At 41.8% G+C, this 144,179-nt stretch overlaps 1 protein-coding gene across 1 annotated transcript; it reads left to right on the top strand.

Annotated features, from left to right (window-relative positions):
• Positions 1-43,442: 43,442 nt before the first annotated feature.
• Positions 43,443-105,029, top strand: UBE2E3 (ubiquitin conjugating enzyme E2 E3). The gene is made up of 6 exons (XM_076342492.1): positions 43,443-43,625; positions 44,829-45,031; positions 47,202-47,252; positions 99,397-99,529; positions 101,305-101,452; positions 102,515-105,029. Exons 2-6 carry the CDS (start codon positions 44,838-44,840, stop codon positions 102,610-102,612), a joined length of 624 nt encoding a protein of 207 aa, XP_076198607.1. The 5' UTR covers positions 43,443-43,625; positions 44,829-44,837; the 3' UTR covers positions 102,613-105,029.
• Positions 105,030-144,179: the final 39,150 nt, after the last annotated feature.

Below are 144,179 nucleotides of genomic sequence, written 5' to 3'. Positions count from 1 at the left end.
CCTAACAGGAAAGAAATGGCCCTGCGGGAGGAAAGTAAACAAAATTTCAAATACATCTATTGTTTCATCAGGCAGGAGAGACACCATACACTCAAGTAGCTAACAGCACCGGCTGACTAACCTCAAAGCTGGTCTTTCATATGAGGATAGACCTTTTCCTCTATGCTGCTTCTTGAGAGTGTCCTCTAAGGCTAGCCGTGCCTGGGAATTATGAAGCTGACTTTAACATCACAGCATCCAATGTTATATCTAATTTTGCCCTTGGGTTAACTGGTAACACCAAGGATATTACCTATTGGCTAACAAATAGGAAAAATGAGGAACAGTGATAGGAATAATAATACTCATACGATGGCACAAAGATCTATAGGTTCTAAAAAAATTAAGAATACCAGATGTTACTGTTCTTTCCAGTTGCCATGCAACCACAGCTACCCTGCTATGCTTCACCTTCCTAATCTCCTTAACAGCTAACTCTAAAACAAGTACAATTAATTCCCCAATGAACAAGACAGGACATCACCCAGTCCCGTGGTTACAGAAGTACTTTGACTGTTGGTATATAAACACTAAACAGATACAGCACCAGCCCACAGCACGACACTGAGCTGCGGTTTTCTAAGACTAACACAAGTCATTGTTGCAAACTATGATCTTTCCTGTAGTACAGGTTTTTACAACAACTCCTAACAGATAATTCTTATGCTACTTAGGGGACAGTCCTTGCCAGTCCTCTGGTGATCCAGGCAGCCTCTTACCCTAGAAACCCAGATAGAAATGAGTGTGCTGTTCTTCAGCTGAGCAGCATGTAGAGGCATTAGGACATGTAGAGTATTAACAGTTTACTTGCTATGCCCACTTATGCCCTCTGACAATAACTATGTGAATAATGATCATATTTTCTCTTTTATGAGCAACGTCTTGGGTGATCTGCTTTGTTGTGGTTTTTAAACAAATAGCTTCTGGACCATACATATAAAAACATGATCGTTATAGCTGTGCTAAATCAGATCACTTCCATTATCAATAAAATGGATGGTGAACAGTGGCTTTTGATTCTAACAAATATTTGTATATATTTGTGTATTTACGGAAAGTAATAAACACTCAAAAATCCCTTTTATTCTGAAGTGGGTCTCAGTTACACCAGGCACAGACCCATGCTACTAACATACCTACATAGCTTCCTGACCACAGTGCAGAGCTGGTGAGCAGCCTTAGAAATGGTTGGAATTAGCATTGAATATCAAGGTGTTCCCAGAGTTTCTGATTCAGCGATGAAGACTTTATTGTAATGACTATAGATTGTACAAGTGACATGCCAGTTTTGTGCAATGCCTTATTTCACAATATGGAAAAAATATACATGAAACAGGAAAAAAGCTGTTCCATTTCATATCCTGTGAATTCAAGCTCCAGGGAGTAGCATGTATTTGCATATAAGCTGTGTAGGAACAATAATGATGACATTTAGTACTTTGATAATTATGGCCTTCTGATATTCTTAAAGGTGTTCCTAAATGATGAATACTTCAGTTAAGCACGATATATATGCTCTCAAGCATTTACAAATGGCGACAATTCTCCATGCATCTGCTGTAGAAAATACTGCATTGGAAAGGACGGGCAGACACACTTGGCTGTGAAATAGGGTGGTATTAAAACCTTTCTTTTTCAGACCTCCTGTGACTGTCCTGCTCCCTCTCAAAACTTCTCAGGGGTGGATTGCTATTCCTGTCTTCAGTCCACTACCAGGAGTCACCACATCCCTCCAACATAATCAAATTTCCCAGGCTGAGCTGTCCATTTCTGATGTAGTGACCTTGACAATGCGGTCAAAACCAGGAAAGAGTTAAACAGCTAGATGTGCCAGGGCCATGTCTTCAGGAGAAGAAAATTATATGTTGGCTATAGTACCAAGAGCAGACCCATGCCTGGGACCCTGCTTCCAAAGATCTCCTCCAAAGATTTCAGATGCATGGTTCGGAAATGCAGCACTGTGGCCAGCTGGTCTGGTGGATGAAGAGCAGAGCAGGACTGACTGGTTACTCACAAAAGATACCAATAAGTGGATGGTTAAGTACCCATTCACCTGTCAGTTTGGGGCTTTTAAGGAGGAGGCTGATAGGAAGCAAGTTAGCCTGGGTGTGGGGCGTTAAAAGAATTTCAGCAGTCTGACAGGGAGCAGCGTTTGTTCTACGCTGTGTGTAAGTCAAATAGTTCTTACCTTTGGCTTCATGGCACAAGTATGTACTTGTCCAAATTATGCTTTCATGAGTTCATCAGGTTTTTAGGATTTGCCAGTCTTCATGCACTCAAAGAAAAGTTCACAGAAAAAAATCACATGCTGTCTGCATAAAAAGGTTTGCATAGCTGTGCTCTTAAGCCAACTCACGTTTCAAAGTCAGAAATTATCATGTTAGGCTATAACTTGTCATAGCAGCAAGCACTGGTGCCATGATTTCCCATTTACTGTTTCTCAGGCACATGGAAAAGCACAAAAGAATTTTTCAGTGTCATACAAACTAATACATAAATCAATTAAAATGAGATTTTAACGTTCTGATTATATACTTAGATTATTAATTGCTAGTCCAGCCCTCCTTATATTTTGCCCTCTTCTCATTATCTTGTTTTTGCAGTAGATGATAAGGGAGAAAGACAGACAAACCTGAATGGTATTATAGCCAGAGGGGCATTTAAAATACTGCTCTGCACCTGGGAAAGAGGTTTAATTACTGCCGCTGTCAAAATGTTTTAATGTAAACAGGTTTCCTGATGGATCACATTTCCTCACTGTGAACTATCATCCCCCAAACACAATCCACTTTATGGTAGGGCTTAAAATGCAGGTATCATAAATTAGAGAAATGAAGCTTTTATGATTAAAGATGCTTCATCTGCTTTTAATGCCTCAAATTATAGAAACTATAACAAGCCTTCACATTAAAATTTAAATAGGATTAAGAGTCTGAAACTCTCTATAAAGTAGGTATCATAGGCCTGATTCATTCTGAGATGCTGCAGAGCTTAGCACAGACATAGGAGGGAGGCAGCTCCTACTTCCTTTCGTTTGGACAGCTTGGAATTGGTCTAGCTGTTGGCATATATTAAAAAGGGACTGAGACTGCCCTAACCTGTATACCGGAGACAGTCTTTGATGTACCAAGGGAATAATGTGATTGCCTCAGCCATGCTTTCTCTGTCATATAATGCTGCTCCCTCTGGAGACCTTCCTAAAAGGCACCACAGAGCCAGAAAGCATGCTCTCTGACTGCGCTTACTGCTCTATTCCTCAGGGGTACTTTGGGTCCTTTAAAATAGGCGACATTCCTCCTGTATACCTATTCCAAAAGAGGATTCACCATAAAAATACCTGCACATGTATTGAGAGATGATTCTGATTGCCCTGTTGTATTTGATTTATGTAATCATCTTATCCTATTCACATTACTCCTGGTAATAACTTCTGAGAGCATGTTTCATATTAAGCAGTGTTTGTCAAAAGCAGATTTAAAATCTGTAATTAAAACATTTGCTTCCACAACATATTTATATTCTGCTCATCCATTCAAGATACAGAAACATGGATCTTACTTGACCAGGCACCAATAGGTAAGGAAGCTCAGCTTTCAGATGTGCATATTACCTTAGAATTCTTTTTTTTTTTTTAAACAAGAAAGAAACAAGTAAAAGAAATGAAATTATTTCACGTAGGTGGTACATAAAAGAGAAGCCTCAATTCATCTTATAAATTATTCATGGCAAATTATTCACTTGACTCATATAGAGATAAAGAAGGTGCTTTTTTATTCTAGAAAATCTACTCAGACTTAAAACCTGTATTAATATGAAGTAATGCATGATTACAGTTGGAGATGTACTTTTAAATCATCTTTGTGAAATCTGAGTTTGACTGAAGACGCTTACTAAGTATGCACTCTGTTCCTTGATACGAGTAGTCACATGGAAAATGTGCAAGTGAAATGCAGAATTCAAGAAAAACCAAAGGGCACCCAACTTTGTAGATCACAAGTTTCCTCATTCTTTTGGGGGATGAAGCAAATAAGAAAAGTCCAAAACACTCTAAGGGCATTCCTCAAGATTTCTGATTTGTGTTGTGGGACCACAGCCTTCTCTGCATGTACCACAGCAGACTTTTCAAACTGTTCGTATTTTTTCTAATACTTACCAGTCTGGACTCATAAGATCCTTTTGCTAAATTATGGAAAGTCAAAGCCCTGATCCTCCCAGCCTTTAACCACATTAACAACGGTACTGTGAACATTCCCACTGATTTATTGCCGTAGTTCAGATGAGTGAAATTACATCTACACCTGCATGTTAGCAGCCTTAGAAACACAGGAAGGAAACTCTTAGTTAATCAAGGCCAGTCTTCCAACACTGAAATACTGCTGTAAATAAATGCCCTACAGAAACAGAGTTCCATATTTGAAACAGTCCTTTTATTAGGGGAAAGCTCGTCCAGAATCTCACTAGTATGAGAGTTAGGAACATTTTCCCTTAATTTCTGTTCTACGTTCATTCATGTTTGTACCATTTTGTCCTGCTTCAGCATGTTAGGATTAGGACCTAACTTGAAGATGCTCCAAGTTTGATTAATACCTCACTTTCTTATCTGAGATCCAACGTAACACATCTCTCACTTGACTAAACACCACTGTATCACATGAAAAGTCATCTTCAATAACTAACATTCTTTGCTGATCAAACATAGCTGTGCTAAATCATAGAATCGTAGAATCATAGAATCATTGAGGTTGGAAAAGACCTCTAAGATCATCGAGTCCAACCGTCATGAGAGGAACTGAATTATTCTGCAGATCCAGAAACCTGTTCACACGTAACAGCATGGACTACAAAGCTGTACTAACAACATGTTACCTCTATATTATGCACACTAACTAGTTTCCATGGTGATCTCATGTTTCAGAGCAAATACTAACACTAGGCAAACTGGGTAGCTGGTGAAGATGTCTAGATGGTGGTATGGTACTGGACGTTACAACCTTTCTCTGGCGATGACAGCAGTAAACCCCTCCAGACTTACAAGATCAGTGTCGTATTTGGTTTTCTGTATTTTGTCATTCGTATTTCCAGAAAGCTCCTGGTCCACCATCTCAGCCGTCGGAAATCAATGTCATACTTTAACTTCCTCCTCTCCAGCAAACACGGATGTCAATGTAATATTGCTGGGTGTTATGGGTTCCACTTGGTCCAGTTTACTAGAACACCTATAGCTAGACCTGGCAGCTAACTTCTGATTACACCACATCATGCACAATATTACTCATGGTCTGTTGCCAGACTTCTGTGCTAGCAGAGTCCACGTTTCCTTTAGAAATAGAAGCTTTAAGTCAAAATTTTTTATAAAGCAAGCATTTAAAATCAAAGCTGTATATGCAATAAACTTAAAAAAATGTGGTTAAATGGAGATGTCAAAGTTATCCAAAATCACTCCGTGACATTGAAATTCATATGGTTTTTTTCTGTGTATTTGTCAAGATGGCTGGTTTCTTTGTTTTAAGCAGGATCTTTTCCATTGTTGCTCCTTTTAACTGGTGAGATTAAGGCCAGTATGAACTTTAGCCGTTTAAAGTCAGGCTTCATTCCAATAGTAAGATTGTCACTAAGAAGAAGATTGATAAATTGATGCAAAAGAAACCTGATATACACAAAGTTGTACCCAGACTCCCTCAATAGGCTGGCAGATATTTCATTCAGTTCCCTGGATTTTGTTTGCTGATTTAGAGTGATACAGATTCTGTTCTGAAGATACTTTTTTACTTCAACTTACAAATAACTGCAAGATATAAAACTATCTTTGCATAATTCATTAATATTAATAGGTTTGAATTTCATTCAGAGAATTTAGAGCACTGGTTATTTTCAAGGAAACCATATAAATCAGTAAGTTAATAATCATTAAGTTGTGATGCTATTGTATTAATTTATTACATCACCCAATACTAGTAGAGACATAGTTCAAAATCAGAAACTCACCAAAGAGTTTCTATTTTGAGCCCTAGCCAGATGACCACCTGTCTTTAAACAATACTTTTGCTTAAAAGTATGTTTTTGGACATGGTAATTAGAATTTTTAATTATAATGCAGATTCTTAGCATCATTTATCGCACCTCACCTTTTGCTTTCTGTCAAGAAATCCCCCTCTTCTTCCCTCTCAGATGTATTTCTATGAATTGCATGTGTCTTTTGTGTTTTACTTTTACCTTTAAACTTTTAATCCCAAGTATGCAATGCATTTGCAAAAGATTCTTCCTTCAATAGGCACATATTAGAGACAGGCCTGGGCTGCAAAGTTTGCATCTGTACCTTCATTTTCTTTACAGATATTAGGAAAATAATCAATAATCTGTGTGATTTTGGAGAAAACTTAATGCCAAGTAAGAAGACAATTGAAAACACATTTTTTTCTTCTGGGAAGAGATTTCCTGAAAGATTCCACTCTGGAAGATCCAAAATGCAGCTATGAGATCCACAGCTGACTGTCTCCCCGTCCAAACAAGGCAACGCAGAGAGTGGGAAGTCCTGTGCCTCCGCTCCTTCCCTGCAGCTAAGCAGCCACCCTGCTCCTTCTAAAAGCAATCAAAAGGGATTTGGCCATTGCTAGCGGACAGGCATAGAGCTGTCATCACAAAATTAAAACACAGAAAATAAATGTAGAACAATCTGAGAAAGTCTACCCTTGAAAAATAAGCTTTTACCCTTCAGTTAATTAATTCTGGGGAAAATTTTTTATCAAATCTCATTTTTAACCTTGCTGTCAGGTGGTGGATCTGCCTGTTTTTCTGAAGTGGGTGTTGTCTGATAGCAATATCTTATCTTAGGTCATACGTCTCCAAAGACTTCTATTTTTTAAAAGAAGGCTTACATTGGAAAGGGACAGGAGATCTTTTGAAATTACTGTACAATGCATATATTTAAGTTTATTTCTAAGATTTTGCAGGACGTGTGTGTCCAGCAATGTGCCTCTCATGAAAGGTGTTTTGATTTATCACTGAAGCAAACATTTGAATGTCCTTGTCAAAAATATAAAAAATTGCTATAAAGCTTTTTCTAGAACAAATTATTTAATGAGTACCAAGCAAAGTCATTCTTTTTGTGCTCTTAAACCAAAACTCCTATTTGGGAGGCGGGGGAAATATTGGTTAGCAACACTTATTATTTAAAAGAAGGATAATTACTTTTGCTGCTGTGAGAGGGACTGGATACCTATATCTGGAAAATAGCTATTGCAACTACTTTCTAAAATGCTTCATAATTACACAGCAGGACCACACACTGCAGAGTTGTTTCTATGCTAAACATCAGTTTGGACATGCTCAAATTTTACAGGAGTGAAAACGAGTATGCATTTTTCTCTAGAGGACTGTGTTGTGGGAACATTCGTGTTACAAATCTGACACACAAATTCATATACTCTGGGTGCCTTCTGGAAACTGACCCTGTATCCTAGGTTTGAAATTTATTATGAATTAATTACAGCTTTGTGTTTACATACAGAATAGCAGGCTATCTGATAGTTAAATTTTAGTTAAGAAAAATCTTCTGGGAATGTGAAACACTGCCTTTGGCTGTTGCTTTACCAGGAGGCAGAAATGCAACAAAACACATGCAAGTTAATCTGCATTTAAGCTCTGTCAGATGTTGGACTGACTGTTAAGTGTCCATGATGCTTACCGAATTACTATTTTGTGTAAGGGAAGAATAGAAAAACAGTGCAAAAATATTGCACAAAATCCAAAGTTAGCAGCTTTTTACAGCTAAAAAGGAGTCTTTGGAAGACCTTCCTACCAATTTTATAGGAAAAATACAGACAATTAAAATAATGTGTGGATTAGTTAGGCCTTTGTATTATTGCTAAATGAGGACATTTTCTTTATGGTTCTATAGCCCTTGTTGAGAACAGAAGCTTTACAAAGGGGTTTCACATTGACAGTTACTTTTGCAGGAAGCAAACCTGGTCAACTCCCGCCTTATCAAAGAAAATGTCAGTCCTGGACACAGAAACAGTATTAAAGAGTTAAGATCCATCTCCTGTGAGCTAGCTGCAGGTTGTCTGCAAATGTCCCCTGAGATGCTGTGCACCTTGGATCATGCTACAGGGGACCGGACGCTTTAATTAATGTTTTGTAATATTGGTCAGGGTACCCGTCTTTTCAATAGGGACCAGCAGCTAAAAGGCTGAGAGTCCCTGAAGTCCTCAGCCTGTGTTCACTCCATGAGTATGGTCCCCATCTAGTTACTGCAGTCATCCATCATTTCTGCACCGGTTCTGTGCCTGCCCTGACCCACATATTGGAAAAATTTGACTCCTGGGGTTTCATAGAGGAAGAGGGTACAGAGAAGGATTGAAAAGAATATGACCCTTTCTATGGTCCTTGCTGTCAACAGCAGTATGGTTAAAACACCATTACAAAACCCAGTTATCCATCCCCATCATATTTGTTGCATTACTACCACCTACCTATCCTTCCAGTTAAGCTTAGGAAGTTATTTACAGAATAAACCTAATAAAAAAATGCCATAAGTTGTATTCTAATAAAAGATTAACACTTATTTGTTTTTGTAAATAAAATACAGCATCTGAAAGGATATTTCTCTGAGTGACTGCTGAAAATCCATTATCTGTAATGTGTGCAGCAGAAATTTCATATTCATGCTCATCATAGCATTAGGAGCCTGAGAAGAATCTATTCAGTTCAGTGACCTATTATCCATGCTATTTGATTAGATGCAGCCAGCGCTTTTTTATTTGGAAAAAACTCAGCTTAAAACATTTTTAAGATTTCTTTACCCTTTTAAGGAAAATATGAAAAATATATTGTACCACAGTTGTTTATCATCCTAAAATGGCATAGTAAGAATCATTCAAGCTGAATTGCAAAAAACCCCCCTGTTCACTATACATGAAGGGACTCAGTACTTAAGAATTAGAATTGTGAAATAATGGAACTTGCAAAATACTTTAACACCTGAAACAGAAACATTAAGGGCCACAGTTTTGAGACACAGCAGCAGCACCTGAAGATACAGAAAGGCACCTTATGGAATTTCAGAAGTCCTCACGCATGCATTCAACCCATGTTTCTGTCAGTATGAATGTTGTGCTGGACACATCTGTCTGCATCTTTACGTTTTGGTCCCCCTATTCCTTTTGTTCTGAGATAATATATTTGCATAGAAATAGCCAATATAGAAAACAGGGCAACTTCTTACCCCCTCTTACTCCTCAGCTTCTGCAGCCTTTCTTCGTGAAGTCAGTGGTCTGCCTGGATCTGAGCAGGCTCAGCCACGGGCTGCTCTGAAGGAGCAGAGGGCCAGCTGTGCAAAGCACTCTCGGTTTGGCAGCGTTATTTGCTCAGTTGTGTACAGCAGCCGCTTGTCCTCTGACAGGTTTTGTTGACTGTGGCTGCAAGGAAAAAAATCACCCCAAACAGTGACTGTTTTGGCTGCAGTCATACTGGAAAGAGCCCATTTAGTCCTCTGCTCTCTCCCACTGAGACTGGTAACGTGCACCTTAGGAAGGTACTGTCCCTATACAATGGATGTGGCTTATTAGTATTTATTAGGTTGAATACAGACTACAATTTTGTTGGCAGTGTGCTATATTGAATATGGATGAACTGCAATGTTATCAATGAAGTTGCCTTCACTGCTGACTGCTAACCATTCAGTTAAAAGCCATTTCTTCAGCTGTCTTTGGGGGCCAGAATTATGGAGGCACTTATGCACCCACTAAAATCAAATGAGAATTATGTCTAAAATTTTTTCACAGTTGGGCTATTAATGACTCCAGTGCTCACAAGAAGGCTACTTTACTTTCTATTTAGTGCTTTATGGCAGTATATAACAATAAGATAAGATTTGCACCACTCCACTTAGACTTTCCGTTTTTTAAGGCACAGTCCTCAAACCATACAACCAATAGATAAATTTGTCAGTGGCTGGGAGCGTACTCAAGGAGACATTAATAGGGGAAGAGAGAAAAACAGGTTGCAAAGGGATTTAAGGGAAAAGAATCTCAACAGGGATACAGAACCATAGACACTCTTTCAAAATTTCCTTTTAAAATGTTAATAAACGATATTAAGTACAGAAGTGCTCTAAGGAAACAAGGCAGATGCAAATATTAAAGTAGCAGCTAACCTTCAGGTTTTGGATTAACACGTGTTACAATTCAACAAAGCCTGTGAAAGCCCATCAACTCCAATTTCTATTCCTTGCCTTTCCTCAGGTCCGCATAGCATAGGACAATTTAATACTGAGGCTAAGAGGCTTAAGCATTGGCTTTTACACAATGTTACTACTTTTCTGTCATCAGGGCTACAGCTATGACTATTGCTACTACTGGTGAAGAAACACAGGTTCAGATTTTGCTGAGGGCTTTGAAGTACTTAGGCAGACAATGCAGACAATTAAACCAAAAAATAATCATCAGTTTCTCCCAGGGAATGTAACAGAAAAATCTAACAAAATTCAGCAAAGGGCAATGTTTTATAAACAGATTAAATAAGATTTGGTGGATATGACAGAAGAATGGACTGATAAAGCAGAAAGTCAGAAATGAGAACTATAGGATATCTTTGTTCAGTTAAAAAACAATTTCTGATGGGAAAATAGGCAGTACTGGAATGGAATTATTCTTAATTTTCCCCAAAAAGAAGAATAAACATTTTTTAATGAAAAGTAAGTTCAGGCAAGAAAATAGCAAAATTAATTGTCTTTACTGATGGTATTTAATGCTTTTTGTAACTAAATTTTAAAGCACTGTTTAGAGAGAGCTCATCACTATCATCTTCATTTTATAGACATGGAAATTGAGATACATGATCAGAACAAGTAGATTACAAAAAAAATGTATCCAAGAAATTGCCAACACTGAAGAACAGATTGTGGAACCAGCAGGCAAATGGATATAAAGAAGAGAGATAGTGCACATGTAAGCCATACTAAGCAGCCCACGTGGCTGCTATTCATCTATTATCCTCCGTACGTATAATGAACTCTCTTAGAGCAAAAAGTTAGCCATACAAATCTGTATCTGTTTCTCTTATTGCACATAATTATTTTCCTTTATGTGATAAAACAGATTTAAATTACTGCTGCATTGTCAGAGTATGTTTCTCTGGCCTATTTTATCAAATGCATTGGCTAAATCTGTGTCAGGCGACAATTCTGCCTGCTTGAATTTAATGTAACTGTCAGACATATAGGCCATTTCACCAGTGCATTTGTAAGTATGTAACACCATTTCAAATTCCCAAATAGCTGTCAAGTGCACAAAAGATATATTTTCAGTTCAGCAAACTTGCTACCATCACTTCTGCTTTTTGTTTATTATGCAAACCCAACAGCATTGAGTATTTTTGTACAGTTGATAATTGCTAATTATGGAAGCAAAAGTTATCTGATTGTCAACCATGGAATCAAATGCATAAAAAATATTCCATCAAGCATTTAACGAAAGTGTAGGAAAAAGACCGACTAAAAATAACAATGAACATGTTCTTTGCATTGAAAGATCATTGGCAGAAGTAAATCGCACAAAATTCAGATCCTTATTGCTTAATCATCTCACATTTCATTAGCCACAGCTGCCAATTGTCTTGTGCAATGTGAATTGCTTTTCATAACAAAAAAAAGGGGAAAAAAAAAAGAAAAAAAGAAAAGAAAAAAAGAAAAAGAAAAAAATGTTTCTTAGGCTGGAAATCGGTTTCACTAAGATGCAGCGTTGGAATGCAAATATTCATTTCTGAATTAATTCATGACAGAGGGCTTGGCCAACCTGAGCTAATCACACCCCTGGGGTCCTCTAATCCTCTAAAGCTGATTATCTCATGATTGTCACACCCACTGGGAGTTCCCTTTGTCATTAGCAAATTCAAACTGTAGTTTAAAAAAAAAATACTTGTTTTGATGCTAAGGTTGGGTAGCGAATAGCAGCTCCAGCTCTAATCCTTTGGCTGGCTGACAGGAGGAAATGCACTCTAGTACGTCTCATTGCTCCCTCAGAATTATTAGGATTCAGAGAGAACCAACAGCTAGCAAGTCAGGTGGCAAGATTATATACTGATAAGACAGCTTTGTCCCTCCAGACTTAAAGCAGATGCCAGTAATAAATACATGCAATTCTCATTTTTTCTATTCTTTGTTTAGTGTGTCTGTTTTGATGGCAAATTGGCATCAAGTCATGAAGAAATTTGTGCAACATAAATTGCAAATACGTTGTACAACACATGTTTCATGATGTCCTCTTCAAAATCTGTCTTCTACCAAGACTGTAGAAGCTGCAGGAAGAGCAGACAAGCTCACAGCATGCATGTGAAACAACTGGTAGTGAACAGGTGACATCTGTCTCCAGCAGGTACTTCATGCTATTTACTAGATTATATCAACAGAGAACTAAAGTCAAAGTTTAAAGCCCACTGCTGGGGCTATTACACATGCAAGCCCAGCAAAACACAGTTTGCACATTCAGCCACATTGTGTAGAAATTCTCTGTGTGAGATAACTTTCATTTTCATTTATTGAATATGAGTTTTGTGTGCCGTGAAACTTGTGTTGTACAAACACTATAAAATTTGAATTTGTGTCAAGCTGGAAAATTTTGCAGGAAAGCTTGCGCTGAGGGTATGCTTTGAATTATTCATCACAGTTGTTGTTGAATTTGCATTGTTTGTTACCAGCATTTCCAAGCTGCTGGAATTTGCTTGATACGTTAGCTGTCTAACCACTGTATTTAAGCATACCGTAGTGTCTTTCCAATTTCTAATCCAAACACTACTTGTCTGTCATCTGAACTGTTTAAATTTCTAATAATGAGTCTGTATTTGTGGGATTTTTTTTGGCTCTTTTTTTGTTTTAAATAACAAAAAATAATTGCAGATGGGCAGACATGTGTGTGCACGTGCAGGTATGGGATGTGCAAGAATGTAAAATCTATTAACTTTTGCAGCTGGTATATAAGAAAATTGCTGGTACTTGTCTGACGTTCTTAGAGATAGTAGTATGACATACTCGCATGTCATTTATTTTGAATCCATCCATACATTTAAAGTTTCACTCAGCTGTAGAGTGTCCAATTTATATTACAATACACAGCTTGTCTTGCTCAGTGAAATTCATACTAATCCTCTGAAGTTTGTATTACAAGATTTAACACTCCTTCTGCATGAAAGCTTTTAAGATGCAATATAATGCGTATTTTGTGAAAACATGTGACATGATGTGGAATGTACATAACCTGGCTCATAATGTTCTAGTAACAAAAAGAAGTGTGAGATCTGCTGTCAAAGTTTAATCATGTGTGGTTTGCAATTAATTTTGCATGAAACATGAAACTTATGCTACTAAATTTGTGTTCTTTCTTGAATGGGCTGAGAAATATTTATCAGGCAAGTTAAAATGTATTACACTTAGCATATTGAAAATCTGTTGTCTATTGTGAAGTTGGTACTGCATGCATGCTGCTATTCATGTGAATATTTGCACTTCCCTCAGGTGTGCTGTAGGGACTGTATTAAATGCTCCAAATTATATATGCACGCTGAGAAATCCAATGAGAAATTTGTGCTGAGTTTACCATGAGCGTACCACTTATCTCTCCCACAAGATATTCACAACATGTGTATTCTCTGAAATTTTCACTGTAAACAGGAGATCAGATTTTAACAAGACAAAGGAAGGTAGCACTGTAGCAAAATCATGTGCTCAGTACACAGACACATAAGCACAGATGCACACACAGACAGTATGATCTTGAAGATATTACAGACTTTACCAAAACTCTAACTACCAGCAGTAGTAGCAAGGTATTTCTTCAAATCTTCATATGATTCTGCATGAAATTCCATAAGGAAATGTAGTTTCACATAGAAGATTTTAGGTACATTTCTGTGAGAAACTTTTTATGGGCTTGACAATCATAATGAAAGATTTATAAATTGAGCTCATTCTGGAAATTTGTACTATGTGTATGCATGGTAAAAATTATAATCTCAAACCCAGTGTTGCCAATCCTCAACATTCGCAAATCTTAATATACATGGTATTTTCATACAGGCCCAGCTCCCTACAGCAAACACGCATGGAAGACTTTAAGCTTTAATTTAAACAAATTACTCATGTTAAAATTACAAAGCAAGAATTGAAAATGCAAGGCTTTATGCGCGTGGACCAAATAAAAATCAGCCACCACTACAGAAAGCTAATTCCTTTAAATCACTTGACAATGACAGTAAAGCTTCTACACTGGAAATGATGGAGAAATCTGAAATACTAAAGCCATTGAGTTGAAAGTCATGTATCTCAAGCAAGTTATCTGGCTATTCAAAGTAATGATTTTAAGAGGCTGCTTTTCCCATCAAATTTATAGGGTAAGTTAAGTTAAAACACTGAAAAATCTAAGTTTCTAGGATCATGTAAGAAACTGGTATCACAGTGTATGAATAATCAGAATTAGAAATAATGTACATTTTACTTTAAGTAGAAGTTTGCTGGTTTGATTTTTTTAAAAGTTACACATCTGATGAAAACCATTTCTTATCATAGAATCATAGAATCATTAAGGTTGGAAAAGACCTCTAAGATCATCGAGTCCAACCGTCAACCCAACACCACCATGCCCACTAAACCATGTCCCTAAGCACCTCATCTACACGTCTTTTAAATACCTCCAGGGATGGTGACTCAACCACTTCCCTGGGCAGCCTGTTCCAATGTTTAACCACTCTTTCAGTAAAGACATTTTTCCTCACATCCAATCTAAACCTCCCCTGGCGCAACTTTAGGCCATTTCCTCTTGTCCTAGTTATATCAGTTAATACATTCTGTAATGTATTAACTGATACATTGTGAAACTCCCATGGGGAACAATAACATCTAAACTAGTGTCATACAACAGCAAAAACAATTGAGCTGAAAGAACTGAATTTACAATTGTATTGATGAACCCAAGTCTTACTGTGTACTTGCGAGTGTTTTAAGTCTTAGCTTTTATTGCAAAAATCATTATTTTCTTGATTGCTTTAGAATCTAAATCTTTGAACTGTTTTGATCATTAAAGCTTGTAAATCACTTAGGAACTTTTTGAAATGTTATGATGCAAGCTTAATTTTCTGGAGTATAGATATGTGTGTGTGCGTGCACGCACGCATGCCTGTGTGTGAACATATCTTCCTCAATGTGTCACCAACAAAATGAACTGTTTGTCTTATGAAGTATGACTGAGTTTTTTCCAATGTAACTATAGAGTAGAAAAGAAAAACGGGATTTTAAAAAACCCTCTCACTTCTTTTGAAAGCTATGCATAAACCAATAATTTAGCATGGGGGGAGGAAAGAACAGATTTGGGCAAAACACTTTTTTTGTACAGATCTTTTGGAAAAACTTTGCTCGGCACCATTGTAGCGCTTAGTGTCGCCTGGTTTGTATTCGAAACAACTGGCCTGGAATCATCTCCAACCGTTCACGGGTGAGCATGAAGACATGGATATGATGTTCAGCCACGACATGTCAGATTTCCTCACAACGTGCCTCATGTAGGGAAAAGTCTTGTGACGAAATTGAAACATGTCAAAACTCTAGCAGACTGCATGAGTCAAATGGAAATCAGATTGTAAAAATGTCTTCTAAACCTGGGAATGCACTAGTCACATTTACTTATATTCAGTGTGGTAAAACAGAGGCCTTACCAAAAATCAGGCTCACTCTGTGTAAGGAACACGCTTTTTGACACCAAAGGAGAGGGAGAGTTTGGTAGCTTATATTGCATATTCTATAGACAGTTATGTGGACCCTATTGGCTTCTATAATACTTCAAAAATGCATTCACAATAATATTCTATTTCCATGCTAGTAATGTCAGTGGGAGTCCTGGCAGTACGCTATTTAGGCACATTGAGAAAATAATAGGATTTACAATAGCTGGCAATTTGTTTTCTACTGCCACAATGTCTGCTTTTGTTACAGTCTTTGTAGCTGTTAGAAATTTCTTTTTGGCTATTCTGTTCATCTTTTCCACAGAAACATTTCTTCAGTGTGCATCGCTTCAGTACAAATTGGAGTGTTTTTGCTGCCATAAGTTTTCATTATTAGACCTAATATAAATAGTGCAAATGTTTTTCCAGGAATAGTCATTCACATTTTTAATGTTTACTAGTTCTGTTTGTGGGCCTGATGGATGGTCTTACCAGCAGTACTAGCATACTATTTCAGAAGGCAGGGAATATTGCCAAATACTAGTAGCAAGTTGCTGGGTTTTTTAAAATCTAAAAAAAATTAGATTTAAAAATCAGATTTTTTTTTTTTTTTTTTTACTTTTTTGGGTAATGCTATCTGCACTAGAATGTTTGTTCTGTGAAGTATGCTTATTCAGTCAGGGAAAGTGATCATGCAAGGAAGTTTGAGCCTCATCAAAACTAACCAACAAAAGTTCATATCAAGCACTGGCAATCACAGGTCAGTTGGCTGCACCATTTGCAGAATTCAATGAAAAAAAATACTGCCAATAATGAACATATTAAAGACAATTAACAAAACCTGACATGTTAAAGACCTAACAAATGTTGTCATCCAGTAAAATTGTTCACTCAAATTCAGTATAACACCCCTGAGAAGGACAGCCTGGAGATCTGGGTTTGTCAGTCCAGTGTTTGTTACGCAGTTGTATGTCGTATGCTGCAAAGAAGTGTATTTTCCTGCTCTTCTCAGGTTTGCACATCATCACATAACTATTCGTGATTACTCTAAATGTTAAACTCACTTTAGATACTCCAAACTCCAGTGTAAATATCATCAGATCTGGGAAAATAATATGCTATGTGATACTGTAAGAATCCATAACAGAAAACCTGTGAATTTGCTGCACAGATGAAAAAGTCCACATTCAATTATGAAAAGAGATACAAATACTTTAAAGCTGTTATGAATTATGTGTTGCACATCGAATTAGCTTAGATTACACAGGGAGTAGGAAAATTAAAACATAATAAACTGCCAAGATAAAAATAATTTTCTTACTTCAGACTTCTGATACTTAGACAGTAATGTCCCAGTGCAGCGTAAATATCTCATTCATATATAGCTATATGCTTATAAATTTTTATAATGTTAGTTAGAAATTGGTTATTATTTTTTTAAAACTTGCCAAGAATAGCATTGCCTAATATTTGCTGTGTACCTGTGATCTAGTTCTTCCACCTGCCTCACACTGTTTGTCTGGATTGTCACCTGCTGCATTGCCCCAGACATGTAAATACATGAAAATAAGAAGAATGTGACCTATTAAGCTGCAACTTTGCTACTTTAACTTATCCAGTAACCATCTGGCAGATATGGAATGGGGAAGGTCGTCTTTTCTTCTTTAATCACTTCCAACTATTGGAGGGAGCCTAGCCTCCAGGTCTTCCTTCTCCTGTTGCCAGCCATTTTGGGGATCTTTGTCTTTTATATCCGTGTTAAAAGATGGAGGGAGGGGAAGGACGAAATGGTATTTGTTTGTCACATCTTAAATGTGGTTCCAGAGAGAAGTTCTGAAGGGATCAAAAGGGACTTCAGGGCACTGGGGCGACTAGTTGAAGGATCGGGAGCACAGGTAGTGTTCTTCTCACTCCCTACAGTAGCAGGGAAGAATACTGAAAGGAACAGGAGAACACACCTGATCAATACGTGGCTCAGGGGCTGGTGCCATCAGAGGAATTTTGGCTTTTTTGATCATGGGGAGGTTTACACGGCACTGGGCCTGCTGGCAACAGATGGAGTTCAGCTGTCTCACAGGGGGAAAAGGATCATCCCTCATGAATTGGCGGGGCTCACTGAGAGGGCTTTAAACTAGGTTCAAAGGGGGAAAGGGATAAAACCAGGCTCACTAGAGATGAGCCTAGGGGTGGCATGCCAATGCTGGGGGCGAAATCGATAGCCCAGCTCAAGTGCATCTACACCAATGCACACAGCATGGGCGGCAAACAGGAGGAGCTGAAGCCATTGTGCAGCGGGATAGATATAACTTAGTCGCCATCACAGAAACATGGTGGGGTGACTCTCACGATTGGAGTGCTGCAATGGATGGCTATAAACTCTTCAGAAGGGACAGGCGAGCAAGGAGAGGCGGTGGGGTGGCTCTGTATGTTAGGGAGTGTTTTGATTGTCTAGAGCTCAATGATTGTGATGATGATATAGTCAAGTGTTTATGGGTAAGGATGAGGGGGAAGGCCAACGAGGCAGATATCCTGCTGGGAGTCTGTTCTAGAGCACCCAACCAGGATGAAGAGGCGGATGAAGCATTCTACAAGCGGCTGGCACAAGTCTCACAATCGCTAGCCCTTGTTCTCATGGGGGACTTCAACTTCCCGGACGTCTGCTGGAAATACAACACAGCAGAGAGGAAGCAGTCTAGGAGGTTCCTGGAGTGTGTGGAAGACAACTTCCTGACACAGCTGGTAAGTGAGCCTACCAGGGGAGGTGCCTCGCTTGACCTGCTGTTTACTAACAGAGAAGGACTGGTGGGAGATGTGGTGGTCAGAGGCCGTCTTGGGCTTAGCGATCATGAAATGGTAGAATTCTCCATTCTTGGTGAAGTAAGGAGGGGGGGCAGCAAAACCGCAACCACGGACTTCCAGAGGGCGGTCTTTGGCCTGTTCAGGACACTGGTTGAGAGAGTCCCTTGGGAGACAGTCCTGAAGGGCAAAGGGGTCCAGGAAGGCTGGACATTCTTCAAGAAGGAAGTCTTAAAGGCGCAGGAGCAGGCTGTCCCCATATGCTGTAAGAAGAATGGGCGGGGAAGACGACCGGCCTGGCTGAACGGGGAGCTCTTGCTGGGACTCAGGAAAAAAAGGAGAGTTTACCGCTTGTGGAAGCAGGGGCAGGCGACTCAAGAAGAGTACAGGGATCTTGTTAGGTCGTGCAGAGAAGAAATGAGAAAGGCAAAAGCCCAGCTAGAACGCAATCTGGCCGCTGTCGTTAAAGACAACAAAAAAAGTTTTTACAAATATATTAATGACAAGAAGAGAGCCAAGGAGAATCTCCATCCTTTATTGGATGCAAGGGGGAACATTGTCACTGAGGATGAGGAAAAGGCTGAGGTACTCAATGCCTTCTTTGCCTCAGTCTTTAACAGGCAGACCAGTTATCCTCAGGGTACTCAGCCCCCTGAGCTGGAAGACAGGGACGGTGAGCAGGATAAACCCCCCATAATCCAAGAGGAAGCAGTTAACGACCTGCTACGCCACCTGGATGCTCACAAGTCTATGGGGCCGGATGGGATCCACCCGAGAGTGCTGAGGGAGCTGGCGGAGGAGCTCGCCAAGCCGCTCTCCATCATTTATCAGCAGTCCTGGTTAACGGGGGAGGTCCCAGACGACTGGAGGCTTGCCAATGTGATGCCCATCTACAAGAAGGGCCGGAAGGAGGATCCGGGGAACTACAGGCCTGTCAGCCTGACCTCGGTGCCGGGGAAGATTATGGAGCGGTTCATCTTGAGGGTGCTCACAAGGCATGTGTGGGACAATCAGGGGATCCGGCCTAGCCAGCACGGATTCATGAAAGGCAGGTCCTGCTTGACCAACCTGATCTCCTTCTATGACCAGGTGACCCGCCTAGTGGATGAGGGAAAGGCTGTGGATGTGGTCTACCTGGACTTCAGCAAGGCCTTTGACACCGTCTCCCACAGCATTCTCCTAGAGAAGCTGGCGGCTCACGGCTTAGACAGGTGTACTCTGCGCTGGGTCAAAAACTGGCTGGACAGCCGGGCCCAGAGAGTTGTGGTGAATGGAGTTAGATCCAGTTGGCGGCTGGTCACGAGCGGTGTTCCCCAGGGCTCAGTTTTGGGGCCGGTCTTGTTCAATTTCTTTATCAATGATCTGGATGAGGGGATTGAGTGCACCCTCAGTAAGTTTGCAGACGACACCAAGTTGGGCGGGAGTGTTGATCTGCTCGAGGGTAGGAAGGCTCTGCAGAGGGACCTGGACAGGCTGGATCGGTGGGCCCAGACCAATTGTATGAGGTTCAGCAAGGCCAAGTGCCGGGTCCTGCACTTTGGCCAAAACAACCCCATGCAGCGCTACAGGCTTGGGGAAGAGTGGCTGGAAAGCTGCCCAGCAGAGAAGGACCTGGGGGTGCTGGTTGACAGCCGGCTGAACATGAGCCGGCAGTGTGCCCAGGCGGCCAAGAAGGCCAATGGCATCCTGGCCTGTATCAGAAATAGTGTGGCCAGCAGGAGTAGGGAAGTGATTGTGCCCCTGTACTCGGCACTGGTGAGGCCGCACCTCGAATACTGTGTTCAGTTTTGGGCCCCTCACTACAAGAAGGATGTTGAGGTGCTGGAGCGTGTCCAGAGAAGGGCAATGAAGCTGGTGAGGGGTCTGGAGAACAAGTCTTATGAGGAGCGGCTGAGGGAACTGGGACTGTTTAGCCTGGAGAAAAGGAGGCTGAGGGGAGACCTCATCACTCTCTACAACTACCTGAAAGGAGGTTGTAGCGAGGTGGGTGTCGGTCTCTTCTCCCAAGTAACAAGCGATAGGACGAGAGGAAATGGCCTCAAGTTGCACCAGGGGAGGTTTAGATTGGACATGAGGAAAAATGTCTTTACTGAAAGAGTGGTTAAACATTGGACCAGGCTGCCCAGGGAAGTGGTTGAGTCACCGTCCCTGGAGGTATTTAAAAGATGTGTAGATGTGGCGCTTAGGGACATGGTTTAGTGGGCATGGTGGTGTTGGGTTGACGGTTGGACTCAATGTTCTTAGAGGTGTTTTCCAACCTTAATGATTCTATGATTCTATGAAATGGAGAACTATAGTCCTAAACTTCTTTTTGGAAGTCCAAACCCCATAGCGAATTGAGTGTTGCTCTGGTCACCTACCACACAAGGATAATAGTAATTAACTTCTAATTGCTAACCACTTTGTTCAGGTTAGTCAGTCAGAGCTGTGTTCCTACAAAAGTACCCAGCAGAACTTAATCCAATGCTTGGATCCACAGACGTAGTCTCAAACTCAGACCTATCAAACTCCATCTACTGACCAAAAGATGCTTGCAGCTAGTGCCCGACTCCTAAAGGTGTGTTTCATTCTATTGCCTCATCATTTGACTCACCAGCCAATTTTTCCAGCTGGGTAGGGATGAGTCCAGTAGAAGCCAAACAACTAAGTGTAAGGCTAGATTCAGGGACAGTCTAGTTAGATGAAGTTTAGACGTCACCTAACTGAGCTAGCACCACGGGACACAGCATTTGGTCCCAAGGCTGGGGTCCAGACAGTGGTCCCAAGGGCATAGTCTCAGTAGTACCCTCTGTGGACCAGGATTAATGCACTTAAATATTCTGTCTTTCTATACTCAAATCAGAAGATACAAACACATTTACTAAAAGATGATTATTAGAGGTTAATTTGCTGTACTTTTTTCTGCCAAATTACCAATTAATGTAGCTGGAAAGAAGTATTTTACAGATCTATAATCAAGGCCAGAAAGAGCTTGAGCTTCAATTGGAGCCTCTAACTATTAATGTATTAAATTATCCTGATATATCTTCAGCTGATTATATCAAGCACTCCTCCAGAATTTGAGAAAGTAGTAATAAATTAAATGATAAATGACTATTGATTATTTTTAACTTGTTATCATCCTCTACATTTTGATACGGATATTGCCAACTGATGCTGAGACATGGTGAACACAGGCAGTGGTTTCAAACAAATACTTAACATCTGCATAATAATTGTGTATCAGGGTTATGTTTTTTCTCTATGCTCTATTGCTAGGTAATAGATGCTCTATTGCTAGGTAATGATGCACTATGGCTATTCTTTTTAGGCATATATGTATGCTTATGTACATAATAGCAAGTTCCCTTCAGATGCAGAAAGACTGCTAACAAATGTTTTTGTTCTTCTGTTAAGGATGTTCAGTGGGAAGTACAGAGGAGGAGTAGGAGTACAAACTTACAGCTTTTCACATCTTACTGCCATACCATGCCCCTTTTGAGCACCAGACCCCATGCAGCTATTGCCGGAGGAACCATTTTGATTTTTGAAGATAATTAATGCTTAAATTAAAATTTTAAAAAAGGGACCGTTTCTCACCTTCTCTTACCTCCTCTTCGCCCTCTGACACCCACAGAACAAGTGAGTGTAAGAGGCGGCAAGTATGTTCTTTCTCCTAGGTGAGAAATACTTGCTTCAAAGGGTATGTAGTTTCTAGGTTTACCTGTTTCATTTATACAAAAAAATCACCCACACAGAATAAACATAGTCTTTGATCAACATACATGTTAAGCAGAGCACGCCTGGGTACACAGTTATATAAGCACCACAAAACAATTGCAAGCACTGTGTTTGTTAACGTTTAAAGATCTGAAAGTCAGAAATGCCACTGCCAACACTTTTGTAAAGCGTGATTGCAAAAAAGTTCTGAAAATGCTACTATTGGCATAAAAGTCATGGTGGTAACATTATCCTACACAAAGAAATATTGTTCTAATCAGCAATTTTCTAGGTGCCAAGTACTTTTGTTTTTAAAAGCATTTTGTTTATCTATGCAAAACTGCTACAGACAGTAGGTTTTCTTTAATGCAAAAAAATTACTAGGATAGATAATAGCTTCTATGATACCTAAAAAGTATTATTCATATTAGTACAGTAATTCTAATAAATATATCATTTCTTATTAATTTGTGGCATAATAAATTCAGTCATTTTACAGCATATAAGAGTGTTTTATTGGCCATTACAACATTCCATTTCCTTCCAGATACCTCCCTGCAGTTTTGTCTCCCAATTACAGAAATATCCTTGAATGGGTTTTTTTTGAGAGTCACAGGCCAAACTACATAAAAAGACAGCTGCAGACAGCTACCTGATTCAGTTTTCCTTAGGAAATTTGGCCTGGAAATGCAATCACAAATTGAGCTCCCACAGGTTGGTGGAAAAATATCTTCACATCCTACTTGTCCCAGGCTGTCCACATAATCAACTTTTAATAGGGAGGGAGAAGCAGATGCAGAACATTACCCTCCCTTGAGAGAGATCTATGTGGGTCCAGGTGGCCACGTGGCATCAGAACGCTTTTGTGCTGCAGTGGAGAGCAACTACAGTTGTCACACCAACAGCAAACAGATCCAGAGCCCTCCTACACAGACTTTACACTATTCCGCTGTCCTTGGCGCAGTCCAAGCACACAGTTTTGGCTGCATTAGGTCCTTGCATATAATCAGCTGGAGGACATAGATGTGTGACGACTAGAAATGAAAATACAGATGATTCTGAAATAACATGAATGAGTTAATTATATTAAAGGATAGGAATTACTTACACTGCGAGTGAAGAACAGGTAGGACGCAGCTGGATAAAGCAGTCATTCAGTTAAAATGGAAACAGTTTATAAAGGTTGAGATCTAAAACAAAATCCATTTTGCTGTCATTACAGGAAGCTGGAATGTTAAACCTGACAAAAAGGCTAAGCAACATCAACTGAAATTTGATTTCATGTATATCAGGTCAAATTGCATGTTGCAAATAAGATTTACTGTAAGTTTAGTGTTCATGAATCATTTGTGAACAGATTTTCTTTATTTGTAGACATACACCAAATTGCTTCTATGTAAGCATGCCACAATCTTCCGCATTGTTTGCGAATGGCCCATATTGACTATTCATAGCATGTAATTGATCATTTAGCTCACAAGCCAAAATTTCCATTCTTGAAGGATGACTTAGGATGTCCAAATAAAATAGAGATGAAATATCAGAGAAACACACTTTTGATATGTATGTCTGCATGAATACTTGTATCTTCTGAAATTTGCAAAATTTTAGTACATATTCAGAATCTGTGCAAATATGAAGACTGGACAAAAAAGTGAAAGTGAATACACTAGTGTTCATTGATTAAGTCAATAATTAAGGACTGGTTTTTAGTTCTAATTCTAAGAATTTCATGGAAAAATAATGTAGAAGTATTAAAATGTCCGTGAAGGAAAGAAAAATTAGTGTTGAATGTAATGAGTAGCCTTTGGATTAAAAAAATAACTGAAATATTACTTAATTCCATGGAGAAAACAGCATAATAAAAAAGCTTCACGAAAAAAATGAAAATACACAAGGCAGCAGAATAGAACTCTGAAAAACTTAGGCAAATCAAGGGAAAATTAACTTCACCACAAGCTAAAATAGTTTAGGCTCCACAGCCTAAATGACGTACTTCATAGAAAAAATGATATAACCAGCATCTTTTATGAAAAAGGCCAGCCTACTACAGAGAAACTACAGACATTAGAGAAAGAGGTTGCAGAAAAACCACTGAACAATGATCTAAGAAAACATGAAAGCAATTCCCTGAGCACAAGGAACTTTATCTGAACCAAAATCTACTGATAATCTGGGAATGTTTGATTTGGAGAAAGCTTTTAAGGCAAATCTAAAGAATAAGTGTCGAAAAATTACCATGAAAGAAGTTTAGTTTTTGCCAGACAGAAATCCTTCCTTCTTCCCCCATCAGTCCTCAGTCACAAAGATACATCATCTTAATTATCTTAATCATCAGTCAACCTTAATCATCACCTGTGATGATTATTTGGAATCTTAACTTGAAAGCCATGAAAATGAAACCAATTATTCTACATCCCAGCACTGTTTTTTTTTTTGTAACATGTGATCATCACGTTCAGAAACCATGTGAAAATGTTCTGGCCAGAAGGGGAAAAAAATTAAGCTAAATGACAAATTGTTAAACAAAAACATTGAGAAAAGTAGTGGAGTGATTTTACTATAAAACTAAAAGAATGGCAATTTTTAAGAAGTCTGATGAGTCGAAAGGACATTCCTGAAAACGTGTCCTGTTCTACAGAAGAGATTTAAATATCTTCTGGTTAATGTGTAAAATCTTGTGAGACAAAATTGAAGACATTCATCTTATTCAGTACTTGTTAACTTTTTTAATAATAAGTAGACCCAATGAACCTATCATCAACACTATATTCTGGCTGCCTGTTTTCAGTACAGAAAGAGAAAAATGTATTTCCCTTTACCAAAGAGCTTTATGAATTTGGGTAAATCAGTGAGTCATGACATCAACAGTTCTTGTCATTTTTTCCTACTTTTTCTTGTTTGCTTTACTCTCTTACAGGTGAAACACTGACTATGAAACAGTGGAAGTAATGAAAATCTTGAAAAAGTATCGTGGCTCACAAAATATTATATTCTACTGTCCACAACAGGAAAAATCAAGATTGCAATAGCTTCTATGAATAAAAGCCTTGTGGATGATGGAGTTAACTCTTTCTAAGGGCTCAGGACAAACTCTTTTTCTGGCCACAGTGACCTTTTTCCTTCCTAAAGGACATGACCTCAAAGCAATGATAGACATTCAAAAGGTTTTTGTGAAGAGCATGAAAAATGTATTAACTTCTCATGCAGTGTGACATCTTATCTGCTGTTATTCATTATTATATTCACTAAAAGGAATAGGAAATGTTATGGAAAAAAAACCCCGAATAGATCCTTCAGCCAAAGTTAGTGGAATACTGTTGTGTTCGATGGTTTGGTTCTATGCAGTTCCAGGGATTTATATAGCTGCTAACACACTGGGAGGGATAAGAATCAAAAGAAGAAAAAAAAGGCACACGGCGTAGGTAACAGACCATTTTGCAACTGACATTCTAACAGGGGGGTGACATAGCCAGGCAGCATTTAAAGCAACAAAACTATTTAGGGAACACTGTTCACAGAAAAGGATGTACAGAGCTGGGAATGTAGCTGGTGCACATAAATAGGAACTGAAGATAGAACCAGCCTTTTCTGTTATGTACAAAACTTAGATAACCATTTTGCTTAGATAAAGCAAAACAGTTAGATAAAACCAGGATGCTCCATCCTGGCTTAAAGCAGCCCAAAACAAAGGGGCTAGTGTCTTCATATTCTTAAGCTTGTTACCAGCACTGACATTAAAAAATTATTGTAGAAATTTGCACAGATTTTTTAAGGCATATTTAGGTAGTTTTCTGTTAATAAGGCACTATTATAACATTGCTATAGCAACTCTAGAATTATGGTTGAAAAGACATTTTCTAAGCCTTTCTATCCAGGTGCTTCTAACTTCTAAAGCTTTTGAAAATGCTTTAAAATGCTTACCGGTTCAGCTTAAATATTTCAAGTCTGTTGTTAACTTAATAGCAAACACTTTAGAAAAGTTTTTTGGAGGGGAAATGTCATGCTTGACGAATCAGCGCATATAAATGTTATACTTCTTGCATTAAGAAGTATGTTCAGAAGATGAGGCAGTATTCAATGAAAAGGAAATGAAAGGCAAAAGATGTTGATATGATGAGTATGGCTGTAAGTTTATACAAACCTAAGTCAGTAAATTAAAAATTATGATATCCTCAACACCTGTAATGCTGCCCTGAGCACAGAGATTAACATAGTAAGCAGTGCACACATTAAACGATTAAAGCAAGCAGCATACACAGCAATACAAAGCACTATGTAAGCACAAGTTAAGGTTATTTTGGGAAACAATTTCTCCACTTGTGTGTACAAAACCTTATGCTAACATAGGACCAGATTTACTCTTTGGCAGAAATGCAGCAGAGGTGAGAAGAAAGCCCATAAGCCTGTCATTGGGAAGTTTTCCCTTCAACAGCTTGTTTCCACTCAAAAGTAACAAGACCTATAGACCTGTATGCAGGGCTATGGATCAGCTCTGTAGCTCTTCTTGGCCACCAAGTGAAGCAGGTCTACTTTGACTCTCTGCCATTCAAGACCTAGACTGCTCTTGGAGGAAGCTAGACCTGTGCCAAGATTTCTTCTATTCCTCCAACTATGAAAGGACCTTCTAGGCAAGGTGGAGTACTCTAGGAAGCCCACTATTTTTCTTTTCTGTAAGTGCCACCTGAAGACTGTGAAACAAATTGGACATTCTCACAGCTGAAGTTTTCATTTTTGGTTAAAAAAGAAAAAACAGATTTTCTCACAGAAGGCAAATGCTTCAATTTTTTCACTTTTTGAGCTAATGCTGAATCATGCTGTTCTGGTCACGATGAGACAATCATGACTGGAATCACAGGAATATATCTCCCTACTCCAGAACAGGATTAAGCTATTTCTGATGGGTATTTTCCTCTAACACCTTCTCAGAAATCCTCAGTGATTCCACAATCTCACAGAACAACCTGTCCTATTGTTGTACCACACTTAGGGCTAGGAAGTTTTTCTTGATGTCTAACATAAATCTCTCTTCCTGCAATTATGCTGAATTTATCTCTTGAAGATAAAGTACTATGTTCAGCAGGAGATGATGTGCGAATGATGATGTGGTGACTTGTGAAGCTACATCATCACTCCTCAATGTGCTGTTCTTACGGGACAGGCAGTTTATATTTTCACTAGAGATCATTTAGTTGAAAAAGACACATTCACCTGGGGGAAATAAAAAAGTCCAAATTTTAATGAAATCTAATTTGCTACTACTAATTTTTTTCAATTTTACACACAATACAATATACAATATTGTATACAATACAATACAAATATACTATCTTGTGAAGGGTTTTTTCACAGAATGTTTTCTGTTTGCATATAATATAAATTAGCTCTTGAAGGAAAAATTGCAACTTTTTATTTTTGCATTTAAAAACTTTTTACCGTATGTACTGAACAGCCTACAGAAAAAGTCTCTTATAAGTAGCAGATACATACTAATAGACATTAAAGATCAGAATATTTTCAAATGTCTCTTTGAAAAATTCACATGGCACAAGTTCCTTGATTCCTGCAGAACACACCTAGCAAAGACACTGCTTTCATAGCATTTGTTGACAGAAAATTATGATTTCCTATTTTAGGTAAGTTAGAGATTTTACATTTCCTAAGGTTAAAGGTTCCTAAAGACAGCTGTTTCTGGCATAATCAGAGAAGAAATACATATGGAAAAGACACCAACTGAAAGATTATGTTTCTTCCCTGCTAAGAGATTAGTTTATCACAATATCTGACTTTTTTTTCTTCAGAAAGAGATGACCACATTTAATTGGTCAAATGCTTTCTGTACAGCTCTTACATGCTGTATTTTATACCTTTGGATACTGATTAAACATGACAAACAATGGATGAGAAATGTAGAGGAGAATATACAGGCCAGCACTGCTCAGTTGTGGACCAGAAAAGATTTCAAACTTAGGGGACAGAAGGGGACTCAGACTAAAGTAAGTTTTTACATCAGAAACAGTGAGTTCAATTTGCACATCAGTCCTCACAGAAAAGAGTAACGTAGGTTTGGCTGGGACACAGAGGATGTGATCAAAGACATCAATGTAGGATGAATGTAGGACATAGTGATCACAATCTCATTTTTAATAAGGGTATTGAAGTTGCTGTTGTTGAAGGTCTAAATTCATTCATTGTCTCAGCAGTCCAAAGGGATGATAGCAGCATGCAAGACTGTTAATATAGTTAAGAAAAATAAAGAAGCTGGAACATACCAGAAACAGAGCTATATTTCTGCATCAAGGCAATTTGGCAATTTAGTGACACCAAAAGCTGACAAAGCAGGAGAGACAGCTGACACACACTGATGCAGAGAACCCTCAGCAGTACAGTAGCTCCTGGCAGGGAACTTGTACCCAGATCCAGACCTCCTGCAGTGTAATTGCAACCCCATGGAAATCAACCATTTAAACTGTGTAAACTGTGTCTGAATTGAATCTTTTGGGTTTTATACCGGTTTCAAATAAGGCTTCTCATTTTTTCCCACGATAACAACAGTTGGTCTAAGTGCTATCAACAGCGTGGAAAGATAACAGGTAGCAACAGACACTTTGGGATTCTTAACGATTCTTCTGTGTTGCTCATGGAGGTGCTGAATTGGTGACAGCATCATCATTACTTTTGTTTCCTAGCTAAAATGAAAAGTGCTAGGGATTCAGCTCTCACTGTAGTCTACCAGGAGCTCCGTAAAACACTAATATGCTGTGGGTTAATTTTCCACATGGAATATTTCACATAGCTCTTTCCATAGAAAAGGAATACTCAAAGGAAAAGTAATCTGTTGACTGAAGATGGGGGCTGACAATGTGGTGGGTGTGTATAAACAAACTGGTTATATCTGTAAATATCTATATTAACCACTTAGTTAACACTGAATCAGAATACATTGTGTTTTCCCCCTCTTAGGATCTAGTCAGACCTTTTTCCCTGCAAACCTGTCCATGAAATTCTATGGTGTCCAAGAAGTTTTGCAAAGTCAGAGAAAAGTTAGCAATTAAATTTGATAACTAGTCACTTATTGTGAAGCAGGTTATATAGAAATATGTTTGCTGTCAAAACTGCTTATTTATCACTTACATGACACCTAGGGGATATAAGTATGCTGAAGCATGAAAACAGTGCACTGGAGTTAAAACATTTTTGTTTCTTCCTTTTCTTCACACCTTCAAGTAAGATATATGATGTTGCTATTGAAAACCTAATCATACTTGAAACCAAGTCAGGTCTGAAACATGTTTAACATATTCTAGGTGGGGGAAAAGATAATAAGTAAATAAGGAAAGCCATTTATTTACCAAACACCTGCGGCTACTGTATTATTTATCTCAGTGCAAAATGTTACCAAGTAAGAATTGTGTTTGTGTTTTCTTTAATATTCCTAAAACATACTTAACATACAGAAATGTTTAAAAACTATGGGAACCATTTTTCTAACTATAACCATTGCTTACTATTCCAATACAATATAGTGGTCAAAAAACCAGAGATGATCCCTATCCCAAATGTTTATGATCTAAACAATACACAGACAATAGATTAAGAAACAAGTGTCAGAAAATCGTAGTTCTGTGAATATCAGAATCCAGGAGGTCTTCTTTCCGTTGGAGTTGTACATTGTGATTGATTGGTTTTGTTACTGAATAATATTAACGATATACCATGAGTTCACTTGTTATTGGACAGTAAGGAATACACACAGGAGAGAAATAATTTGAAGGCTGCAACTGTGGGAAAAGCCAAAATCAGAGTTTGCATCTGGAGAGTGCACAGAGGAGAGAAACCCAGACTGAAGCTCTAACAATATAATCTCTAATAATGTAATACCTAATACGAGAGTCCCACAGTCCTCTGTATGGATTTTCTATTGTCTAGTAAGAATGAGCTCAAACTGCATTCTTTCTTTTCAGAGGAACACGAACTAAACTCCTTTTCTTCTGTGTGGCCATCTTCTTCGATAAAACTTAAAGACACTTTAAATCCCTCTACTCTTCCAAGTTTTGCCAAAGGCTTAAATACTTTATTCACAGTAAAGGGTAAATATATGCATTTATATAGTATAATCACAGAAATTTTGTTTCCTCAAGAAATCTGGCCTAAAACTGGATGAAGGAAGCACTAAAAAGGAGCAGTTGTTTTATTACGGTGAGAGGTGACAAGGCTGGACAAGCAGGCATTCAAATGCGAAGAGCTGATCTAGAATGGAAGGTCGAGTGAGGCAGTGAGGTGTGTGGCCAACCTGCCAAATGAGAACTTAAGGGGATGAAAACAGACAAACGCAAGGAGAGAGAAAGATGAGAGAGAAAATCAGAGAAGAGAGGGAGGAATAAATGGAGGAGAACAGAAGAATGGATGAGAATATGGAGAGTAAAAACTGGGTTGTCGGGGAGAAAAGATTGACACCGCTTAACAACTAGTCCCTCTGGAGGACATAGTCTCAAATTATTTGCAAGCACAAATTCATTCATCTTCATGCAAATTATGCAGGGAAAAAGAGGAGGGCATCTCAGAGGAGATGTTATCCACTCAGGCCTTCCACTTCTCTGAGGAAACAGCATCTGCTCAGCCCTTCCAAGGCAAGGAAGTGAAAACTAGCTTTATATAACAGCTGCAGATGTAGACTGCCAAGAAGTCAATGTAGTTCATTGCTCCTTCAAGAGTCAAAAAATTCACAGCTCCTGTGATCCACTGAAAGCTTGTTTGGGCCTGTAACAAACAGTTTGAAGAACTCTCCTGTGGAGAATATCAGTTGTGGGAGCACAGAGGAATGATGCAAGCAATGGAACCTGCAAAAGGAAAAAAAAATTATATATTTCAGGTGACATAAGAAACGACAGTGATCAGAGGCTCTGGATGTCATTGATACTCTCCAAGATGGAGCAGAGGGAGCAAAAAAGGAATGTTGCATACTGCAACTGCAAGAACGAGAAGCTGTTCAGCACAGATATTTGAATGATGTTTGAAAATAAACTTCAGTAAAAGAAGGCTCATGCTCCAGGATTGCCTTGGGAAAGAGGTCATGGTGAGGGAAGTTACAGAGCTCTGTGACAGCTAATGAGTAACTAATAATGAGTAACTGTATGTAGCCATTGACACTATAACTGGCTTGGAAATGTTACAAACATGGGAATAATTTTAAAGATTAAAATTAACCTGATCTGAGGATGAAAATGTCTTTGGTTTTATTTAGTAATTTATTGTGGGTTTAATGTTAATTTAAAACCTAGAAATGTAACTGGATGATTTTAATCCTTTCCTGACATTGGCTTAATGAGGGCCAGACCATCTCATCAGCTCTGGTACTCCCCTTGCTAATAGGAGCGCCGTGGTGGGTAGTGCTGAAGATGATGTAAAAGGCAATCCCCTCCATAACTGCCCATGTTATGATGCCCATGCCCACCATGCTCTTCAGAACCATGACACTGGCACAAATCACATCCTGCATAACTGTGGAAAGGCAGACATCAAGAGAGGAGCACGAGGGCTACAGTTTTGTTTGCATCACCTACCCCTACAGAGGTGAGACCTCTCCGCTTGTCTATTGCACCTTCTTCAGAAAAAGAAATGCCAATACCTTCCCTACGACAGCAGCTGCTGAACAGTCCTCTTTTTTGGCGGTAAGAAAAGTACATGGTATGGAGGGAAGAGGCAAGGTTGGCGTCTTATTTTCAGCTCTTGTAAAGAAATTATCTCTCGCCTTCAAAAGAAAATGTCAATTTTGTTTCCAGAGAATGGTTCCACAAAGAGCCCGAGCAGTCTCCGAGACTTGGCTGTGCTTGAGGGGAACAAGGAGAGGGGGACAAGCACAGCAGCAGACAGGAGAGCACATTAGCAGAGCTCCTCTGCTTTAAAATTAGGCATGTGTTTCACAACAACCCTTCCTTCTTCCCATTTTTGAAGTTGATTATTTTCCAAGAAACTCTGAACTGATAGTACCTGTTTTTTAAATGAATTTGGCTAGAATATAGAGAGCTTGAAAAGACAGCCCAGAAGGCACAGGTTATTCTGTATTTCCAACTGGTGGTCTCAACGAGCCTTAACAATAAGCACTGATTAATGCTTCCAAGGACCCTGAAATGCAAGTAAGAACAATTCTCATTTTACAGATGAGGAAACTCAGACACAGAACAGTTCTGTGACTGCTGGGGTCAGAGTGTAGCAATGCTATCTATCTCATCTGTCAATCTCTGCTGCCCTTTCCCACAGTAGATGATCTTCTCTCAAGAATTAATAACCAATATTACAACAGGCCACAAGTCTAAGTTCTCTCTTTCCTTTCCCCAGACAGGGTTTATCTAACTTATCCTCTTCTCACTCTCCATTTTGACCTTTTCTGCTTACCTCTTTTCTTCATTGCTGCTTTAAGCTGTGTACATGGTGGGGATAGCAGGTCTAAAATAACATGTTATACTTTACTCTGAAGGCTGTGAAAGTTGTGATCATTCTTATCTGTTTCAGCAAGGTGTTCAAAAGTCTGTCTTCTACTGTCGTGAGACTTACCCTTGAGGTTAGGAGAAACATTGTTCCTAAAGTAAAGTAGATGGCAGGAGAGAACATTGTCTGAAAATAAGCTTTTACATTTAATAATGATATTCTGAAACTGACCCAAATTCTGTGGAGGGCCAGCCTACAGAGAGAAGCAAACCTCTTAGATTCCAGGCAGCAGGGTAACTATTAGTGAACAGGTACACTTGAAGACAGAATAGAAATCTCCCCTTTCTAGTGGCTGGCAGAAAAAAACTATTTATTTGTTAGTTGGAAGTTCTGTTGTATGTGGAAATGTCAGGAAAAGTGCTCTAACTTGAGCACAGTGCTGAACAAAATACAAGTTTGCTTCTTCAGATACAATCTTGACAATCTCGCAGCTCCTCTGCAGGTGCTGAAGCATCCTGCAGCAAAAGTAGGCAGGCATCACCCAAAATCACAAGTAGGCACATTGTACATTTCTAGGGAGTGCCTTTTCGCAGAAACCTGCCAACGTCTTTGCAGGATATTGAGTCCTGCGCCTGCTGCGTGCTTACTGCCCACCAAAGAACGTTGACCTGTTCTGGTAAGTATGCTCACGTCTCCTTACACAGTCCTTCCACAGTTCACTGCGTTCAGCCCCGTGTAAGAAATTAATCCACAGCCTCAAGATACCACAAAGAGCCGAATTTCAGACTGTGGAAACCTCAGTGACAGAGTTTATCTGCAAGTTTATCTGCAAGTATTACATGACCTGCAAACTATGTCACAAATTAGATTTGCTTTATTCCTGTTATATCTGACAAGACTGTTAAGAAAATGGAGGAAGAGACGGGAAGAAAAGTGAAATATTTTTACAAGTGGTGTTCACCTGTAGGAAGCCCCACATTCTCAGAAAAAAATGGATTATTTTTTCTTTAGTGGATGCTTTAAAGTACCTGAGCTGAAAGATTTTCAGTTTGAGGGCAGATACAGCAGGGTAGGTGAGCAACTTTATTTTTCAGGCCACACCTATGTTTGTAATTGAGTTTGTGATGTGACCAACATGTGCCAAGGTGGTTACCTGACCGACAATCACATGACTGATTGGAGAGATGATTTGGGAATGTCTGAGTACAGTTTGTGTGAATACTGAAGTGCCTTAGGAAATGAGCTTCACCAGCATGTAAAACCTACAAGCATTAATCTTGGGAACCCTCTCTTGTGGGGAGATCTGAGAGCTACCCTGAAGGTAGATATATTCAAATGATACTACTACCATTTTAGCATTTGTGGCTGAATAGTATAGCATACCTTCTCTCCTTGCTGTTTTGAACAGCCCAGTGGACTGACTTTGGCTAGCTGGCACCATCTGATCTGGTTTTGTTAATGAAGGTCAGGGTAGAGCTGTAGATCAGCTCTGAGGTCGAAATTCAAGAGTTCTGGATCTTGCACTGAACAGCATGAGTTTTCTGTTAATAAAGTACAAAAAGAAACAGACATAATCAATTCACCTATAATTATTCAAGAGAATGGTGCATTTATTCTCCTCTGTAGGGTTTTTTTTGCATCAATGTGTAGTAAAGGACAATGCTAATGGAGATCTATATATCTGAATACTGTGGAGTGGTAGATAGGTGCTTTCTCCCACTCGTTTCTCATTTCCCTTTTTTTTCTGGGAGCAGAACCACAGCTTATCACCTGTTAGCCCTGAGCCTCAGCACAAAAGCTCTTCCTATTCTGCTGAACATTACTTGTATGAACTGGGCTTTTTGATAGTTCGGAACGACCCCATCAATAGTATATTAACTGCTAAGAAACAATGCAAAGAAGTTGATTTGCACTTTTAAAACTATTTTTTCATGTACACGTCTACTTGTTGGGTAAGATTCTGTGAAAGATAAATTTGGGAACGTAAAGACTGGCTTCGCTGCTTCCTTGGTACGAGAAACCAACAAAAAATAATGTATCATTAAAAAGATCTTTGTTTGCTTCAGGATTTCACACATTCTGAGTCACTTATCCACATCACCAAAGTTTAATAGCTATTAATTCGATAAAATTAATCTTAATGTCACTGTATTTCTTCATTGAAAGAGGTATCAAACAAGTGTTTCAGCCCGAATTATATTAGCACCATACTATTTCAGAGTTAAATTTGAGAAAGATAATTAAATAGGGAAAAATGTACTCTGGAGACTTAAAATGCACATTGCAAGATGGCCATTATTAAACAGATATGCTTTAACCAATTCCGATTAATGGAACCATTTTGGTTCTACATCTCCTTTACCCTTGGTTTGATGCTAAGACAGGAAAGTACCACACCAATATGTCAGATATCTATACCGGATATTAGAAGATATCATATGTAAAATACTGATGGGAGTTACTAGCTTTTTTTTAAACAATCTAGCCACCTGTTTATGTGCTGGCATTTAAACAAACACTTAAATTTAAATACCTGTGTCCCAGTTCAACACTAAATTAGATGAATTTGATTCCATTGACCAAGACGTTCCCTATCTTAAAATTTCCACTAGTAGGATTAATACAGTCTACTAGCAAGAACATTACTATTTAAAATCCTGATCAGCCTGACAGCAAAGGCCAAAAGTTCATTCTCACACACAGTTGAAACAGGGACAAAAATAAGCAGACCTCAGGAGTGATGATCTCCATTTAGCAAATTAATTAAAACAACGTAAGGTAACTTAGGAATAAGAATACCCCTGAGAGATTTTTTTCATGGCTTTCAAGATCATGGATACAGTACAAAGTAAAGTAATCTTTTGATGTTAGATGAGTGGAAGCAGCTTCATTGGCATATTTTTTCTGCTGTTTTGAAGTTAGTACCATGTTCTTATTTGTTCTGGCACAGTACAGTCTCCTCTATTTTTATTTAACCAAAAAGCACTCTTAAAAACATAGTATGTTAATATGCACATTAAATATTAGTGAGAACATAGTAAAGCAGTAGTAAAACATAACTGTTAGAAATTCAAGTATGAATAGGCAATGCTATAGTTAGACCGATCCAAGCAAAGCTGGTGTGAATTAAGCGTGCGTTTCCTAGTCTTCCTCACCAGAGTTGCACAGAACACAGGAGCATCATTTCAGCTTAACTCTGGTTGGAAACACTAAAACACTTTAAACTTAGGCTTTAACTGACACTTTCATTGTGCTAATTATATTTCAAACTTCCACCTCAAGCTCTGGCCCCTCCACACTGTGCCATCCTCATGAATACCATATTCAGTGATATACAAGTGCAGTCATACAACTCTCCTACCTGAAGAGATAGAGTAGATTAATTTACATGTTTATTAAACATTGTAAGTAGAAGCACGCACTGCAGTGCCACATTGCATTGTGAAGGAGGGCTCCAGTAGCAGCTGGGATTACTGCACTGGAAAACACGTAAGAGTCAGTCTGTTGACATACATGCGAATAAAGGTAGGGAAACGACACAGTGGGTATTTAAGACAAAAGCAACTTGAGGGATAACTGCACTCGGCAGTGCAGCTGTGCTCTGCAGGGGCATGGAGAATATCCTTGATCTCTCATTCTCTGCTGGGAGTGCAGTAGAGACAGCACACGTAGCTGGCCAGGAAGGACACTCGTCCATCAGCTGCTACCCAGCCAGCCTAGCAGTAATAAGGGACTCTGGAGGGAGCCTGGTTCAGTTCTCACTGGGAAGGAGGATGTTGCTCAAAAGTGTAACATGGAAATGCTCATTATAAAAAGAATCAAAAGCTGAAAGAAGAGTTTATTGTTGAAACCATGGGACAAGACTAAAATCAGACTGGTCTCACACCTGCTAATCATAACTTCTTTCCCGTGCAAAGATTTCTGGCTGGTGATACTAAAAGAGCTACTTGAAGATAGTCACATCTTGACATTGCACAGATGGGGGTGATAAAAATGACTGTAACACTAAAAGCAGCTCATTTCTAAGTCTGCACCACTTCACCACTCAAATACTTCAGAGAACCTTTCAACGTGCTCAATGACAAACATAAACCCTCCACCTACCCTGCACGATTCAATCCATTCTTGCCCTTGAGTTTTTCCAGCGTATCTCCAGGGCCTGACTTTCCATCTCGGATGGCTTTAGCTACTATTATTTAAGACAGCACCACCCAGGCTCTCTGCTCGGATGTGACTGCTCCAGCAGGGGAGGTAACAGAGCAAATATGTGGAAGCTCTTCAGCCAGGGCTGTCCTCCCCTCTCAGCCCTCACCACCACCCTGGAGATCCATTCCTGGCACACATTTGCTCCTGCTGCGACTGCTATGGGAACAATTCCCACTTACCAGGGCACAAGAGAGGCTGCCGGAAGTTGCAACACCTACTCCTATGGCAGAGACTGCCCAGCAAGCTCAGGAGTCCAGGCTGTGGAAGATCAGCCCTGCCCAGTTATTTGCAGTGGTGATTTATCATGATCGGGCCCTGACCTGTCTTTCCTGTCCCTCTGTGGGAGGTTAGGGCTCCTACAGCAGGAAGGGAGTGGATAAATGCAGACAGTAATGTTCCTAGTCAAAAGCAAGATGCCACAAAGCTACTCCACAGGAGTCTTTGGTGATCCTGATCTTTATAAACTAAAAAAGATATTAATTCTTTATTGTAGAACAGGCGATCAGCCAATCTGGCCTTTTATCCAGCACAGACATGATAATGGGAAATATGTATGGGCCTTACCCTGTAATTAGGGTGCATTCAGAAGTATCACAGGCTTTCCAGGCAGGCAAATGTAAAGCACTGTGACTCATCACTAAAGGGTGTGACTGCTCTCAGGGATTTGTAAGATTTTCTTTAAATGCTGATCAGTTCCTTCCTCTTCGATGGGATGTCAGAAACCAGAATTTGAAGAGCCTGTTGGGGACTGATGTGTCAAACTGCTAAGCCAGATAAAGCTGTTTGTGCCAATTGTCGCCAGCCCTAAAGGTGATGAAGGAAATCTTTTACCCACCTAACCCCAGGGAAATAGGTTAGCCAGACTGAAGCAGTAAGGAGCTGTCCAGGATCCTTTTTTTTTAGTAACACCCTCAGCAACAGGACCAATTTAGTCATGTAAATTTTGATTTTTTTTTTTTGAAAAAACATCAATCAGCTTATGAATAATGTCTGCCCCATGTGTATGTTTCTTTCCGACCTCAACTCGGTCAAGTGAGTTTGACTTTATAATTATCTTGCCTTCTTCTGGCTGGCATGAGTGAGTACATTAGCTCTATTACTACCAGCCTATTAACTTTGTGCTTTCACTCAAACTTTGGTCTTTTGGAGCCAAAGGTTTTATGGAGCCAAAGGTTTCCAATCTAAAGCAGTCTGTAGATAGCACTAAGACATATGCTTGTGTATATACTGATACATAATTTAATCTGAGATGGTTTAGGGGTGGAATATCTCTATTTGTAACAAGGAATGAGAAGTTTACTAGGCCTTCAACGTTATTCACTACAACAGCTACTTTCATAGCAGAATATCACACACCGAGAATGACAGCATTATTATACTACGCCCCGTGTGCAGAAAAGGGGCAGATCCTCACACTGAAAGTTTTCCGAGAATGCTGGTCTGCCAGGGTTGTATCTGTAGAGCCATGTTCTCCCTAACTTATGATTTACACACTATGCTGTTGAATATACACCACAAAATCGTTTCATGGAGTTTATGAAGTTGCTTATAGACCTATCATTCTCACGCTTCGCTACAGGTAAAAGTCTGCCAGTATTTGCATTTTACTCTACTATAGTCAAACATTCATGATACTGTACTAAAAATTAAGCCTGTGTTAAAGCAAGCTGAAACTACCCATATATATACATCAAGGATATTTTTTCAATTAAAAAAAATTCTCTTCATGACATTGCTTGCAGATGAATACTCACTGAAATAATGCTTATTTATAGAGGGAAATACCGTTATGAAGTACAAATTACTATTGCCCAGTAGACAGACCAATCCCACCTGAATTTCCTCTATTTAATTTTTCTCACTTTTCTTACAGCTTTCCAAGTAAAATGAAAATTATAGAGGTTAAAAGCTGGCTAATACAAGCTACTTTCAACAAAAAAAAGTATGGATTTTTTTAAAGCATTGATACTCATTTGACATGCACAGATACTGGATTCCCATGAATGACTACAGGAACTCCAAAGGGGCCATTATGTTTTTTTCTTGCATCAATAATCCACACACAAGGAAAGAATTTACACAATAGAATACAAGGACTCCATGGGAACGCCGAAATAAAAACATTTCCACATGAGACTGTGCTTCAAAAACATGGGTTCACCTGTTAAGTTTTTTAAGTGCTTAACGCTAATCTGCCCACTAAAAACTAGTACCCAACTGACCATTTAGTCTTTCAGCGTGTAAAAAACTGTCAAATACAATGTATACCATACAGTAGAACTTACTATCTACTTCATAGGATTATGATGAAGATATTAATTAATATCTGTAATGCTTTAACATTAATATCTGTAGTGCTTTAACGTATGTTAAGTATTTTTCTATGGATTTTAGATACAGCAGTGTTCAACACTATGAAGAACCCTGGCTAACTAGCTAACTCCTGTGTTAAAATACAGTTGGTAAAATTCTCCTCCTGGCTTTATTCAAGCACATAAGGATCCAGAGAAAGCAAAGATATCCTGAAAACTCCTCTAAGCATCCCGAGTTCCAGGCCTCGTGACAGTCTGCATTAGAGCAGTCTTGGGACTATTGCTGAGCTACAACAGCCTCCAAAAAGTCATTCTTCAAACAAGAACAACTGAAGCACAGCAGTGTTCTGGCTCTTGCCTTCATCTCTTCCCCCCACCCCCCTCCCCATCCTTCCTCCGCCATATTCCCGTGCCAGGATTTGTAAGGTGGCAATACAAAACCAACAGATGGGCTAAACACCAGCTGACAAAGGGACCGGGAGGTGGTTTCCTAACAGTTGGTTCCTGCCCACTGCCACGCTTACTTTACTTCTCGCTTTGAGGACAAAAAAATTACCTCTGCTTTTCTTGTAAATTCTTGAGGATACAAACTAATTGAAACATAGTAGGAACATTGTTCTTTAGGGGCTTATTTTTCATTCATAAACCCAAATGAACCTATAGCATCACAATGTAAAAATAATCCTATTTATGGTAGTGATTTTAAGTTTAAGGCACAACAGGATGAGCTGCAATTATTGACTCTGTAGCAGGCTTCCTGCACTCGCTTCTGTAAGCGAGTGTATCTCTTCCTGGTCCAAGGTTTTTGCCTAATCTACTTCCCTAGCTATCACTGTTAAAATTGTTAATTATCTTGGGAAAGGACACGCTGGATATTTGTACAGGATCTACCTTACAAGGAGCACTAGTTGCTACTATGACACTAACTACTAATAAAACACAACCTAAATTTTACCCCATCTACTTTTAAAAAATATATTTTGTTCATTTCCTGGTTCTGCAGTTTGTGCCCATCCAGCTGTGCCGCTGTAGTAGAGCTCCAACAGGTGCTTTAACAACACAGCCTGGTATGGGAACACATAGAACAGAAAGATGCATTGCTGGGTGGAGATATATTTACTGTCAGGAAACAATGATTTTGTGATAAAGAAGATGGAGTATACGACTGTAAACATTAAGTAGTATTTTCAGTTGAGTTGCTCTTAATCATGAAAAATGTATGCTGGCCTTATTTTACCATCTGTACACCCTTAAAATGGTAGGGGCAAGGAGATCACGCAATGATTTTTCCATCCCTCATAGTTTTCTTGTGAGAAGCGGAAAATGCCTTTCACCCTAGTTCTGGTGCCAGGCATTGAGTTGTTTGCTGTCACAGAATTTCATGTCAGATGGAGGAGACTGAACTGTGAATTCCTAAACCTAGAAAAATATTTTCAGATGTCTGTGCAGCCCAAAGCAGCTGTTAAACCTCTGCATGCTGACAGTAACTTCATACCTGTGCTCTGACAGAACAGGGATGGAGGCATACGCAAAAAGACATTGGGCTTCTCAAAAAACATCAACCGCTTTTGGGAGCAGGGCTTGTAAAAAAACCAAACAACAAAACACAAATAACAAAGGCAACTGATTGGGGAAAAAAATGCAGGCCTCACCCACTCCTGAGTGCCCAGGACTGTTCAGACAAGTCTGAACGGTCCTTAGGAAGGCTCTGCATTTCACAATACCAGCTGCACTTTCACAGTTCAAGTACTCAATAAACTGGCAGACAAAAAGCATTCACGATGGGTACATCAGTTAAAATTACACTGATGTCAGATCACAAGGGATATGGAAAGCCAGAGAGATCGTAATATGTAGCTTTGTAACAATGGCTATTAAAATCGGCATTTCTCCCTCTCCTTCAAACTGTACCGTACCTCTCAGCGCAGTACTTTTTCTATGGTTGACAACATAACAAACATACCCAAGGAAAATACAACCTCCTAAGAAGAAAGTGCCATCCTTTGAGACCTGATGTCAAATGAATGAATATTCATTCAAATAAACATCTGTTATATCCACACGTTGCTGTAGTAAAACTGTTTTAACAAGGTACAAAAGGCTGGGAAAAAATAAAATCTAGGCTGGTTTTTCAATTAGTCTCTGTTAAATGGGCTTTCTTTATTTTCTCTTTGTATCCTGAAAGCCACAGAAGCCACACAACATGTAGTAGCTGATGTGGTGTGCAACCCTTGACCAATCTACTTACTTTCATTCTGTAGATGAACACTCTTCTAGTACTTTTTTTTGGACGCCTGTGTTAATTTTCACCCTGAAATAAAACAAAAACTTAAACGCTTAATCCTGACTTTCAAAGCTCCAGCAAGCCTCATCTCCAGCATCATCAACAGAAGGGGGGGGGGGGGGGGGGGGCAGGGGAAGAAAAAAACCAAGGCTCTCAGTGCTGACTGATAGATTTTTGATATTGCTACACTTCCCTTTTACTAATTATGCCCAGATTGCTCATCATGCCAGATACTGTTTATGCTAGGAATTTTCTACAGCATACCTCAGGGGCGAATTGCCTGTAGTGGTGACCTGGGAATTCTCTATAGCCTACTTTAACAAACAAACCTCCAGTATTCATCCACATCACATCATTCAACTCTCTCACCAAATCTTCAGCATACTTTTCAACTGAGCTAACTTCAGCCACCCAGAGAAGGGTATTCCCTGACACACCGACTGTTTATTCCCTCTAGAGCACAATATACACTCTCTGACCCCTTGATCCTGCACAAACAAGAAAACACAGTCGTTTTAAGTCATTAGGCTGTTGATAATGAAAGCCCTTGAGGTAAAAGCCATCGAGGCGAAAGCCCTTGTGCTGGACAGCAACGTTAGCCCGAGATTTCATATACATTGCACAAACATTTTCAGTAACTGTTAATTCCTTCTCTGCTGAAGCCAGTTATCCACAACCTCATCTACTTTTCACAAGTAGAATAAATCTTCTTTTACAAGTGGATTTTATTGCCAGTATGGTCAGGCTCTAAGTTTGGAATATTTACGTTATTTCAATTGGCGGATTGCTTTTACCACACGGCATACTCCAGGCGTACGGTGTGAAAAGCTGTTCAAATACACACCAGCACAGCGCATCCATGACAGGCCAGGAAATAAACTAAATCTCCATCCTGTACCATCTTCCTGTGACACCTACCACAACTGCTATCCATTATCCCCTTTTGTCTTTAAAACATTCAGAATTTGGCACGCTGGCTGTTCACGGAACAACTCCTAATTCTGTTTTTGATCCTGAATACTCCTATTAGGAGTGGTGAGGCTGTAGGGTGGCACTCCTGCTGCAGCGGGGGTGCAGCACTGCATTTACGACGCAGGCTCTCCCGGCATGTTGGGTCTCCTCAGCCCTGTGCAGGGCTCGGCTGGCGGGACAGCTAGGGCCACTGCTCCGCTGCTTGGGCTCCTGCAGAGTCACTACACCAGACACCGGAGTTTCTCCAGCCGCCACGTGTGAAGATGTGCCAAGAGCGGAGAGTTTTTGGAGGGGAATACGTGAGGGAGGTAATGGTGGGGCGAGAAACCACCAACGGTCCCATTCCTGTGCCTGCGGCCAGTGTCTGTCCCTACCCTGACACCGGGCACAAGGCACCAGGCGAGGTGTGAGGCACGAGGCCGGGGCGGCTGAGGAGGCCGGGGGTTGTGGAGGCCCCACGGCCCCCACCGGGGTGCAGCCGGCGGTGGGCACCGGCCTGGCAAAGCCCGCGGTAGTGCCCCGCAGGCGCCGGCGGGCAGGAGGCAGGAGCCCGTCGGGACCCGGGCTCAGCCGGCGGCTGCGGCGGAGGGAGGCCGCGGGCCGGGCCGGGCCGGGCCGGGCCGGGCGGCCGTCGAGGGCCGGCCCCCCCGCGCGCCGCCGCTTTGTCCTTGCCCGGCCCGGAGCACGCGCGCCCTCGGCCGCGGCGGGAGAGCGCCTGCGCGCACCCCGGCCCGGAGGGGGGCGCGCTCCGGCGGCCGCCAGGCGGGAGCGAGCGCCCCCTCTCCCCTCCCCCCGCTCGCCGGGAGCTCCGCCGGCGGCGCCGCGGCGGCGGCGGCGGCGGCGGCGGGCGGGGGCGGGAGGCCGGAGGCGGCCGGCGCCCCCTCCCCCGCCCCCGCCGGCGCGCGCCCGGCGCCCCCCGCCCCGGCCCCCCGGCCCGCCGCGGGAGCCCGCGCCGCAGAGCGGGGCCCGCCAGCGCCACCCGCCGGCCGCGGGGCCGCACCGCGCCTCCCCCCGTCCCCCCCTGCTCCGGCTCTCAATGTTCCACACTGCCCGGCCACAGAGCCGCCGCCGCCGCCGTATAGCCCCCCGGCCGCCTCCGTCCCCTCCTCGGGCGCCGCGGGCCCGGCCCGGCCCCCCGCCATCCCGCCCCTCCGACCCAGCAGCGGGACAGGACGCCGGCGAAGGTAAGGGAGAGGCGGGCGAGGCGGCTGCCGCGGCGGCTGGGCGAGCGCGGTGGGGGGAGGCGGGGAGGAGGCGGGGGGGCTGGTAGAGGAGCTTTGTTCTTGTTTTCGGCGCTCGCTGCCTGGCGGCGGCCGGGGGCGCGGAGCCGGCCTGAGTTCACGCCTCACTTGGTGCACACGCACGGTGCGGTGCGGGGCCGGGCGAGCCGCCGCCGCCCGCCGCGCCGAGCCCAGCCGCGCCGAGCCGCGCCGCGCCGGGCTCTCCCCACAAAGCGCGGCCGGGCGGGCGGGCGGCCGCCTCCAGCCCTGCCGCAGCTCCCCGCCGCGCTCCTCCTCGGCCCCCCCCCGGCCGCCGGGGCAGCCCCCTCCTCCCCCCGCCCCCCCCCCCCCCCCGGTCGGCGGAAAAATGTCGGTCTGCCTGGTGGAGCTGCGCGGGGAGCGGCGGCGGGGAGAGCTGTGCAGAAGGTGCAGTTTGAATTATGCTTCTTCCCCCTCCGGCAGCTCTGTGGTGGCCAAATGCAGTTCTCGCTGCTGGCCATGTAAATAACCGGGGCTGCTGCCGCCCGACTTGCTTTAAATGCATCTTGGGGTTTTTCCCTTTTAAAAAAAAAAAACAACAACAACAAAAAAAACCCTCCTCGTCCCCGTCCCCCCACCCCCCCGCCCAGCCCAGCCCTTTAAATGCACAGAGCAAGTGTACGTTTCCATCTGAAATCAACCCAAGTGTTACTGGCAATATATTTTCTTGGAGAGAGGGGGAGAGGGGGGATCTGGCGTTTGGACCCAATAAAATGCTCCGCTCCAGTGTAAATATTTACAGGGCATTAGTGACTTTTTAAAAACATTTTCAGTGAGGTCTGTTATTTACAATGTGTCATAAGTTATTAATGTTCATTGCTTAAGTACCCTGCTAAATCTGTCTCCTGCCTTAGAACAAAGTCGACAATTGGCATATTGTTTAAAGTATGAAAAAAATGCGAGTGGGTTTAAAAATTGGAAATATCTGTATTTTCAGAAGTGTAAATATTGCTTTGTAGCTGTTAAACTGCAGCCCTTGGGGACGAGACAAAGAAGTATATTTTGGTTAATTTCTCAGCGAAACGGAGTTGTCATCGATTCAAGTGTTCTCTGGAGCTTGGGGAATGGCAAGAGAGACTCCTGCCTGTTGTATTAACTCTGCCCCTTTTCCTCTCCTTCCCCAAAAAGTCCCCCACGATGTCCAGTGATAGGCAGAGGTCAGACGATGAAAGTCCAAGTACCAGCAGCGGTAGTTCAGATGCCGATCAGAGGGATCCACCTGCACCTGAACCCGAAGAGCAAGAAGAACGAAAACCCTCTGCCACCCAGCAGAAGAAGAACACCAAACTATCCAGCAAAACTACTGCTAAGCTATCTACTAGTGCTAAAAGGTAAAGGGGACAGTAAAACATTCTGTAGTATTTTTCCATAGTATTTTGAGTCACAGTACTTGCATTGCACTTTTCAAGACAGAGGGGTTCTTCTTGTAAAGCTATGTGGAAAAGAGTGAAGTAGCAACTTTTGTACTACAGGAGCCTGCCAGGCAGTATCTTCATTAATCCAAGTCTTATTGGGGTAATAATTACACAGGCTTGTCATACGTCTTGTAAGAGTTGTTTGAGAACTTGGTAACTTACAGGCTGGCTGTGGGGGCACCTTAAATAAGTTTCGTATTTGCAAAAATGCGCGAGAGAGTGTCAGCTTTGGCTATCTTTTTCAGAGTTAGGTTTCCAGGCCTGATTGGTATAGGGTGGAGTCCTCCTGGTGGATTTTATTATGGTCTGTAGACTGATGACAAGCAATGCTCTTTAATTAAAGAAGTCACAACCCCCCAGTGGCTTCTGTGGGCCTTATGACTCGCTTTTCATGTCAATGCACGGGAGAGCCTTACACACCTTGAAGTAATAGGTTCATTCTGCAGTTCTTTCAGGAGAAACTTGGGCGAGTTTTCTCCCTTAGGATCTGCAGATTCAAACCATGGGGTTCTACAGGTAGCCTCTACCTTTAAATATCAAAATCTTTAGAAACCTTGTTTAGTTATATCTGTTGCATTTTTATTTGCATATAAAGTTACTGGCAGTCCAGCTCTCAAGACATGCACTCTGATAATTTTCTGTAAGTTCAGCTGTGTGAAATAAGCAGACTTTAAATCCTGTGATTCCAGTGGTCTTCGGAGATGAAACATAACTTTCCAGTCCTTTCCCTGGAGTTGCTTTTCTTTACAAACGTTTACAAATATCCTGTAGCAAGAAAAGCTGTAGAGTAGCTGCAGTAGCTTCAAGTTTTGCTTATTCAGTGTGAATACTCTAGTTCTAACTTTTAGGAACACTTTAGTAATTTTATATTGGACTTAAATTCAATAAATACTTTTCAAAATGTGTTAAAATTGCTGCAGAGTATGACTGGGTGGCTTCGATGACTTTTGAGCTTGTTAAAGAAACCCTTTGAAATAGGACTGGCTAAAGAAAGAAAAGTTCTGGGACTACTATGTAGGCTTTGCAATTTGTTATTACTTATCTTTTTTGAAAAGCCTGAGATGCACGCTTTCGAGACTGAGTTTTCCCCTCTTGCCTTTATTTTACTTAATTCCTGCAAGTCTAATTCCGTACATCTCAAATAGTTCAGTAGTCTGACTGAACTTATTGGTACTAGTGCAAGGGCACGCAAGAGCCGTTTCTGTTAGCTCATATTTTAACACTTGCTATTCACATGAAATTCAGAGTCTGGCTCGTATGGGTCCTCTTCTGAAGAGAAGTCTCGTTTGATATTTTTAAGAGGAATTTACCACACGTCTCTTGAAATTACACCGCTTATGTACCTGAATAAACTCTTAAATTGACAAAAAGTTTCTTTTCGGTATTCCTCTTCTGGATCTTAACACCTTGGGAATGGTTGTAATAGAGTAAAGCTAAGCACAGATTATCTCAAGTTATTTTATCACTTTTTATCATGTAAATACAGCTACTGTATAAGGTTGGGGGAAGAAAGGCAGCAGAAGGTATGGAGAGAAGCAAAGTTGATCCAGAGAGATTATTCCAGTAACAGAGACAGCCTGGCAGATCTGCAAATCCACTTTTTAAACACACTGCAAAGTAGTGGGTAAAATATTGTGAAAAGAGTGTCTGCTGCCAGCGCGGTTCACTTCTTCAGCCTCAGTCGCAGGTCTGTAGCGCTGGTTTAAAGTCATTGTCAAATCTGCCTGCGCAGGCCCCCCCCCCTTGCCTCATTTGCATATTAGCTTGAAAAGAAAATCTCTCTGGTAAAAAGTGCTCGGATGTGAAAAAGAGTTACTTTTCTGAATACTTGTGGGAAATTTCTACCCAACTCAGTTGTAAGTGTTCTGTTTACATACAGCGTGGAGCAGGAAAAAAGCTGCAAAGTTTCTCAGCTGTGGGATTTGGGTTATGCCTCTGAGAACAAAGAGGAAGCAGCCATGTTAGCATTACTGAAGGCAAAGCCAATCTTGCATTTAACTGCATGGTGGTAGAGGGCAGTGTAATTCCCTGATTTATTCTATAGGCTATCTCAAATGCTTTGTGTCTGTTCTCATTTCACCAACAGAATCCAGAAGGAGCTAGCTGAAATAACCCTTGATCCTCCTCCTAACTGCAGGTATGTAACGGCTTCTTAAATTGTGGACGGTGGTAGGAGATTAATGTGCTCAGGCTAACAAATGGGAAACTTAGTGTTTACGACCGGTGACTGCTAGACAAAAATTGTGTACAGCAGATCGAACAAGCACAGGGAACGTTTGATATTGAAGTTTCCTATTTCGTCTGCATGTTGGAGGCGTAGTCATTAGTGATTGATGTACATAGTAAAGTGTATTCGGTTTATTTTTTGTAGCTGGTCACTGCCTTCGTGAAACATTAATTATATGAACTTCAAAATACGCTGAAGCTTTCAACTTAATGTCTGCATGTAGTTTGAACTGGCTTTTTGAGTGCCAGGTTTGCAGAGTTATCACTTCATTCTGAAGTAAAGGTAAAGAACCATATGTGATTTTATATGCTTTCTCTTAGTATGTTGCCTAACAGTTAAGCTGAAGTATTGCCTTTAAATTTATGTGTCTGTTCGTCAAAATTGTAGTCTCTTGATAGAGAATATTTTTAAGGAAGTTCCCAACTTGGGAGACACTTCTGTTACGTTTTAGAAAATGAAATTGTAAGCTTGGAAGATTGAGTAATTTAGTCTTAGATATAAGTGACGGTAACTGGAGCACTTGATCTGTAGGAAAGTTAAATAGAAGCATAGCTAGCTAATTTCTTTAAATCTTTTGCATGTTTTACTTTTGTTTAAAGGATGCGTAAAAATTCTCGTTAGCTGCGAGCATCCAGTGTTCAGATTTGCAGTAAAGCTACATTTAAATAATACTGCTTTCATTTAATGCATCTCAGTAAGATTTCTGACTGCAAGGTATCTTCAGATTAATAGCTCATGTGTAACGGCGAGCCTTGTACGTGTTTAAAAAAATGCTGGAAGTGCTTTCTGATTTTTTGTTGGAATTGTTTGGCTTTTTGAATAGTTGGAAAGGTTTGGTGCAGGTTTTGCAAATTCAGTAAAATGTGAGTTGTTCTCCTATCTGACTAGTCCGTGAGAGCAGGGACTAACCAGAGCTGTGTTTTATTGAATTTGTGGTAAAGGTGTCTTACCCTGAGGAGCGTGCTGTAGATTGCCCGTGGCAGTCTGATGTGTTTGCATGCAGGGTCAGTGGCTCTCCCTCTTCAATAGAGGCAAGCTCCGTCGAGAGAGCGAATGTCTGTTGGGTTTGGTGGTTGGTTTGTTTTGTTGTTTTTTTTTTTTTTTTTGGGGGGGGGGGGTGTTTTGTTTTGTTTTTAAATAACAATAAATTACTGGGATCTAGTTCAGTGTTGGTCATGCACTTTATACTTGGACCCTCAAAGAGGGCATGGTAGGAGAGAAAGTGTTTAAATGAAAGAGAACACCAGTGCTTTGCCTTATAGTTGCTAAAAAGATCATTGTAGCAGTTTCGAGTTCAGCAAGTTACAGCTTGGCTTTTAGAAAGAGAAGCCTCCCCTCTCACACTCTCCAATACCATCTCATATTTAGCTCTTTGGGAAAGCATGTTCCTCTCGTATTAGCACAAGAGTATTTCAGAGGGTTTTTCTTGTGAGCTGGTACTACCAGATGCCCAGGAATGCTGTTGAGAATGATGAAAACCCCCCAATGTATCTAAAATTATTCAAGTTTTTCTGCTACAGAGCGTAGGGGAAAAGATTATTTTTTTGCCAGTGAGGAAGTCAGTGCTTCTGTTCCCATAAGTATTTTTTAAGAGGAATTTAACCCTTTTACTCAATAGCAACTGTATGATGAGTGCATTTTTACCTTTTGCAAAATAAAAAATATTTACAAGAGATACTGGCTTCTGCAACAGAAATTCTGGGTTTTCAGGATGAACAATTTGAACAGAGTTTCAGTGCCCGAAGGATTGCCATTACATTGGAATTGACTTGTTAGAAGGAGCCTTTCTGGTATCGGGAGGTAAATGCAGCTGTGTGTTATGTGCAGAGCAGTTGAAGCTTGTGACACGCTTTCTTATAGGGTGTAGTAGCACAGATTAGGCAACAGACTGACACAGCAGGCATATGACACCTCTTCATTGCTCGTCATGCAACAAGCAGCAGAACGCTACTTATTACATTTCTTGTGAAAGAAAAAGAATTTGTAAAAAAACATTTAAAAGCCTGTATAACTTGGGCATATTCACATGTGCTTTAAAAATAAAAAACCTTGTGTCATAAGTTCTCCCCAAGAGATTTCTTCATGCAAAGTTGTTTCTCCTCCAGTTCTAGAGCACACCCTTATCATTTGCAGTCCACATGTTTCAGGCTTCACAAGAATACAACTGCCAGCCGATGCTCTTGGACATTGATAGTCCTTCTGGTTACTCAGTTACATAAGTGATAAAAAATTAGCAGTTTTTAAAATATGATAATGGCACATATAAAACATTAAATGTTACTTTAACAGGATACAGTACAAATATGGAATAGTATGTTGAAGTCTCCCGTATTGTGTTAAACACCGATGGCTGCTGCCACTTCTCACTTGCTATTGTAACTGCACGTGGAGTCGCTCCATTGGAGTGATCTGAGGCTGATTTAGCTACTTTTAAAATGAGACTGACTGGTTGCACTGTGATTCTCATGCAAAATAGGTGTAAGTTTCCTCAGCAGTTAAATTTCCCACAGTCACATCCATTGCTATAACATCTGTTTTATAAAAATGCCAGAGCCCCAAGAGAGCCCCGTTCCTGGGTGTGCTGAGCAGGCCTGGGCTGCACATTAACTTCTATTTTAGGCACTGGGACAGCAGAATGACAGGCACAGTAAAAATGTCTAAATAGCAGTTTTTTGCTTGCGTGTCTCAACAGTAGAGATTGATTTCTGATTCTGTTAATTGGACAATGAACTGATAGAAAAATCGTGTTGTTGTGCATCACGTTGTCATGTTTGTGAGCAGTGAATACGAACTGTGTCTTGAGGGTACCAAGTAAAAAACTTAATATCTTTATGCTGATAGCTTTGCTTTTTAACATACAGTAATAGTCCAAATTCCTGTGATTTCGGTGTGATTTCCAAGAAAGATAGAACATCAAAAACAATAAAATTAGATTTGGTCTTAAGCCACTGAAGATGTTGGAGGGAGATTAAGTACTGCTTTCTCCTCATGTTTTCTCCTGTCCAACAGAAGAGCCCGAAACGAGTCAGTTACTGTCCAACATGCACCGTAGCACTAGGACAGATAGGTAGACTGAAGACACAGGTATCTGATCCTGTTTTTTCTTGCTTTTGCTGGCTTAACTCAAAGCTGTGCTACTTGGTGCAGTGTGCTGTATTTAATTTCTTTTGTGCTTTTAATAGCATAAAGCAAAGCTAAAAAGGTCTTGGCCCCCTTGCTCCTAGGCAGCTCAATTTCAAACCATGGCCAAGCACTTATACATACTTCAAGGTATGGAAGTGTGCCAAACCCCACTGTTACACATTCTCAGGAAAACGCTGCAAAGATCTTGCACGTAATGTGTGGTAAATCTGGGCTGCAGAGATGCTCTTAAATAGGTTTGACATATCTGGAATAACTATTTTCAGTTCATGGCATAAAGCTGTTTAGATCAGAGGTCACCGCTCTGTAGTTAAGGTTATATCTGAGGCTGCTGTTCTGACCTGTCCATCTTGGAGGCTGCAGCTCAGGTGGAGCAGGGCACAGCAGCTCCGATGCTCATTGTACTAACTGGATTTTAGGGCTGGCACAAGTGAGGCCATTCCCAGGGGTGTCATGATTTATAGCAGCTTCCTTTAGCTGTTCCTGGCTGCCCTGCTGATCCACGATAGCAAAAATATGTACTCCCTCTCTTCTTTCCTCACTCCTCCTCACTTCCATTCCAAAATTAATCATTGTTCATCTTCATGGGAAAGTTTTCGAAGTTCAACCCAGTATTAAGTAAATTTAGTAACACCCATGCCAGCTTAGTTTATAGTTTACAACCCATTTTACAACAAATCCAGTTTGGTATAAACTTTGTAGGAAATGAAAGCAAACACCAAAATCAGTGCATCCACTCAGAGCTTAATTAATGTGGTTTAAAAAGAGGCGAGTTAAGATAGTGCATCTTTCCCATGCAAGTGGGAGAATTTAAGCATTTTATAGTCTGTTCTGGCAGTTGGCTTTAATCTCTTCTCTTTGTTAAATTAAAGATCAGACATCTGAAAGCAAGTGGTTAAAAAAAAAAAAAAAAGAAAGGCCAGACAAAATATGTGCCTTAGAGCACTGGTCAGAGAGACAACTGTCCTCCTTCGTAGCTGCTCAGAAATGGGAATTCTTACCAAGGGAGAGCTGCTTGGATCGTCCCAAAGGCTCCCTGCTCTGTCTCATCCTCTAGCTAGTGAGTGCCTGACCCAATAGGTCTGTTGAAAAGATTTTCCTTAATAGGGATTACTATCTCCATTACTATTTATTTTCAGGCCTTGTATGCTAGTATATACTAATGTGATTTCTTGAGCAATACTACAAAAGGTAGCAGTTGATGATTTTGCTGTTTGTAGCCTCTCCTAGGCTTGCAAGTAGGTTGATAATTTATGAGTAGTTAATTTTAAAATTACTTATTTTAAAATAATGCTCCAAAGTATGTGTACTGAGCACAATGGGAGCAAGACATGTAGGAGTTTTGTTTTAATACAGGATTCTTCTGCTTCCTAAGGACAGCATTTGTCCCTTTCATTACTGCCACATCTTGGGCTAATTCTATGCTGCAGAGTGTTGCCAACCCAACCCCACGGTCTGGAGTTTGACACAAAGAAAAATGCCTGCAAAACCCTGGCAGACGAATGCTATTACTGGTTTAGTTATGGACCCATGAATCCAGATGTTTGTAACTGTCTCACTGTGGTTATTACCCCATCAGTGGGGAAGCATTGCAGTATGTTTTTAAAGCAATATTGTGAAGGTATTCTTCAGACCAGCAATTTAAGCTCTTTCAATTGAGCTGTCTGAAACAATGAGGAGCAATGAACAATTGTGCTGGTGGTGCAGGCTCTTCCACGTGCAGAGGTAGCGCTGGATTTGAGCTAACGCAGCCTTGTGTTAGCGAGGAAGGTGCCACAGCTAAGCTGGTAGAAGCCTTCCTTTTGTTAACATACTCTATCTACAGTAAGGTTATAGGCAAATGTTTACTCTGCAAACAGTTGTGCCTGTTGAAGATGTTACTGCACAGCTGTGGTTTGCTCCAGTTCTGCCATGGAGGTGACTACTCCAGTCAGTAAGTGAAGCAGATTCATGTGATTACTCCATAGTGCTCCCCAGGGAGGGGGAAAAAAAAAAAGAAAGAAAGAAAAAAAGTCATCCAAGTTTGCTTAAACGGTTTAAATAGGTGATTCAAACTAACTCTGCTGGATTTTTCATCCCTCCCTTCAGAGTAGGCATTGTTCACACAAAGCATTTTGTCAGACACACCAGGGTATGAATAAGTCAATCCATTCCTTTGTCTCTCAAATGTAATAAGTTTCCATCTCTTCTTTGTCAAAGCCAGGCATTAGTTCTGTTGCTTTTTTGAAATCGGTAGGAGGAAGAATATTCTGAATGCAGTCAAATACCAGGCCCCTATACAGTAGGGCTGTACAGTCTTCACATGTACTTTTTTTTTTCGAGTCAAGCTGTTGACTTTTCAGATCAATGGCAGTCCCCCAATTTTGTGTTTATTCTGTTAATTTCTTATTGGGCAAAACGTCTCCATATTGCTAAATATTGAGTGTCACTGAGAAAAAAAAGATGTCAGTTTTGCTTGTTTTCACCTCTGCAGTGAAAACCCCAACTGTGAACACTAAATAGTTCCCTGTAGAAGGAGAAGTTGATTAAGGTATGTAAGAGACAGTATATTAGGAGTATGTGCAAAATTGCCTGTGCTGAAGCTCAATGAGCAAAATTTAAAAAACATCACCCAAACTCTACTTGATAATGTATCTTCTGATAGTTACATTATACTTTCTATTGTCTCTCCCTGCCCAGCACTTTCTCACCACTGAGTGCAATAAATGCATGCTACGAGAAAAGAAAGCTGAAGTTTGCAGAATGGTTCTGAGAACACAAACTCACATGCTTATTTCTAACACTTCCTTCCCTATACAGAAGTTTGCAGTTGCAGTTACAAAAATACAATGAAGAGGGTTCACAACTCCTGTAAGAACATGTTTGAAGTAGCTCTCAAGTGAATATTGAAATACTAGTTTTTAGTATTGTCCAGCTCTGAACACGGTCCTGCGGTTCCTTCTGAAGCAATTCCTTCATTGTTAGTTGCTGAACGTAAATCAGTGGCTTGCAGTGATTTAAAGATACGTTTATCTTTATCTTATTTCTACTAAGCATTTTCTTCCATTCTCTTTCTTCCCTCTCTCTTTCTCACCAGAAGAGTATAGTCTAGGTCAGAGTAGGAAGGAGTGGTGTAATTTAGCACAGCAATCAGAAGTCTGGTATTTTTGTGTTTCTGTCCATTTGTAGGAACAGCCTGATTCTGCCATCTTTATGTGTGCAGAGTGGCTTTTACCTTATTTGCCAGTAGTCAGTGAAACTGCTTAAGGAGTAGGGATGAAACAAATTTAGAAAGGCATTTCAGTAAAACATTTAAGTGTTAAGTAGAGCTAGAGCGCACTGTTATTTAACATGCTTTTATTAAAAAATGCAACAGTGGAAGATTGTGTAACTCCTGAATATTATGAATTGTGAGAATATTTAAATTACTTTCTTTTCAGTTGAGAGTAGATGACAGATCCACTAACTCAAAATGCCTCAAGTTTTTTTTTTCCCTGTACTAGTATCAACCTCTTGCAAACTATAAACCAGGGTTTTTTACCAACCCCTACACAGTGAATTTCTCATGCAAGTAATCTCAGTGGCGTAATTGAGACAGGGTTATGCAACACAAATCAACATATCTACTCACAGGAGTAAGTTTTCATGCCTACAGATTTGCAGGTTAGGCGCTTGTGTAAGCAGTGCCCACAGTGCTGTTGTACATGCTTTTAAATGTCTGTGTGTTAGTCAAAAGGTCATATAAATCTTTCACCAGTTTTCATTAGCATTACTGTCAAAATGAAAAAAAAAAACCCCATGGCTGGCTGTCTACTCTAGTGTTGTAGAAATAGTTCAAACACTTTTCACTCAGCTACTGGTGTTAGAGAACTGACCCTCATTATGTCTAAGTTTTCTCTGGAAACAATAGAAGAGCCTGAGCTGGACCCGTTTTTTAAACAATTCTTTAAGCATTGTTGTGCAAAAATTTGTAAAAACCGTGAAGTAATGTGTCCTTAGATGTAAGGACAAATCTGCTTTTCAAATGTCCATTTGTATAACTGTACAAAGGCCCTTCAGGCTCTGTGATAAAACTGATTAAAATATGCCATATATATAGATAGATATTTCTTTTTACACTCAAACTGTGCATTGCTCACTACTGCCAGCCTGTCATATTTAGTTTGTGATAAACAGCATGTATGACAAGGTCCTAGCACACTGAATGCTTCCCCGTCAGACTGATTTGTCTGTGTGTATCAGTTACTCTTCTTTGATTTGATCTTTACTTTTACAGACTTGGGACACCTAATTTTAATTCAAATTAACAAAGTGCAAATATAAGAGAATCAGCTAAACTACATTAAACCCTTTATTTAAAATGAGTTGACTACATCATATAAAACTGATGTGTGAAGATTTCCTGGAGCTGGTGTAACTGGGATTTGCATAGATGTGGAACATTTTGAAACAGGTTATACAGACATCATGAAAAAGACCTTGAGCATGTTTTCTGAGTTCAGGGCTAAGTAGGCAGGAGCAAGGATACCCAGCTGCCATCTAGGACAGGAGCATTCATACCATTAAGCTAGCCAGGAACTATGCTGTAACTTTAAACTGATGCCTTCCTTTGAGCCAGTAACTGCTAGTGATAAACGAGTCCTAGCCTGCTTGCATTAATTTGGATTAATTTTCCCTGTGCGGAGAGGGCACTATACTGTTATCTAGTTCAGAACTGTGGCTGAAGCAGTTGTTAATTTTATAGCACTTACTGTAAAACAGACTGGCCAGATCTTTTAGGAACTCAGATACAGATTTAGTTCACAGTGTTGAAACTACTGTTGTAAGCATCACTTTCAGAAACAAATGAGGGAGAGATTGCCTTGATGAAACACCACGGTGACCTGTAGTTACCAGTGGGTCACTTTCAGGTTGGAAGAATTTGTAGAGAGGGTCTGTAGAGGACCATCCTGCAGTCATTAGTAATTGATGTTTTCCTTATTGAGGTGGATACTGGACTACAGCATATAAATATTGCATTTGCGGATAACAGCGTGGAGGAAGGGGTTGTAGGCACATTGGAGGACAGGACTAGAATGCAAAGTGACGTGGGCAAATACAGGAAGTGACCTTAAAAATAGCCTGTAATTTAATAATGAGAACTGCAAGGCACAGCACTTCAGTAGGCATAATCAGCTGCACAGTTCCATGGGGGAAAAAAGACTGGATGAGGAGCAGTTCTTCAGAAAAGGTGTAGCCACTCTGAGGATCATGTGCTTTCCAGGAATCAACAATACGAGGCCACAGCAAGAGAAATAAATAGAACAGCAGTCACAATAGGGGGGTGTATTTAAAAAAAGAAAAAAAAAAAAGTGTTGGATGGCTTTATATACCATGTCTCCCATTCAGTTCAGCACTAGTAAAGGCCAGCTGGAGTACCTTATCCAGTTTTAAGCACAACACTGCAAAGTGACATGGGCTAGCTGGAAAAAATATGGATTAGAGCAAAGAAAGAAGGGAAGAAGGGAAGATCTTTGGATATAGAAGAAAGTTGCTGCAAAGGAAATAAGGCAATTGTTGCTAGGCCTGTCTGGTGGTTATGGAGAGCAACTTAAATTGTCATAATGAAGACCTAATTTAGACGTGAGGAGTACCTAGCTATAAAGACAGTGTGTGTAAGGAGGTGGTGGATCTGCATCACCAGAGGTTTTTAAGAACAAAGTTTAGACAAATGACTGGCAGGAGCAGTTTAGATACAGTTGATTCTATCTTGAAGAAAGAAATGGACTAAGTGACTTCTTGAGGACCAGTTTGACTAAGCTATCTGTGATACCAGATTTAAATGACAATGTTAAAGGAAAGCTCATCAGGAAGTGATTTTCCCCTCATTTAAAAACTGTATTTTAATCAGGGTTTTGTAGTATAATCATCCTGGAAAATATACAGGTTCTATGATTTCAAGCAACAACAGTAACAGCAATTATTAAAAAACATCACTGGAAGTGCACAGGTTTTGTCCTGTGGTCAATAAAAAAAGCAAATGTCTAGTGATTTTTCTGCAGATTTCCCCTCCCCCCCCCGCCCCCCTTTTGGCTTTGTTTTCATTTTGGGTCCTATCCTACTTTCCTTGCACAAAGTTGTCATGTTCTGCTAACTAGAAATAAGCTAGGCACACATCATCAGTTCTCCAGAGGTATATCACCTTTGTGAGAAACTAATAGCACTGGTTGTGCAGTAGATCTTGATTTTTGATACTTCATGTGCTCTGTGCTTGGATTCTCTGCTTTTGTTCCACAGGCATGTACGTACCTCTAACCCTGAGATAAACAAAAGCAAGGGACATTTTTTCCCTGCTTCATAGAGGCAGTTTGCAGTAGCTATGCAAGCCCTAACGCATCTGTGCACAACACCCCAAATGGATCCAAGCACATCAGAAAACAGTTGTATAGTGTACTGCCTCTGACCACGGATCCTATCTCTAAGGACCCTCTGGAGTCAGGACTCTGAAGATTGTAGTGAAAATGTAAGCAGCCTGGCAGGTTTCCAGCTGATGAGTTAATGCTGCTATAAACTTCAGTAGTTCCTCTCTGAGGCATGCAGAAGGGTGCAGGCAGTGGGAAGGTAGCCAATGAAGGCAAAGAGCAGACAGCAAAGCTAAAGGCCAGCCTCAAGGATTCACAACGCGACTGTCTTTGAGGTGGGTTCCTCCCTTGCCAGAAACCCTTCATGTAGCTTCAGGGGCAGGGCTGGAAATCAGTAAGCAAATTAAGGTACGCATTCAGTGCGAAGCCAGCCTGACTTGTGGATGCTTGATTAGCCTAGCTTGAGCAAAGGTAGCTATGCCCAGCACTCAAGCCACCCCATGGCTGGATTAGCAGTACAGGGTGCTGCAGAAAGCTGGGGGTTCTCAATCATGCCAGGTCAGTTCATTGAGCTTGAAGCTTCAGTGAGGCAGTTTAGGTTTGAACTCAGGTTATCACTTCACTCTGAAGCCTAGACACGGAAGTCACCAAAATATTGAAGACAGAGTAAGAGCATCAGCAGGTCATATTCCATGGGACAAATGGAAGACAAATGGCAAAGAGAAACATTGGTGTTTTCCTTTCTGTAAGGGAAGGTTAGCAGCAGAAAGCTATTTTTGTTTGTAATTTAAGTAAAGCATTTAGACTGTAAATGCTTTGAGCAGAGTGAATTTTGGAGGAAAAAAAAAAAAGGCGTTAGAATAGATTAGTAGCTATGCAATAGGAGATATGTTCAGCTGATGGTGATTCTTGCTGTGAAGCTGCAGCTATTGTAGCAGACAATGGACAGCCAGATTCCTCCCTGCACACAGGCACCTTTTCTAACAAACAAGGGACTTGTCTACTGTGCAGTCACCGCCTGGGGTATGCTCATACTTTAACTAGCTTTTGTCCTTCCTCCTGGTGTCTCAGCATCAGAGACCTCATCCAGGCTGGAGGATCCATGGGGCAAGTGAAGTGGTGCAGGGGTGGCTAGTTGACATTGAGCTCTGTGTTATCATTGTACATCGGTGCTCATCCTAACTTGTTCACAGATACCTAGGGCATATATGTATCTACTTCATTAATATCGATGGCAGAAGCTGTAGTGGGACATTACAGATTTAGTGGCATCTCCCTCGACAGACACCTTAAGGGCCCAGTGAACCAAACCCATTATGCTAAAGCCCAGTTTTGTATTTAGAGTTTTGGACTTCAACATCCTGAGGAAAAAAAATGACGTTTGGTTTAATTTCTAGCCTATAAAGCAAAAGCAAAGAGAGGTCTTAAGAGACTAAAATCAACTTGTAATGAATACTGTAACAAACACTATATTCCCATGGAAGCAAATTTAAGTGATCTAAGTTACACAGCACAACCTACTGCATATTAAGCATAGTCTGAGTGATTAAACAAACTTCTTATGCAAAAGGTAGAAATACTATACAACCTAAAATTCTACAAGCGTGATTAAACAGTAACCGAATCTGAGAGGGTGATCTTCACGTGATAAACTATTTGAAGCACAGTCTATGGCTGCAAAAGTATTTGCTTGTCTGGAGTAGATATTTTGTATGATACCCATACAAATTTTATACAGCCAGGTAGTGCCTAGCTCCACATTCCTCATCCTCCACAGACTGCTGGGATTGCTGGGGTAGTGTGAAGAGTTGAAATAGCAGCCTGGCTACTTTGTTTGTTGAGTTCAGTTTGCCTTTTTTTTTTTTTTTTTAAAGTAACTGAAAGCCAGAATTACAGCTGGTGTACTTATTTATACCAGAGCAAACACACCATAACTCAGTTTATCTAAAAAAGAAAGAAGTTACTAAAGTAAAAAGGACATCACCAAAACAGAGCAGTAAGAGAGCAGTGATTTGTTTGATAATATACAGTACCAAACCTTAAATAGATCAATACATGGAGAAATCAATTACTTTCTAGATTCTCTGAGAACAAATACGGTGAAAGCATTTTTCTTTCAAGTATTTTGGTTGGCTATTTATTTTTCATGGTAATACTGCAGGCTAGCATTATTTTAAGTCTTTGGTTTTTGTTAAGCCTGCTTGGGTTTCTTGTCTTAGGTACAGAAGGAAAAAAAATAATTTCTTATCAGTTAGAAGGCAAGCTAACAGTAGCGGTTGTCGATACTAAAACAACTACTGGAGGCTGAGCACTGTGTGGTTCTCCTAGATATAAAGGGCATTCTGGGCAAAGTTCCCATACAATGACAAGTGTGCCTTACTAGAAATTAGTGAAGGTGGGGTCAGGGATGGAGGAAATAGAGAGAGATGTGAGCTGTACTAATCAGATAAATGTTTTGTTATCACTTCATTTTCTTTCTGTACAGAAAGCAAACTCTGTAAGAATATGCCTTCGGTTAGACTTCGATAATTCTGATCTGGGGAGAAGGAACTGGGAACTGTTACTTCCTGTGAATTGCACTTGTCTTTTGTGTGATTTTTCTATGCTTTACATACAATGTCTAAATAAAGCTAGAAAAAATTATTTGCTGAAGGTCTAATAACCTTAATTGGGCCTGGCATTGTGCTATGGTGATCCTTACTGTTCTCTGTAGTGCTTTAATGGAGATGAAAATAAGGAGCTGGTTCTGCAAGTTGATGCCAAGGTATAGAAGCACCTGTGAGACTTTTTGAGCTTTTTCTGTGGAACCATGAGTTTATAGCACTGAAGCTGTAGTTACCAAATATGTAAAGCTGTTTTCAGTAATAGATTCTTTAAAAAGGTGTTAGAATGTTGAGGGGGGAAAAAACTCCAAGTTTGTTTTTTTCCTTTTTAACAGTTAAAAGGATTGCTACTTTAGGCACTTCCCATTAGGCAGTTGTTGGCTGGAGAGATGGAAGAGGTTTCTTCTGCTTTAGCTGACCTTCTTCACCTTTGGCCTTCTATCCCTTCAGACGCAACCAGTGAGAAATCACATTACTGTTGGCTTGTTAATACAGTTATCCGGTGTTTTCAGATTCTTCTTAAAGTTTCTTTCTATCCCTTTCCTAAGGGTAATTGGTGGTCGCAACGAATGATCTCTTTTTTGGGTTGCGGAGGTTTTCCGGCTTAGTGCTTTGTTTCAGGCGGTGGGTGCAGAGAGGCCCTGTGGAGCCCATCGGTGCTGTGCCCTGCACCAGCCACGTCCCAGTCTCTGTGGCCAGGAGTGTCACTGCATTCCAGCCTAATTCAAATGCTGGAGAAGCTGATGCAAAATTTTAATTTTTTTGTTAAATCTGCATGGTGGCACCTACTTTGCATGGAGCGAGGTTAATTTTGTGCCTTGTATGCTCGTATCTGGATTAGCGCTTGATGAGAAAAGTTGAAGCATGTGAAGGATTGAGTTAGGCAGGGGGTTGTGGAATGGGTCAGACGTGTTTGCTGGCTGCTTCTGCTAGGTGATCACTAGCGAAACAGTTGCGTGCTGACATTTTAACTCTCACACTGAGATTTCATGAGAAAATTTCAAATTCCCTGGGTCCTTATCCCATTTAAGCATGGGTGGGAGTTCTGTAGTCTGAGGCAGACAAAGCTTTGCTAGCCTAGAAATCATAAGCCAAAATCAATCTGTCCTCGCAAATACCTAGGCTGTATGTAACATTGGAAAAATAAATCTTTGAACTTGAGACCCAGCTTTCTAGATTGCTTGGGTGCTCGGTTCACATGGCTGTGGGCACATCGCGTTGTTGAGCTCCCTGGTCGGCGCTGCAGACTGAAATAGCCGGAGTCCCAGCAGGATGGTAGGGCTGTGGTGCTTGGCAGGCGGTTCCCCTCTAAGGGGTACCTGTACCTTCTGCAGGCTGCTTAAGTACGGGATTGTGCCATTCAGTGAATGAATGTGACTCCTCATCCTGCTGGATGCTATTTAGGCCGCTTGCATCGCCACTGAATTGCTCTGTGTGCTGCTCTGTGTTGTTAGCTGAGGAGCAGGCCGTGCTTGCTATTTGTGCTGTAAATGGCTACTGCCTACTTTTCACTCAGGCAGGACTGTAAGAGAGGTTTTGGTAGCTGTCTGCTTTGTCTTCTGACAAATGCAAATTTGGTGTGCTCAATTTTTCTTTACTCCTGCATTCAGATTCTGACCTTTGAAGAGTAAATGTAAATAAAATCTCTTATCTGGATTGTCAGACTCAGCTGTGCTTGCACTGTTTTTGTTTTTAAACATGGGAGTAAGGAGACAGCAGTGGCAGCGAGTGTACCTCTTCCTACACCTGAGATAGCTGGATACCTCCTCTCTAAAATCCTCCATCCAGGCTGGGCAGCTTTCCAGTAAAGATGACACATGCCCACTAACGTGATAGCAGCTAGTTTCAGGAGGTGGGGAGGTAAGAGTGCTGTTTGAAAAATACTGCTGCACCAATAGAAATATCACTTTGGTTTTCTGCTTCTTGAAAGTGCGTGGAGAAGAACAGGTAGTTACAAGAGATTGGATTGCCCCAGGTCTTAGTCCAAATCCATTTATGCCCAGAAGCGTTCCAGGTTTGTTAACTTTGAAAGAGCCATTGACTTTTGAAGCCTGAAGGAAAAAAAAAAGGCAACACTAAATTGTGCAGTGAGCAGTCCATGCAGTGCACTGAATGTTACTTCTGAAAGTAATTGTGTTGATCTTTTTCTGAAGTCGGTCGCTGATCACAAAACCGAGGGGTCAGTTCCGGTTAGTTTTGCAGTAGATGTCATCAGCAGCGAATGCTTGACGAGCAGCGTCTATGAGATGCTGTGCTGCAACTGCTTGTGCTTTCCATATGCAACATTTCTGTTCGGTACAAAGTCAGCTGGCAGAGTGCAAAGCACCGTGAGTCATCCTGGCACTGCTGGAGTGTATAACTACAGTCTCTAAGCTAGGTGCAAGCCAGACCCTGGCTTTTAACTGGTCTGTATGCAGAACAGGACAGCGAAGTGTAGAACAGGACAGAGAAACACACCTTTGCGCTCTTCTGTCCTAGGGTGGGTGTACAAACTGCAATATCTTGGGTGCTGTTTGAAATTGCACCAGCTGCATGTGGTCCCAAGAGGCTGAAACCTCTGTTAGGAGCAAATGTGTTTCTGGGGCGCCCCAGCTCTGCTTCAGAGCCAGCAGCGCGGTGCCAGCCAAGGGCACCTCTTTCTCCTGGCGAGGAACAGTGTTGGCTCAGCGTGCTAATGATGTAGCCGTGCTCTGCTTGTAGCATGACTCAAAATGACTGTGCTAACGGGTATTGTGCCTCTCTGTCACTTAGTAGTTTCTCTGATTTTTTTTCTAACCTCTAAAGTTTTAGTGTTGGAGTCTGGATCACCACTGGAATAGGAATTTGGGGAGAAAGATCTTCCTAAGTGAAGTTTGAAAGACAGAAGCTTTACTATAAAACCTTTCTGTTCTCATTTTTGGTATCTGCAATAAGTTGTTCCCGGTATTATTAATTCTTCTGGCAGGTGGAGTTAATATATTTGTGTATTACTCTTCATGCTGCTGGATGAATTATAGATTTAATTATGGTCCAGGTGCTCAGAGCTTTGCTGTTCTTCTGAACGTGAAATATAAAGAAAAAATGTCTGAGTAATTTTTTGGTTTGTTGAATAAATGTAAACATTGGGAAACTGTGCCAGAGTATAAATAAAGAGAGGATTTACTTTGCAGAGAATGTTATTATCTACTCCAGGGTATGCTACTTTGTGGGGAGGATTAGTGCTCTGCATTATACTGGGACACACCTTTTTACAGTTACTACTCTATGCAGCACAAGATTAAAAACTTTTACCTATAATTCCTTGTATTTTCAGACAAAGTTTTTTTTGCAATTACAGCTGATTACTAGTGGCCAAAGGTTGAATGGAGTTAACATAGTCATTACAAGAAACACTCCCTGATTCCCTGGTAGGTGTAAATAAACTACCTACTTGTAGTATTCCTCTTCATCTGTGTTACTCAGTCTTTCCTTTTCTGCCTGGCACAGTTTTATTCACAGTCCTCAAATGTTCTCATACTGCAAAGCTACTTATTTATGGTTTTTTGTTTCTTGTCCTAAAACAGTTTTCCATCATGCTTTCCCTTAACCTGTATGAAAATTTACTTTTTGGATGACATTTAATGTCACGAGAGCTCTTTCATAAGTGGCTGTTCACAGTCAGGCTGGAATACAAAATCCATGAAAAAAATCTTTTTTTACTGAGATTTCATAGGATATTTGGACAAGGGGCAAGTGGATGAGCTATGTTAATTAACTGGGACTTACTTCTCTTCATTCCTCTTTTGTTTCTACCTTTTAATTACTGCCTTTCCGCTTTGCGGCCCTGAGTCAGAAAAAGCACACCATACCTTTCTCACCTTTTTCAGGAAAACTTGTGTGTGTGTGTTTAAATGCTTTTCTGAAGGGAGTGTGAATTGGCCCTGTTTCAGCTGCCACTAAACATCACTTGGCAGAGCCTATGGAATAATATGCCTGTGTGTCAGCTGCAGTATTGGGGACAAAAAGAATAAAGACTATGCTTCTTTAATATATTTCACTATTACAATATGCCATTTATACATGGAATAGTATGAAATTTTCAGATTAAGATCAACTAATATATTCTTGCTATTGTCCCCTTATGCTCCTTTTAATTTGGGGTTCAGAAAAATTTGTATCGTTATTTCACTTTTCTTTTTGGGGCTGCATAACAGCTACCCTCAGGAGTCCACTGTTCCTCTGACAGAAATAACATATTTGATGCATCTCCTGAGGAAGCAGCCAAAAATGCATGTTCTGACCTCATCGTTAAGCTTTTTCATTTCCTTTACTGACACTTAATGAAGTTACTATCACAGCCATTAAAGATAATTTTGTAAAAGTAGATTATGTAATTATTACAGTTCCTTGTACTGTTTTTAGTACGAAGTCAAGTATTGATGCTGATTCTTCATTTTGGCCCAGTATGGGAATGCCAGTTCGCTCTGATTGTCAGATATGAAGTATGTGTTGGGCGTTTGAGTTTGAGGTGGGTAAGGAGTTTGTTTTGGGGAATTCTGCATGTTTTAGAGCACCTTGATATTTTTATTCAAGATAAGAAATTAGGTTAAATTGAAGGGACCCCTTCTCAATGTCTCTGTATTTTCCCCTTTTTCTTTGATGCTCAGTGCAGGGGATCATTTCCAAAAGTTTTGCTGTTATCGCTGGACTCAGTTCCGGTTCATTGGTATTGAAGTTATGAGGAGCTGTGCAACTGTCTTGATATCACTGGTGCTAGTGGGCCTAAAAGTGGATTCTTAAAAATTTTTTAAGCTCTCTTGATACACTGCAGCGTTTGGTTAGGGGAGGTATGCATGCAATTTCTTTATTTGAATACATCTTTAATGTGGTTAAGTTTAGAATAAGATTAGCAAGTAAACTCTTCACAGGGATTTTCCTGTTACAGAGCCTAAATTTAGATTCTCTTTTATATAAGCGTAATTTTAGATCATGAAGTACCTACACTTTGTGGGAGGTTAGTGAATGAATGGACTGGGGGCTGACAATGTATGGGCTTTCAAGTCCTTTACTCGAGAAGGAAGTGCAATTGATGTCAGCATGTTAATTTGATGGAGTGCATTTATAGGAGGCTTTATATAGCTGTTGGGTGTTAACTTAAAACCGTGTCTTCATTTGGTGCATTTGTTTGTTGTGTCCTTAGGTTATTTAATAAAACATGCAGTGAAACACTAGAAAAGCTCCTGGGCTTCGTCTTCCAAACAGCTATTGCCGTCAGTGTTAAGGTTCTTCATGTCTTAAACAAAATAGTCCTTTTTCTTTACAGCAAAAGTGTGATTCTGAAGAGTTATTTACTCTTCATGTATTACTGTATATTTTTATTTTAAAACTGAATTATATAGATTGGGGCTTTTCCCGGTGTTGGAAGTCAAATCGAGCGCATTGTAATTCCTGGAGATAAGAATGCTACTGTATAAAATCCTTATTAATATAAAAAATACACAGAGAAACAATTCAAGACAGTGCCACCCACTCCTCAGATTCCCATTGTTTCTAATACTGACAGCCTTTGTGGGCTTCACACATGTATTTTTGTGTCTGGTTATATATAACTGCTTACAGTGGTGCAGTGCATTAAACAAGGTTGGCTTTGCACCACTGAATTGTAATCAGTCTGATCTCGTTATTACTCCTAAATCTTGGTTCGCTGTAAGCACACTATAGATGTTCCCTGTTTAGTGCTCAGGAACTCTTTCCGTGGAAATTGTGTGCCTTTTTAATGTGTCATGGCTCAATTATCACATTCAGTTTTGGCTGCCAAAATAGCCATATATAATGTCTAGCAAGTGACAGCCTGGGCCTTTATCTCTTCCTGGCTGTTTGCCAGCTGTTTAATTGCAGCCCTGTGTTTGCTGTGTGTCACATCTTATGGTGGTCTATTATACCCAACTAAAACAATATTTTGAAAATGTTTCAAATGTAAACTAATTCTGTGAGACTTTACGTCCTGTTATTTACATGATCTACTGAGGATGTAATGTTGGTCATTTTTTCCCCTACAAATACGAACATTTGTACCTCTGATGATCTCATGAATTTCCAGGGCAGAGAGAAAACAAGATGGGGATGCAAAAATGCTCTCGTCCCCTTGAGAGATGTAAGTAAAGCTGTACACTTTTCATGTAATTTTTCATTTGTAGTTTCTGAGGCATTTTTAAAGCCAAATATTCTCTTTGTTCTGCCCTTTAGAAAAGAGCAAGCATACAGAAACCGAGCTGAGATCTCAATGGGAGTAGCAAAGCCTATGGGCCGTATTTCTGTTCAGACAGATACTTTGGGTGAAGATGACATTGGGTTTTGAGTGAATGGTGTCTTAGAGAGGCAGAGAATGATGCAGGCGCTGTACACAGCACGTTCGGTTTGACAGCCGCCTGCTTTCCATCAGGAAAGACTTATGGCTCATGTTTACTCATGGCGGAGCTGAACGACTGATTTGTGTCCTACAGCCCCACACTGCCTGGGGGATGGAGCCACGTGGTGTGAAACGAGGCTATCAGAGGGCTAAGCACTCCACAGCGCTTAAGTGTGCAGGGAATCCCTGGACTAAGTATGAATCCAGTTTTCCCTGCTCCTCTTTGTACAGCTATTAATCTCTTGCTCACTCTCTCTCCGAAGAGCATATGCCTTGGAGAGTTTCAGCTCCTGGGTGAGATTCCTGTCTGGTGCAAACTGCTTTAGCCTTGAAAGCAATGAATGTACATTAGCTAACATTCTTGGCTATGTAGATTTTTTGGCAGAAACTTTGCTTTTCCACTGCTTAAAGAAGAAATCAGGATTTGTTCTATCGCTTGTTTAATAAGAAGAATAACTGTTTAACAAGAAAGAGATGATAAAAGTCTTGGGAAACAGCTTTGCAATTTTAGGTCAGAGGAACGCAGAGCAGAAGAGAGCTTAAGAAGTAACCTATTTTTGTGCAAAACACCAGATTTATAATTAAGTAGTAAGTGTTGGCTTTTTAAAAAGGAAGGAAAAAGATAGCCTGTAGGCAGGATTAGATCTACAGAATTTTTGCTTCTTAATTGGAGGGGAAAAGATCCCATCTAGCTAAAGCCATCTAGCATGCTGGAAGAGGTTTGATATTAAAATGGGCTTTTTTAAAAGGAAGTAAAATTGTTAGAGTGCTCTTAAACCTGCTTTCTGAAAGGTGTGATATTGTCCGTAATATACTCAAGCGTGTGCACGCATGTTTTTTCTGGTTAATCTGCTGGAAGAGTTGTGGTAAATAACGCCCACACAGACCTTTTTCAGAAGCTGACCTGTTTAAGTAGGGTTGCAAAGTGAGTTTTAAAAGATATTTAGGAGAGTGTTGTGCATATATGGGGCAGCTGGAGTGTGAGTGGTTGTGGCAGTTCTGCTGTGCTGTCACTGTGTGTCTTTTCACGAAATGCATCAAAACAGTCACTAGTGTCACTTTGTTGATCTACATAATTCCAGTAATTTACAATGTGACCAGTCTATCTAGTGTCAAAAAAAGGCCATACTTGAGTTTCTGCTTGACTGAACTCTTCCCTGTTCCATTAAGCTTTCGTGTAACTGCTGCATTTAGTATATTTTGCATGTGAGTTTCTTACATATCTCAAATCACATTACTTTCTGGTGAGTCTGAAGACACCAATGACTAAGTTTTGTAGTATACAGGTAAAGAGGGTGCTGAAAGGCAGCCTGACAGAAAGCCTTACTGGGTACGTGTTGCCGGGTTTGATAAGGCAGGTGTGCATGTGTGCCATTGACATGGAGACTTTAAGCAGCCCCGATGTAGATGTTTACATGATTTGTTAAGAAGTTGTTATTTCTAAGAGTAGTTACAACACCCAGTTATAGATACCATCTCGTTGAAAACAATTGCTTACATGTTAGACATGTTCATTGCAAATTAATGATGGCCTTGGGGAAGTGTTTCTTTACCATTTGAGGTCTTCAGGTAGCCTTGGGAGTTAGATACAAGGAAGTTAAATCCCAGCAAGACTTAGACAAAGCCCAGCAGTGGCAAAGCAACGATGCCACTTACTTGTCATGGCTGAACATTCAGTATCTGCTTGACAAAGTTTATATGAAGGAAGACAAGATCAGGACAGGTCACAAGAATGCACAGCCTGTACGCCGCTACAGGCCGATGAAGCCCTGAATGTTGAAATAATGAAATATTGATCAAATGCAGAAAACTGGGGGAAAGCAGGGTGTGCAGCAGAGCAGGGTGAGAGCAGGTACCTGTGCAGCAGTTGCTGTGGTACTACTAAAAGGTGCAATATGGTGCAGCCAAAATGCAAAACTGTTGTGAGCCCATGGCATTTGGGGTGAGTGTGAAACAGCTGCAGTACTGGTGCTTGAGGGTTTTGCTTGGCTTTCCACGCACCGGGCTCTGCTTCCTCTTGCAAGTCCTGTTACATGTGCTACCTTTAGTCTCAGTTTCTGACTTTTCACATCTTGTCCCTCCCTCTCCCATCTTCACAGATGTGACGTGAAAATAATTGGGGCTGAACACTGGCTTTTTTTGAGGAATATTTGTTGTATATTTATAGTTACTTTCTTTGGGGATTCAAAAAAATGAGAAAATGAGACATCCTCCAGGAACATGCAGCGTGTTCAGGGTTAAAGCAGGCCATGAAAAGGGACGCTTCCCTTTCTTGTCAAATTGGCTTTGGTTTCTTAGATCCATCACGTTGGAATGCAGCCCTGAAATGCCAATTTTCTTGTAAGGAGGAAGCAGAGCCAATTGATTTAAACTAGTTGCGTCTGCTGGCAATTTCCACCAGAAGCTAATTACAGCTAGCAGCTATCGCCAGCAGATGACTGAGTGAGTGGTTCCACCTCTTAAGGAAGAGAGTTGAATCCTGCACAGGGTTTCTTTTCCCTTGAGATTGTAAGGCTGGGGTAAAATTTTTCAAACCAGTATTTTACACACACCAACAGAAATCTTCAAAAATTAGGTAAATTATTTTATCACACAAATACTATCTGTGGCTATTCCCAAAACTGGAAGGTAATTTATTGGGCTTTGCACTGTACCCCTGTATCATTTCAAGACTACATGGTGTGCACGTTTAAATTCTGATGTGATTAACCCAGCTCGCTTTCTGTGTTGTCAGTTCCGTAAATTACTTTGGGGTAAATGAAATGGTTCAGACCATTTTGCTAAATTAACGCTGTAGGTTTGAAAATGCTCATAGGTACTGAAAATTTTGCACCTCTTGAAACTGTAGTTGCACTAACAAGGATTTTGCAAGAGTGAACCTTTTTAATAAAGGATGTAGCATGACTTTTTTCAGCTAGCATCACTAGATGGCGTTGCCTAGTAGTCTAACAGTTGAGTGTTAGTTTGAAATAGCTGAAATTAATGTAAATTGATAGAGTAATTAAAAAATATTTAAATCTTTCAGTGTGTATTTCTTCGGTTTTCTTTTTCCTTTTGGATCATGCTTCTAATTGTTCAAGAGAGGGCGTCTCATTTAAGTGTTACTTCTGCATGTATAGCTCTTAGGCAAGCAGTCTGCTGCAATTTCTACTGTGGTTCTGCTCTCTTCCTTGGCTTGCTTGAAAACTTCTTGAAGTCACTTGCTGAGGGACTGAGGCTCAGCCAGACCCCATGCCGCTGTTTCATGCATGGTTCTGTCTATACACAATTAGCCTCTTTTAATTGTATGCTGAAATATTAGCGGAAGGACTGCTTGGAGGATGCTAGATCAGACACACACCAACAAAAAGCCATGCCGGTATTACTTTATGGAAAGCTCCTGGCATGGCATATTTTTCTAAAGCATGATGTCCACTGTTATTACAGGCAATGTGAAATGAATGAAAGTGTTGTTTGGGGTTTTTATTCTGTTTGTTTATTTTGTGTTTTAGACGCCATGCATTTTTTTTCTGGCTGGTTTCCTCTGTTTTGTTAGTGGTCAGTCATGCTCCTGGCTGCAGCGCTGGCATGACACCACCATGCCTGCACGTGGGGCATGACCATGCCTGCACACTGTTCTCTGGCATGCTTTTTCCCAGGCAAGGCAAGAGGAAACCTGCCTTTCATGTCAGCAGCGTATTTAGCTGAAAGCAGAAAGACATCAGGTAGGTGGGTTCATTCAGGGAGAATGGTAAGGAGAAATGATGAACCCAAGCAGCTTTTGTCCAGTGCTTTCTGTTCAACTCCATCATCTGCTTCTTCTAAAATTAAGTGTGAATTTGGCATAACCTACTCCCTTTTCTTGGTTCACCAGCACTTGTCATTTAAAAGATCTCCTGTTTAAAATTATAGTTATTTTTAAATTCTTTCTTAAGCCTTTGCAGATGTCTTTATCAGTCTACTAAAAACTGAAGAATTGTTGTTGGCAGGAATTGGTATAACTCACTTGTTTAGTTTCTTAGCTTAAATAATGGTTCTTGTTAATGTCAATTTGCCTAAAATTCTACATTTAGATGTAGAGAGTGTGCACGCCTCTGGTTGCTCTAACACTTGTATTTACAAAACAGTATTTTTAAAGTTTTTATAGTAGAGTTTTAGTTGCAGGGTAATGTTGCTGATTTACATTAACAGCTTGGACACCTATAAAGCGGTATCGGCTTTCGCAAAAGAATGAGAAATAAAAAAGCCAAATTAAAGAAACCAACAAACAGTAAGCATGTACCAGAATGTATTTTGATGACAGTAGGTCACCAAAGCTACTGTTTACTTAAGAGATTTGAAACTAGGTGCTAGACCTTATTTGAACAGTATTCTGAACACCACCACAATGTATTTCTGTAGGTTAATGTAGGTTTTTGTGAAGCCTCACTTTAGAGAAACGGCAAATAAGAATCGGGGGGAGAGCAAGGTTGTTTGAGAACTGCAGCATGATACTTAACAGCCTCCTCTTGTGTGCCGGGGGAGCAGTATAAGAATACCATGACAGAAAAACCCTTAATCTTCTTTTACATGTCCATATGTTTTTAACTCAGAATGAATGGGAGAAGCTATGAAGTAAGCAAATCACTAAATGGGGTAATTTTTCGTCACTTATACAGGGTAATTGATAATGAAAGTACAAAATTTGGTACAAAAGAGCACTGGTGGGAGAGGTCTACATTCATTTAAACACCCCATTCAGTAAAGTACTGAAGCGTGTGCTTATCTCCCGTTGAAGTTGGTGGGTTTTAAGCACATGCAGAAATGCTTTCCTGAGCTTGGGTCCGAGGGAGAGGAGTCAGTTAAACGGGGCCAAACGCAGAAGGAAGAGGGGAAAGCAGTGTGGCGATCGCAAGTTGGAAATAGCTATTGCATTCGATATTTTACAGGAGAAAGCTCTACCTGTAGGTGTGCAATGCACTTCTAATATTTTTGACAGATCTCAAAGCCTCATCTTCAAAGATATCTGATCCCTCTGGCTCCGCATGGGGTTTAGCCCAGTGTCAGGTCAGTGCATTTGGAAAGCATAGCCTTTGGTGCCCGAGCAGGGTGAGGAGAGGGAAAGTGGGACCTGCCTGCTGTCCCCTTGCCTTTGCCAGCTTTCTTGTGGCGGTTTCAGGAATATGCCATTCAAAGGAATAATATTTCTGCCACACCTCCATCCCAGTATGCCATCTCCAAGCAGCGAGAGACCAGTGGTTGTCAGGAACTGCTCACTACATTGCTGTTAGGAAGGACTCATGAGCGTAAAATCAAAGTACACCTTCAGTGCCAGTTTTTTTGCCTAATTTTTACATGAGGGCTGAATGCTCATCTAATCCTGTTTATTTGGGGGCATTCAGCACATAATACTAAATGTGCTTGATTTTTTTTTTTATTTGCAGGTCACCTTTTAATGGAGCTGTAAAAGTAAGTGTAAACTGCACCTTCTTTTGTCATCAGTAAGTGCTGAAGGGCGTAATGCTCAGGGCAGGAGTGTCTCTGGGCTCATATGTGGGAGAAGGGTGGGCAACCCCTAGTGCTACCCAGTAAGTAAGAGGGTTGAAAGGTAATGTGGGCTCTTGTTCATTTGCACTGTCTGTTTGTACAGGCCTCCTCAACACTGCAAATAACCTCTTTTTTTTTTTTTTTTTTTCTCCTTGGGATGCTTGTCAGGGGACCCTGTTGTGCTAATCCCAACACAAACATGTTCAGAAGGACAGTTTTTGCTCTGGAGAGTTTACCTGCTATAGCTAATGGTTCTCCTGCTTGGTTGAAAATGGGGGCTGGATGGCTTGTCTTGATGACCTTCAGGTCAGACATAATTAGGAAATAGAGCTCAGGCTGTTATCCCACATAGGGAGGTAGCACTTACCCCTTTCAGAGTGTCTTACAGAGCGTCTTGGTCCTTGGTAGAAGTTGATTAAGTACGTTTTCCACACAATGCAGGCAATTCCTGTGGTCCCTATCTACGGTAAAGAAAGTGTGATCCAGATGCACTTTGCACATGTGCCAGAAATGCACATGTAAGCCAGATGAAGCAGTCATAGATCTCAAAACCCCTTTTCCCCTGCCTGATTTGCAGCTGTTGCATTTGTTAGCAGTGCACGTAAATGGGCAATGACCAAATGGGGGGAGCAGTACCCTGCAAAGACTTTGGGCTGTAATCCAGGTGGGTGGTGGAATAAAAAGTCACATCTGGAGTCAGAGTGTCTTTCTGAGCTGTCATCTTCTGTCGCAAGAGCAGCTTATAACCCCTAGCAACTGCTGCTGCAGATCCTACTCGTTCACTCCCTTCCTTGGCAGCTCCTGTTTGAATAGGCGATGTCTGCATATCTATGGTATTGGGAGGAGATGAGCCTTAGGGTGCTTCACCCCAGAAGATCGGTCCCTTTCAGGCACCAGGCAGGAATGGGCAGTGTCCAGAGGTGGCTGCCCAGCTGCCAGTGCTCTGTGTGTCTGTCTGCCCATCCATGGCCGAGATGCCTGGCCTGGGTGCTGAGCAGCGCTATTCCTTTAGCAGTTGCGCGATCGCTGACATTGGGATTAAGTTCTCATTTTCAAAGGAAATTTTGTGTGTTTATTTTAAGTCACAACTTTTTGGAAAAAAAACCCAAAACTGTTTCACCATGGCATTTCCAGGAGGGTGGGAAAAATGCCAAATGGAAGCAAATGTAGTTTTTAGTGGTTGTGAGAGGCAGGTTTGAGGCTCTGTGTTACAAGTGGCTGCCATCACTGCAGAAGCTGTCTTCCTCTGCACAGAGCTGAGCTGCCCGGTGTAATGTCAGCATTGCAGGAGATCATCTAAAGCAGATCTGATGTCTTACCTCAGTGCCAGACATGTGAATTTCTCTGTTTGCTTTGAATCATTTGCAATAAAAAAACCCCTTTGGCTTGCCTTCAGTGCCTGAAACTCACTTTCATGAGATTGCAGGTGATTTCATCCCACTTCTGTTGTTTCAGAGCAAAGCAGCTTGGATGACATTCGTTGAGTCTGTTCTGTTAACATGGAAGAAAGTCATGTTAAGTGCTGGAAGCAGGGAGCTCAGAAAGGCCTCCGTTTTTATGCAGGCAGGGCTGCATAAAGTGAGGGGCACCGTGGCATCAGCGAGCTCTTACGTGGAGTCGTGTGCGTCTTTAAAAAGTGTAGGCCAGGCTTGCAGGCAGTGGGCAGCTGCCAGAGGGTCTGTCTCAATTTGCTGTCTCCTCTGAGAGCTGCTCTCTGCGTGAACTGGGGTGCGTGGCTGCCAGCAGTAGGAAATGCAGAGCGGGGCTGAGGTGGCGGTGAGCTCCCCTTCCCGTGCTGCTGGGAGGATGGCAAGGAGCATGAAGTGCAGGTGAGCTGCCAGGCCTGACAAGACACGCCGCAGCGACTGCCAAAAGGCAGAGCTTCGCAGAGGGATGAATACTGTAAGGGAAAACCTACTAGCCTAACTTCATCTCGAAGGCTGCTTGCTCAGGATGGAAACGTCACTGGATCCTGCGAGGAGCTGTATTCACACACCAGAGACCAACACAACGGGGGAAGATGGCTGGTGCCCCTGAGAGAGACCACCTCCACATCCTGCGCTTGTGTGGAGAAGACAACAGCAGCAGCCTGTGGTGGGAAGGAGCATTTCTCAGGAGAAGCTCTTCCCTTGCCTTGTATCTTCTAGTGCTCCAGGAAAATGGCAGTACTGAAGGAAAAAGAAAAATGCTTTTTTTTTTTTTTTTTTTTGCATAAAAACAAAGCATTAGAAAAAACAGAAGGTTCAACTGGAGCTTGCTGGGAGGAAACACTCATGATTTGTGTGGGGACAGAGTGGTTGGTGTGGGACATACTGTGTGTAGGGCTGCGTAATAAGGCTTGCGCGAGAGGCTCTCCTCTGCCTGTCCCTCAGCTCAGAGGCACTGTGGCGTAGCTGTATTTTTTTCAGACTGTGCTGGTTTTGGCTGGGGTAGAGTTAATTTTCTTCATAGCAGCTAGTATGGGGCTGTGTTTTGGATTTGTGCTGGAAACAGCGTTGATAACACAGGGATGTTTTCATTGCTGCTGAGCAGTGCTTACACAGAGTCAAGGCCTTTTCTGCCTCTCACCCCACCCCACCAGCGAGCAGGCTGGGGGTGCACAAGAAGCTGGGAGGGGACACAGCCGGGACAGCTGACCCCAACTGACCAAAGGGATATTCCACACCATATGACGTCATGCTCAGGATATAAAGCTGGGGAAAGAAGAAGGAAGAGGGGGACGAACTCAGAGTGATGGCGTTTGTCTTCCCAAGTCACCGTTGCACGTGATGGAGCCCTGCTTTCCTGGAGATGGCTGAACACCTGCCTGCCGAGGGGAAGGAGTGAATGAATTCCTCGTTTTGCTTTGCTTGCGAGAGCAGCTTTTGCTTTACCTATTAAACTGTCTTTATCTCAACCCACGAGTTTTCTCACTTTTACTCTTCTGATTCTCTCCCCCATCCCGCTGTGGGGGGACTGAGCGAGTGGCTGTGTGGTGCTTAGTTGCTGGCTGGGGTTAAACCATGACACAGACACTGTGAATCAACTCAGGAGCAGGAGGTTGAAGCAGCAAGACAGCTGTTATCCTCTCCTTGGAGACTGGGAAGTATCAGCATGCCACCAGACCTGCTTATATTACATGTACTAAACACACTCAGTTCCTTTCTTCTGTCTGTTTTTCATCAAAAGGTTAGAGCACAGGCTGAAAGAAGAGGGACTTTGAAGGGCAGGGCCCCCTGCCTAATTATGCATTAGGCACCTTCTCATAAGCAAATGAGCTGGAGGCTGTCTCCGAAGTGGTCTAATTCCTGTTGTACAAACCCACAAAGGAGTAGTGGTGTTCAGTTCCTCCTTTCTCTTGATGTTCACGGGTGCTCTGCCCCTGAGCACCTTCTCTGCCTGGAAGCCTTCTCTCTGGGCAGGGAGACACTCTCTCACCCTGTTGGATGTGAGACAAGGAGGGGGAGGATTGCTGTTTCCAGGGAAAGTACATCTCCTTGGCAATGATCATTTACCTGGGAGAGCCAGGAACAAGCTTGGGTGCCTGCCAGTCCATTCCAAAGCTGTGATTTGGCAAATGCGGGGCAGTAGGAGGGAGAGCACCCAGCAAGAGTGTGGAGAAACACACCTAAAAGACCGGTTTGTCCAGCTGTGTTCCCTGGGAGTACTTTGGGCTAGCTGGGGCCCAAGCTCTTCTTTTCACCTGCTAACCATGCTATGAGAGCAGCAGTCTACTGCAGAAGGGAGGAGCAGGTTTGCAGCCTTCTCCCTGTTTGGTCCCTGGCAAGATGTGTGCTTTCAGGAGTGAGCTTGGAGAAATGCTTCCTTAGCAGTAGGCTTGACAGCTATTTCAACGGCCGATCAGGGCCAAATGAGCATGCTTTCACTTCCAGCTTTGTATGGTGAAAGGCAGCCCACCTCTCCAACAGTCTCATCTTCTACATGTTCTTTCTGGCAGCTTCCACCGTGGTACCTCTTTGCCTTGAAACGTGTCTTGCGATCCTGCTTTTGGCTGGGCGGTGGTAAAAGCAGGCTGGTGTGGGCAGCATGGCTCTGCTCTGCAGTTAGCTGTGATTGCTGGCCGCATCCGAGAATGGCCCATGCTTCAACTTGTTTCCTGACCCATTCTCCAGACAACTCGCTTTTCGGCATCATCCCAGGGTTTTTGGGATCTCTCTTATAACCCCTGGCTTTTAGCTGGAGGCTTCAGGATTATTTTTTTCTTTTATAGCTTTTCAAATTGTCCAGAGGAACTGCTGGCATTCTTGGCTGGCTTCCAGGTCAGGCATGAAAATGAGCTGAAATCTCCACTCTCTTTCTTTTGCTGCTGGACCGTCAGATTGTTGCTGGCCTGAAACTCTCGCTTCCCCGGAGAGACCCCGGGGATGCAGAGAAAGGGCTGAGCAAGGACCTCTGTGTAAGTGGAACAGGAGACAGAAGTGTGCACCCAGCTAATAACAGTGACAAATGTTGCGGGAGAAGCACTGTCTGTGTTTGTTTGAATTAGGAGGACAAGGAGGCATTTACAGAGAGAGAAAGGAAAGCACAGTTTAAGCATATTTAATATGTATTTGAGTTTAAAAGCACATAAATGTTTATAATCAAATAGATAATTCAAATTTACTAAAGTATAGCTTCAACAAGGAAATGCTGCAAGCTAAGGCGTTCGTGATTGCTTTGTTGACGGAGGATGGACTTCGGTGAGGCTATTACAGTATTGACTTGAAGAGGATGGATTTGCTAACAGGGCGGGTGATCTCATCTGGTCTCAGACAAGGCAAAAAAGAAAAAAAAGACATGAGGGAAGTTAAGAAACTAGTGCCAGCTTGTGGCATTGGATGAGTAATCTCAAACAGCCATACTGATCTTGTAGCTTTAGAGTTATATAAATATATGAGGGTGAAAAGGAAGATTTCATTCACTAGACAGGATAGTGGCAGCCAAGAGAATTAGTTTACGTTTTTATTAGGCATTCTCATTAAGGGAATGGGAGAGCAGGATTTATACTCTTCCTGTCTCATAAGGCTTATATGGGACGTTTCAGTACTGGGATGCTTAAGCATCTCAAACTAATGAAAAGATCATTTCAGGGCTCTTCAACTGCTTTATAGCTTGTGATAACGGAAAAGATGTGTTTATTTCGGGAAAGAATGTTTTAACTGGTAGAGAAATGTGTGCTTGAGCACTGCTAGAGCAATATGCCAGCGGTTGTCACATGAATATGTAACACAGTAGCTGCATCTGTGAATCGAATCTGTTTACCAAGAAACCCAAATAATAAGATTGTGGGGTTTGCCTTTGCTGAAAAGAACAGTGAATTAACTTGAAGAGATTTTATATCTTATGCTAAGAGATTGTATCTTATTCTAAGAGATTTTGTATCTTATTTGGAGAGATTGTAGAGGTTCTGAGAGAGATACTTTTCTGTAAAACAAATATTAAATCTGAAGAAATTATAAATCAATTTTTATCTAAAGCACTGGAGGTCATTTTCTATTTTATTGCCTCTTTACGCTGTTTATTAATTCATTAGCTGTACTAATTCATTAGCTATACATTATTAATGTTAATTATTGTTAATTGTTAAATGTTAATTATTAATGTTAATTCATTAGCTATACATTATTCTTTATACTTTTACTATACGTTTATAGATAAAAGCACAAGTTGCTGTCTCTTTATGAATTTTGAATCAAGTAAATTAATTCTTACTAGCATTTCTTAGTGTCTAAAATATAATATTGTGTTGGTATAAAGCAACTCCATTAACTTGAATGACATGGAGCGGTTCATCTTGAGGGTGCTCACAAGGCATGTGCGGGACAACCAGGTGATCAGGCCCAGCCAGCACAGGTTCATGAGAGGCAGGTCCTGCTTGACCAACCTGATCTCCTTCTATGACCAGGTGACCCGCCTAGTGGATGAGGGAAAGGCTGTGGATGTGGTCTACCTGGACTTCAGCAAGGCCTTTGACACCGTCTCCCACAGCATTCTCCTAGAGAAGCTGGCGGCTCACGGCTTAGACAGGTGGACTCTGCGCTGGGTCAAAAACTGGCTGGACGGCCAGGCCCAGAGAGTTGTGGTGAATGGAGTTAGATCCAGTTGGCGGCTGGTCACGAGCGGTGTTCCCCAGGGCTCAGTTTTGGGGCCGGTCTTGTTCAATTTCTTTATCGATGATCTGGATGAGGGGATCAAGTGCACCCTCAGTAAGTTTGCAGACGACACCAAGTTGGGCGGGAGTGTTGATCTGCTCGAGGGTAGGAAGGCTCTGCAGAGGGACCTGGACAGGCTGGATTGATGGGCCCAGGCCAACTGTATGAGATTCAGCAAGGCCAAGTGCCGGGTCCTGCACTTTGGCCACAACCCCATGCAGCGCTACAGGCTTGGGGAAGAGTGGCTGGAAAGCTGCCTGGCGGAAAAGGACCTGGGGGTGCTGGTCGACAGCCGGCTGAACATGAGCCGGCAGTGTGCCCAGGCGGCCAAGAAGGCCAATGGCATCCTGGCCTGTATCAGAAATAGTGTGGCCAGCAGGAGTAGGGAAGTGATCGTGCCCCTGTACTTGGCACTGGTGAGGCCGCATCTCGAATACTGTGTTCAGTTTTGGGCCCCTCACTACAAGAAGGACGTCGAGGTGCAGGAGCGTGTGCAGAGAAGGGCAATGAAGCTGGTGAGGGGTCTGGAGAACAAGTCTGATGAGGAGCAGCTGAGGGAACTGGGGTTGTTTAGCCTGCAGAAAAGGAGACTCAGGGGAGACCTCATCGCTCTCTACAACTACCTGAAAGGAGGTTGTAGCAAGGGGGGTGTTGGTCTTTTCTCCGAAGTAACAAGTGATAGGACGAGAGGAAATGGCCTCAAGTTGCGCCAGGGGAGGTTTAGATTGGATGTGAGGAAAAATGTCTTTACTGAAAGAGTGGTTAAACATTGGACCAGGCTGCCCAGGGAAGTGGTTGAGTCACCATCCCTGGAGGTATTTAAAAGATGTGTAGATGTGGCGCTTAGGGACATGGTTTAGTGGGCATGGTGGTGTTGGGTTGACGGTTGGACTCGATGATCTTAGAGGTGTTTTCCAACCTTAATGATTCTGTGATTAGTCAACCCTCAGACGAGACTGAGAACAGAGTTCGGTCAAAGGGACTGAGTATACTTGTTCATTTTAATAATGCTCTGCATAGCCAATGCCAGCAAAATATTTCCTATACCAACTAAATATACTAACCACTATACACCCTACATACGTCCTCTGAAAAGCTACAGATTAAAATAGCTTTGCTGAAATCTTTCCTACCTCCTCCGTTAAATTTGGGGGGAGCATCTATCCAGAAAGCATTTAAATAGAAAAATGTCCCGAGTTTTGGGTCTTCATTGCCTCCCTCTCTCCTGCCCTGTTGCATGTTTCTTGGATTTGCAACTAAAAGCCATTAACAGCTCAAGAGCTAAACCTGCTCCTCAGGCTGACAAAGGCAGTGGCTAGTTGTGAGAAACCACCTCTTCCCACTAGATCCCCCCTGGTTCCCTGAGAGCTAGTCGAGGTCTCTGGTAAATCTTCAGGAAGGGGGAGAATAGAAAATTCTCCTGTAATATGTTCTACATGGGATGTTTCTAAAATTATTCCAGCCAACATAAACTCTGTCTCTTTAGGAACAGAAGGTAATACTGTGTATTACGCTGATCTCATTTATCATTTCAAGGCTCCTTTTAGTTGACCCCTCACTGCTGACATTTGTAACGTTTCCCAGATAATAAAACTGAGCTGCTGTCTGACTTTCCGTAGCCACCAGGAAAGTGGTCCTCTCCTCCCCGCTCCTCTCCACCAGTTCCCACAGACCCACCGCTGACAGCTTCTCAGCAGTCATGTGAATTCCCCCTCCGAGTTTGGACCTGAGCACGCAGCTTTTGGTTCATTTTTGGACATGGTTTTGAATACTGCTCTCCTAAGTAAGAATCAAGATTGCATCCAGCTGCTCCAGACTATGTAAATTTTTCTGAATGTGTGTTTGTTCTGGAACAACCCCACTGAAACGAACAGAGGAGTGGGACGTGCCAAGTGTATCCTTGGCGGCTCTGAACAAATCCCTGCCTGATAACATGTTTCGGTTTGTTGTTCAACAGTGGAGTGAGTTTATTGAAATTTCAATGATCATAATTAGGCTTCAAAAGTTAACGTTGTGTCAGCATGCAGAAAAGAAGTTGAATGTTGTCTTGGAGTCAAATTTCAGACTTGGTATCGCTTGTTGCTGTGTGTGCCGTACTTCTGCCAGAACAAAGACATCTGTGACGTCTCCTCCAACAGATATTCCCATCTAAGACCAGTAACGGGTCTAGTATAGGGCACCTTGTCCATCCTTTTGGTGCAGGACATATGGGGGGCAGGCCCCCAGGGCTGAGGGAACAGTATGGACCCCTTTCCAGCGAGATTTATCTTTTTTAAAATCCCATGTGAGAACCTTCATTTGGTTACAGTTCCTTGGGATGCAGTGAGTCTGCCGACGTAGTCTGGTTTACTTCATGAAATAAGCAAATTACTCCCTACCTCGGCAGAGTTTATTTTTGGTGTTTCTGAGGAAAGTGTGATTAAAAAAAACAACCACGTAGAGTTTGGGGGTTTAGTTTTTGGGGGTTGGGTCTTTCTGGTTTGTTGTTGTTGGGTTTTTGTTGTTACAACACCCATGGGATCCACTGAAGTTTGGAGGTGATGTTGGACTTTGAAAACTCCTCTCAGGGAGCAGGGCACAGCCCAGGCACTGTCCAGCTGGTAGAGGCCTGAATCAATGAACGCCATATAGATAGCTTTAACTTCTCAGCATTACCTGTCTCACGCCAGGCGAGGAAATGGATTGATGCTGCACTCAGACGCGAGCTGGCTTGTTTCCAGACTTCCTTCATGGAGTCACCACGGACAAGGCCAGCTCATGACTCCCTCAGCCTCTGGCGTGGCATATATTCCCAGAGCAGAGCAGCGTGGTGGCACTGAGGTGAGTTTTGGGAAAAGCAACTCTAATACTCGTCCATATTATTTATGTGCACCACACGCTGGTGGAGTTTTTCTGCTGCTCTTGCTTCTTACTAGTTGCTTGTTTCTACTGCTGGAGCCTGATCATTCATGAAGGATTCGGTCAAGATTCAGTAGCTGTGCAGAAATCCCTGAGAATGTTTTTGTAGGTTTTAACTGGGTTTTGGGTGCTTTTGTCAATGTGTCTTCTGTGGGTATTTCTGTGCTGCGAGACTGGCATATCCAGCCCCACTATTGTCCATCAGGGAGAGCTGGTTTAGGGTGAGACGTGCCGCTGCTGGGATCATTTTTTTTGTCTTCTTCAGTAATACAGGTATCTTTTGAATCTGGGTCCTCAGGTAAGGTAGAAATAAAGTGTTTGGGAAAACTAAATCCAAAGACAGTTTCTGTTGTTTATGTGTTCCAAATTAAAAAAAAGACAGTTTTATGAGATTATTTCTTTACAGATGAAAGTCATTCTCACTCTTGGGGGTCTGCAGAATTAATTATTGAATCCTGTGTCTTTTTGTGGATACTTGAGTATTGACATGTATTGTCTCAAGCTCTGATTTAGCTACAAGTTGCAGAAAAGTAACAGCAGCGTCATGTAGCTGAAAGAAAGGAGGAGGCAGGGAAACAGCCTTGTGCTTGACAAGTGTATAAAATGTAATGGCCAGGGGACTGAGAGCAAGCAAGCAAGCAAACTCTCAGTGTTTGGCTGAGAATTTACTGTGAAGAAGTCGGGGGGAGGTTTATGCCTTACCATCTTTCAGGTTTCTTACAAAAAATGAGGATTCAGAGTGCTAAGCTCAGAAGAAATGCAGCTGCTGCTGCTGCTTGGATAACTTTACAAATGCCGAAGTGTAAAATAATTGCAGATCTGAATGTTTATACATACACATTTTTTATGTTAAGCAGACTTCTTGCAGTATCTCTAAAATTGTACGTACAGCTGTCCCATACTGTACGGTCCCCTTAAGTTACTGATTGTTTTTCAAATTGATGGTGCTATTTTTGCCTACATTTTCATACACACTTAATACATCCTGTAATATTTTCTTTCTTGCATATTTGCATCGTTCTTATGTTATAACACTGGCGTTAGTTTGACGTCTTTTCTAGGAAAAAAACCACTATTCTCCAAGACTTTTTCTCTCCTATCAAGGTTAATAATCATATAACATGTAATTCAATTTAGCAGTGGAACTGTCTTTCTTGTAGTTGTTTCAGGAGATACGTTAGTGGTGAACTTGGCTCAACGTACAAGCCATAAGTGTTCTCTGGTATTTTGGTATTTTTGACTGGCAGGAAGCTGGGTATAGACAACTTGCTCTATAAGTTATAGATACAAAATTTTTGTCTTACTAAAAGGTGATGTCTCTAAAGTTGTGAAAAATTATTTAAGATAGAGTGTATAGTCAGGTAGTTAAAGGGAACTTCAGGAACTTGTAGGAGAGTTTAGAATTAAGGTCGCCATGTATAACTTCAAATTTAGCATTTCCTAGTTTATGAATATTTAATCAATCTCTAGTATTTCCTTGTCATTTTCCTTTTCTATTTCTAGTCTTCGCTATTGAAATATTTCTAGCTTAAAAAGAAAGATTTTTAAGGAGAAATAGATGTTGACAGTAGAAATATAAGCGCTGTTAACAGGTTAACAGATCAAATTATTTCAGGTAACTACAGCAGATTTGCATCGATATAGTTGTTTGAGATTAATGTGCAAACAGCTAGAGGCAGTGTATCATCCTCTTTAGACTTAGTTTATAGTAAAAATATGATAGATTATTTCTCTATTATTATGCAACAAGCATAAACCAATTAAGTATTTTGCCATGCACAGAGGATCATTGCATTCATTTGCCTAGAAATCTGGGAAGAAAAATACTCTAGTTTTCAGTAGTTTCTGGTTGTTATGTGGTTACCTCAAGCATGCTCAGAAGAAAAGATTTATAAACAAAACTTCTCCAGATTGAATGTGAGTCTAAGGTGATTATTTCAATCTGTGTTGGAATCAGCGATCGTGAAAGATACTTAGGTATTGCTGTCCGTCTATCTGATGAATATTTTCAATAGATATGAAGCAGATAACTATGCCATTTATAATTAATATTTCTTCCATGAGTCTGTTAGATTGCCAAGGTAAAGGAATTTTGTCTTCATGAGATGAAGATTGTCTTCATTGTAAGAAGAGTAGCAGTTTGAAGGAGTATTAGGGGCATATTCAAGGGAGGAGGAAGAAGATCTCTTTGAGAGTGGATGGGAGGCATTTGGCTGAGCCAGATGGAGGGAGAGAGGTAGAGCAAATGCAGGCACATTCTGGGATAACCACGGTCGGTCTCTGCTGGCTGAGATTTTAGCAGAAAACATATACTTTCCTTGCATTTCTGAAGGGAGGTTGAGAAGGGTGTGAATGGAGTGGGAAGATGTAGAAGAGCTTGAAAATTTGAACTATGAGGAGGCTGGAAACATACAGTCTGCAGAACTAGTACATTAGTTTTGTGGACCTAACTTGTCAAAATTAATCAAACAGCAAGTAGATAAAGGTGGGGGGAAGTCAGTGTTTGAAAGTTGGGATTTATTTTTCTGTTGGATGCTTTCTGATGCCAAATAGACAGCTATGTTTAGTTTATTTGTGCTTGGCAAATTGAGTGTACCGTTTCGAATGCGGCCCTTTTCCATACCTGCTTCACCTTGTGCCTTGACTCCATGATACACTGCTTGGAGCTGTGCCTAGAGACTGTTCAGAAGCTAAAATCCAGCCTGTGCCTGTTTGTTAGGCAGCACTCTGTTGGGAGTGCCAACAAAATTGCCTCCTGGCTTTTAGATGGATTTGAGGTGGAGCTTGACCTTCAGAGCATTAGAGATTTTCAAGGCCCAGGTATTTGAGAGATGGCTCCTCTCTGTTGCATACCTGCTGTCTGGGGAGGATGCTCCACAAAGTTCTCCCCCCATCAGACCGCAGGTCTGGTCAGGATTTGTAACTGTCGTATAATTGAGCTGAGTGGATTAGTTTATGACTGTGTAGGCAGTTGATGTTTAAGTGACTAATGTAATTCTTGTTTGTAGGAAGGCTTGGCATAGCCACGTACTTGATCCGAGAAGCATAGAAATGCCAATGTGCAGAGTATATATAAAGCTTTAAAAATGGAAAGAAGAAAGCTAAAAAGCATCGTCAAGAATATATCATCACGATATGCTCCACTTCATATTGCTAATCACCGTCTTTATACCTTCAGTGGTTTAGTGCCTTGTATGAAAGGTGGACTGCTGCTTCTTCCATGGCTCAGATGAGTCAGTGGTTAATGAGGTTGTGCCGGGTGCTGGAGGTCTCTCCAGGGCAGATCTTTAAAGGGAGATGCCTGCTCTGAAGTGTTTGAGAGGCATGTGGAAGTGTTGTAGATTGGCTGTTTCAGAGCATGGTAGGAGATTTATCTTTTTACAAAGCTACGCTCATAAAATTGCAGTAATAATGACTGAAATTTGTTAATATTTAAAGAAAAGAAGCATTCATAAGTGTTTAAGGCATTCAGGATAGCATGGGGAGCCAAGTGCCCTGGAGGAAAACAGTGTAAATCTTTTTTTTATCTTTAATACACAAAAACTTAGGGTGGGCTCCGTAGAGCTGACAAGAGCGGCTGTTCCCATTGAATGCAAGAAAAGCATATGGAAAAAGTCAGATAGAAATTACTGGTGTCATCACTTCAGCATTGACTCTCAGTCGGAGAATAGTACCAGATTTTGCAGTACTTCACGTCCTAGAATATATTTTAAACAGTTTATTGCTTTTAGTCTGATTGGAAAAAACCACTGTCGCTGCCTTAGCATTATGCTTTTGGCTCTCGTATGGCATACCCACATGGGCCTCAAATTCATCACGGTCATGTAGTTCAGGAGCGGCACTGTCTTTCAGGTACTGCAGTTGCACTTCTGTAAATGGGGGCAACTCTTCTACCCTGTTGTCCTGAATTCTTTTGAATGAATGAGGCCTCTTGTGTCCTTTTTTCCAAAGGCACGAGGGATGTAACATGTGGTAGAAGGGTCCAGTCCTCTCTCACTGAGTTTTGCTGCGTGGGAGCTGTGGCCGTACCGGTGGTGGAGGGATCATGTCATTCTGTGCCTGCCAAAATGGGAGCTTCATGTAACCATAATCTTCCTGGATAGTTGTCCACATGTGAACACAGCCACTAATTCTATGTTTGCCACTTTTCTTTTTAGCAACAGAGGTTTTGTAGTTAATACTAGTGTTTGCTTGCAACAGCAGCTCGAATGAAGATTGTGATTTGTGTCACTTGGTTTGGGGCATAGCTGCTCCTTCTATAGTGGCAGTTCCTATAAACTTGATGTTTCCTGAATGCTTTTGTGAAAATAATCTGCTGAGAACAATATTTTAGGTACTTAAGTTAGTATTTTGGAGGGGGGAAAGATGCTACTTGTAGCAGATGATCTTCAACTACCAAGAAGTACAGTGTATTTTAGGCTTATTGTCCAAAATGTATGCATCTAAATACATTTAATACTGAGTGCTGAAAAAGGTTATTTATTTTTACACCACGTAATCTGCAGCATCCACAGGGTAGAATTTATGTAAAATAAAAGCGAAGGTACTGCTTCCAGTTTTAGTCATGACAGTCTTTCCAGAGCAGGTGGCATCCAGCAGCCTGGGTGTTTTGCTCGAGGTGAAAGTTCTTGCTTTGTTTCTTTTGGCCAAAGAGGTTTAAATAAAGCAACTTTGATGTTAAACAGGACATTCCTGCTATACAGCTAGCAAAAAGCTATATGTCACCCATTCCTCTTGGCCCTGGGTGTGGGACACGTTTCCTAGGTAGTTCAGAGTCATCTTTCCTTCCATAGCACAGTCAGAGCATGGTCAGGCATTTGCTTTGCAATCAGCTGCACCTATGGAGATGTTACCAGCCGCCTTCTGTGGTGATTCAACCCCCCACCCAACTCTGCCAGCTGGAGGATTCATGTGAGTGGGGGTCTATATTCCTGCTTCATACTAAGTCCATACAGTTACTTGGTATGGATCCCACTGAAATAGGTTAGGGAGAACTGACAGTCTCCTGTGTCAACAGTACTGCAGGAGCAGAAATACTCAACCGACTAACTCTTCACTCTTCATCTTTTTCACTATATCCCCCAAGAGGAGGCACTTGAAAATCATTTCCATTCATGTAAATTGTAGACTTGAATGCTGACCGCTCTGCAGAGTATCTTGGCATTGCCACTAGCAGTTATTCGGCTTAAAATTTTGTGGACAGAACAGTTGCATCCGAGCAAACATCTGACTTGGTCCACTTCTTCTTTTCAGCCCCCTTTAAGATTTTCATTTAAGTTGTCCTCAATAAGAGCAGCATTTGAGTGGCCATATGTTTAGCAAAACACTAAATAATTTACAATCATCGTTTGTATTCATTTTTGTAGTTCTGAAGTTATTTTAAAGAAACAGCCCAAAGCACTTTTTCCAGAATTAATAAATTTTCACATAAATCTGGAAATGCCTGTGCTTCTGCTCAGATCTCCAGAAAAGTGCATTTAGTTCATTAGTTTCATGCTGAACTGTTAACATTTTAGGTTGTTTTACTAGGAGAGAACAAAGAACTCCTGGCTTGTTGAAAATTTGTTACACAAAAATAAGGATGAAAAGGTTCCAAACGAGCTGATGTTAAGCGTTGCAAACTGGATGAAGTTGTGCAGATTGGAAAGATTTACAAGACATCTGGTAATTAGCTTCCAGCTCCTATGGAGTCCTGCCCTGTGAAAGCTGCTCCTGCTTGCACTGGAGGGGGAGCAGGAGGGAGATGAAGCGTAACCCTGAAAAGCTAGATCTTTGTGTTCACAAATTACCGGTGGGCTGTTGAAGAGTCTTCGGGTACCTCTTTGGAAAACTGCTTCCTACCAAAAAAATGCCTGGCATCTCTCCCTTTGCAGGATTGTCTCCTCTGCTGGCATTTGCTTGGTGCAGTAGGGGAGGGGGGAACAAGCTATCAAAGAGCCCAAAGAGCTGTTTATGACTTTCCCCACCTGAGCCAATCTGCCAGTCTACCCCACACCAGCTTGCTGCGCTCCCTGGGGACTGCGCGGCAGCTGGGAATTGCTGGAGTGCGACCGGCTGAAGTTACCTCCCTCTGCCCTGCCCAAAATGCCGGTGATGCTTGGGACTGCTGTTAGAGCTGGGCACCTGGTGAGTAACCTTCGCTGGGGAGGTACGGCAGCACGCTCAGGTGCAGGGGACCCAGAGCCAGGCCACAGAGTTTGATCCTTTCATTATTGTTAGCGTTATTGTTGTTGTTGTTATTATTATTATTATTATTATTATTACTACTACTACTACTGCTACTACTGCTGCTGCTGTTATTTTCCAGCACTATTTTTTAAATTTCATTAAGGAAGATTTAAACAAGAAAGAAGACTTTCCATTTGGATTTGTTTTGTAAGTTGTCTCTTGGGAGCACCTGTCCACACCCTGGTTGTAGGATAAGGTGTGTTTGTATGGTTTCCGAAGTTCAGGCATATGAACCTTCAAGCATTGAACGGGAATCGCTGAGACCTGGTGCTTTGGTTACTTGTCAGAGACTTGGGAGGCTTTGCTTCTGTACCCCGTTCTGTCCCTTACCTATACAGTCACTTTTAGCAAGTCATTGCCCTGTCACGTTTATTACTCTGTCTGTAAAACAGAATATTGATCTTGTCTTAGACACCTGCAGTAAAAATGGTTAAGATCAAAATTATATATTTACTACTACTTTTTGTTGTTGTTGTTGTTTACAAACATTTAATCATCTAAACATCGGTAATCAATCTCAGCAGGCTAACTACAAGTAAAAATGTTTATCCTTTCAGCTTTGAATCTGAGTACAATGAGCAGACAGCCTGTCTTGTTAATTTTTCTGGCAGTGCTGTACTTTAAAATTAGGCATTTGCAGCAAAGAACATTATTTTTTCTAGATTGCAAATGTAAGCAAATGTGTGTTTAATGGCGTTCACTAAATTATAACTGACGGAGAATATGAAGAAAGTAGAGTTATGTATCAGTATATAATATTAGGACGTGTTGGAAGAGATTATACTTAATTTGTGTATAACCCGATGAATTTTGCAATGGTAGTCATTAAGCATATTCTTTCCACTGATAAATCATGCTTATAGTCTCAAATAAAAACCATACACAGTCTGAGCCTTTTCTTCTTGAGATTACAGCCATTCTGTGTCTGTGTTGTAGCGGTATCTAATTCCTGAATGCTGTGCAACTGGTGCTGCAACCTGATCTACTGGAAAGAAGGATTTAGCGCCCAGGAGGAGGTCGGTGCTGTCCATGTGCTTTTGCTTTGTCTGAGGTCTGAGTTGCTGTATCCTACTGCAGGCAGTAAACTGCCGCTTTCTGAACAGCTGCCTTGAATCTGGGCTGTGGGGGAAAATTACATTTCTTTTTAATCATAGTTCTGAACAGACAGATGTGAAAAAAGGTGGAATGAAGTTGCAGCGCATCTTAGTCCACTGGTACCAGTGGTCCAAGCTCTACAGCAAAGCTCTGTGAGGGTCACAAATTTCTTAGCTCATCCTTTAGCGGTGGCAGCTGTCTTAGAGGACGGGTACGAAGCCTTGCTCCCAAGGCTAACCCAAACAACTTGCGCTCCATACGCTACAGCTATCTCCACAGGGAACGTTCGTTTGGAAGAGTTACCCATTAAATTAACAGTGTTAGAGGAAGCAAAAGTTGGGCTGGAGCTGGCTTTTCAATAAACAGATTTTACTGAGTGAGACTTGTTTCACTTAGATGTTTATTGACCTTTTTTCCCCTGGAATGATTATTGTTTTCACATTTTTCTTTAGTGTAGTACACTTTTGTGGAGTAAAATGAACTCATATCAGACATTGATTTCTGTGTATTTGTATGCATGATGCTTCCTCCATTCCTTTGAATTGCTGTGCTTTTGCAACTAAAGCTGGTATTCACAGGGTTTTTAAATGCTTTTAATACACAAGCTACATTTATATCTACTCTGTACCAAGTGTTGCTTCAGCTGTCTCCAATTCTGCATTACACAAAAGAGATTCCTATCCTCAACTGCTTTTGTTTTGAAACTCTCCAAATATACCTATTCAGCTAGGGAAATGTACGTTGCTGGGCTAATGTTTTAGCACCTGAATCAAGTCTGCCTTATGCTCGGTACAGGACAGTTACTGCTGATAACGTTGGGTCACTCTACAGCTTATGTACTGAATGGACAGAGTGGAGTGGTGAAGAGACAGAGAGAGGATCCTGAGCCTCTACTTTGATAAATAGGACACTGTGGCTCCAGAATTGCATTCGCAGAGTGTAATTCCAGCATGTTTTAAGCTAATATAGGTTGAGCTGCTGCAGCCCCCTGCTTCTGCCCTGCTCCCCACTGCAGCTTCCCGCTCCCGTTCTTGTGTTGATGCTAGCATCCGTGCCAGTCTGCAGCCAGCTGCTGCTTCCAGGAGCCCAGGCAGCCTGACAGCAATCCCTGGTTACTTCTCAACCCGCTCGGCACCACAGAGCAATTCAGAATGTGATTTCACAAGCACTACTACAGGTGTCGAGGGGAAGGAGTAAGAGGAGGCATGGGGCTGGTTTTGCTGGGGTTAACTGGTTGTGGGACAGCACCGGTCACCTTGCACTCAGGTCTACTGGAATGTGTTATACCTCAGAGGTTTGATTTATATATTCAGATTGGCAAAAGCTTATTTGCAGAATTGTTTTCTTCAAAGTACAAAGGTAAAAAAATCTAATATCAAATAATGAATACATAAAAATTGTCAACAGTGATAAACTCATGCCCTGCACTGAATGTGAAGCTCGTCGTCATTTTGCTTTAAGCAGAGTTCAAAGCCCGTAGCCAGAGCTCTGATGATGATTTCAAAACATGAATCTTGTGAAAAAAGTGAAAATCTCATTTAATCAGTCCTCAGTGTAGGAAATTCTGTTAACCAGTGTGGGAACAGGACTAAAGACAGGCCTTTTGAACATTGGACCGTTGCGTTGAACAGGGTTCTTGTTTTTTGGCTAACCAGATTCACGCCCCTTCAAAACAGCTAACTTCTTTCAATTCAGATGAAGTCGCTAGTGACAAAAGCCACGTAGTGACCCCAACCGTTTTCGGAAAGGAGCCAGACTTGAGAAGTCATCCTTATTGTGCTGGAGGTGGGGAAGATCTTTGTGTATGAACTGGGAAAGTCTTATTTTTGAGAAATATAGCCTTTTACTAGTTAGAGATTTGCATCAGACTTTTATGGCTTCAAGTTAGGTGTCTGTCACAGGGAGCTGTGGCACGGCATTTTCGGTTTTGTTAGGCTGTACAGGGTGTGGAAATGGATGGAGACAAGAGGAAGTATTTAAAAGTAATAATAGAATTACGTTTGGAAGAAAGCCTATGCTAGAAGGTTAGGAAGACTGCACCGAGACCTGACTTAGATGATGACAATACAGACTGCTTTTGAGGAAAAATACTCAGTGCTTGCTACAGGGTAACATTCAGGAAGTTAGTATGAAACAACTAACAGTATGAAACTAATATGCATGTGTTAAAGATCATTAAATCCCTAAGTAAGTGCTTATTCAGAGTGTTAATGTATTTTAATGGAAGCAGGTTATCCGACTGACTGATTTTGTCTTTTCTTTATCTCTGTGTGGGAAAGCTGTAACTGTTGCTGAAGTTGAAAGCTGATTTTTCAGGGCCGGGAGGAAGGCAACTTCTAGCTATATTGCTGTGAAGTGTTGGAGAAGCCCAATCCTGGAGGAGGAGGTTCCACTGTGGTAGCACCAGGCACATTGGGTGTTCATCTTCTTGACAGGTGGATACACCCGCATTTCAGTGAAGGTGACTTCCCAGCAATTCTCTCTTTCTTGGTCCTTGATGAGTCCCTGAATAAATCGTGTTCACTAAATTGTGCTTTCTCCTTTCACAGTAATAGAAGAAAGTTTTTCCACAACATTAACACCATTCACAAGTTTAATCATGGAGTCTGCCTTTAGGCTTGAATTGTCAGACTGTGGTGATTCTCTAATTCGCTAATGTGCTTTCTGTCTTGAAAAGCACTGTTCATAGGTGGAGTTCCTTTCAATTTTTGGCTGAAGACATGTTCCTTGAAAAACAAAACATAATCCACAGAGCAGTGGAAGATTTTTTAATACATCGGTCAGTATTTGATATTGCCTAATGTTTAGGTATTTCGGGGAGATTGATAGCTGGGGACTTCATTTGAACAGCTCTAGTTGACTTGCAGGCTTAGTCTGTTGAAAATTGCCTGGTTATTGTTCCTAGGCATGAATCTTTATAGGTTTACTACAGTTTTAAAGCCAGTTGTATTTTTAGGTTAAATAGATCCTTTAGTGAAATTAATTGTTTTAACTGTTCTTTCTTCCTCCATCAAAAGTGTGTGTGTAAAGGATATTGGGAATAATAGATTTTCTTTGTTGACGTTAAAAGTGTCATTGAAAATACTGGTAGGAAATTCCAAACTGGATTTCTCAGTGTCACTTAGCTTTTTGACATGAAGGCTTTGCAGTGAATGATGGAGGTGACTGATGTCTAAAACACGTGGATGCCATAGAACTATTGAATGAGCTACTAGTAGTGTAATCTCTGTCCAGTGGGTCAGGTGATGGCCTGGGATTTGGGAGATTTACATTGCAGTCCTACTCAACAGCACACGGTTTCTGGATGACATTAGGCAAATGATCCTGTGTCTGAGTGCCTCCATTTTGTGTATTTGTGGGCAGGCGCCTTAAACTAAGGCTGCACGATTTCTCAGGTACCGTGTGATTCTTTCAGTATGGATTGCTAGCATCAGTATGGTGGCTACAACATATTGAAGAATAAAATATACGTGTATCCCAAAAGAGTTTTGTTTGTGTTAGGGAGTTGAGAAGGATCCTCTCTCATGGAAGAAAAGCAAATTTTGCCATGTTTGCTAAATACAGGTTCATCAGTAATTTTGAGTGGAAGGAAAATGTGAACTGTATAGCTGGCAGACAAATTTCTTTGACAAAGTGATTTGGCCTTAATACAAATTGGGCTTTATACCAACAGCAAGAAAATAGCACACATTTTGCCACTAGTACTACTAGTGTTTCAATACTGATGACAGGGAGCTGGTCTTTTCTTTTATGCTAAATTATGGCTTTGTTATTATGAACACATGGTAAAGTAGCAGGAAATGTTTCCCTTTACTCACTGTCCTGCTCTGTGTTTTAATAGGGAGTATGGATAATTTTAGTGTAGGCATGTGAGAGGGACTTCTATGCAGATTTCAAGATATTTAAAATAAACCAAATGTTCAGCATGAACTTTCTTCATGCCTGTGAGTCCTGTGATTTCTCTGTTTTCAAAAACAACTCATGTTTGGTAAACTTTTTATGTATTGCCTGGGTTATATATATTTACAACCCCTCTGTCGAGAGCATAGACAGGAACAATCTGTTATGTTTTGTTACCTGGTTTAAATCCAGTATTTCTGTTGTAATTTGGTGAAGTACATTCTGGGATTAGTTATTTTTCAAAAGAAAAATTACAGGAATTCTTCCTCCATAATTGGCTACGGTTGTTCTGGAAGATGGAAAGAACCTGAGCAGACTTCTAACAGCAGCAAGAAAGGTCCTAGGAACTAGCGGGAATGCAAAGAGGAAAGTAAAGTTGAGCTACTGTAGCAATGAACTAAATTAATGCAGCTTTTGGCCGTGGAAAAACTATTAGCTTTCCAAAATACATTGCTTGGGTTATCTACATATTACAGCTTTGATGGAATTATCAAATGATTTGTTACTCAGCTTCCTTTAGTAACAACAGTGTATATTCTTCTACTAATGGCAAGTTTAGCGCTGGAGGTTTTAATCGTCTAAAACACTACAATCTGGCATCTTTCTCTTTAGGGTGATTAATAGCAGATCTGCACTCGGTTAGATTCCCCTAATGGTACAATTTGACGTGAACCAAATACGGCCACATGATTACATTTCTAAGCCGGACCGTGCAATCTAAAGTTTATGCCCTCTTTATGCTGGCTGCAGGAGGACAAATGATACCTGATTAAGCATAAAGCCGGGTGTTACAAAGCTAATCCGTTGACGTTTTTGGAACGTATACGGTTTGGCCAAGTTGGTTTATGTTGGATCAGCACTTTGCTTTGAGTAGCCACGCTGCTTTTGATCTGGTAGGAGGAGCTCTCAAGTTGGATTTACTGTTGCATCGAACCATGGCCTCAGGCACAAGTCCTGCACTGCTTTACAACCAGCTGAATTAGCACGGGATCCATGAGTTAAAAATAGGCTTTTTTTTTCAGCAGTAATTTCTAGATTTTAGTCTTAAGGGCATGATAGACTTTAAGGAAGTGACAGAAGCAAAGGTTTGTACAGTGAACTAGGCTCTGTGTAACCGAGGATACACAGAGCCTCTGTGGATCTGCTAGAAGCAGTAAATAACCTTTTTCAGCAAACAGATGTAGCAGATAGTTCAGTGACAGGTACAATAAGAACAGTTGTAGCTATATAAAGAACACAGTAGACTGAAACTTCTTCTTTCTAAGAAATTGCACATAACCTAGAAACCTTAATAATAGTGAGTACCTTATCAAAAAGCATTTTCAGCACGGATTTGATATATTGCTGTAGACAACCCACATGTGTCCAACCCTAGAAAAATGCTGTAATCCAAAAATTAGGACTATTCTTGAGGCTCTTGCCAGTGAAACCAGTATGCTTTCTGTGTATAGACGTACTACCCAGATTGTGTAAGTAGAGGTGCTTAGGCACTGGTGCTGATAATATGAACGCTGAGAATAAGTACTCCAGAAAGCCCTGTAAACAGAGGCATTGAAAAATAAAGAAAAGGGAAATTGCTGTCCATGCTTGTTAGTTTTTAAGTCACAGGGCTGAAAGCCACAAACGTATGTCTTTTAATTAATGTTCACTTCCTTTCTTGTGTTCTGTAACCAAAAATAGAAGAGCGCCTCCACAATTGGGCAAAGAGGGTTAAGAAAAAAAGGTAATGGATAAATTTTCTTCAAAATGTTGAAAATATCAAAGCAGGAAAATAATCTGAGCATCTTTCCATTCCCATGTTTAACATTAAAATAGAACTACCGGAAAGTGATTTGTGCTCTCTCCAGGCTTCACAGAGTAACGCTGAGCTAACTCTCAGACAGCCTGCACCAGAGAGAGATCCTTTGGTTCCTTGTGAGATGTTTTGGGGTTTTTTTTAATTACCAGCAGCATGGCAGTGTGTATCTGTATCTAGATAAAAAGCTAGTGTGCTACAAGGTAGTGTGTGAATACAGGGCTGGACAACCTTTCTCACTGCATGGAGGGTGAGGAGGATTTTCTGAAGTCCTAAGCTTAGAGGCTTGAGTTAAGAGCCAAGCTCCCCATGCAGTCAGTGAAAAGTAGGTGTCACCAGAGGGAGATGGAGAACCTTGGTATTAGGGAGTATTTAGATGCTCCTTGTGCTGCAGAGGGCCACTGATCTCTCTACCCTGATTGTCTGGGAAGTCTGAGGTGCAAACATCAGCATCCACACTAGATACCCTACATGGTAGATATGAGTCCCCACCTCTGCGATAACTTGAAGTTACCTGAGTCTGGGGCTTTCTCGTTCCACTGGACATGAGTTCATCAAGCTCAGAAGCTTAGATGGTGAGGCAGGCAGACTCACTACGGATGGGATCTGTGTATTTGCCAGCATTGTATATGCTGGCAGGATCCATTACAGCCCCATTAGCCTCTGGTGGCATGGTGCTAAACTAGAACATCATCCAGCAGCTTTAGCTGAGACATTGCTGTCCAAAACAAAGCCTTTCATGCTGGTAACATGCTGAGTGCCTTTCTTACAGCAGGACTTGTAAAACTCGATTTCTGAAACTGTGTTGTGGATTTTTGCAAAACTTGCTATGTAGCTTTATGAAGTGGCTTTTTTAAACATGAGGTTGTGGAACATACCTAAGGGCACTCATTCTTCCTTTCCTTAGTACCTTCAGTTGAATTAAGAAAAATTGAAACAGATATCTTACTCCTTTCTTAAAGCACTGTCTTTGCTTACATCGCTGTAAAAATTATAAATACACCATTGTGACAGAGTGGCTGTGGTTGAGCAGTCTGTGAAGAGCTTCAGGAGTTTTACTTTTGCTAAATCTCATCCTGAGATAAAAGTTTGGGGAGGATGGAGGGGGCTCTTTCCTTACATAACTCTCACTCCAGGTACCCCGTTTGGTTTGTTAGCTGCTGCCTTTGTGATACCTGCCTGGGTATCAGACCTAAGGGCGGGGCCTTTGAAAGGAGAATATAGGAAAGTATTCCACCACTTAAATCTGTGCTATGTAGGCACCCCCGATGGGCATCTTGGGATATAGACCAGTACCTTTAGTTTTATGGTACCAATGACATTTCTCATAAGACTGTTTTAGTGTCTGACAGACTTCACTGTCGGGAAGCTTCCTAAAAAACAGATTCTTTTTTTTTTCCCCCCTCAGTTGTATCCTATTGTGGACCCAAATTGTTTCTCATAATAAAGCATAACACAGAGTTAACATCAAATCTAGCTAAATTACATTTTCCTTCACCCTTTTTCTTCTTAATTACCGCAGTCTCAGTACTATGAAGTTGCATTCTGTCACCAAATTGAGAGCCCCGTGTCTCAGAGGAGTGCTGTTGACAGGAGAAGCGCATTTAGCAAGTGCAGAAAGCAGCATCCTACTAGCATCATGTAGATTGGAAATTTCTTGTCCTAGTTTCTCATCCTGCAACTATTACATATGGGCAGCTTTAATGCATTTTGATTTAGTGAATTGTAACAAATGCTGAATTCTGATTTCTGTAACCACTGCTTCAGGACTCTAACAGACTTCTTGCTGGTGTGAATGCTGCTGCATCCCTGTGAATGCTCATAACACTGTGCTGGAAAAGCTGTTGCTCATCTTTGTGAAACCTGAGAGCCAGGGTTCAGCAGAGTCAGGTTTAAAGGACCTGGTGTGACCCCATGGGCCCCTAGAGTTTAACCTCGCGTCTTCTCAAATTCACCATCTGAAGTCACACTTGTAAATTAAATCTGTTCAGCAGACTGGCTTGGATAGAGTGTGGTTATAAATCCTTTGTCTTATCTGGATCAGGTATATATCCCTCAGTGAAGTGGCATAATGAATATTTACTTAGGAAGCAGATGTAGCCAGTTAACTTTATTCTGTCAATTTATCTAATTTATTAAAAAAAAAAAAATCAATACAGCTTTTATGTATGAAGTAAAAACCCCTTAATTTTGTAAAGAATATTTTGTCATTTTGATTAATTTGCTTTGTTATTTTGTCTGAGATATTTTTAGCCCCTATTTTAAAAAATTAATCAAGTGGTTCTTTTATTGAGAATATACTGGTGGTGCCTTTACTGAATTTGTGATGTTCTGTAAGCTAATTTAGGAGGACAGCAGGCTGGTAGCAATGAACTGCACGTGTATGCTGGGTAGCCAAAACACTGAAGTTGTCATCAGATCCGTTGCTCCATCAGGATTTTGTGTTTTAAAGGACAGAATAGAGGAGGATTTGTGTCCATATGGATTCCATTGGGGAGGTCAGAAGGAGCTGGGTCTTTCTGTGATGAAAAAAGGAAAGGGAAGAAAACCATGGAAATTCCCCATTGTAGCGCTCTGCCTGGGGTATTCTGTCCCGTGTGACAGACAGCAGGAGAGATTCCTAGGCTGTCACTCACCACAACTCTCAAGGGTTAAGGTGAGATGCTTGAAGCCTATGCTTGCAATAGGAGAGTGAGTCTCTGAATAGCAGGAGAACGTCTGGGAATAAAGAGCTCAAGTACAGCCCCTAGAAGCACCTCCCGTGCCAGCCTCTTTAGTGCCCAACAGGAGGAGGAAAGTATTTCTTCTGGGTGTATCAATGAAATAGAAAATTGCGGACAGAGTAAAGCTTCCTTAATTCCCAGTTTTCAGCCCGGGGTTTTTGCTGTCCTCTGTGGGAACGGAGAAGTTAGATTTGCACCAGGGAGTGGCAGTTCCCTCCTTGTGGCTTTCTGCAGCACCGGGACAATGCTCTGCGGTGATGGAGAGTCGAAGGCAGTGACTCCAGCAGGGCTCTGGCAGTCGCTTGCAGCTCGGTACACAGCCGAGGTGTTGCCTGAGGCAGGACTGCGCTTTCTGCTTTTCTCTGCAGTCGTCCAAGTGGGTGTAACCCCACTGTCCTGTCCTTGTGCAAATCGCTGCAGAGGCCGAGACTGCCATGAATAGGTCTGGTATGTTTTGCTGAGCCTTAGAGAGTGTGGGTTTGTTTACTTCCAAAAAAGATTACCTTGGTATGTATACAAAACACAAGTAGGGTATGGCTGGCTGAGGATGATCCCCAGTGGAAATATACAGGTGGTAGGAGCCAAGTGTGGCATCTTGTCTCTGCTCTTTAATCTCGCGTCGCCTGACACCAATAATGTAGTGATTGTGGGGATTTTCCAGGTTGCTAATGAAGCAGGGGTATCTTTTACACCACTGGAAGTGAGACACCACTTCAGCTGTTAAATAGAAATTTCACAAACATCAATGAGATGTAATGAAATTGTTTGATTTAACAATTTTCTCCTTTATCTGAATGCGGTTATTGTTACAGCGTTGTGTTACTTTCGACATTGCAGCGATCTTTTCTCAGCAGTAGCTGGGGTTTCGAACACAGCGTTTTCTTCTTCTTACAAGGTTAGGAGTTCCCCTTCTCACGTCATAGCCTGGCCCTTTTATATATTGCTAGCGGTAGCATAGAAGAGGATAGCAGGTAGTAATAGGCAGAGAGTTATTGCACTTAGCTTCTGGCTACTAGCTGATAGATACCCTTGCTCTGACTTGGTGAGTGATTACCAGATAGTTTGGCACCGGACTGGTGCTGCGCTTAATTGTGACTGATTCATTGGGATGAAATATGTCCCTAATTTAATTCAGCTATTTCATTAATCTGATTGAATGGCATCCAGCTGTTAGAGGTGTATGAAAGAAAGGTACCTGACACACGAGGCAAGAGCACTAACCTCTGCATTAAACTATAAAACAGTCATTAGGACATCTAATGCTGAAATTGAATTGCTCCATAGAAATTTGATTTCCGAGCACAATACTAATTAGCTGTAAGCTTGATGAATGTCAAGAATTAATTAAAACATTTCAGTGGCCTGTGTGGGTTTTAAATATTGTCATTATTGCCCCAATATTTTCAGTTCTTACAGTAATTGTTTTTTTAGAGAGCATGAATGGAATTATCTTCTGGAGTGACTGAGGGTACAAACGGTTCATTACATCATCGAAAATGGACCTCCTTGCCTCTGGATTTCCCTTTTTTTTTTTTTCTAAAATTTATCTACTGTTTTTCTTCCACTTTTGTGCATGTATTGCAAATAGAAAGGTAAGATCAGTGATTTTAGACCCAAACTTTATTTTGATAGCACTTCTAGTTTTTCTTTCTTAGCTGCACTCTGGAGGCCAGCACGCCATTGTTACCTACTTTCATTTTGGCAACAGGAAAATAGCTACAGGTCCATCAAATAATTTTTTGTTTTTAATGAAATAGGATGTCAACCAAAGTCCATGATTATTTTGTCCTGTCAATGAAAGGCCTGCAACAGTTTAAACATTTGGTACATGAAACGTCCGCAAGATAAAAAAACATGTTGGGGAATTATGAATTGAAAGGGAATTCATAATCAAAACCAGCTTTTGGTTGTTTCTCGAATATGATCTTAATGTAAAAATAGCTAAATTTTTGGTGCGGGAATTGCAGATGCATAGTGCATACTGCTCATATTCCTTGTCTCTGATGAGTGTCTCCACATGTTTGGCTACATAGTAAGGATGAATGTCCAACATGCCATGTTATAGACTGGACATATGTATGACAAATACATGAGGTGACATGACATGGGAAGAGCCTTAACACTTGGAGGGTTTGTAGGGAGGCTCCTCTGAGTGTCGAGCAATGTCAGAAACCACAAACTCCCAGGCTACAGCTTGGTGCCATGCCCTGTCACTTGCTTCATGTGCAATCACATATGAGAGTCCTCAGTGCCTGTTCCTTGGGACCACAGAGGGAGAAGGATGGGGACGCTTCACCGTGTGTCTGCGGGATGTAGGTGGTGCCTGGGAGGGTGCCGAGGTGGGGAGAATTGAAAGGATCTTTTACAATGCCACGTTATTGGCTTGTCCGCATAGATGTGATGAATCCACCATGCCTGCATGAGCTCAGCGGTGGTGTTTTCCATAGCAGTCAGTTTGGATCTCAGCGGTTCAGATTCAGGACCTTTTGCAGAAGGTGAGGTTAGTTTTTACCCTGAGACTTGCTTACAGAAATAAGATTGTGCTTTGATTGTTTTTGTGAGGAGCTTAGATGGTTACTGTGTGATAATAGCATTAAGTATGATGTCTCAGAAGTCAAGAAAATGCTTGTTCGTTATCCCTTCTTTCAAAGCTTTAATAATTAATTATGCAATAACTCTTCCCCAGTGGGAAATGCGTTCAGTGTTGTACTTCTTAAAATAAACTATTTTTGGCTAGTAGTCTCAATGCTGATTGCCTGGAGACATAACACAAATATATCCTGAAGAAAACAGTTATTCAGAATAACAGGGCTGTGAGAAGCTCAGTTCCAGGTTACTCGATTCTGTCTCTCCCATCCCCAGTTTTCCTGCCCAAGGGTACGTTTCACTCGCCTGTGAAACAAGTGGCAATAAATGTGTATCAATATATGTGTAAGTCACATTTTTTATGAAGGTATGATCCGTTTAATGCCTGGAGAAGATGAGTATGGTCAAGATATACAGCTCCTTTTCTGTATGGATATGATGTCATTGGAAGGTCATGATGTAGAAGCTCAGAGCAACCACATACTCGAGAAAGCAGATCTGGGGGTATGTTTCAGACAGTGACAGTCCAGTCGTTCATGGTCAATCTGTTTCATTGCCGTATCTCCAAAGGGACAGCGGAGTGCCCAGCTTTCGTGCCTGTTTAAAACACTGAGCCCACTGAAATCAGTTGGACATTAGGCAGATGTTAAAGATAGGCAAGTGGTTTGTATTAAACAAAATTATTGTAGAAGGAAATCCGTAAAATGCCTCTCTCAAAGGTACACCTGACTCTTTCTTTCTCTCTCCTCCTTTTTTACACAGTGCCGGTCCTAAAGGAGATAACATTTATGAATGGAGATCTACTATACTTGGACCTCCAGGTTCTGTATATGAAGGAGGCGTTTTTTTCCTGGATATCACATTTTCATCTGACTATCCATTCAAGCCACCAAAGGTAAGGGTAAGGTTTTTATTGTGTTTATCATTTTTTCACATGTGAGAAGAATGTGACTTGCAGCGAGTGAGTGTTCATCACTTTATGAATATCAAAATTTTTTATGGTCTCTTGAAAACTACAAGGTCCAAAATCTTGGCTTGCAATTTCAGAAAAATCCTGTGTCTAATTTATTTCCTGATTACCACAGCCAATACTGATTTCCAAGCTTGACTAAGCAATGAATGAGATGATAATTCTGATCAAGAGTTAAGATTCAAGAAATTTTAATTTTAATAGAAGACAGTGCGAGACCTTCTTATGCTTCCTTCTTCTCATTTCAGCTACTAAAATATATGTATAATAAACTTTTTTCTGTTATGAAGCAGATTCTATATTATATATTTTCACATGATTTTTAGCAAAATAACAGAAAGCTAAAGTAAGTTTAGATAGACAACTAGAGTGTTACATTGTGACTTCAAATCGGGTAAATTACTGTGATGTTTCCCATTATTGTAAAATGTCAATCTGTTTACTACTGGCAAGATCAGCAATGTTGTTTGACAATATTTTTAAGCAAAAACTCTTTTTATTAAATGAAACTAATCTTAACTTAAACTAAAATTTCATTTCCTTGCTCAGAAATAGTATGAACACTTAAAAAATCATAATTTACTAATGGATATCAAAGAAGTTAAAGGTTGTTCCCTTCTCCCCTCCCTTAATGCCAAATCACAGCTCTTGACCAAGTCACCAGAAAGGACACTGCGGACATTTGCAAAGACTAAATCATTCTACCACACAACGTTTCTACAACTTATGGCTCTTGTGGCTACAACGTTGTTATTATAAATCAGGTATCTTTTTTCATTCCCAGAAGGATTACAGCATAAAGAATAATATACCCACACATCTCTGAAACCCACAAAATTTAATATTCTCTGAGTTAAGATTGTTGTAATTAAGTGATGCAGAGTTTTAGACAAATGAAAATCTTGTGGATTTTTTTAAGAGCATGATCATTTTTGAATTTTCAGTAGTTTCAGAAAACATAATGGATTCTTCCCCCCTGTATGAGTATGAAAAAGAAAAATTATCCCAAAATGAAAAAGGAAAAATTAAAGCACATAAATATTTCTAACTTCTTATTTGTGCAGAATAATGCTTACGTGCTTTACCAACGTTAGTCTGAAATAATTTAAAAACAAGGATGGTGTTAGTTAGTGTGATAGCATTGTTTTGGGTGTATATTATGTCCTGCCTAATGAAGGGTAAGGCAAAGATTTCATTGCTAATTTGAACAAGAATAATACAACACTCCAATTTTAAATATTAATTTTCATGGTCTATATTTAGGCTTTTGAAAGAAAGGAAAAGATCAACTAATACTGCACATGCAGCCACATTCTCGCTACTTCTTCACCTTCAGAAACCACAGTAAAGTTATGTTTGTGATTAGATGGTTCTTGACATGCAATATGTTCATTAAATAGCATACAGTACTGCAAAGTAGGTTCTAATTTTTGTGGATGCCAGGCAGAGGGCCTGTGTGAAAGCAGTTTGTGCACCAAAGATCTCCATGGTGGGTTTCTTAAAGGTAGCCATGACTACAGTAAATAGGCGCTCTTCTGTTAAATAATTGTGTTTCAGAAAACAAGCAGTAAGGAGCTGCTTCCACAGAAGCTCTGCAGAACTGGGAGCACCCCACGCGCTGCTGCTGCTCAGAGGCAAGGGGCAGCATCCCTGGGCGACACTGAATGACTCTCTCTCTGTCTCTTATGCTGCGATTCTAGGTTACTTTCCGTACCAGAATTTATCACTGCAACATCAACAGTCAGGGAGTCATCTGTCTGGATATCCTGAAAGACAACTGGAGCCCTGCTTTGACTATTTCAAAGGTTCTGCTGTCTATTTGTTCTCTTCTGACAGACTGCAACCCGGGTAAGGAGCTGATAGTTTACTCCACTCTTAGTCGTTTGACTTATTTGCCATGGAATGTAATTTGCATATTTGATTGTATGCAGATTAAATAAAAATTAATATTTTTAAAATTGGGGATGAAACACTCCTGCTTGGATGCCGTCCCACATTTAATGGCACTTTTTACTCCTGTGGCACAACAGAAAGTAAATAGCATTAAGGCCTTTTTTTTCCCAAGGTATGGTGGAGAAAATAAGTTGATGTCATCAAAGATCTGTATTGCAGGAGCTGCAGCAAGTGGTCAATCCAGGAAAGCAGCAAAGTTCTCTTGAGTTATAAGCTCATAAATCCTGCAGGTTGGAAGGAGCCACAGGAAGTCCCTTCTCTTAAGGCAGCAGTTGAGACATTTAATCTTGCAAATGTGAGGGGGACGGTGTTCAAAGAGATTTTTCCCGTTTTCAAAGAGAGTTCCTTGTTCCTGTTGGGAGGGGAGGAACTCCACTGGAAGCAGTACAGTTTCTCAGCAACAACTGTGTGACCCGTGTCATTAGGCAATGAATGCTAATTGCCTGAAGTCAGGGCAGGAACCGGGCAGTAGTGCTAAGATGACAGTTCAGAGAAGACTGGTAATGATCAGGGAGAAATGGATTAGCCTCTGTGATACCAAAGTTTGATGACTCCTGAAGCAAACTGGATCCCCTCGGTGTGTGTCCGTATTCCTGATACCCTGATGTACACTAGTCTTGTCCTAGCACTGTGACAGGAGCACGCCAGGCTGCACTCGCTGAATGTCCCCTGCACCCATCGGCCCTTCCAAAGGGCTGAAAGCAGGGCACCTGGCTGGGGCAAGATTCATTAATATGCAGATAACCACAACAGATTTTTCTGTTTTCTTTTTCTGTTCATTGTGCCTTGCGTGTTTTCTCTTGGAAATGTCTTGTATGGTAAGAGTCCCACTATATCTCACAGCATTTTCTGGCCTAACAAAGACTATAGGTTGGAGTAGATTCTGTGTTTTAAATCATGTGGGGGTTTTTTTTGTTGTGGAATGGTTTCTAATGCATCTTCTCCTGCCTTTTGCAGCTGACCCTCTGGTTGGAAGCATAGCCACTCAGTACCTGACCAACAGAGCAGAACATGACAGGATAGCCAGACAGTGGACCAAGAGATATGCAACATAAATGACAAACTACTTGTGCAGTGTGAAGGTGCAGAAGGCAACTTTGCAGTGTGCAACAAATCTTTATAGCCTTTACAATACGGACTTCTGTGTATATGTTATACTGATTCTACTCTGCTTTTATCCTTTTGAAGACTGGGATACTGCCCCCCAAAAAGGTAAATGCTATCAAGAGTAGAAATTTGTAGCTGTAGATTAGTTATGTTTAAAATGCCTACTTGCAAGTCTTGCTTCTTTGGGATATCAAAATGTATTTTGTGATGTACTAAGGATACTGTTCCTGAAGTCAACCAAATATTATAGTGCATTTTAGCCTAATTCATTATCTGTATGAAGTTATTAAAGGTAGCTGTAGATTACTAGGAATTATGTCATTTGTATTAAACCCAGATCTATTTCCAATATGTGGTACATGCTGTTGTGAATACTGTTTTAACTTTTACCTTTGTCAGTTTGTAATGAAAGGATTTCCTTTTTCCCTTTGTAGCTCAGAGAGCACCCAGTGTATCATCTCAAACACAATAAACATGTTCCCCAAGGAGTAGTTTCTTTGTTTTCCTATTTTAAATTAATATTTGAATAAATTTAATTATAGTAACAAGGCAGGGCCAATGTATCACAGATCCCTGTGGTTAATCTTTAAATTAATATACGTAAGCAAAGGCTTGCTATGAAATGTTTAATGCACACCTGTGGATTGTTTAAGTTTTCCCTGTTTTGTTTTTTACAGAACAAATGTCATTTCTACACTTTCCTTAAATTTAATACTGTTCGGCTCTTTCTCAAGTTGGAATGAGAGCATTGCATATGCTTACTCCAGAAGTTAATGTAGCTGGTTGCTTCAGGGCCAGTCCTGCTCTCATAATGGACTGTCTGAGTCTTGCTACAATTTTTTTTGCAGGACGAGGGCCAAGTTAGAGATAGTCTGGTGCTTTTGTTTCCGAGTAAAGCAAGTTGGACTTGCTGATCTAGAGAACTACAGTTACCCATTGAAAATGGTCTTCCAAAGCATGATCAAACACTGTATCATCTGGCCAGAAAAGAAAGTAGTAGAATAAATTTAATCAGGTTTTTATGACATAAAAACAGTTGCGGGGGAAATGAACCTTTGTTAGTGAAAATGAGATCTGTAAAACTTTTAGACTACATTCCCCCCCCTTCGCTTTCTGGCTTGGAAATTTTGTAACATCTGTAAGTAACAAAGACATACAGCTTTATAGTACATACAGTTTAAAATGTAGAGTCACTAATAGTTTTATAATTTAAGCTTTTATAGGTTGCCAGTCACAATATTGATTATAAAAAAAGAGACTTGATCCCTTTAAATGATTTTTAAAATTACACTTAATTTTAAACTTTACAGTCTCCCTTACTACCTGGTGTTTTTGGAGATAATGTAGCACTTCCATCAATAAGATGCTCTGCTCATTTAATATATGAAAACTGAATGTCAAGTTTAAATATTAAAGCAATAGAAAAAATGTTAACGATTTAGATCTAAAGTTTGCCATCACTGTATAGGTCCCTGTTTTTTGTATCACATAACCTTTGACCATGAATTGTCCACCCTACTTTAAATATTTCTACAGATTCCTGAAGGTGGCTTGAAGAACTGTGTATCCCAAATATCTCAACCTAGAAGCCAGTCTCTCTTGGTAGCTACAAGATAGCTTTGGAGTTCAGGTTATAAAGTGCAAAAGGGAATGAGAAACAGGGGATCTGGCAGGTGAATATGCCTAAATCAGGTAACAGACTAATGCCAGGAGATGAAGTGCTGGAAATCACTGCTGAAGGTGACCAGAGTTTCTCATTATGTCATTGGACATGTGAGAAATAGCACAGATTGGCAAAGAAACAAGGGGCTATCACATCCAGGCTGGACGTCTAAAGTCTGCTCACTGCTGACCGTTAGCGCACTCGTGGGTGACACGGTGCTCGTACACCACTCCAGTGACTTTCCAGTGAAGAGCAAACGATGTACTTCACACGTTAACTGTGTTGCCTACAGAATTTACAGATATTTATATCATAAAAGATTATGGTATAAAAGTACTGGTTTTAATCCTAATTTTAATGTATTTTGGTTTTGTATTGTACCTACAACTTCAGATACATAGGTGTACAAGTGGGATGCCTTGTTAGTGTTGCCCCATCTTGCCTTCCTTGCAATTGGATCCTTTACACTGAATTCCCATCCTTTTTTTTTTTTTGTTGGTTTGTCATGATTCTGTTCTTTTTTAATGTAGGTTTTTTGTGTGTAAATTTTATATTTACTGAAGTAAAGGTTGTTTTTGTGTAAACATTTAAACTTTAAAAAAAGAAAAGAAGCTAATTTTGTTTCTCAAGTTCTCTCTGCTAAACCATGCAGTAGAAAGAAATTTGTATTGTTAAATAAATCAATTAGTTGTTAAATGAGAATGTGTGTCTGTTTTCATGGGGAGGGGAGAAATCCCTGCTGGAAATATATCCAAAATACCAGTTGCAAAGAGCATCTGGTGTGTTCAAACTATTTCCTTCCTGGCTGTGCTGGGGTGAATGCCGGACACTACCAAAGCACAGCACTGATCCTATTTTACAGTTTCAATTTTCAGTTCTGTCTTCTTGTCACCAATCACTGGGCTCTGTATTTGGGAAAAAGTTTAATTGAAATGACATTTTTGTGAAAAGACCAGCTAAAGATACTGCACATCCCCTCTTCCTCTCCATTTTGGATGGGCTTTTCTTGTTCCGTTGTCTTTGGAATTTGAGTGGGGAACACATGCAGCTGGCTGGGAAGGTGCTCAAACCGGGCTCCGTGGTCTCCTGGCACAAGGAGCACTCGCGTGGGAACCGTCTGTCCCAGCCATTGAGCTGTGACACTGTTGAGGAACTGAGAGGGCCAAACCAAACGGGCAAACACGGTCACATCTCTCTGCTTCTCAGCTGAGGTGGTGGGAACATTCAGAGCAAATACTTTGTCATATCAAATGAGAAGGGATGGGTGAATATAATCGTATTAAATATATTAGATACAAAGGAAGGGCAAATATATATCAGCCTTGTTATTTCTGTACTAACATGTTCTTGGTGAGCTGCTTCATATTCTGTGATGTCCTAAGCGATGTGTGGGGCGCCTTATGTGGAGACGGTTTCACTGATCAATGTTGACTAGCAATCGTTCGAAGTCTATAGCCAGGAAGGGAAGGGAGTCATAGGGGGCTAGAAAGCAAGACTGCAGGGTATCCTGAGCCACAGGCCAGGCTTGCACAGCCTCGTAAGGAAAGCAGGAACTGAACCAGGTCTGGTTTGTGCTCTGCTCCGTTCCTGTCTCTTTGGGGGGGGAAAGGAAACTCTGCCACTCTTCGCTGCACACCGGTTCCTGCTCTGTACCAGCTTACTTGTGGTCGTGGGTATTGCAGAAAGTGAGACCAAGCTTCTCCCTTTCTTCACCTTCATGTGTGGGAACCAGACTTGTGGCCTCGCGGCAGCGTCCCCACTTGTCTGCACCACGACAGGAGAGCTGCAGGGCTTGGGCTGAGGGGCTTCACACCAGCTGGGTGCAGCTCCGAGCCGCAGGGCAGCCCCAGCTGCCCCGCTGCAGCTGCGGCTTCCCCATGGCCCTGCCCGGGTCACCACAGCGCTGTAGGGGAGGAAGTTGGAGACCGCAGCAGCTTCTACATTGATCTTGCGGTCTTCTGCCCCTGGGGTTTCATCTGCATGGGTGCAGGTGGCAAAGGAAGGACTCCTGACTCCAGGCTGAAGAGGGAATTTTATCTTTCCTGCATTTTCTTCAGCAAAACTCAGCACTAGGTATTTACGTGAAAGAAGGAAGGCCTGTGCAGGCATCCTGAACTAAAACAGCTTCAAAGGACGGTGACAGTAGCGTGACTAAAATGAGATTTGATTCAGCCGTAAACCAGCATTGTATTTCTGCGGCCCATGCTATAGCCAGGGAAACATAGCATTTGAGAGCTCAGCGCTGCTCTGTGTACAGTATCCCTTCAACCTCTGCATGGTGGCACCGCTTGCACTTGTATTGTATGGTAACTTCCGAGGCTGAACCGCCGCTCCCTTTCCTTCACTAACCACCCTGACTGAAAGTGGCTGGAGAGGATCAAGGCAACAGGGGAGATCGTGTAATAGAGCACGTGTTTTAAAGGGAGAAGTGAGACAACAGTGCAGCTGCTTGTACTGCTGCCTAACCTTGCTGATGTCGATGATAATTACACACGTTCAACTGTAGCTTAGGTGGAAGAGCAGATAATGCACTTTGAAGATAATTGCTGGAACGTTTGCAGCACATAGGAGCTTTTGCTTTTTTATCCTTAAAGAGGGAAACGTGCTTCAGCATGTCTTCCCTCACCTCTCTGCATGCATGTCTCTGGAGTGCAGTTACGACTACCTCTGTTGCTGGGTAGAACAGAAAGCATCCAACATACTAGCAACAATTTGGGGGATCCTTAAAAATAAAAACTGCCGGGAATAGATAGAACAAGAGGCATAGTATGAAAAATATACATACCTCATCCCTGTAACGTGTGGACAGCCCTATCTGTTTATGTAGTCTTTCCAAGTGTTGGGAAGCATTTTGTAACTTTGTTGTCCAAGATAAACATCTCTGAACCATCCTAGATTGTTACTATCCACAACATCCTTTGACAGTGAATGCTACAGTTTAATTACGGACTGCGTGAAAAAATACTTTGGGTTTTATGTGATTATTTCATGTAACTTGCTGTGTGAACGCTTCCTTTTATGCCTCCTAGTTTTATATTGTGAGAAATAGTGAATAATTGCATCTGTTCTCCTCCTTGATCTCATTTATGATTTTATGTACCATCATTATTATCAGCCCCCAGTAACCTCTTTTTCCAGGCTGGAAAGTCCTCATTTATTTAATCTCTCCCTGTATGGAAGACGCTCTGATTATCCCGGTCACCCTTGTCTGTACATTTTGTAATTCTGCTCCAGCTAATGTAAAGGAATGAGAGCTGTGTGCTGTATGCAAAAGGTGAACTCACAATTCATCTGGAATAATGTTTTCTGGTTTGGTCTGCTTGCCTAGTAATTCGTACTACTCCGCCTTTTTGACTATTGCTTATTGCTTAGCTAATGTCTTCGTTAAGCTGTGTTCAGAAACGCTGGAATCTCTTTTCTGAGCAATAGCTAGTTTAACCTTTTGTGTAGGTCTAACAAATGTGTCTTTCCCGATATCCGCCGCTTTGTATTTATCATCACCAAATTCATCTGTGATCTTATCTCCCAGTTCTCAGTATCATGATATCCTTTATGACTCTTGGCAGTCAGTTTTAGTTTAGTCTGCCTTGAATATTGACTCTGTGTGTGCCGCATACGCTAGGGGTGGGAGGTAACAGCAAAAGTAATAGCAAAGTGCACTGGACAGGTCTGTCTGCCAAGAAGTGATGGGTCCCCGAGGACAAATTATCATCTGGCTTCTGAAAGGCACAAATGAAAGCAGCTGCCAACTGTTTTCATCAGTCTGGGCTTTGTCTCCCTCTACAGAACAAATGTCAGGTCATTATTTAAAGAGGAGCTCAGCGTGGGTAAATTTTCCAGAGTGCTGAATGAGCTGTCATCCTGGAGATCAGTTTTCTGGGATACCATATAGGTAGACAGGGTGAATCGCAAATCCTGTGGGAGACCATTCCTCTGAACGTGACAACTGGCTGTACCTCTGAAGGATACGGTTGGGTTAGAAATCTGCAGTCTAGTGTTCGTTCACGGAGCCAGGCAGCAATAGTGGGGCTGGAAATGCAGAGGCGATAAATGGAAGCGGAATGAAGCTGTTAAAGTACAGCGGTGCATGATGGCATTTCTTGTACTGAGCAAGGCAGCTTCTTGCAAGTGTAGAAGTCTATGGTTGTGTTTATGTATTCCAGCATTTTAAATCTGCGTACATTTGTGAAACTTTGAACCAAGCTGGGACTCTTTTGACTGCATGCTAAATAAAGAGGTTACCAGTACTTATGGTTCCTAATTTATAGGCAGTGGAACTAAAGTGACAAATTATTTTAAACTTGTTGTCAGTTTCTGAAGGGAAATATTAATCTGCTCTATGCTTTTCTGCCATTGCCTGGGTTTCCCTGCAAGCTGTGAAGCTAACGTGCTGTTTTTTCACTGCTGGAATGATTAGTTATTATGTACAAGCAACGTTTCTCATTCTATTCACTTCTAAGTGTTGCTGTTTCCAGCCCATTTTTTTTCATAAATATGGATTTAACGAAGAACGAAAAACATTAAGATATCATTTAAGCTTCATTCATTGATTTAGTTGATATTTTACTGTAAAATGACCTGAATTATCTTCCTTAAACTAAGAGAGTAAGAAATAAATTACACAGTAGTTCTTCTGGAAGATTATGCTGTTTATTAGCAGGTCTGTTACCTAGTTCAGTACATTATATAGGTAAATCACAGACTTTACTACAGTTTTCCTTTGCCTACTGCACAATATTTGATCCAAGCAGACGGAATAAATGAAAAAGATGAAGTACTGTGGAGTTTTGTTGTAGTGAGGGAGAAGGAAAATAGAAACCGTCACATATATAAAAACCCATGAAATGCCTGGACTTTGCAATAAAGAAAAACTAGAGTTAGGACAAATCAAACCAAACGCTGGCCTTTCTGACTCAGCTAATTTCCTGCATTTCCCTGAGGAAATGCAGGAAATAAAATAAAATAAATAGCCAAATAAAGACCAAGCCAAGGAAATAGCCACATAAAACGTTTGAGCAGTTTTCACTTGAGCGGCCTTCTTTAAACCCAGCTGTAGCGGCAGAGGTTCCTACTGAGCCATGCGTAGCTATCTGCAGGTGCCTGCTTTTTGGCGGAGCGCAGCGTCTCGGGCTTAGCTGCTTCTCCAGCTCCCCTACAGCCTCCCTAGCAGAGCGGGTGGTGGCCGTGCTCCTCCAGCCGGGCGGAGGAGCCGGGAGCCCGGCGCCAGCAGCTCCCCCGCGGTGGGGACCCCTGCTCCCAGCACAGTCAGGGCACGAATGGCCCGGCCTGATTCTCAGCGTTCTCCTCCGCCAAGCGGGTCCTGGCTTGCGCCGGCAAGTTGCCGGTGGACAACAGAGGTGTTCGAAACGCGCCAAGCCGCCGGGTTTCAGCAGCGCGGCGAAGGCGCCCGGCGCGCCGGGCGCGGCCTCGGCCCCCTCAGCTGCGGGGCGGGCCGAGCCCCGCTAGGTGTCGCTGCCGCACCGGGTACCGCCGCGGCCCGTCCCCGGCGAGGGGCGCGCTCCGCGGGGGTCAGGCCGGCGGGCGGCCGGGGGCCTGCGGCCAGCAGCTGCAGCGCAGCCACAGCCGGCCAGCCTTCAGCCAGGGCCTCAGGCAACCGGTGGCTGTCCTCCCGAGGCGGGTGGCTCCAGGCTTGGAAATCCCCGAGCTGCGGGGCTCGGCAGCGTAGCGCGTGCGGGAGCGGGCTGCCGGCCTGCCGGCCCCGGCGCCGTCCCCTCAGCCGGCAGAGCAACGGGGGCTGCAGCGAGCGTACACCGCCACCCGCGCGGGACCGGAGGGCGTGATCCTGGGGCCTGGGGCTTCCCCGGCTCGTGGGGGTGCCAGCAGGATGGCTTACTGCCTTGTTCTGCTCAACAGCCACTGCGTTGCACTCTAAGGACAGACAGTTCGCTTTAAAGTGCATTTTCACCCCCCCAAATTGTTAAAAAATAAGAAACTGCAACAGGTTGTCTGAAAGAGCTGCTGCCAGCCCAGTACTCGATCTCTCCCAAGTTCATTAAGCTACCTTAAGCTCCACAAAATTAAATATCACTTACATAAGCCCAACAGCCCGAGAGGGACGTGAAGCGGCGGTGTACTGGTCGGTGCCTCTCAGCCTACTTGTTCATCCTCTCTGAGCACCTCTTTTTTTCTCAGGAAGAGAGACTATATATTTAGAATAGTGGTGCTGCACTCAGATGCTACTGCTTCCAAAGAAGAGGCAGTTAAAGAAAATAAATATGCAAGTTAAGCAGAGAGATTTTCAACTATCTTTCAAAGTTAAATCTTTGCAGATGGATAGATTTAGTCCAGATGGACTGAAATACCATGTTCAGTTTCTATTTTCTTTATTAGATTAAATATTAGGCTCCTGGCATCAGAAAGTTCTTTTCCCTCTTCTTATAAGCCATATTCATTCACAAGTCCCACTCTGAAAACTGGCCTCGCAGACAGCTGGTTTTCTTTCAGTGACAAAGGACTCTGACGGCGCTGCTTCGTCTTCTCCTTTGCGCAGCCTGTTCTGCTGTTCAGGTCTCGGAGGAGTTTATCTACACCTGTGGCAATTGTGGGGGACTACCGCGCTGTAAGCCAGCAAGACTTTTCCTGGCCCTCGACTTGTGTTTTGCTGCTTGAAGGGTGACCTCAGGTAAACACTGCAAATCAGGTAAAGCTGACAGAGGTGACCTGTGACTTTCTCAGCCTTTCAGCTTCGGTGATACACTTGCCTACTCAGCCACATGCACTAGCGCTTCTCCTTTTACCCTTCCAGCAGTAGTTCCCCAGTGTAACAAATGGAGTTGTGCTGGTCTGGCACTGCTTAAAAATGACGTATGGATAAATATTTAAAATCTACCAAATTGCTAATGATTTTCAAAGGCTTTAATTGAGTGATTAAAGCAGCCGTTGATTTTTCAGGCCTCAACCTACACTGTAATTCAGACACTCCACAAAGGAAGTCATGCACAATCGGATTTAGCCATCATTCAAAGTGAGGCCTGTGCAATTATCATTGCAAACGTCAGGCATTGTGTTTGCCTTATTAACTTACATTAGGAACCTATAGTGAAGCTGTGAAATAGCAGTTGTCTTAAGACATTTGCTGTGGTAGGATTTTTATTAAAGACATTTACAGAGCCATAAACTGCAAAGGGGGACGGTTCATGCAAATTGCTGAGATTTATGCTTTGAACGTCTTCTAGGTCTGCAAATATGCTGGAAATCCTACAAAACTACTGCCAAGTCCCACAGACTGCATTGGGAGGAACCAATACTTCCTGGCTGTGGACTGTTTAAACATTTAACAATTTAAACAGTCAGCAGCGGTGCTTGGAAAGCTGGTTAAAAATGAGCAGGCTTTTTCCAATCAGGCCAGGATTCAGGTTGGGAGTTTGGCACAGGGCAGCATCGTGGGGAGCTGCCGTGACACTAAGCCCCCACCCCAGGCACTTCATGACCCATCTGTCCCATCCGTCACAGTGGTGCTCCCTGTAGGCAGTTGCTACTTCATGAGGGACCTTCTTGCTCACTCCCTCGGGGTGGTGGACCTTCTAGCTGCTGCTCAGTCCAGTTGGCCTTTGGGAACCTTCAAACTTCCATTTAGAGGGGGAACTACAAAGAGAGGAGGTACATTTTGTGACCCAACCCAATTTATTTGTATAACAGCAGTTACCCAGAGCTGGGGAACATTTGCCACACAGTAAAATAAAAATGCTCACAAAACAAGAATCAACTGAGAAGCTTATTTGAAAGTGTAGCGACAAGCCAGTCCTTGGTATTCAACCCCCAGCTCTTCAGAAGAAGGGAGTGGGTGAGGTCTTTGCAGTGCCCTGAGACTCAAGCATTTGGGAAACATGAAGCTCTGGAGAAGGGAAGGTTTAAAAGTCCCCATGGATAGTACCTGCTCTGACCTGCTAGAGCTGACTTTTACTGTGAGGATCTGTCTGTCTCTTGGAATCTAAGATTTAAGATTTTTTTTTGTTTTCATTGCAGATAACCGAGGGAGCTGACTTCACTCTTTTCAGGTCTTGTTCCCATTTTATTTTTCTGCCTTAAGTTTACGGTAGTTCTTGCTTTCCTTCTTTTCTTGCTGTACAACTGACTCTGCTGTTCCTGGCCATTGTTAGGGACACACTGGGAAAGCGGCTTTGGGAGCTGCTTCTGCTGGTTTAAGAACAACCAAGTTACTGTGGCAAGTGCCAAGCAGGCTGCAAGCACCAGAGGAGTACACCTTCCTCATGGTGCACCAGTATAAAAGATTTTTCTCCAAGACCATCCTTCCAAATCTTGCTACTGCTTTCTTTTCCTTCCACTTTAAGGGTTTTGAAAGAAGAGGTAATTTCCTTCAATTTGTTATTATGAAAAACTGACTAATGTGAATCTAGGGGTTCAGTCTTGAATTAATATAAGGTTAACACTCATGGCAGCTGAGTGATGGGGAAGCAGAAGTGGCTCTGGCTTACGCTGGCTTGCAGAAGGTCCCTGGAGGCCATCACACTGGCAAGAATTATTGCCTGAAGGGCAATTACATTGGCAAGCATCAGCTGGAGCACCGTGCACCCAACTTTCTCACCTCATCATGCCAATTCATGCCGCCAGCTTTGTTCTGACACCCATCCTCTATCACAGGAGCAGGTGGCAAGGAGCCAGCTACGCTCAGCGTGGCGTCTCTGCTCCTCAGAGAGCCAGTAACCGAGGGCCAGCTCAGCCTGCCACTGTGGCTGCAAAAATCCAACACAATGCAAAGGGCAGAAATAAAGCCTGACTGAACAAAACCCAAAAGCTTGGACCTGTCTAAAGGACTTCTCTGGTAAACAAGAGGAGAAAGACAGTGGGAGTGAAGAAAACAAAACTGACGTGCTGGAGCTAGGCCTGACTGGTGGCAAATGAACAGATGGACATCTTTACTCATCCTCCTCCTAGGGAGAGGGATGGTAGTTCGACTGTGAGACAAAAGACATGGACAGGAAGGTGCAGATTTCCCCATTCTGGCTGGGGTGCCTGCTGCCTTCTGAGATGGCCATGATCCCACCGGTCCTTCATTGCTCTTATCCCCTTAGGGTTAGGGATGGCGTTGGGAGACAGACAAAGCCTGGCTCTGGGTTGGAGTGCTCCTGGATGGAGAGGCCGTGCTGCCCAAAGACTGGTCCCCGGATATGTTCATCCTCTGGGCCACGGCTAGGGGTCCCAGGCTCAGCCTCAGCCCCAGACAAGGACTAGGGTTAGGGATTAAGCCAGTTCTGGAACTGTGGGACTACTGCACTTTTTATTTAATAAAATAATAAATGATGGGAAGACTGGAAGCCCAAGATTGAGCAGCTACAGAAAGCACCCATAAATGAAAAAGAGAAGCACCTCAGCCCTACTCGTTGCAGACAAAATGCTACTTTTGCAGAGCTATCCTGTAATAGGGCCCAAAATATACTTCTGTTCAGCATCCATACTGGAGCTCAGGAAACCAAGACATATTTGGAAAAAGAAAATAAAAAAATAACTACATGAAAATGTAGAAGCCTGTTAACAGTACACTAGGAGTACATTCAAAGGAGTAAAATCATTATAAGCAGACTGGAAAGTATCTAAAGAAACCTGTTTCTGTTGAGAAAGCATACTGGGTCTCAGAGCAAAACTCTTCTCAGGAGAGATTTTTTAAAATATAAAAAAAGAAGCTAGCTACAGGATAAGGGAAGCTATTAAAAGCAAGCAAGCAATAGAGGGCTGAATACTAAGGGGACAAAATTTGCTGCTGATTTATAGTTATTCAAAGAGGTTAAGAGGAAAGCCAACTGTGAAGAACTATCAAAATAACTTACAGTGACCAGGATTTAATACAGCCAATAAAATTCAATATAGTTAAATGTAAAGTGATAAGCAGGAGGGAAAGAGTCTGACTTTATGTACACAATGGGATCTGAGCTGCTGCTTGCTATCCAAGAGTGGTGCCTGGGACTGATTGCTCACTGTCTCTTCCAATGCCAGGATGAAGCAAGGACAGCCCAGTTTCAAAACAAACTAAAGACAATAAATATTCCTCAAAGCACTGAGGAAGTATGTTAGGAAACTCCTTTCCTCAAGGATGTTGTTGGGAATGCTGGAAGGCTACCTTGGATTAGAAAAGGTGAAAGAACAACAACAAGAAAATATTCCCTGTGACCTATCTCTGGTTATGGCAGATTTGAACCAGAGATAGGTTTTTTTCAGCAAAAGTATTCATGTGAGCTGTGACTACATACCTGACTTTTCCTTGTAGTTAAGGCTGGGCAGCTGCCATCAACTGCTGCCATACTCCCTCCAGTTTCACTCAGCGCAAAACTTACAGGTGGAGCAGTGACAGATTGGACCCAACATCTGAGATTCATGTCACTTAGGTTTTTATTGCAAATCTGGGAATTACAGTTCTTTGTTTATTTCTCTGACTTCCTCAAAAGACGCAACAGAGAGAGAAGGATTTTTAATCCTATTATTTTTCTCCTATGTATTGAACGTAAGGGTGGGCCTTAGCCTGTACATTAACATCAACAAGAGGGCCTTTGAAATCAAGTCATATGCTGATAATAGATTGACATAATAAAATTTTGGAATATAAATTTGGAAATTTTGGTTTAAATATTCTCCTTCAGGTTCTTCCAAGAATCCTGTAGGTGGGTCAGTATTGTTACGTTATGCTAACCTCAATGTGTACTTCAATCAGTCCCTTATTTTCATCTTCTACAAAGTCATAACTGGGGTTGGACTAGATGACATTTAAAGGCCCCTTCCAACCCAAACTATTCTATGATTCTATGATTCTATGATAATTACATTCAACCCTCTTACAAATCTGTTCCAAGGGTCTGGGATACCTCAGGCTATATTGAGACCAGTGCTCCAAGGTTCTGGTCTGTATATCCTCCACTTCAGTATTTCTCAGCAGTTTCAGAAAAAAGACACGGTGAAGAACAAGAAATAGATTACATGCTGGGCTGATTTAAACGGCAGCTCGGGTGTTTTGGGACAGGAGCTGTTGTATAGGTGGGAATCACACTAACAAATCAAGTTAATACATGGTGTTCCTTAACACCAGAGATTCTCACTGTCTGTGTAGAGAGCACTCTTGGCTCCCTACAAAATTAGGGACAGCAGTGGGTTACTTCTCCATCTTACAGTGAAACCCAGCTCCTGTCTTTTGCCTGAACTCAGTTACACATTCCTTCTGCTCCTTCTTTCCATGCTGGAGAGCATCTCGCACTGTGACTTAAGTTACACGCTGCCATGTGTCAAAAACAGACAAAACCAAGGCACCCTATCCCTCATAAGTTGCCAGGTAAATTTGAGCTGCTGGTGCTTCCAGGAATTACTTATGTCAAGTACTACCTATCCTTTCCTGTTCTGCTCTTCTGAGTGCAACAGCTGACGATGACCGGCATGAAAAGCAGAGAAAAGAGTATTTCCTGAGAGAAGAGCTGCCAGCAGAGAAAAAGTCTCCCGAAACCTGAGGATTTCCAGAACATGCCTCAAGACTCTTTCTAGTAGCTGAAATCAGGGGGTTGCAATAGCAATTAAAAATGAACAAACAACAAGAAAATTAGCCAAATCTGTGGAGTCTCAAACTGGCAAAGAAACACTTCCATTTAATGAACACACAATGCATAGTTTCACAGTGAATCTAAAACCTGATGAATATGGCAATATCATTTGGAACTGAAGAGACCTGTATTTCTGAAGTTGTATGTGGTACGGGTGTAAATCAGACACATCTGCCGCCAGGCAAGAAAAATAAAGACAATGGCCTCAATAAAGAGCATCTTCACAAATGCCAAGTGAGCATGATAGATGTGAAGTCATGATTCCTGACACCCAGCTCCAGGCAGGACTGTTTTGCTCTGCCTCTGAAAAGGGAAATGAAAAAAAAAGAAAAGATCTTTCAGTGGGGAAGTTGCCAGCAGCTGCAGGCTGATGCAAAGAGTAACAGAGGCAGCGGTTGCATCAAGCAGGCTCTGGTTCCCAAAAAAATGAATTCCCAAGAGACTGAGAGCTGAAAAGTGTCTCCAAGCTTCAATGGCCCTGTGAGAAACGCAAAGAGCAGAGCAGCATGCTGCTTGAACATTTCTCCTCTCTGCACAAGAGGGTGCAGACAGCCCCAACCTCACTGAGCCTGGCCTCGGGACCGGCTAGAGCTCACCAGCCCCAGTGCGGGTGCCACACGGCGAGGTGGGCTTGCTCAGAGACAGGTAGGGACAAACAAGCCCTGCCGAGGGACTGACCACACAAAGCAGAGATGCTCTGCGGCCCTGGACAGTTCCTCATTGCACTCTGCAGTCTGGCAGTATCTTTGGCTCAGGTTTCTTTCTTCCTTTCGTTGTTTTGTTTCTCTCTTTCTCTCTTTCTCTCTTTCTTTCTCTCTTTCTCTCTCTTTCTCTCTCTTTCTCTCTCTTTCTCTCCTTCCTTCCTTCCTTCCTTCCTTCCTTCCTTCCTTCCTTCCTTCCTTCCTTCTTTTTTTCTTTCTCTCTTTCTTATTTAGCAACCCTGTGTTTTTAAATAACAAGGATATGTGTTTTTTGAGTTTTCCATCCCATCTGTGTTCTCTCTATGGCTGTCATCAAACCATCCCATGCTTTATTTCCCTCTCATCATCTCTTACTTCTGAACTGCACTTTATCCTTCCAGGCAGAAGCACTTTGCAGTGCCAGTATCAGGCTTTTGTCTGAAGAAAATAGTTATTACAGTACATGATAGGTGAGAAATGTGTCAGGAGACTAATTTTGCACTTAGCTTCTTGACAGAAAAGTGAATGCCACAATTTTAACTAAATTTGAAATCCTTTATGTGGGCAAAACTTCTGTCAACATCAGGAGGAGCTCTGCTCAAGTCATACTCCCCAAATAAGGCTCTTTTTAATGGTGATTTATCAATACCACAGTTTAGCCTGCATCCCGAAATGTTGACATGCTACTTACTGGCAATTTGCTTGCTCTCTACATCTTTTCTAAATGCCTTCAGCATTAAGAAACAAATGCTCTTTTTTGGAGGAACTCCATCTTTGCGGCAATTATAGAGAAAAAAAAAAAAGTGGCAAGAACAGAAAAAGAGAGGGTTTTGATTTTGCACATATGTAAAGTGAAGAGCCCAGATGTCTTCCACGAATGATTCAAACATCACCAGCCTAATGTTTCTGTTGGCCCTACACCAGCTGCACTGAAACCAACAGGTACTCCACTGGTGCAGATGTGGGGAATCAGACCCTACACTAAAGAAAAAAAAAAAAAATTCAAAACATGTCAGGAATCACATTGTTAAATCACTATAAGAAGCCCTGCCAGCCCCGCTCTGCCCCATACATCCGGACAGCTACTACTGCACGCTGAGGACTAAGGACTGTACCTACCGGGAGCTGTAATTTCCAGCCCTCTAACAGCTAAGAAATGAACTACAGGCCAGCCCAGCTCATTAAACCAGCAGACAAGGAATATAGGGGACAAAAGATCTAGCTTTGTGCAGCTGCATTATGCTACATCAGCTCAGTTTGGGGTCAAACAGGTGCCAGAGTTCAGGCACAGGCGTGGGTGAGACTGCATAGCTGTGAGCAGGGGCAGATGCAGAGACAGGGAGGATGGGAAGAGGTCTGCCCTTCTCAGTGGCAGCAAAATGAGCTGTCCTCTCCCTGCAAAGTGCTTAACTACTTGCTTAAATCTAAATCAGTCCTAAATTGGGGCCTGCAAGCTCTTTGGGATGGAGACTCTATCTTCAGACTTAAAGGTTCTCTGCACTTGACAATAAATTGCAGGAGACTTCTTCCCCTTTTACATTGCTTTCTAGTGATACTCAGTTGCATTCAATTACAAATAACCTTGGAAATCTGGCACAGGTAGATCTTCCTGACTAGTTATCAGGATTGTCATATTAAATATTACATTATCTCCACTCCCTTAACAGATAAGTCCATTATCTCCTGTCAGTGGCTGGTCAATTTTCCTCTCTACTGAATGCTTCCGTTTCATGATAGAGCAACATACACCAGACTGGGCATTTCTAGGGCTTTATTTATTACCTGTCTGTGGTGCTTGAACTCTCTCATCATTTAGACTATGTGACTCATAAATGTACTCAAGATACATACTGAAATAAGCCATTTTTCTTTCCAAATACAAATCCTGTTATATTTCTTTATTTCCATGTTCATAATGTTCAGTGTTTATTCTTATTCAGACACAAAGTGATGCCAGCAGTGCTTACCACTGACTACAGAAATCGTGTGCGTTTTTCTTTCCAGTCTTTAGTGGACTTATATGAAAACACAGCTACATTTTTTGTGTAGGCTGTGAATTGCATATTCTTTGACAGCATCAAACATTATCCTGTGTTATACCTATAGCCTAGAGAATGACTAGCAGCACTGCCTCCCATCTATTTTAACTGCATTTATGTCTCTATTACTTAAAAGTGGATTTGAACGTGTACCTGCAGTACACATACAGGCATGATTTCTCACTCTTGCTGACTTGAGGGTGCCCATTCCCCTCATCACTTCTAGGTATTGGGTAGCAAGTTCCAGTGGACAGAGATCAGCAGTACACGCTACAGCTACCTTTGGTTCACATGTTCACTTCTTTTTTTTCCTATTTGCCTGGGGACCACAGTGCCAGACACTCCAGCCTCCAGCACACACTGCCAGGTACCGTAGTGACATACACAGAAATGCTCAGCACCGGGATATGAGGGAGTAGGTTTCCTCTGAACACATTATTATGATTTAGTTAGGCTTTTCATAAAAAATTCACACTCAGGTCCTGTGTGTTTAATTTGGGAAGGATAGTGCTGTAGGAGCTGAGGAGATGGGAATGGGAGCACACAGAAATTAGCAGCCGTTAAGGACTGTGCGAATAGACATCGGTGCGGTTTCAGATTCTGGGAGGACTTGAAGACTAAGTCATGTGGATAAGAAACATCAAATAATGAAGTACCATCTGGGCACTTTTGCCCAGGATTTTGCATACAGGCTTTCCCAAAATTCACATTAACATGTATTTTTTTCTCAGTTCTGCATAATCTAGCTCCAAACAATCAATCTTATGTGAGGTCCTGCTCCAGCCTATTTTTTCAGGTCCATTCACACCAGCTAATTTGGGGAACGGTCTGGTCTTTTGGGTTTTTGAAATCAAACCTCTGAAAATCCTCCTGAGCATGTCTTCTACCCCAGAGCCAACTCATTGCTAATTAGCACGAATCACAGGGACATAACCTTTGGAAAATACTGCTGATGCACAGTGCATTTCAAAATAGTATTCAGCATTACGATGTGATTTGTAAAGACCATTGTCATAAATATTCTTTTGCACAAGAGAAGCATGGCTAAGCAGAAAACCTTATCTAATCCTGTTTTATGCCACATGCCATATTAAATGTATCAACTGCTATCATACAGGATCCAGATGTAAACATGCTGTCGGCTTTAACTGTATAATAATTTTATATATAAATATAAACGCTATGGCTGAAATGTCTTTTCAGTTTTCTCTTCGCCATGCTGGATTAACACATCAACAGCTGTGAAAGAGTGTTTTCAACCATGCCACAGAATCTTATTATTAAAAAACTGTCGAGACATAATGTCCAACAGAAGAGAATTTCAAGCCTCGATTGCTCTCTGCCTCTGCTGCACCGACGTGAACAAACGACAGGCTTAACATTTCAGAATTTCCTTTCATCCCAAGACAGAATAAGGAGTTGAAATTTTGATAGTCATGGAATGGAAAAAAACATGCACTTTGGGAATACCAAAGGCAATTTATTCGGGCATTATGCTGAGATAAGATCAGAGTGCTTCGTTTTGATGTTACCATTTGCATGTGTGCCTTCCAGAGCACCACTATCAGCATCCAAATGAGCAGCCAGAACAAAGCGGCTTCAACTGACCAAAAATACAGAGGGGACTTCTCAATAATTTCCATGAAAGATAGTATTAATGAACATCATGTGTTCTTGCAAAACTTTTGATTACATCAAACCTCTATTTCCTCAATGAGGAAACAAGACTTAAGTTTTCTTCAGAAAGATAAGACAGGGATCAGTTGATTGTGCAGGGATGGTTAGAGGCAAAAGGTTTTGCAGATCATAGAATCATCAAATTGTTTAGGTTGGAAGAGACCTTTAAGATCATCAAGTCCAACCGTTAACCTAGCACTGCCAAGTCCACCACTAAACCACGTCCCTAAGTGCCACATCTACACATCTTTTAAATACCTCCAGGGATGGTGACTCAACCACTTCCCTGGGCAGCCTGGTCCAATGTTTAACCACTCTTTCAGTAAAGACATTTTTCCTCATGTCCAATCTAAACCTCCCCTGGCGCAACTTGAGGCCATTTCCTCTCGTCCTATCGCTTGTTACTTGGGAGAAGAGACTGACACCCACCTCGCTACAACCTCCTCTCAGGTAGTTGTAGAGAGCAATGAGGTCTCCCCTGAGTCTCCTTTTCTCCAGGCTAAACAGCCCCAGTTCCCTCAGCCGCTCCTCATAAGACTTGTTCTCCAGACCCCTCACCAGCCTCGTTGCCCTTCTCTGGACACACTCCAGCACCTCGACGTCCTTCTTGTAGTGAGGGGCCCAAAACTGAACACAGTATTCGAGGTGCGGCCTCACCAGTGCCGAGTACAGGGGCATGATCACTTCCCTACTCCTGCTGGCCACACTATTTCTGATACAGGCCAGGATGCCATTGGCCTTCTTGGCTGCCTGGGCACACTGCCGGCTCATGTTCAGCCGGCTGTCGACCAGCACCCCCAGGTCCTTCTCTGCTGGGCAGCTTTCCAGCCACTCTTCCCCAAGCCTGTAGCATTGCATGGGGTTGTTGTGGCCGAAGTGCAGGACCCGGTACTTGTCCTTGTTGAACCTCATACAGTTGGCCTGGGCCCATCGATCCAGCCTGTCCAGGTCCCTCTGCAGAGCCTTCCTACCCTCGAGCAGATCAACACTCCCGCCCAGCTTGGTGTCGTCTGCAAACGTACTGAGGGTGCACTCGATCCCCTCATCCAGATCATTGATAAAGATCTTGAACAAGACCGGCCCCAAAACTGAGCCCTGGGGAACACCGCTTGTGACCCTGGCTGCCAACTGGATGTAACTCCATTCACTACAACTCTCTGGGCCCGGCCGTCCAGCCAGTTTTTTTACCCAGCGCAGAGTACACCTGTCTAAGCCGTGAGCCGCCAGCTTCTCTAGGAGAATGCTGTGGGAGACAGTGTCAAAGGCTTTACTGAAGTCCAGGTAGACCACATCCACAGCCTTTCCCTCATCCACTAGGCGGGTCACCTGGTCATAGAAGGAGATCAGGTTGGTCAAGCAGGACCTGCCTTTCATGAACCCGTGCTGGCTGGGCCTGATCCCCTGGTTGTCCTGTATGTGCCATGTGATGGCACTCAAGATGATCCATAACCTTCCCCAGCACCGAGGTCAGACTGACAGGCCTGTAGTTCCCTGGATCCTCCTTCTGGCCCTTCTTGTAGATGGGCTTCACATTTGCTAACCTCCAGTCAGCTGGGACCTCCCCGGTTAGCCAGGACTGCTGACAAATGATTGAAAGTGGCTCAGTGAGCACTTCCGCCAGCTCCCTCAATACCCTTGGATGGATCCCATCCAGCCCCACAGACCTGTGTTTGTCTAAGTGGTGTAGCAGGTCACTAACCATTTCCCCTTGGATTCTGGGAGCTTCATTCTGCTCCCCATCCGTGTCTTTCAGGTCAGGGGGGCTGGGTACCTGCCAAACAATGATCTTGCAAACAATGCAAAATTAGACCCATAAACCCCATAGCCCTACTATTTTTTTCAGTAATTGCATATGTCACCTTGTAGGGTGTTTCCCTTCACCACTGTTTTGTTCTCGTCCACACCTATGTGAAACTAGAGTCACTTCCCCCAAGCTGTTCTGCTTTAGATATTTTCATTTTTCTGTGCATGAATTTCTGATTTCCTCTCTTTATGTTTTGCATTTATCTACTTCTTTAATCCCATTTATAGAGTCCTCCTTTAAGTCCTGCTTCAATTGCACTGGAGATTTTCACATCCTGCTATTTCAATGAAAAAAAAAAAAGCCCTTCTCTTATTCTATTGCACTATTAAAGTTGAATTTACAGCTACGCTTTGGAGTAAGATGCTTTTCATGGTTCTTTTTAGCCGAAAGGGAGAATATAATTTCAAACAGTAAGCAGTGGCAGGCCCTGGTCTGCTGCTTATTTGAGGGCATGTTAAACTTTGCCGATGGAAAAAGACCCTCCCCATCTCTACCAAATCAATCATGCAACAGTTTTCTTCTCTTTATAGCCTTTTCATGTCCAACCCATGTCTTGACTCACGAGATGATGGCTTGTGCTGCAGTGACCTGCAGTCATGGTCTCTGTTCTGCCATGTCTTACTGGGTGAAGCACAGCCCCAGCAAACAGCTCCAGGCCATCTTCTGAGCTCTCCCGGTGCATGAAGCTCCCTGGAGAGATCCACAAGAACCCTCATCCTCCAGGTGAGCATTTACCAACATGCTGCTGCCTACAAGGCACTAATGAGTGCGTGCAGAGTTAATAGCTGTCTCTTATCTACTTTGTGCTCTTTGGTTGGATCCTCTTTTCATGGCTTAGCTCCCATTTTCAATATAAGCTCTTTCAGCTTTTGGGGACAGCTTTTTGGGAGAGGTGCATTTTTTTAAAACCGTATGTATGAATAAAATCTGGGACAGCTGTGTTCTGGGCCCTGGAGAAGACAAATCCTATAATTATAAGACAATCTCCTCCCTCATCTTTGATATCTTTGGCTGTCTGAACAAATGTGATTCTGAAGCAGTGAAAACGCTGTCACATCTCCCTTCAGATTCAAGTTTTCAGTATCTCTAGCTATGCCATTGATGGTGATTCTCAAAGTATCCTATTCCCACTGGATTCCACAGGAAATAAAGGTGCACAGCCCTTTGCAGGTAAGGCCTTGTGCCATTCAGTGACCTACTTCTTTAACTCCTCTCTTTCCATGATGGCAGCACTGTGGCTGTCACGGCTGTTTGTACCTATGCAAAAGTCCTGTCCTACTCCAGAGGAAAATGGATGCAGCATGCAAAGGCAAATTATCGACATCTTTGAAAATAAAGCTGTTCTTGGCTCTGTGCATAGGTATATATATCACCATTCCTCTCCATTCTAGTAAGCAGAGATATTTCTTACCTACTAAATATTCAGGACTGAGGCACACCAGCATTTATGACAGTCATTAGTGTACTGTCAGAAGAGTCTATGTACTGTCTTAACCAGTATGGATATATAGACTTTGGAAAACAAACATCCTAAAGTACGTGAAGCAAGAGCAGTGCGGTTTGAAGAACAGGCTCTAGTCAGAAATCGCCATCTCTGAATTTGCGGTTTGGACTAGGCTGAAAACAAAGCACAGAAATGCCCCTCCTGAAGACCTGTCTGGAGGTTTGCTTCCACACGACACAATCCAGGTTTCTCTGTAGCCCTCCAAGCCCTTTTCCCTTGTCACCCTTAGGTTTACAACTAGTGCCCCAAAAGGAAAAATGTAACCCCACTTAGTCACGTGTAGGGTCTCCTTCCTACCCCCACCTCACGCAGCTTCAGTACCACTAGGCCTTTTTAAAGCCAGAAAGAGGGAAAAGCCCCCTCTCGGCCTCCCCCTCCCCTTCCCCGGCAGGGCCCCGGTGCCCGTCTCGCCCGTGGCTGCTGCCACCCCCGTGGGGACGGCTGCCCCCGCGTCCCGGGCAGCGAGCAGCGCCACAGAGCATCCAGGCGGGGGGCGGTATGGAAACGTCAGAGAAAGGCTGCGGGTCTGCACTAAAACCGGCTGCTGGGGGCTCGGTGAGGCGCTGCCGAGCACATGCAGGCCGAGCCGGGCGCCTCTGGGCGCGGGAGTTTTCGGGGCACGTTTTTCCCCTCAGGTTATTAAAGACACGCACCAGCCGGACGCTCAGGTGTGGCGGAAGAAGCGCGCGGGGCTCCGCCCGCGCCGCCCCCCGCCCGCCCCCGGGCGCTGCCCGCTAGGTGGGGCTGCCGCCACGGCGGGGCTGCCGCCACGGCGGGGGCGCGCTGTGCCGAGGCCGGCGGGCGCCGGGCGGGCGCTGGCTGGGGGCGGCCGGCGGCGGCCCCGGGCTGGCGTGGCCGAGGCCGGGCTGGCGGCGGTGGGACGGAGCCCGCGCTCTGGAAACACGGAAAGCGCTCGGCGTCCCTGCGGGAAGGTGCATGCGGCTAAAGGCTGCTGTGGTGCTCACCTGGCGGAACCCGCCCTCCCCCCCCCCCTTTCTGTGCTGGTGGGGCTGTTCGGGTGGTTTTGGTTTAGTTAGAAATCAGAGAATCGAAAATAGTCCTGCTGTTTCATGTTTTGATATTGCTTGCCTTTCTTTTTAAATTGATTTTGGCTTTCTTTTTAAATTGGTTTGTCGATGGATGGTAATTTTTAGTAGATGATAATTTGAATAGACTAGAAAATTTGAATGGTATAGAAATTTGAGATAGATAATTTGAGTAGAATAGAAACCCATAACAGTTGGGGCTGGAAGGGGCCTCCAGAGCTGGTCCAGTCCCTTGCCTGGCCCGAGCTGGGTCAGCTGGGGCCGGCTGCCCACCGCCCACCCGGTCGGGCTTTGAGTATCTCCAGGGATGGCGACTCCACAACCTCTCTGGGCAACCTGAGCCAGTGTTTGACCACCCTCACAGGATGAAGGTTTTTCTCTTATGCTTAAAGGGAATTTCTTGTCTTGAAGTATTTCAAATACTGTTCCTGAAACATGTTGCTTTCGAACGACAGAAGAGTGTCAGATGGAAGAGGACACTCACACCCTGAAAAGCACAGTCGTGATTCACTCAGTGATACCGAGTGATGTATAAAAGCTATACTACTGCGACCTTTTAAAATTGGATGTGGTACATTCATTCAACAGTTCTTTATGTACATGGGTCAAGTGGAGGATAGTTTCTTTACTGCATTTTCTAGCCTTTGTACAATTCCCGATGCTTCCCAGCAACTCAAAACGATCTTTAGGTGGGATGTTGTTTCTGCTGATTATCAGGCCATTACCCTGTCATTCTGTCGCTGTGGCTACTGAATGACTTCAACATGCCTGGTACAGCGCTATAAATATGAAGATATTATTCCATAACATCAGTGTTAAATCCTGTAAGCTCACCACTTGCATGACATTCTGTTTCTTTTTTCCACTAACAATTTCATAAAAATTTGAGAAAGAAAATACATTATTTCCCTCAACCAAGCTGGCAGAAGTTACTTGGTCTACCACTAAATAAAAGTAAGTGAACAGCTCTCAGCTAGTTCAAAGGTCCTTAATTTTCCTTTTTGATCCATCTTATACCATTTTATCTCAGGGGCATCTGTTCCTGATTTACACCAACAGCCCAGCAGAAGGATCAGACCCACTAATTCCACAAGAGCGGCTGTGGCACGGCTGTGTCCAGCCACAGCTGCCTGAATGCACAGAGTCAAGTGCATCTGATTTCTTTGTTTTACTGGGCAGGATAATAAAGCTTTCCTGAACAGCAGTATTTAAAGCAAGTGAACTATGCGAAATCTCTCCCCTCGACTGCTATTACACAGCTTGCAACCTTTCGTTCAGGAGATTAAGTTTGCATCTCTTTGCTTTATCTCTTCGTAATTGGAAAACTTTCGTTTTGACAGAGACAATGTGGCAGCCACGCTGCGAGCCTCGCTACAAGCTAGTGCTGAGTGCCATCTGGAGAACTGATGCCGAACTCAAGTAACAACATCCTGTCATATTTTATCCAGAACTTTGCGACAGAGCAACTAATAACATCTTAAGCTTAATTTGTCTGGCGCTCTCATGCTCTTGGCAGAGGTCATAGCCAGTAATGGCTTTGCTGATTTGCTGCATCAAAACTAATTAGGTTACAGTGCTCACTGACGGACCCTCTCATAATGGCATAAAAGCCTCCGGCTTTAACGTTACTCATTATGTCAAAGTAAAGTTTAAAACTCATAAAACTTGCACCTGTATCAGCTTCCCAGTCATAAACTTTAACATCTATTAATGGTGCTTATTCAGCTTGACGGAGCTATCAGCCCCTTAACTTCATTTTTCCCTTCCTTCTTTAAAAGTGCTGCTGGTGAGAAGTGGGGCTCATGGCATGAAAACGCATGCCTGACGTTGCAGACGCAGATTTCCAAGTCCAGCCTCTTTGCTTTTTGCATTCTTTACAGCAACAAGAATGCCCCGACTGACTCGGTGTGGTTTGTACGTGAATGCACTGAAGCTGCCTCCCACCTGCCTCTGAAGAAAACTCGGCGGAGGTGACCTTTTTACTGTGTTTATCAGAAATCTATTCTTTTACCAGACACTTTCACAGTTTGTCTTACTGAATGAGTCAGTTTTAAAATTCTGAGTAAAATTAAGATAACCGTTGCACTGCACAAGGTTAAAATTAGGGCAATGCTCAGGGTAAAACCCAGGGCACATCTTAACGGCTCTTACTTCGAGTGAGAAACCAGCAGGAAAGATTTCTGCCTGCACAGAGGGAAAAAAGAGAAGTAAGGTTTAACAGTTTCCTGCTTAAATGTTGTAAAACATGTCAGCAGGGGGCTGTGGCAGTAAGAAGAATCGTGCTTTCTCACAGCAGGAAAGTGGCACTTCACTAGACTGGCTACATTGATTATCAAGATGAGGCTGTCTTAAAGAGCAAGCACAGCACTTAAATGTGTTATAATGTGTGGAAGAATCATGATTAAAAAAGGCAGCACTCTGTATTTGCTCTAAGACTTTCCACCTGCTACTGCTTGCAGGGGCTACGGTAGTGATGAGAGCTCATGCAACTTTCTTTTTTGCTCTTGTCTGATAAAAATATCAGCTGTATCCTAGGGATGGCTGTCAGTTTTGCACTGCACTTTGCAGAGAGCCTGGATTTTGTTGGACATTAGTGTCAGATCATCTGTGTTTGAGAAAGACATTAGGAGTGTGTGAGAATGAGGGTTAGATAAGTATTTATTTATTTATTTAATTCTTCCTATGCTCAAAGTGATTACCCTGCTGTTATTTAATATTCTTGCACTTCCCATTTATTTATTTATTCCTTATGCTTTTTTGCATAAGGAAAATGCCACGAAATTCTGGAACTTCTAGTGCTCTTATTTGAGATAAAGGCTTTGAATTACATTAAGTTATGAATTCCAGTTTAGAGCATTGTAAATAACACTGCTCCTTTAGACTTGCCTGATTCCTCTTGATAGATAATGCTCTGCTCTACCAAATCTTCTTATTCTTTCTGTCTTATTTAATGTATTATTTTGTGCATTATAAAAAAAGTACGGAAGATTTTTGAGCCATGCACATCCATTCCAGTGTCATAAAATGGAACATATGCTGCTCACCCCCAGGAGCATTTCCAGCTGGGAGCTGTATCTTTCTGAACATGGATGTATATCAACGGTTGTGACAAACCGTGTGAATGAGTCTTATATGATAATGGTCCGATGTGAAGAAATCAGACCTGGAATATCGTGTTCATATTGGGATACTTAATTAGCTGAAGAGACTGGATATTTAACAGGGAAAAGTTACTACGTGATTAATGATCTGGATGGATTGCTTTTGGAAAGGAGACTAACCTAGGCAAAATAATGTAGGTTGACAATGCAGCATTTAAGGAGATGATAGCTCTCTGAGTCAACAGATATTGGAGGAGGTTCAGATCCCCAACACACTGTGCATGTATGCACATTTATTGCTTTACCACCTTCAGTTCAGATTCCTTGTGATAACAAAGTTAATCATGTGCATAAATATGTGCAGGACTACAGCCTAATGATGGAGAGAAATTAGTTAGCATGTCATACACTACTCCAATTAAGAAGTAGAAATTAAAGGAAAGAAAATTAAGACTGAAAATCAAGAGAGCCCTTGTCACAGAAGATGTCAGGCTATGAACTGTTTTCCATGGCTGATGAGTGAAGTTTCATTGTTTGGGTCTTAAAACCAAAACAAAGCAACCAAATTATTAATAAAGACAGAACAGCAACCAACACGCCCTAGATGGGTTAGGTATTTGCTGACTGTAACCTCTGCATCCACGTGTGTGTCTCCAAACTGATGTTTTGCACCGATCAGAACAAAAGCAATATCTTATTATATGTGCTTGATAGGAGCTACAGGTACAGATCATTTAGTCTTTTAGGAATATACACTCGGTGTTATATGGCCACAAGGCAGTACAGCAGCTAGCACTTCTGATTTGGGAACTTAGTGCGAGCTAGTAATCCTCACTGTCCCTAGCTTGAACTATTTTTTTATTATTGTTTGATTTAGGAAACTTAAAATTCTGAGACTGCTCTCTTGGGACAGAAAAATGAGCTGAGAGCGAGCACCATGGACAAATAAATATACCCTTATTTGCATACATGCAGTAATATCACTGAGCAGTCAGAAAAAAAACCCCAAAACTTGGCTGTTGTATACTTACTTTGTGGATTTTTAAAAACAGGGTTTTAAACAGGAATGATGCAACACAAACCAAAACTGTGCATACAGTTCAAATTTTGAAAATACACTTTCAGAAGGTATGCATATTTCATTTCCTATTTTTCTTACACCGCTCAGCTGAAATACGAGCTTCAAAACTGCTTACCTCAGGGAAAAGGGTGTTGCCTAAATTTTCTTACCACATTAGAGGGGTTTGTTTTGACAAAACATAATGGAGCCTGGGTGAGACTACTGCCCATCGCTCATGCTTGCTTCCAGTGCAGGAGTGCTGTGAGGACCATGTGTTACAGCTGCTTTGTCCTATGAGGGAGCTTAAAGAGGGACATAATCCAGCCATAAATTCACAACAAAGAATCCCCTGCTGTAGAGGAACGCTGCTGGATATAAATGTGCCACAGTCAATCTGTGCAGAGACATAAAAGCGTGTTGGAAAAGAGGGTGCAGGACTGAGGCGGAGTGGGATTACACTGCGCCTCGTCTCCACTGCTGTGTGGGCACCAGGGTGCTCCTGCTGCCGGTGCACGTGGGGCTGTGCCCTAACACATCCTGCCCAGAGCTGCCCTCTGCTCTCCAGTGAGGACGAAAGTGACTGTGTGAGGGAACGGCCTTCGGAAAGACCAAAGGTCTGGAAACTGAGAGGCTCCTACTCCACCTGCCTTTTCCCTTGAGTTCTCGTGTTACACAGGAACAACTCTTCCCATCATTTATGCAGTATATGCCAATGATGTGTGCCAAAACGCGCCTCTTTCAGCAATGTCTTTGTAACTCCCAGGTTTTCAGTAGCATGGACAGGGAAATTGATTTAAGTCCTGTGAATTTGTAGCAAAGCAGAGTTCTTCAGATCATTGACCTCCATGGTGGAGGCTTAGATATTGATTCAGTTCTAATGAACATCTTTAGATTAAGAAAAAAAAATAAAACATTAAGAGGCTGAGAGTGGCTACAATTTGGATACCACAAAGCGGATCCAGAAAGTGTAGCTGTTACTGATAGAATAGCACAGGGCAATCAAAATGGAGCCGACAAGTGAAGCTGTGATTTAGACTTCAGGGTTTGGGGATGGAGATCACCAGGTTCCCTCCGAGACAGCTGTAGCCACCTTCTGTTTCTTGTTTTGCTAAGTTGCTTCTCCACAGTTGCAGATGGGTGCTGAAGAGACATCGCCAGTACCCAGCCTCTACATCAAAAGTGGAACTGTCACCAGCGTTGTGCAAACTCAGTTTGGCCTCTGAGCATGCTAAATCATGTTTGTTCTACATTGATAATTTTCAGTGTATTTATCTGCCTTCTAAAGTCTGTGTGGCTTGCATTTAGTTGAGGGATATCTCTGAAAGTGGGAGTGACAGGGAATTACTGGACAATATAGGGTTCAGTGCTGGAGCAAGAGAGGCCCTCGTAGTTCCCTCTGAGTTCATGTCATGCTCATAAAAGCTAGAGTAATATTAGAGTTTCATGCTTCTTATAGGACTTAGTTCTGACTGCAGTGAGTTTTCTAAGCCCGCTCAGCTGAAACCATCATACGCTGAAGAACATATTAACAATCTATTTAAATGCAACACATTTTGTTTGCAAATGTATTTGTTCCATAGTCTGTTGACATGGTTTAGCATCTTGTCAGCAGTATTCAGTGTTCAGTATTTTCCCATGGTCAGTGGGCACAAGCTTTTCCTTTAGCTAGCATGCTGCAGAGGTATGCTCTGTTAAAAACAAGACAATGCTCCCACAGCCTGAGTAAGGAGAGCCAGTTCAGATTGCTAACAGTGCCAGAAATATAGAGATATATCTGCTGCATATCTTCTCCTGTAGGAATTTAAAGAGATTTGAAATAAGCATCAGCTAAGCCAGCCTATCTCTGTTGCTTTGAGGGAATGTGATGTCTCCATCTGTTTTTATGTTCCAGAGAGTGCTGCAGCCCATAAGACTTACCTGACTCCTGTCCTGTGGCTTAAATAGGAGAGCCAGGCACTTGGTGGAGAGAGGCGTTTTTTTTAGCTCCTGGCATTTCTAATAAAGACCCGATTGTTTCAAAACCTCATACAGAGGTTTTTGTCTTTGAAGGAGAATTTTTCTTTACCTCTGATGTAGATTAGCTGCCAGCCAGCTTCTAGACCTGTGAAGAGACAGAGGTCAGCTGTGCTGTTCATAATGTGGAAAGTCATTGGCAATGTAGCGGCACCAAGGATCCTGTTGGGAGCTGGAGCACAGCACCCCTCTCTGCCCATATAACCAACCGTCACTCTTATCAGGTGCAAGCATTATTTCCTATATTTTGCAGTGCAATACGCTACATTCGCAAGGAAAGGCCTTCCTCTGAGCAGCTGGAGGAAAAAGGAAAGGGCTTTTTCTCTTTGTTTCTGTCTCCTGATTAATTTAAAAAGTAGCTTGCATCCTTTTTTAACCTTCCGTTCCTTTTAGCTGCTCTCCCTCTCTGGGATTAGTTGACAAGTCCTAGAAGTAAATGCCACCGTGAATTTTGCTGGTGGGTTTTTTTTGCCTGCACGAGAGGAGGCAGGAGAGAGAGGCAGGTCTGAAGTTTTCACTGTTTGTCCTTTAATTTTCTCTTGCACTGAGGAAGAAGATTCAGAAAACTAAACTGAATGAATCTGTCTTAAGGTTACACTGAAGAATTATATCATAGGTAGATCCATGTTAGGCCCACTTAAATGCCCTTTACGTTGAGAAATAAAGTTGCAGCCTGCTGTCTAAAGCTTTATCTGTGATTGCCTTCATTCCCCTGTATGTCCCTCTAACACAAGAGCACGCTGACAAAAATATGGAAGGAAGCCACATATTTTGCCTTCAAAAGACAAGTGTAAATGTTGTCATAGCAACACAGGGAAGCAGAATGCTACTTTATGAAGGTGGTGGTGGGGAAATGAGGGAGGGAGAATCAGGGGTTTAGAGAACACGTAAAAAAATGACAGTTCTAGGATGAGTAAATGAACAGAAATTTGCCATGTGACATCTTCAGCTAGTTGCAGGAAAGTTTGTTTGTGTCTGAAACACAAGCAATTCCAGTGAACTAGGTAACATATGTAAACAAATTAGAATCTTTTCATCTCCTGTGTCTTATATAACAGAAAGCCTGACAAACCAGGGGTCAGACAGACCCTGAATTTACCCAGGTCTATTATTGGAAAAAGAGACTGATGACTCACAGTATCTTTCAGTTTTATAAGCACTTTGTGACATCCCACAGCATCGTCAAGATTTGAAAGATTCCACTGAAACTGCTAGATATTAGATATTATAAAGAGAGAGAGCTAGGGGGGCAGATGTTAGCATATCTATCTCACACTAGACCCTTTGGTTGTGAAGCCTTTTCTTTTGCTTGTGTCTTCTCTGGTGATGTAAAAGATGGCCCATTCTGGTGTCCCAAAGGCTGAGTTTTTAGTATTTTCGTCAGGGAACTGAATAAAAATGGTTTCAGTAAGAAAAAGGAAAACCAGGAAGGAACAATTAAATAAATACACTTGTAACGACATTAGAAATATTCCTTGACAATTTTGCTCTCATCCAGTAAGAAAAAGCTGTGTTTATTTCCAAAACACAGTTCAAATTATCTTACTACTTTAAATGCTTTGTGTACAACTGTTTGTGTAGGTGGTGCATCAGGGTGCTGCGGACTTGAGAAGCTGCTGTCGGCAAACCCAAGGAGACAAGAAAGAGCCCATGGCCCTTTGGTGATTGACAGATTCAGTCACTTAAATGCTGAGCCCAAAGCTGAAGCCTGAGCAGGGTCTGCTTCACAGAACTGTGTGCATGCCATCGGAAACTTTTTCATTTTAGTTTGTCATTTAAAAATATCTACCATCTGAGGACGATTCATTCCCAGAACTTTATATAACATGCAAAGTACTGCGAAGGGAATATTTTTAATGTATCTGCAGTTTGCTTTAGTATCATAGAGCGAGAAGAATGTCTTAATTAGCTTGCTTTTCCCCATTCCTGTAGCCTGTACTATAGATACAGATAATACTATTCAAGAGGGAACAGAAGGTTGCATTTTCATTTGGAGTTGGCAAGTAGCACATCATTTCCAGATTTATGAAGGTGAAAAGCTGTATAAAAATAGAAAAATTTCTATCTATCTGCCATATTTACAAGAATAAAATGCTGTTGCTAAATGCCTTGAAAACAAAGAGAAAGAAATGTCTATGTAAAGAAATCTTTCAGGCAGCTTTGGTGTCTGCCTTATTTCTGTCTTTCTGATGGATTTCTGCAGGTCATAGATCCTTTTAAAACAGCAGTTGTAAAAGGATCTGAAAGACCCACAAGAATCTCTCTAGACCCTCCTCTTCTTGTCCTCTACAAAGGCTAGTCTCCCCCTAAGTAACAGATAATCATAAAAGTAGGGAAACGAAGTTGCCAGCAGCCAGGGTACTGCAGGTCTTTTGGCTAGAACACCTCGCCATTTCCTCTCTCACTGTTTGCAAGTATTGGCTTAAGGTGGTGATGGCTGGAGATCAAAAAAAGTAACTCCAAAGCAAAACTAACACAATGAAAGTCAAGTGCAAAAAGTAATAGCACAGCAGTGTTCTCAGTCCCTTTCATAAACGTGACGATGGTTGTAAAACTACACATTGTGTAAGAAATCAGGAGCTCTGTTCACCTAACAGGAAAGAACCATTACCAGGTTCCCTACAAAGTCAAGAATTTACTGTCTCCCTCTTTTTTTCCTATATAAACAAATCCATTTTTCACTAGCAGTAAAATAGATTGAGGGAATTAATTTTTACTTAATTATTGTCTAGTGTGGCCAGATGCCAGTTTGTAGTCCTGTCCTGGATCATAAACACAAAATAGGCATTAGTATCACATCCACCCACCATGAGTCTAGGCACAGCACCCTTCAGAGTGCCTTATTTGCCACGTTCAGTGGTACCGGACGCAAACAAGCTGTTGTTTCCTGGGGAGCATGCAGACCTAGTGACGGGACAGGCGCTGCAGCTCTAAGCCAGTTTTTATAGCAGAGTACAGCCCTGGAAAGCCTTTCTCTCCTAGGTCACCCTATCACAACAATGTTGGTGGGTGTCCAGGTCGAGCCTAATTGAATTCCTGTACACATAAATAAGCTGTAACTGGTGCTCTCTCCCTCACCAGGACGTTCCTGGTTCTGAACTCCTGATTTGTAGTCCTCTCTAATGAGAAACCTTGCTTGCATTTTAAATGCTTGCCAGCCCCTTTGGGTAAGTGCAGATCTGGAGCATCTTGGTTTGGTCCCGGCTCAGGGAAATTAGAAATGATGCCTCATGGCCACGGGGAAAGGCTTTCTGACACTTTCACAGGTAGAAAAAAACAAAACAAAAAAACCCCAAAACAAAACAAGGAGAAGTGAAAAACAAAACCTCTGCTGTTCCCTCTGCTCTAGCCCCAGATTGTCCCACTTGGTTTCCATTTAAATATTGAGCAAGGCTGTGGCTAAGTTGTTTAATATGAACTATTTAGTTCCCCAGATTTTACAGTTTTGAACTTTGCAATTATAAATTTCAACCAGGGTTTGTATCATTTTATTCTTAATTCTGAATCTTGTGCAGGAAAGTAGATTATTTTTAAAGCTCTTTAAAACAAAGAAGGGGTTTCTTTTAAGAGCACTGGAAATGGAATCACACCAATCTAAGGGTTTTTTTAAGAACATCACCTTGAGTTCCCAACCTACAGCCATGTGCAGAGGGGTCTCTGTGGCAGGTGGGTAAGGGTTGTTGTCAGAAATCATAGCTGTATGCATGTGTGTTTATGACTTTGGAAACAAGATCATGTCGAGGGAATGTGTCTTTTCAAGAAACTCAGTTTAAAAATGTTTCTAAAATTGCTAAGAAAACTAGTCTTAGAACCAAAATTGCGAGGCTGAAGCAGAGAAAGAAAAGCAAGATTGTTATATACAGCTCCTTATGGAGGGGGAAATTCCCAGGCAATGTAAAGCAAACATATTTTAATGCTGCTTATTGCTTGTGGCAAATGGGTGCTCTGGCCACTCCAGCAGACTGTGCTGTCTGTACTCCTGTACTCCTAGTTGCCATGTAGTCCCACAGTCCATCTGGAGTACCAGCGCAGCACAGAGTGGCACAAAACCATCGGGAGCCTTGTATGAAGCGGATGGACAGAGCACTGGAGGAACTACAGCAATGTTTGCAGCTCAGCAGCTCCTGCAGCCCCCAGCCAACCTTGCCGGGCAGAACAAGCGAGAGAAAATCCACTCCTGCCCCATTAGCTACATGAGTCTTAATTGCTTTCTCTTGTAGAAATACGAAATATCTTTGTAAACAGCGTGTTCAGACTGTTACATGCAAACGTACATGTGATACCTTTATGAAATATGCAAAATATGATGCACTGGGCTATGATATGATCTGTGTGTGTATTTGAAAGCCTTTCCCATGCTTTGGTTTGGGTACTGAACATTTCTGACAGTTTGTTTGAGGTAAACAGAGCCAATCTGTCAGCATGATTCACTACCAGCACATCTGATAAGTATGACTTAACTTGCAGCAGGCTTGCATGTTTTTAAAGCACTTGCCTGCTTTGCAGTTAGCAAATTACTGTGGGGCAAAGTAAACACAAAAGGAGGTAACAAAAGGAATGATGGATTTGATCACATTACAGAGGAAGCGGGATGATGAAGAGATTGCTTTACCTAGCTCAGACACCTGGAAAGCAGAGCATGTGGCTCAGCTGCGTCAGAAGTGTGATCCAGAAGCCCCATGCTGTGCACAGGCACTGTAACAAGAGGCTGTCATCACATACTGTCCCACATTCCCTTTTATATGGATTTCCCTGATTAAGTTTCTGTTTTGACAGCTTTTGAACAGTAACACCTTTCTCTTTTTGTCTCTGAATTTCCTCCCTTGAAAGGTGCAAATTACGGTTTTACTGTGGCCTGTTAGAGGTGCAAATAAGCACAACATAGCCAAACTGGGACAGTCTTGAAGTTGTAAAATATCGGGGCTGAATCCTGTTGAAAGATAATATGTATATATTGATGAGCTGGGGCTAAATGGTGGGAAATGTATGTGTGAATTTTTTCAGGTAGTGTGAAGTTCTGCATTTGCACAGCCTGGGAACTTGGTAATGCCGAGCACGGGGAAGGCACGAGCAACCTAAGGATGGTTAAATTCTGGGAATAAAACAGCTTTTGGTGGCAATTGCTACAACCAAATAATGTTCGTGTCCTTGCTTCACTCGGCTAGGGCCAAGTAAATCCTCGCAGTGCAAAAGGTGTAACTCGTTACTTGCTTCTGAACTTACTTTGACTTCTCATTCTTAGTGTCATAGAAATTCTGCACCTGATTCAAGCAGCACCACTTGTACATGCTGTTATATGGAACAGAAAACCACTTCCTTGACCACAGCTTATTGCTAGCTGTTTGTCGCAAGCACACATAAAACTATCATTACTGTATTGCAACTTCTTGGTGCTAAAGGCAGAAAAAGAGAAGCAGAACCACATTTTCTTCTGTATTTTCTTTAAAGACTATCATGGAAATAGGCTAAAAGAAATTCCTGAGTTTGTACGGCTTTGTTTCTATATCTTCGTATTATCAAAACTAAATCAATACTGGTTAGAATTTAATAAGAACCCATATATTCTGATCTGCACTAATTTAGAGACAAACAGTCCAACACAACACATTCAGTTACACACTATACATGCTATTTTCACTTGCATGGAGACAGAAAAAAATCACCTTTCAGGGTAAAACTCTTGATGTTTAGCTGCAAGTGAAAGGGAACATTTGTTTTGGACCGAATGGAACACCTTCTCTTCCATTTCCACAGCAAGAACAGCAAGAGTTTCTTTTGTTACAGAGTTAAAAAGGATTGTTTCACCTGCACCTTGAAAAAGTAGAGCCTTTCTGTAATGTGTCTGCTGACAGAGCTGAAGGGAGCCTGGTTGAAAAGCGAAGTTAATCAACCAATTTTCTTTTATGTTTTTCAAATCACTGGAGTATTTACCTTGCTTTTTATTGGAAAGTTTAACATCTTATTCGAACACCTGAAAGAATTGTAAAAACTGTATGAAAATGGACAAATTGCAGGCACATGAACCCTTCTTTAGGTTCAGTTTAACCTCATGCTTGTGTGCTTGAACACATGTCCGTTTTCACTTACTATTTTTGGTTGGTCTAACAAAAGATACTGGCTCTGCCTGCAAACAAACCCTGCTTCTCCTGAATTAGCAGCCTATCATGTCTGATTGTAACCCCATTACCACTACAGGAGTTTTATTACAGGGCTATAAAGTCCGTTCTGTGGCGTCGGGGTGTCCTTTTTCCCTACTCAGAGTGGGAAGCCCACAGGGCTGAGGCTGAGCTAATTGCATGCAGGAGCCCGTCAAGTTTCCAGTGCAACCACTCAGCAGAGTCTTCACAAGCAAAAGCTGCCGCTTGAAGCTTAGCAAAATAAAGCTGTGAGTGGAGAGAAAAAAAATCCACATCATTTATTTTAAAAGTTCCTTCCCATTTCTAGTATATACATGATATACAAGATATATTAGGCTTTCTTTTAAAAGAAGGGTGTGTTTTTACCATTTACAGTCACAAATATAGCCCAGCCACAACATATTACTATTTACTTCAGTCATTTAATTCAGCCTTTTGCAACTGTTCTGGGTACTCCCATATCCAGTTATTTCAGTGAGATACGAGCTTCAGTGGTTAACTGGGATCCTTTAGATATTTTTAAGATTCACACTTCTTTTTCTCTTCAAAATGCTGAATGGAAAAACAAGCACCAGGCTATGTTTAAAATTCAAGTTTTAAAATCCGAATAACGTAAAGTAAATGAAATTAAAAGTTAGCATTTTAACACTGCATATTTGATTGTATCAATTTAACATTACTGTAGCAAAAGTGAAGTATGAAAGAATAACTCCCTCTGCAGAAACATGCATTCATACATGTGTGATGCAGCCAAACCAACAGTTTGCAGTAGAAAGCCTCAAATATCCCAAATCTTTTGAATTAACAAAGGATTACTTCTGTTTGATTGTTTTTATTTTCCCTCCCTTGCTCAATAAAGTTCAGCTCATCACTTTGTAGAGATTAGATACAAATGGGGCAAAATAGTTGGTGGTTTTGCTAAGGACTCATTTCTGTGAGCAGAGATGTCCCAGCTGACACGCTTTCATAAGACAAGAGGGCAAATTCTGCTGGGTCCCCTGGCTTGGAAACTGTTACTTAATTTTTCTCTTTTGTGCATTTTAAGTCTGTTTTGAGTAAGCTACTTCTGCAGCCTGACACATGCTTTCAGTGCCACCAGGTTACAGAGCATCACGTGACATAATAAATTTTGACACATCCGGATGTAACGTGATGCACATGTCACAAGAAATAAAGCAAAGTAGAGGCATTTAATTTTTGTTCTCCTTGATGGACTTGTAAATACCCACAGGTGGTTGAGTCTTTCCTCATATATGCCCCCATTCCTGCTAAGGGAATAGAGTAGCTGAGGGTAGCCACGAGCAACAGCAGGCTGTAGGACATCCTGTGTGACTGCTGTGTTTTTACAGTAATAACTTTCGTACAGCCCAGCAAGCCCTGTCACATGTATTTAACTGGGTGCCACACAGCTGTATGCATCGCGTTAGACCGAGGTTGCGTCTGATGAGTTTTCCTCCTTTGTGTTCCTGACACAGAAGTCAGGCAGGACACATCCAGGCTGATTTTAAGCTCCCCTCTGTAGACAGCCATGATTGCAGTAAGGCCAAGCAGGCACTGCTATAGCTGGCACCTGGCAGACAAGTTGTCGCTGCCTTTGCTGGATGCAGCAACACCTTTGGGCATGTCTGTGGCTCCATCGGAGGTGTCCTGGGGGTTGCTGGGATGGGGGGAGGAAGGGAGACATGGGGCAGCACAATTTAGTTGCTTTCTGGTCTATGCTGCCCCAAGCAATAAAGATGTAGTCTCAGCGCTCTGTGTTGCTTCCTGCCATGTAGCAAAATCAACAGGAGAGTGTTAAGATGGAAAAAACTCCAAGCATTTTTTTCCTTCAGGTACGAAGCATTACTCAAAGCTGAGAGCCAGAGATGAGAACTGCCAGATAGGTGCTCTGCAGTATTAGTCTCTTTAGTAGAAAAAGTGAGGCAAAATAAACCTTTGTCAGCATTTGAAACTGATTACTGACATTACAAGTGCTGGCAATATAAAAAAAATCATACTGTAGAGGGTGGATTTGCTATATTTGTTGCTTGCTGAACACACCAACATTTTGGGGGGAGGGGGGAGCTTTTTCTTCAGCTTTGAAGGCAGATAGCACAACTAACAGCATGACCAGTAACCAAATGATTTACTCCACTTTCCTTTCCCCATCTGGGTACTGAGATATAAAGTTGCATTTATCAGCAAGTGAAGCTGACAATTTTTGTTCTTAGACAGCTGCGCCAAAGCAGAACACAGTGGGAAAGCAGTCCCTGCCGCAGCTCTGTGCCTCCTCCAGTCCTCTCCAGTAATCCCAGTAGTCCCCTTCCATGCAAACCAACAATTGTCACACTTTCAACTTAAATATGTATAGGTGCAATAAGAAAGACTGTTACTTTTTCAGACTGAAGGTTTGCCTGCTAATGCTACCTGAGCAATGCCATCCTACAGCTTCCTGCTGCTGGTGCAAGCAGGCAGTGCTGCGTGGACAGACACCAAGACAGTTTCATTCATGAGATTGATACCACGCCTGAATCATATGGAAACTATTTTTTTTAGGTGGTGGTTTTGTTCTTTGCTTTGTTTTAAAGGCAGAAAAAGGCAAACTATTTCAAAATATTAATTGCTATACAATGAATGACATTTGCTCAACTGCGCAGATGTAAGGAGGATTCTTTAACTGCAGTAAGTGATACTTCAGCATTGTATCCCGGGTCCATTTGTTATTACATTTTACAGTTTATCCTTCAGCAGTAAGTCAGTCACTTAAACTGGAGAGAAAGGGTAAGATTTTCACTGGGATTGAGATTCTGAGTTGTTGTGATTCCAGGTTGGAGCTGAGGGTTGTAGGTTACTTCATGTCAAACAGCTTAGGGATTTTGAAAGATTTTTTGAAGAGTCTTTTCTTCTCTCTTTTATTCCATATAGAAAATCTTGTTATTTGTTTGAATTATTTTTTTAAAGCTCCATTTTCCTGGGACCTGCCTGGGTGGCTGATTTTCAGGTAAATTTGCTTTTAACTCGGATTTTTAATCAACATCTTAAGCCATTACTGCAGAGATGTTAAACCACAGTGATTCAGAACGGAAGATAGCTAGTTACCCTAACGACTTCTCTCAAACAGGTTTTGGTATTTTTCTTGGAAACAAAAATCACTTGATCTGGTTGGTCTTTGTACATTTGGGGAACAAATGTGCTTATATACATGTGTATATATACATGTATCGGCATAAGGGAACGCTGTGCCCTGTGTGTTTGCCTGTTCCTGAACAAAGGACATTGTCCTGAGGTTAATGGACTCTGAGTCCTTCCCTCAGATGTTATCAGCTCCACTGCAGGTATTTGAGTTGCAGGGAAGAGATGTGATGCTCTTCTCTCGAGAGCTGGGATAGCAGATCTGCTCGCTCACCACTCCTGACGGTTTGTGGTGCCAAGCTTATCTGTACACGTAAACTCATCTGCATGGACACAGGGAGGCTATGAAACAGCCACTTTTGAATTTCTCGGTGTTGGCAGGTTTGCATACACACATATGTATGTGCTCACAAAATAAGCCCTAATGTGGTTAGGATAACCTTTAACGAGAGGCATAGGGAATCTGCATCAGTCATTTCCATATTCTCCTGCCTCTAGTCTGCTGTTGATTTGAGCTAGGTAAACAGTTTTATTCTACATGATTAAACATTTCAATGATACTGCAGGGGAAGGAATTAAAAAATGATATGCTTTGAAGATAATTTTTGTAATAAATTCAAACCAGCCCAACTAATTCCGCTGAAGGAAGAAAACTAGTCAATAGAAATGCCGTAATCGGTATGAAAGCCTGATGAATGACCCGTAGGCACCGGAAAACTTACCCAACTAAATATAAAACTTTGGAAACACCCAGGACAAGGACAATTCCTGTAGAAAGGATTTTCTTTTTACACAGGAAGTAACATTAGCCTGTAAATCTCTGCTCTGCTCTCAGAGATGTTTCCCATATGGATCCGAAGACATTTTAATTTCCATATGTCCTGAGATAATTCCTCAGCCTCTGATCCTGCAGCAATCCAGGATATCAGATACAACACAGCCAAATGTTAGATGGGATGTTTATATATTTCTGTCTTGTGAAATGCTTCAAGGGAACTTTTATCTAACAATTCCAATGTATTCCTTTGCTCCCAATGCATTTCCATTTAATTTAGTGTACCAGCTTCTTTCTGGATTAAAGTCTTTTCTACATTACTCAAGGAAACATTTCAAAGCTCGTAAATGAAATTTTATGGAATTTGTGCTTTCAAAAGTATGTCAACCTTTAGGGTTTTGGCAGGAAATTTATTAGCTTAAATAATCTCAGAACATTTTTGTAGAAAACTATGTTTTGAATGATGAAACACGAACACCAATGTTACAACCTTCAGTCATAAGGAAGATGATCTTCACAAGATTTTAAAAGAAATCAATGCCTGTCAAAACTCACTGTTCTTGATCCAAAGATCTAATATGAATTGGTAAATTATTTTGAATAAACCTGCAAAAATGCTCATGAAAAAAATGTAAACGTAAAAAGATGTGCAGTTGCTGTTCATAAAATGAAAAAGACGTTCTCTTTTTTCAAAAAGATGTTCTGGGCTGATATCAGATTTGCTAATTTGGTAACAGATCTGAGCTATTCCTGGGAGTCTGTTTTAGAAAAAGAGTTTTATATTTTGATGGACAGTGTCACAGCTGTTGGGATAAAAAATAAAAATCTTCCAGGCCTATCTTTGGCAGTTTGTACAATGTGAATCAGAAAGATGGGATGGAGGTCAAAGAATCTTAGGATATGTGCCATCATCATAATCTGAGACCTCTTGATAGTCGTAAGAGAGAATGAGTTAGCAGAGGATACTGGGGGAAAGGTGGCATTTAAACAAATGGAGATGAATGACTGCTGTGAGGGTAGTTTCCCATTAGGCAGCTGTAGAAGTCTAGTGGCCAACACATGGTGTGAAAAGATGAATTTGTATTTTGAACATGCAAAATCAAAGCAAACTCAAAGATAAGAATTAACGTTAGACAGCTATACAGCATAGGTGTTTTTCAACACTGAAAGCTGGAGCAAGCTCTTAGTTTCACCAGAGCTCTTTTCAAGAATCCAAGAATCGTCCTCGTGTAATAAGACATTCACACCCATAAAGAAATCAGCACAAAATCTAATAATTAAATGGGCATAATTCATACATTGAAAACAAACGGTGATAAAATTCTCCACTAACCAAGGAGTGACCCTCTCACCAATCTGTGCTCTTTTAGGAGGAATCAGAGCATGTCCAAATGTTTCCTGGAACCTTTGCCTGCTTCATATGCTGCTTTGTAGTTTGAGAGGAGCCTGTAATCTCCCTTGCCTTTTTATTTATCTAGTCATTGAGAAAATGAGACCAGTAACTCCAAAAACAATAATTTCATTTTTCAGTCATTGATTTGTTTATTCATTTATTTTCTGCTCTTGAACTTGAGATGCCTTTTAATAATATGTGTTTTTTAAAGGAGGGATGCTGCAGGTGTATTGGTCCCAGTGCAGATTCCTCTCCAAGCACAGAGAAGCCTCAGGGGCGTAAATGGCAAAGACTTCTCCTGTGTATAGAAACATCTGGTTTCTGAGGCAAGTTCTGTTCGTGGCCCTGGAGGTGCCCTTGGGCCTGTTGTATGATTAAGCCACAGATGGTTGTCTGGGCTCCTTTAGCCTCCCAGTTACAATTTCTGTTAGTGTATCCCAGATTCTGAGGAATTTAAACACTTTGGAAAAGAAGTTATGGTTCAATTTGCTTTCAAGATATCTATTTGTTATTTTGTTAAAATAAATAAATTAATTCAAGGCTGCAGTTATAGTCTTCTTAACAAGATTTCAGGAGCTGACCCACTGAGGCCAAAGGAGGTACAGCCACAAGAGATGACATCAACAGGGAAAGTTAAGTCATGTTCCTGTTCAAGTTCTGTGTGTTTCTCTTTGGGTCAGATATGTGATATGCCCTGTCCAAACTGTGGTGTGCAGACGAGTTAGGGTACTTTTGGCTCACGCACAGTAGCTAGTTGTACCTCTGCAATTCCAGGGTCTTAGTCTTCATCAAGACTGTGGTAAAGGCTGAACAAAAGGAGCAGTTCAACTTGATAAAAGACAGCTGGACTTTTTCAAAACCTCAGGAAATGTTTGTTCGAGCTTTTTGTCATGCTTCAAGTTGCAGCACTAGGGTGGCTGTTCAAAAAGCAGCTCAACACATTCATTATACCATTGTGCACTCTGCTGATAAATATGCAGAGAAATGCTATCTGTTTAATCTGCGTGGGCATTCAAACCTTGTGTAATACTTGGTAGAAATAACTGGGCTGAATAAAGATTAATTATTTGTACTGCAGGAAAATAAAGCAATTCTCACAGCAGCTGTTTAATCTCGGTAGTAAAAGCAGGAGAGTTTGTGCAGATGCTCCAGTCTTGGGAGCCATAGAGGCAGATGTATCAGAGGAAATACCAATACATGGTTTTGCATATTTTCTTCTCACTAATCACAGCTGCAGTAGCACCTAATTTTCTGTCCATCACCCTTTTCTTTCACTACTGTTTCCTGTAGGGCATCAACACCACCCAGATTCTCCCTTATTAGCTGGCAACACTGTAGAGTAATGTAGCAGTACTGACATACATCCACATCTTTCAAAAAAGTGGATTTTGCTAATGAATCTTTCTTCCTGTGAATAGGACACCAGCAGTTCCACTATTTTCTGTACTGTGTTCATATCTCAGCTAAAGAAATAGGTTGGGGGTGCTTGTGGGCAAGCAGGACAGAAGCAGCTTGTTCCTACTGAAACAGAAAGAAAAAAAAAATCTCCTCTGCATTACATAGATTGCATTTGTTTCACAGATCTGGGCAGAGGTATCAATATCAAGAACCTCCAAATGGTGGCGTCTGCTGGTCTGGAAATGTATGTATGAATGACTATTAATTTCTTTAACATGGGAAGTTAATAGTTGTATTATTATCTTCCTGTAAGCGGACAGGGGGCAATTAAATAATCAGTAAAATATAATTCCCTATTGGAACAAGACTCAATTAATTCTTCTTTTCTTATCTACAGTAACTGATAACTCATGAAAATTAACTATTGTCAGACATATTCTGCCCTCTTATGCTGATACAACTTCTCATGATTTCCCATTTGAAAGCATCTCAGAAAAAGTGTATTTCAAAAGAAGATATTTGAAGATGATGACCTAAGTTAGCTCCAATCTCCAGG

The sequence above is a fragment of the Aptenodytes patagonicus genome, chromosome 6 (genome assembly GCF_965638725.1).
Source record: "Aptenodytes patagonicus chromosome 6, bAptPat1.pri.cur, whole genome shotgun sequence".
NCBI classification, from domain to species: Eukaryota; Metazoa; Chordata; class Aves; order Sphenisciformes; family Spheniscidae; genus Aptenodytes; species Aptenodytes patagonicus.
The sequence above is the reverse complement of the archived record's forward strand: the minus strand, read 5'-3'. Positions and strand labels throughout refer to the sequence as shown.

What these genes read in the sequence shown, in the direction of transcription:
- UBE2E3 (XM_076342492.1), top strand. Translation starts at nt 44,838, where the DNA reads ATGTCCAGTGATAGGCAGAGGTCAGACGATGAAAGTCCAAGTACCAGC. An exon ending in CTATCTACTAGTGCTAAAAG is followed by an intron (nt 45,032 to 47,201) that starts GTAAAGGGGACA and finishes TTTCACCAACAG; the next exon opens with AATCCAGAAGGAGCTAGCTG. An exon ending in TCTGACAGACTGCAACCCGG is followed by an intron (nt 101,453 to 102,514) that starts GTAAGGAGCTGA and finishes TGCCTTTTGCAG; the next exon opens with CTGACCCTCTGGTTGGAAGC.